The sequence below is a fragment of the Triplophysa dalaica genome, chromosome 11 (assembly GCF_015846415.1).
Source record: "Triplophysa dalaica isolate WHDGS20190420 chromosome 11, ASM1584641v1, whole genome shotgun sequence".
Lineage (NCBI taxonomy): Eukaryota > Metazoa > Chordata > Actinopteri > Cypriniformes > Nemacheilidae > Triplophysa > Triplophysa dalaica.
Genome location: NC_079552.1, coordinates 19,423,453 through 19,567,631, shown reverse-complemented (window position 1 = coordinate 19,567,631; position 144,179 = coordinate 19,423,453). Strand labels below are relative to the sequence as shown.

At 40.2% G+C, this 144,179-nt stretch overlaps 3 protein-coding genes across 7 annotated transcripts in view; all 3 read right to left on the bottom strand.

Moving 5' to 3' along the window:
* The window catches only part of fam83b (family with sequence similarity 83 member B), a 14,817-nt gene extending 10,683 nt beyond the window's left edge, over positions 1 to 4,134 (bottom strand). The window contains exons 1-2 of the mRNA XM_056760020.1: positions 4,004 to 4,134; positions 746 to 1,228 (exon numbers count right to left, since the gene is read on the bottom strand). Coding sequence (XP_056615998.1) covers positions 746 to 1,204 — 459 coding nt within the window. The 5' untranslated portion in view covers positions 1,205 to 1,228; positions 4,004 to 4,134. The remainder of the gene's footprint in view (positions 1 to 745; positions 1,229 to 4,003) is intronic.
* A 47,243-nt stretch (positions 4,135 to 51,377) lies between these two features.
* On the bottom strand, positions 51,378 to 114,786 carry mlip (muscular LMNA-interacting protein). Of its 5 annotated transcripts, none has more exons than XM_056760025.1 (10): positions 114,655 to 114,786; positions 75,325 to 75,450; positions 73,371 to 73,508; positions 70,722 to 72,413; positions 70,081 to 70,152; positions 69,529 to 69,609; positions 66,639 to 66,722; positions 66,487 to 66,534; positions 51,805 to 51,839; positions 51,378 to 51,730 (listed from the first exon to the last, which is right to left on the bottom strand). In XM_056760025.1, the coding sequence occupies exons 1-10, from the start codon at positions 114,688 to 114,690 to the stop codon at positions 51,718 to 51,720; spliced, it is 2,325 nt and encodes a 774-aa protein (XP_056616003.1). In that variant the 5' UTR covers positions 114,691 to 114,786; the 3' UTR covers positions 51,378 to 51,717. The 5 variants fall into 5 exon arrangements, with proteins under 5 accessions (XP_056616003.1, XP_056615999.1, XP_056616001.1 ...); XM_056760021.1 differs by lacking the exons at positions 51,378 to 51,730; positions 51,805 to 51,839 and adding exons at positions 62,156 to 62,605; positions 65,573 to 65,641; XM_056760023.1 differs by lacking the exons at positions 51,378 to 51,730; positions 51,805 to 51,839; positions 114,655 to 114,786 and adding exons at positions 62,156 to 62,605; positions 65,573 to 65,641; positions 112,070 to 112,487.
* A 12,095-nt stretch (positions 114,787 to 126,881) lies between these two features.
* On the bottom strand, positions 126,882 to 143,975 carry LOC130432012 (uncharacterized). Its single transcript, XM_056761227.1, has 8 exons — positions 143,961 to 143,975; positions 143,518 to 143,691; positions 142,648 to 142,872; positions 142,189 to 142,272; positions 141,950 to 142,027; positions 129,159 to 129,428; positions 128,843 to 128,926; positions 126,882 to 128,086 (listed from the first exon to the last, which is right to left on the bottom strand). Exons 1-8 carry the CDS (start codon positions 143,973 to 143,975, stop codon positions 127,934 to 127,936), a joined length of 1,083 nt encoding a protein of 360 aa, XP_056617205.1. The 3' UTR covers positions 126,882 to 127,933.
* Positions 143,976 to 144,179: the final 204 nt, after the last annotated feature.

The following is a 144,179-nucleotide window of genomic DNA, read 5'->3' as shown; positions in this document are numbered from 1 at the left end:
TGTGCACAATTTTGAATATAATTTGCGACGTTGAGATTTCACCTCTGAATATGAGGCGTACACACGATTTCGGTGCATAAGTTCTACAACACGTACCCACTTTAAGAAATGATCGTAAAATCAAATTTAGGATGGTTTCTTCCAGTTGATTTTCACATAAAACACAAAACACAAATGCAGGTCCATTTCTGCATCTCCTAATATCGGTCACAGCTTCCAAAAAAAGTCCCCTAGACAGTACAAAGGTCGGTATTTTCATTTTTTGCTTTAGACTCAAATCACAACATACCTATTTACAAGTTATATGTTTGCTGAATCTGGCTTTCACAGAAGGCTATTGAATTATATAACTGTTTTCTTTTTTAGGTCAATACTTTCACCACCAGCTCTAATATTAACTATTTTTCTATAAAGGTCTAATTCCAATATGAAAGAGTAGCAGACAGTGCAACACCATCACTTGGTGATGTATACAAAAATCCATTTAGAAGAAAATGTTTTAGTATTGCTGTTTAATTCAAATATGTTTACTTTCATAAATAATGAAAACTAGTCCTGTCTGAAAAGAGCCACAAACACTTTAAACGCATGGCTGTTCATGTACAAGGTCTACTTCATGCTAATGTGAAAGTTGCCAGTTAGCTATAGGATAAAGAAAACAGAAAAGCACATGATCTGCAGATTGACTGGTTTCAAACAGACACTTATTTACACTGTTCACAGCATGCTGTTTTGTCAACATTACCTGCCTGGCATCCTGTATATGTTTCCGGATCATTTCCTTGATGGTGGGGCTGTTTTGTCTTGGTGGGTGAAAGAGCAGGTCTATTTTGGTCTTAAGCCTGGTGTGCAAAACCTCCGGCCAGCCTAAATCTAGGTTTGGTGGCTCAGTGTCAGAGTGAGTCGGCCAGTATGTCCCCGTAGAAGACGTCTCATCCGGCAGGCAGTCCGCTTCCTCTGTGTGATTGCTGGAGGGTAGCTGTACCACATTCCCAGTAATGTGCTGGATTTCCTTCTCTGAAATAAACCCCCAAATGCCTTCTTGCTTGATGAAGTTTTGATAAGAAGCTTCTCCACCATCGATAAGACAGTCTATGGCTAACCGATATGCCTCTTTGTAATGAGGCTGTACATAATCTTCTGCTTTAAATTCCTCTTTTGAAGAAGAGAGCAGGGACAAATTAGATTCCATTAAGCTGTCCATCTCCCTCAAAAGTCTCTACAGCTTCTGTGACAAACGGAAAAAAAACAACAAGATACCATTTAACAAGAACAAGTATGCACCTTGATACTATAAGCAATTCATATAGGTAAATTTACATAAGCATTCACGCTGAAGGCTTTTTCTTAGCACACTTCTTTACAGCATTTCAACATTGCTTTTGCAAATCTATTTGCATGCTTATAATACATTTTGTGTTTTCTAGTTTTGGTTTAATTTTACACTTAGGCATTCACCTGATATTTTATCGTAATTTCACATCTGATTGTGTGTTTGTAGGATTCGACCCCAGGACCTTTGCCTTGATAACTCAACATTCTACCAAGTGATCTACAGAAGCACTTCAATTTAATGTCAATGAATTTGATCAATTAGTGCTAAAAACTGTTAAACTAGGTCCAACAGCAGACCTGAGTGTTGAACCCACTGTGAAATTTGACGTTTGTATCACTAATGTGTTCACTTCATCCCTGACTAGATCACATGAGTAAATTCACGTTCACACTTAACTTTTCAGTCCATAGACTTCCGTTCATATGCACGTGAATGCGTCAGACCGGAAACACAAGCCCGTCCACAGATATTTCGCTGCGTAGCAAAGTTCAAGTATGGTGAACTCTGACCTGACGTGAATGCATGATACCAACATAAGATCAAAACGTCACAGCGTGACCTCTCGGTACAGAAATGTATAAATTGGAGGAATTGCTTCCACCCATTATCATAGCACTGTCCAAGCGAATTTCACATGCTCAAAGTATAGTCTGACCGCAGCATTATACACGGAAAGCAGAGATTAGAACTAAGTTCGACAAGTTTACAAGGAGCAAGGAGAGTGATTTGCTGAAAGTCATTTCATTAATTTGGTAGGTGGAGCTGATTGTGTCATTTCTGCCTAAAATAATGAGTGTGCAAATAAAAATCAAAGTCTGTAATATCTCTCACACTGTGCCTGGTTGTGCACAAAATCTTGCTATTGGTGCTGCTTGCTGTTACTTCAAAATTAAGTCATAATTTTGGCAGCCTTTAATCCTGCTAAAACTATGACTGTGTTCATTTTCTTGTGAACACACACCAAGATTATTGTATGAATATTTGTTTGGATTAATTTAATAACATGGCATGTGTAGGTGCCCGTGATATGGGGCTGTGTCTGTACAATACTGGTTGTTTAGAATGTACCGTAGGCCTTATGTGAGAGCTCTTCTCCATTTTATATACAGATCAATATCTTACAAGTAGCTTGTAGCTTCACTACACTGTAACACCGTGTCTACACTGGACTCGACACAACACGGACCGGTTCACATCCAGTGTGGACACAATTTAAAATTATCATGGCTTCTAATGGGTTCAATTGTCTTTTGTCGCATCATGCCGCGTCCGGTGTAGACACATTGTTTCAATTAAGTCTTATGACGTACTATAAAACAATCTGGGCTCATCATGAGTATCCTGCTATGTCATTAGATTCATTTCAGGACATAGACTGTTGGAAAACATTGATATTTCTGTGTCTTTTTGCTCTGTAACAGAGCAGGGTCAAGCCCTTAATACAATCTTTTAGTCTCTAAATATAATTTGGTTTTCTTAGGGCAGCACAAATACAGGAAGCAACAGTGTAGGTATGTCTAATGAAGATCAACCTAGACAGCAAATGATTCGATGGTTAGAAAGTGGGAGGTTTGCTTAACTGTTAGACTTTTCAGAACAGTTTTTTTAAATGTGTCACTTTTGCGTTTTAGGAGAGCTCTCAATAATGTCTCAAACTGTGTCCCAAATGCCTCCAAAGTCTGTATTTTTTTTTTTTTTATAAATTCATGTGTTCAATGTATTTAAAAAAAACGGAGAAAAAAAAGCTATGGCAGAGAAATCAATATCTATTACGCTGAACAAGGCAGGGAGAGCATAATAAAAAGGTTATTTTAACTAAAGGTTGTTCTTTCACAAACCCATATTTATTCTATATTCAAATCGATCCTATCAGGCATAAGTCTTTCTCCTCACTTGATTCATTCAACTTGACGTGACTTGATCAACAGCTGCTGAGCTCTCCCCAGGCCAGAAGCATTCAACACTCACAATGCCTCTCCTTCTCTGACACACTGATTCATATGGTGGCTGCATAACAAGACACTTTTAAGTAGCATAAAATGTGTGTGAGCAATTATGAGAAATACATGGAAATCGTTTGCAGTAGGCTATAACTGGACTTTATTATTATGTATTATGGACTATTATTAACAGCTTTAGTGTTGAGGAGTGAATTTTGGTTGTTTATCTTTTGCAACAGCTTGTTTTAAAGATTTGGATCACTTTTTCATAAAGGTCCTGAAATTAATGCAAATTACTTTAAATGCACTCTTTATATCCTATCTTCGAAGATTATTTCAGTAAGTTTAGCAAACAGGCATTTTAGTTTTTTTGTGGGACAGTTCTTAGAAACCTGATTTTGGAAGTACAGAACTCTTCTTCCTTAATCTATTGAACTTTAAAAAAAGAATCTAAGCTGCTTTAAGACATCACCACATACTGAAGATAAAACCAAATGATCCATAAACAGAACAAATATATATACAGTGAGAATCCCATTTCGGTCATGTTACAAATTCAACATTGTACTGAAATATATCCATTTTTATCAATTTAACGGAAATAATAGTCTGACATATTTCTTCTAAGAATTGTTCTGTTCAAATATCTGCAGTTTACTTTAACTACTGTTCTTAAATAAGTTCTTAAACATTTAAGTCTAAAAAAGAGCCAATTTGTAAAACTTACTTAAGAGGAACTTGTCATGCTGTGTTTCTTAATGATTCCGTGTTTTTTGCCTGGTACAGAGGTATGTCAAGAGCCAAAGTTTGTTGTCCACCGAAAAAACTTGAATGTCTTTAAACACGAGGAGTGCTGAGAACCTGATGGAGGGTGGGACTCAAGTTTTCACATGCAAATAACAAGAGCATCTGACTGGCCAGAGGCAATAAACCTGTCTGACATACAGTATGCAATAGGCACACCTCTTCCACTCTTTAGTAATAATGCTTTGACAGAGTTCACAGTACACTAAGATAAAGTTGACAGTTTCAAATTCTATCTTCTCGTCTCTGACAAAGGCTATAATTTTATTTTATTGTGAAACGCACAGCATTTTAATGTCTTTCCCTAAAATGATGTTTTCTTTTTTATTCATTTTTTGCTAATTTAAGTTCTTCACAGTATGTAGGAAGGCTAAAAAGCATTGTAGTGTTGATGAAGATTTTCTTTATTCTTATTTCTTTGATTATTGAACGTGTAATCTGAGGTGGGATGCTTACAAACAGTATTAAAAGAAGGTATGTACTGAAGAGGTACCGCATGAACTGCTTAAACCTAGAAGTTGGCCAGAGACACCAGCTATCTTTGTTTGACACGCCAGGCCGGTATCTAAATAACTGGGAAAAAACCCAGTATATATATTAATATCCATTCTACTCTACAAAGCAGATTATTTCAGCCATACAGGTTCGTTTTTCTATGTCGCAAACACACCAGAGGCAGTTTTAAGTACTGAGGACAGAAACGTATCATTTGAGACGGGAAAGAATTTGCGTGCATTGTTTAGACATGGCCAGAGGATTGCTGGAATAGGTGCAGTATTTCAAGGCACTTTAGGTACATTTGCACAATCACAACAGGTTTCTGTCCCTTAAGGTAGATGGTGAGTAATGCTATCTGAAAGTAAGCATCTCAATGCAAGCAGCCCACACTGTATAACATACGTCACCTGATCTGATGCGTTTCATGTTGGCTTGTTCCAGCATGTATGCCCCTCATTAGTGTGGATGACAGGTGCTCAGCTGCCTACAGTAAATGTAGCGTTTGTACAGTTTGTTAAGTGTTTACACTGGTTCCCATGAAAGCTTGTGTCAGGATTACATCCTGGATTACAACCAAGTATTTGTTTTAAATTTTAAAGAAAACCTTTATTAAATCGATCGGAAAATGTAGTTACAATGCCAAAATCCTCACGGTTTTCCTGATTTTTTTTAAATCTTTTGATCTTGTGGAGTTTTTTTGTGAGGCAGTCGGTGAAAACCGGGCTAAAGTCACACAATCTAATTCTCAGAAAACAAGCATCAAAGTTTGATTGCAACCATTAGTTTCAGTATCAATTTATTCATTGACTCATGGACGTCGAACCAATGACGTCGAACTGGGACAGGGCAATGATTTAGCTCAGAGATCCATCAGTCAAACCCATTCCACTTGAGGAATGCTTGATAAAATAATTTTTTTTTTTTTTTTTTGTTACAGCCTCATTTCAAAATCGCTGTTGTCTTAAACTCACCATGAAATCAAACAGGATTTTTTTCTTAAACAGTGTTGCAGTGATTTTTATAAATGATTTATCTGTGGATACCATTTCTTTATTATTCATTTGCACTTAAATCTTTAATCAAAAACATTCAATTCCTCTCCCCCTCTCAACAAAAACAACTCTTCACCACATAATGTAAGCAACAAAAAAGAGGTAGTACTCTGCTGACTGTCCAATTGCCAGGCATTTTGAGGCCCTCCCCTCCAGGCCCAACTTACAACCAGCCAATCAAAAAGGGTGGGGCAAAATAAAGCCCAGCACTACATGTTTTCTAATTTCACAAGCCGTTTCACTCGGTTTTACGTCACGATATGGAAAAGAAGTCAATCGCAACTTCTGTTTCATGGTGATTTTAAATCCACCAGGCTCATTCAGAGAACATATATATTAAACTCCATTTTGTATCGAAATCCCATGGTAAACAAAGTATTGTTGTATATTATATTATAATAATAATAGAGTGTAAATTATCAAATTAATCAAAATCATTAAAATATATGAAGAAAAAAGGTAATATAATTTAAATCATCATGGGAAAAGAAAGAAACATATTTTCTCATATAATACACAACAAAGTCGACATGTTGAAGAAACAAAACACAAAATTAAATAGAAAAGAAAAATAACTAAGAGGGCAAAAACGTGTGTCCCCAAGAGAACATCTCAACACTCTTTATAACAAAACCATAGGTATTCCCACACCCATATCTCAGGTGCAGCTAATTATTTAATCCAGCCACTCAATTCTTATCCTGTCTGTGCACTGGCAAGAAAAGAAAAACCCAAGGAAGGTTTGGGGGGCGGAGGTTGTAACATTACATACATCATAATAAAAAATTAAAAAATCCCAGGGGAAAGATTCAAGAGAATGTACGGTATTAAGATACAAGGTGTTCTATTACACGTTTTTTTTCAAAACAATGAACATTGATGTCAGAGGATTGTCAGAAACTATAAATTATTCAATCAAAGTATATTTAATTTAGATATATTATTATTATGGTTATCAGGACTGGAAGCCTAAAATTACAATATATCAGAACATGCAGAAAGAATAAATTTGTTAAAATATGTTAATGTGCATGTGTGTTGAAAAACGCAAGTTGTGTTTATTCATGGATTTAACTAAATCAGCAGTCTCCCAGTGAGTAAGCCAGTGGCAACGGTGGCAAGGAATCAAAACTCCACTATAGCTGTATTAGAGTGGAGAAAAAAAATCCTTGGGAGAGGCCAGACTCAACCGGGAGAGCCAGTTCTCGTCTGGCATATAGTAGCACTGCTGCAACTACAAAGAGAATAATTACTGTAAACTGTGAGTTTCATCGGAATCGCCCGGCTGGTTAGTGAAAGGGGAAAGAACTAGGGAGTATAGAAAAAAGAGATTTAGGTCTGTCCAATATTATTATACTTCTGGTTTTGGCTGTAGTTGTCATCAGGTGAATTGTCCATTATCACAAGTGTCTGGCTGGACTGTAAAGAGCATTTTTTACATTCTTGTCTGTGGTGCAAAACATCTAGGAACACTATCAGTTTCACTCTGTTGAGACATTTATCTTCTTTGTCCACTAAAAAAAACCTCTATTAAACAGCTGCAGTAAAATACAGACAAAGTCATACAATGACAGGTGACATCACATATCTTTTAACACTGCCATTTTAATATTTTTTATCAAGTAACACTTAGAATTCACTTTAATAATGTGTCATATAGGCTTTCATTCTAAAATGTATGAGAATGTATTAATACTGCAATATTCCTGTTAAACTTCTAGTTCCTTTCGAACACTAAGTTTCTTTCTGTGTTTTGGATTACACTTAAAATCAAATCAGAAATAGTTTGGATGTTGTGAGAGAATTCTTCTGCAGATCTGGGAGCACAAGAACTAGACACAAAGGCATCCAGTTTGAACTCATTTATTTTAGAATCTACAAGTGTTTATATAGGTACCAAAAGACCTCCAGGATGGTTTCAAATGTCCAGGGGTTCACAGAATGACCAAATAAGGTATAGGAGATAAGACAAGGAATGTTTAGTTTAGAAGAATCCCCCCCCCCATATGGACAGAGGGAAACCCTTCCTCCAACTATCTAGCCAGGAATGTATTCAGTGAGCTTAACAACTTCACAATTCATTAGTTTCCATGTGTATATTCATTTGTGCGGAAATTAAATCTAACAGTTGCCCTCTTTAAGTCATTTATGACTTACCAATTCATTTTCCGCATCCATGATAAACAATCAAAGTAAAAATGCTAAATAATAAAGAAAATTCCTAATCTAAGAACCATGTCCGGTCGGAGCAGAATTGTTCATCTCTGTCCTTACATTACATCAGGATTCATGGTCATCTTATCTCCTGGTCTTGGCTGAGCAACATGGTAACCTTTCATAATCACACTTATGGATGATTTTAATGCACGGCGAATCATAGCCATAATACAGGGCCATAAGCAAAGCAAAACCAGAATGCATGAAATAATTATGACAATTAAAATCAACCAATGTTCGATTTTACTGAAAAGGCTGGAAAAACTCAAACTCCAGCCCCATTCATCTCCATTCCTCTCTCGGCTGGTCATCTCAGCAACTGCTTATAAACAGGTTCGTTGAATGTGGAAGAAAGGAGTCTGGAAAACGATACGATTCTTTATCGTACAATGCTTCCGGATTTCACACTTCCGGTCTTCAAAATAAAAGTCACACTTGATCTCTCTGGATCGTAAGATTCTTTCTGCCAGCTGTCCTTGGACGCAACGTCTCTCTCCTCTGGCGCACTCGTCTTCCCAGCCGCTCTCTCTCACCTCCTCCCGATCTGCCTTGGGGTTTTAAAGCGTCTCCTCGCCAATTACTAGAACGACAAGCAGGTGTTTTCACTAAAGGGTTGATCTGCCTACTCACCGTCTTTCTCCCGACGCTCTCCCTCCGCACAGACCGCGCTGAACCACGCCCCCCTCGCCACATACCCCCACCGCCCGACTCAGGCCGGGGCCCCATCCGGCCCGCAGCTTCCCCCCCCCCCCTCCTGGAGAGGAAGTCGGCCACAGCCATCTGCGTCCCCGGCCTGTGGATCACCTTAAATTTGAAGGGTTGTAATGTGAGATACCAACGAGTGATCCGCGCGTTGACCATAGGCTGATGACCATAGAGGAGCTCAAAGGGGGAAAACCCTGTGGAGGCTTGGGGGACCTCGCGGACCGCAAATAACAGAGGTTCCAGCCACCTATCCCAATTTTTCGTCTTCGTGAACGAATTTCCGGATCATGGTTTTCAATGTGCGCTTAAAACGTTCGACCAGCCCATCGGTTTGTGGGTGGTAGACGCTGGTCCGAATCGTTTTAATCCCCAATAATCCGTACAGTTCGCGGAGTGTCCGTGACATAAACGCCGTGCCTTGATCGGTGAGAACCTCTTTCGGGATTCCCACCCGGGAGATGACTAGAAACAGTGCGTCCGCAACACTGGTTGCTGAGATATTGCGTAACGCCACTGCCTCAGGGTAACGCGTTGCGTAATCCACGATGACTAACGCAAATCGATGCCCTCTAACGGCCCGATCAGGTCCATACCAATTCTTTTGAAGGGGACCTGCATAAGCGGAAGTGGGCATAACGGTGCCCGTGGAGTGGCCGGTGGGTTTACCAACTGGCATTCAGGACAAGACGCGCACCACCTGCGCACGTTCTCATGAATGCCCGGCCAAAAAAATCGGGTCGTTAGTCGATTTAAAGTGGCAGCCTGTCCTAGGTGCCCTGCCATTGGATTACAGTGAGCCGCCTGGAAAAGCATTTCCCGACGGCTCTTTGGTACGACCAATTGGGTTGTATCCTGTTTTGACTGAGTGTCTTGGGTCACTCAATACAACCGGTCTTTCAAAATAGCAAAATATGGGTAGGACAGCGGTTGTGCAGGGTGGAGAAGTTGTCCGTCGATGGAACGGACCTGATCAAATGCGTTTTTGAGTGAGTCGTCCTGCGACTGCTCCAGAGGAAAATCATCACCCTGGGAGAGATTTATTTTCTCCACAGCGCTAATTCCCTCTGAGTCAGTCGTCAGTGGTCCCGGCTCAACCTCTCCCACCTGCGCGACCGCCCCTCCCCATCGCACTTGATTGCGCCCAGAAACATCCGCGCATAATTGTCCCAGTAATACTGAAAATAATGGCCAATTCGTTCCCAGAATCAGCGGATGTCGGAGGTGCTCGTTAACAGCCACCTCCACTCTATGCTTTTGCCCCTTAAATTTGATGGTCAACGGCACCAAAGGGTAATTCACCACATCCCCGTGTACACACCTTACCTTAACCATGCGGCCCGTATCCCTTGCCACGAATTGAATCAGGCTTTGATGAATCGAGGTTTGGTTACACCCTGAATCCACCAAAGCCTGTTATGTACCCCCCTTATACTCACCGGTATTTGGTACAGCCCGTCTTGACCGAGGGCAGCCAGTGGGTTGTCGGGAACCCGGATCATCATACCGACCTCCATCATGGGACATCGGTCGATAAAATGTCCGGGGTCCCCACAACGCCAACAGGCCGGCCCAGAAGTTCCCACCGCCCTAGCGGCAGGAGGCAGACCCCCGAATTGGCGAGGAGAGGCTTGGGAGGTTGGCGGTTGAGAAGAGAAATTGGGGCCCTGGTTCTGTAGGTTCCCTGCTCCCTCGAAAGTCCTGGCGGTTCCTGGGGATCCCATCTCCGGAAACATCCGGGTACGTGGGGCTGGCCGTGGAGAAAAAATCCCCCGGGTCCGAGGAAAGGGCACAGGTCTGGAAGAAGGGGACGGGGTTACAGGGAAAGAGAGAGATGATGATACCAGGGGTCCGCCGACCCCGGGGCACGCCACCAACTGGTCCTCCGCCAGCTGGATGGCCTGAGCCAGCGTCGACGGTCGGTGGCACTGGACCCACTGGGCGGTCTTCCTGGGGAGCCGTCCCACGAACTGCTCCAGTGTCACCTTATCGACGATGTCGTCGGTAGTGCTGGCGTCGGCCATCAGCCATCTGCGGCAGGCGTCCCGGAGCTGGTGAGCGAAGGCGAAGGGCTGACCGCGATCCCCGAGTTCCAGAGAACGGAACAGCTGCTGCTCCGGACTGAGCCCCACTCGCTCCAGGATAGCCTTCTTGAGGTCCGCGTACTGTAGCAAGTTAGCTACTGGCAGCTGCTGGGCGGCCAGCTGGGCTTCGCCTGACAACAGGGGAATCAGACGGGCCGGCCACGCATCTTGCTGCCACCCCGATGACTCCGCGGACCTCTCGAAGAGCTCCAGGAAGGCTTCCGGCTCGTCTTGGGCTCCCATCTTGTGCAGCGGGATGGTGGGGGATGCGGTCGACGTTCCGCTCGGGCCTCTCTCCTGGCTCGCCCAGCTCCGGAACGACTCGCGGTCCTCCTGTTGGGTCTGGACGAGGGCTTGGAACCTCCTCTCCTGATCTTCTCTCAGACCCAACAGGGCCTGGTGGTGTTGCTGATGGAGACCAGCGAGGGAGGCGATAACCTCCGCAAATGGCGATCCCTGCGGAGTCTGCATGGTTGGCGGCGGCTGTCTCCTTTCTTCCCGGGTTTCGGCACCCATGTAAACAGGTTCGTTGAATGTGGAAGAAAGGAGTCTGGGTCGGCGTGGCTGGGAAAACGATACGATTCTTTATTGTACAATGCTTCCGGATTTCACACTTCCGGTCTTCAAAATAAAAGTCACACTTGATCTCTCTGGATCGTAAGATTCTTTCTGCCAGCTGTCCTTGGACGCAACGTCTCTCTCCTCTGGCGCACTCGTCTTCCCAGCCGCTCTCTCTCACCTCCTCCCGATCTGCCTTGGGGTTTTAAAGCGTCTCCTCGCCAATTACTAGAACGACAAGCAGGTGTTTTCACTAAAGCGTTGATCTGCCTACTCACCGTCTTTCTCCAGACGCTCTCCCTCCGCACAGACCGCGCTGAACCACGCCCCCCTCGCCACACTGCTCTTGTGATGTTCTTAATTCCTTGGTCGATCAAATGTCCATCAGCATCATTATCTGGAACATAAGTACAACAACTATCGCCAACAATAACGCATACACCACCTTGAGAGGCAGTTAGCTGATCTAGTACCAGCCTATTTTGCAATGTCATTAATCTTAAACCTCTCATTTCTTATTTTATTTGATCAAATATTGTAGTGGTGTCATTCATAAATTTAATCAATTCATATCTGGTAATTTCAACCTCAATTTGTAAGCCAGATACCCCAAGACCTGGAAAAATCGATTCCCAAAATGTTTCCCATCCAGTCCATCGTCTATGCTCTTTAGGCACCGGGTTTGATCTAGCAATGGCTGCTGTTTTACCTCTATCAGCCAACTCTCTTTTCATTCTGCTCAATTTATGTTGACTTCCAACTATTATTATTGTGTTTGCTGGTTCTACCAAAGCACACCTTCCTGTCCAATTCTTTGGCAATGCGGGTGGTAGGGTATATTATAGTGCCAATCTATGGCTATCGTTTTAGCCAATAGTTTGGTAACTTTCGATGTGAATGGGGTCCCATTGTCACTTTCTATTGTCATTGGTATACCATAACGAGAAATAACTTCTTTCGATAGTATTTTTACAACCGTTTTAGCATCTTCCTTTGCACACGCAAATACTTCAGGCCATTTTGAAAACCTATCGACAATAGTTAATATGTATTTTAGATTTCCTACCGCTGGCATATGAGAAAAATCTATTTGAAGGCACTGAAAAGGTGCTTCTGGAAACGGTAATGCGTCGTGTGGCGTTTTTCTGTGAGGGTTTGTTTTGGCGCATATCAAACACGAGAATACTATTAGTTTGACCATTTTTGCTGTATCCTGTATACAATACAGGCGATTAATCATCTGTGTAACTTTAGACGCGCTGTTGTGCGAAATACCATGGTAATGTCTTATCAATATTACCAAAGAAAGCTTTGGTAATGCGATTCTACCATTTTTATCTCTTATCAAACCGTCAGCATCTGGTGTGCATCCATTTTCTGCCCAATGTTTCACGTCTCCCTGTGTAGGTTGACTTTGCAAAATTTTCAAATCTATGTCAGGAACGCATGATACATGTGCAAACATCATTGTTTCTACGTCCCTACTCTGTGCTATCTGATATGGAGAAAACTCTGCATGTTCTGAGGCCCATTTGGACATTTCATCAGCATTTCTGTTGCCAACAGCGTCTGTTTCATCTCCTGAAACATGTCCCTTGACTTTCACTACAGCTAGTTCAGATGGCAACATTACAGCTTGTAATAAATCTCCTACCACCTCTGCATGTGATATTGGTTTGCCCTCAGATGTCTGAAAATTTCGTCTAGCCCAAGTCTGGGCGAAGTCTTGAACGACCCCATACGCATATTTGCTATCCGTATAAATGGTAGCTCTTTTGCCTTTTGTTAACTCGCAGGCTCTTGATAATGCAATTATTTCTGCAGCCTGTGCTGAGTTATGGTTCAGGCGGTATTGCCTCCACCCTCTCACCCTCCTTTGTCACAATGGCATATCCACACAGATACACTCCATCACATGGTCTTGACCATGAGCCATCTATATATAAATGCTCCCCCCCATCCAGGGGCGTATCTTTCAGCCGCAGTGGAGCGCTCATTCTCATTCATGCAATCATGAGGTACAGTTTCAGTTATCAATGTGGTTAAGCCTAACAGTGACTGAATTACTGGGCTAGAAACCAAATTGGGCTTAATGGTTAAATTTTCTGTGCCTAACAGCGTTGCTTCATAGCCAGACCTCCTCTGGGCCGTCATGTGCTGTGTCTTTAAATTATGCAAAATAACACCCACCTGGTGAGTGGTGTATAAAATCAAAGGATGTGATAAAAAAAAAATTCAGCCATTCTTACCATCTCCGCCGCTGCAGCCACAGCACGAAGACATGCAGGCATTCCATGGACTATTGGGTCTAATTGTCTGGACAAATAAGAGACAGGACGTGGTTTGCCACCATGCTCTTGGGTCAAAACGCCCATTGCGACACCCATAGCCTCCCCCGCATACAAGTGAAACAGCTTTGAGTAATCTGGTAGCCCCAAGGCAGGAGCACGCGTGATAGCAATCTTCAAGGCATCAAAATGTTCTTCTGCTTCGGAAGTCCACTTCAATGAGTCCCTCGGACTCATGCCATGTTGAATGAGACATCGTACATTTTTGTCATGATACGCACAGTCAGGTATCCATGCACGACAATAGTTCACCAATCCCAAAAAACTTTGTAGCTGTGTCACGTTTTCAGGAGTTCGTATAGTCTTTATCAGCTGCACCCTCTCAGCTGAAATGGCCTTCAAACCCGGCGAAATGATATGGCCCAGGTAGTGGACTTTGGGTTGCACCCATTGCAGTTTGTCATTCGTGGCCTTAAATCCTGCGCTGTTAAGCACATTGCAAACTACAATTGAGGCCTGCAAACAGTCAGCCTAAGTTTCAGCGGAGATTAAAATGTCATCAGTGTACTGTAGGACACATACCGTAGATGGCAGATCAGTTATTGTGTCCAAAACACGTTTCACCGCCGCGGAGAAGACGGCAGGGCTATCATCAAAACCCTGAGCAAGGCGTGTCCAGGTAAGCTGAGCACCTTTAAATGTAAATGCAAATAACGGCTGTGTATCTGCATGGACGGGGATAGAGAAGAAGGCTGCACACAAATCCACCACCGTGAAGTGAGTGTGATTGTGCGGTATAGAATTCAGAATAGTTGGCACATCAGGCACAATCGGGGCCAGAGGAATTATTAATGAATTAATAGCCCTCAAGTCTTGTGTCAAACGCCAACTCGTTCCATCATCTTTCCTGATGGGATTAATTTGTGTATTGTAAGGTGGGGACAATAACCCCTTGTTTAAAAAAATTATCAATTATCGGTTGAATACCCTCAACCTTTTCAGGTGACAATGGGTATTGCTTCATGTACACAGGCTTCTGTGTGATTAATTTCGCCTTGTAAGGAGGTATACCAACAAAACCTGATTCATCTTTGTACTGTGACCACAACGACGGGTTTACCTCAGCAATGTTGTATTTTACTTGTTGTGGTTCATCTTTACTCATGAAGTGTGGCATTAATTTTACAGTTGCATCTTGGACATCTGAAAGCAAAGAAAAATTAACAGAGCTGTCTGAAAATACAATCTCAATTTTAAGTTTGTGCATGAGATCTCTGCCCAAAAGATTCAATGGTGAATTTGGAGTAACAACAAATTTGTGAAAGAAAGGCAGATGATTAAGTGCCTTTACCTCAATGGCAGGTGTCATGTGACAAATAACTTCAGTCCCTGAAACCCCAACAGAGCGCATAGTATGATTCGTGATCGGCCCTTCATAAAATTTAGCAGAAATAGATGAGCACGTAGCACCAGTGTCGATTAAAAATGAGTAATCTACCCCATTTACTTTTAAATTTACAATGGGTTGTTCATCTGTGAGATTGCTTAAAGAAAAACAAATCAGTGACTGTGCATTTGGACTGAAATTGCTCTGTGGGCACCCCTAAAGATGTTTTGGATTATTTTGTTCACCCTTTTTATTCACCCAAGACACCGGATATTGATCAGCAGAACCACTGCCATATAGTGTTGCTTGAGTCTGGTTTATCTGTGGTGCTCGAGGGAGACGTTCGTTGTCATGTTTCTGTTTCAATCTACACTCCCTTTCCCAATGGCCTGGTTTACCACAATAATGACAAACTCCGGACCTTATAAGACCTCCCCGAGGCGGGCCCCGATTGTATTGAGGTCCGCCCCTTTGGTTCCCTCTGGTACGCACCGACACTACAGCCATTTGCTGTTGAGAACTGCCAGCATAACTTCCTGTTTCGGCTTGAACAAAAAAGAAGAGAAACCACCAGATGCATCTAACTCACGAATGCGTTTACAAAAATCTTCAACAGTTTGTTGCATTAAATTTGCTGTCGTTACACGAACCAAACGTGCCAAATCAGGATTCATATTATTTAAGCATGTATTTATAAACAGTGAAGACATTTCACCGCCTACTGGAATATGAGCGTCTTCTTCCCATACACGTTTAAAACGAGAAACAAAAGCAGACGCGGATTCACCCTTATTTTGTTTGGTATTTGTGGCATGGGTCAGATCTCTACAAACATGAGCACGGACATCTAGAAAACATTTGACCTGCTCGAAAAATGTAGTGACATTATCGGGATCGGCCCACCAAAGTTCATGAGGGTCTCGCTGTATACCGGAGCCCTCCAAGTCATCATTATCAAGACTCAAAGCAGGGATTTCCACAATTAAAGACGATTCAGTAACATCTTCAGATAAAACTCGTAATAAAATTGATCTATAATCCGCTCCAGCCAATTGTGCATAGCGGGTATGTGAGCGCAAAACATCTACAAATTTGTTAGAATTATTCGGGTTCGGGAGAGTTTTACAAATAGTATCAATGTCTGTCATTGCTGCTGGTTTAAGAATAATTCTCGGGCCCTCCTGCACCCACGCCATTGATGGCTGTGCTGCAGGTCGCAAAGTTTCTTTGTTTGATTCTGTAAGGGGAGGGGGAGGGGGTTGTGGAGTGGAGGGAAAAGCAAGCGAAGAGGGATACAAATTTGAACTGTTCTGAGCATGATTTTGGACAGAAATCACGGCTGTATCATAAGGTGGCGGTGTCTTTACTGTTGACGGCGTAACGATCAATATTTTGTTCGATTTATTATCACGCTCGGGACCTTGGTTCCATATTTTTTATATTTTTTGCCAAATTTCATACGATTCACGCATATATTTATAATCCCATTGGGGATCACCCCATCCACCATTAACCATGGATTTCATTAGCTCCATATCATGTTTCTTAAAAGAACCGATTCTGGGATATTTATCAATTTGCGGTCCGGCGCTTTCAGACCATCCAGCCAAATCATCAACAAAAGGTTGAGTCCAAAAACCCTTGTTATTTCTAAACATAAAATCTACCGGCGTTTCAGCTGGTAGTGGTTTAGATATTTCTTGTCCCATACTCAACGAATGAACAAAGCAAATGTTAGTAAGAAGAAAGTAAAAAAAAAACGAAAACTTCCCCCACAAAATCCAACTCAAAATACGCGCGTCGTGTGCCTCTCAACTACTGAGGACATAACCTGGCCCCCGGTTAACGTCACGGAGCGTCACACGCAAATACAGAAACCCAGCACAAAAGTGTGGTAACTGCCGTCAACAGTATATCACAGGAAGGTTATTTAAAAAAAACTCTTACCTGTGTTATACTGCTGGAACCCGTAGAACGTCTTTCAGTCTAGCGCGGTCTTCAAAACACAGAGTTATCAAGTTTTCCCGGACTGCCGATGATTAAACCGGACCAAGCCCCCAATTGTTAAACTTCTAGTTCCTTTCGAACACTAAGTTTCTTTCTGTGTTTTGGATTACACTTAAAATCAAATCAGAAATAGTTTGGATGTTGTGAGAGAATTCTTCTGCAGATCTGGGAGCACAAGAACTAGACACAAAGGCATCCAGCTTTTGAACTCATTTATTTTAGAATCTACAAGTGTTTATATAGGTACCAAAAGACCTCAGGATGGTTTCAAATGTCCAGGGGTTCACAGAATGACCACATAAGGTATAGGAGATGAGACAAGGAATGTTTAGCTTAGAAGAATCCCCCCCCCATATGGACAGAGGGAAACCCTTCCTCCAACTATCTAGCCAGGAATGTATTCAGTGACCTTAACAACTTCACAATTCATTAGTTTCCATGTGTATATTCATTTGTGCGGAAATTAAATCTAACAATTCCCTAATGCATGTGTCAGTGCTTTACGGAAGGTCAAGTAAATGGGGAACAGTGCAAAACCCTTTAAAATGAATTAATTATGTGACCAAAACTCAATTTCAAACTGCAATACAATCTTCTCTTCTCTGTTCTATGACAGGACTGTTTGATAGCCTGTTGGAGGGAGACAGAGGCTCCTATGTATGCCAGAGATTTTTGCTGCTATCTGACCACAGAACTACTTCAACATGGCCCTCAGTCAAACCAGAGTTAGGATTGTGATGACCATCAGATTTTTAAACACTTCAACTGACAACTAAGTTCTCATACTGGCATTTGTGTATTCAGCCTTCTTTATTTAGAATAAGCTTCTCTAGTGTATTTTGTTGACATTTCTTCTGCAATCTATGGAGGCAGACACTTCAGTTTCTGGGGAAGGTTGTGAAATGTCCTCTAATATCAGAGACACCAGTAACATAAAATAAAATCTGCACATTCACACGTGTACCATATTGAATTGAAGCCTACAGTACATTACCCTCTTTAACACTGTCAGAGCACAGATAGTTTCTCTTCATCATGTTCTTCAAGCCTTATTAATAAAGGTCAACTTAATGATAACGAATATATAGACAGCAGAAACAGTATTACTCCGTGGCTGAAATACATTTTTGTGATACAAATATTTAAGCATAATTATTTCCTAAACATAGGGAACTCCCTTTATCCATGTTGAACGCGATTCGTTTTGCTATGCCGACGTCACTCGTTCATGTGCACAAACTAATCTTAGCTTCAGGATCAAAGTTTGAGTTTGTCAAATAGACTCCACAAGCTGCTTCATGGTACCAACAAAGCTTGATCACGTTGGTTTGGTTGTGTCAACCCAAAACTAATCCTGTAACTTTGAGTTTGTTCAACAACATTCATGATACCGGCCCCTGGGGCCCGTTTCAGAAAGCAGGGTAAGTGCAAACTCAGAGTAAGTCAACCCAAGAAAACGGAATACTCAGGGTTTTTGGTCTCAGAACGCGAGGTAAGTCAAGCCCATTTCAGAAATCGAGGTATCTTATGCTCCGAGTGAGTAACCAGAGTAACATACTACGTGAACCTAACGTGGTCGGGAGCAGGTTTTATTCTGCAAATCTAGGGTTTGTTACAATCTCCACCCCTTTTCGAAGGGCAAGCGGTGTTGAAATTGCATACGCCATTTTTTTTATTGATTCGTGTTCCTAATCGCGCTCAATTTAGTCACACAGACCTTAAAATGGCATGTCCCTTTATTCAGGAACCCATAGATGAGGAAGCTGCATTAATTCGCAGAGAGTTACATTTATGTCGGGAGAGAATTGTGAGGCCCCGTTTGGACGTTTTATCCTAACTTTTAAGGCGAGTTTAAGTAGTATATTTAACATTTCCCAATCAGGCATCCTACTAGCAAGAGCATTTTACTTCTGAATGAATGATGTTATTGTATTTCATATTCAGCTGCTGCCAAGATCTTTTTATTGCAGAAGGATTGCACCTACATATGAGAGAGAGAGAGAGAGAGAGAGAGATAGAATTCCCATTTTCACAGTTTCAACAAAATTAATATAAAAGTGATTGATATATAAACTTGCGCATTAACATGTGAAGCAATTTTCTCCAACGCCAAATCTCTTTCTTTTGCTGCTGCGGCTGTGTTGCTCTTTTTTCTAAATATGTGCTCATATTCACCGTACGCTTGTAACAGTACCTTCAATTCGATTGGCGAGAAATCAACACAGTGCTTTTTGTCACGTGCCGTTGCCATGGGGAATCGTGCTATCTTCACTCAATTGATGATGGCTTTTCATCGCCGTGCTAGACGCGTTTAACCTAGGGTGAACTTACTCAGTGTGGATTGAACTAACTCAAATCAGCTGGTCTGAAACTGAAAACCCAGAGTAGCGATTCTCTGAGTACATCAACTCAGAGTTCAGATTTTAACTCGGTGTTGGTTGAACTATCTTATAAAGAAAGTGACATATTATGATGGATGTGTTCAGTTCCGACAAGCTAACTATACGTCTATGCGTCATTGACTGCTTACGGTGAGTTAACAGTGTTATCAGTAAATTAGGGGAAAGACATATTAAAGAGATGAGAATCCCGAACATGGCTTGGGAGGCTATTCCAAAGTTTAGGAGCCAAGTATGAAAATGATCGATCGCCTTTAGAAGATTTTGATACTCTGGAAACTAATAAAAGACCAGAGTTTTGGAACCACTTGGAGTTTCTTCAAAAGGATTGCAGGAGATCCCCTCAAGAATTGAATTACAATAATCTATTATATAAAAATGCCTGTACGGTCTGATATGTGATTTGAAAATGAAGAAGATGGAGATTGGCAATAGGGGTATTCGAACCAGTGTAAAACACTGCCAAAACACGTTTTACTCACTACAATACTAAAGATGGTGGTAAACTGGTGTTGTTTTTATTTAAGGTTTTTCTGGGGGAGGACCTACACAGATTTTTTTTGTGCTTCTGACACCTTTGCATTGACATGACCTTACTCAGTCAATATTGAAGATAACAAGGTTATTTTCCACACAATGTTTTTACGTCATGTAGAATGATGTTATTGAGATGGTTAACACTGGGTATACATATATAAACTGCTGAAAAAGTAAGACATTTCAATACTTACTGTGTAAAGATATTTTCACAGAGTAAAAATTTCAACAACAGCCAGATACAATATGATATGGATAAAGTTTCCTCAATGGTTATTGTGCGTGGTTACCAGAGTGACCGCAATGTCAGTGAAGTGCAGTTTAAAATAAGATCCAGGTATATTTAGGTGAATTGATAAAATATGAATTTGTCTAATTGTATTTTTTATTTAACTAATCTTAGTAGATATTGCAATAATATAATTTTGCCACAACAATTGTATAGTGAAAATGATATTGTGACAGATCTAACTAATACTTCTATTACACAATGTATGCCTTTGCAAGTAGACACTGTGCAAGGTACATGTAAGCATATACATGACAAAAGAGTTATAAATAGCAATGAGACAAAAATGAGTGCAAATGACCTGTAGGATTTCTTGTCTTTTGCTGTTCATTAGGCATTAGTCTGATCATAAGCCTTGAGTATGAAGGTTATGTGCATCATATACTGTTTGACGTAGAAAACGTGGTTGAAACTTAATATGAGATACATTATAAAGTTAAACACCCTTAAACAATGTGAAGTATGACAATCGCTATTAAACTAAATGTGACCCTGGATCATAAAACCAGTATTAAGAAGCACAGGAACATTTTTAGTAAAAGACAAAAATACATTGTATGGGGCAAAATTATTGATTTTCCTTTAATGCGAAAAATTATAAGGACATTAAGTTAAGATCATGTTTTATGAAGATATTTTGTAAATTTCCTACCCTAAATATATCAAACATTTCTTTTTGCGAGTGGAAGGCCTGCTAAAGTGCCACAGATTAGCAACTTTAAATGCAGGGGCTTCCCACCTATTCAAAAAGCTCTGGGACACCCTACCTATCCACTGGAAGGTTACAATTTCACGATAGCGCTCACGTCTGACACGGCTAGGTCAGTCCCTGTCACTTTGCAAGAGATTGTGACATGGCACAGCGCTGTGGCGTTTTCCATAGGAACCCCATCTGTTTGTTTGACACAACGCTGAAAGACCGACAGAAAGGGAACATCTTGGTTACAGATGTAACATCAGTTCCATGATGGAGGACACGTTGTGGCTTAGAGGGAATCGTATTCATGCGAACATCATGTAAGTGTTAGAACTGAAAACACCCTTGTTACTGAAATTACATCTGTTTTTCACACCAGGCCCAGCGAACGCCAGGTTCTGGAATGCACCTATCTTTGATGACATTGAATGATAGATCTGGATAGAAACATACACTTGTTTCTTGTTTATTTCATTTTATTATTCTATTTCATTTATCCCATTTATTACAATATTTATCATATGTATTCATTCCTTTATTTTATTATTCACTTCTATTCATATTATTTGTTCTTTACTTTTCTGTTGTTTAACCTCGTTGGGAGTTGTATTGTGTCTTATGCTGATATGAGTATCCGTTGGTCTCCATCTCAAGGTCCATAATAATGTCATGAGACAATGTTTTGATACTGTAATCTTGAATGGTTAAAAACACATATTGAATCTGATTCTAGTCAGACGAAGTTTGGCAGAGCTTGACTGAGCATCAACACACAACTGAGATTATTCAATAAATCATTTGTCTGTCTATTTAACATCACTTCGTCTCGTGCCTGCTGTTCTTCCCTTCAGCTCTTTATCTCCCAGGTGGTTGGGTTAAAGGATTGACTCACAACGGAGTTGATATCTCCAGGTGTAATTTGTTCCTGACGGAGAGAGATCTAGTGAAACTGGACTCAAAATTTAGATCTATAAGATCTACAAGCCATATCTCATAGTTGGATCTATCATATGGCGTTGTCGCCAGGATGGAATGACAGCTGAACAACCGGACTTGTGACGGACGAGAGGTACGAAAGGAAACCCTGCAGGTCTTCTCCTCATCGTGCTGCTGCAACTGGGGCGCGCCTACAGCAGTGTGAGTTGGTTGTTTGTCATCTCCATATAAAGAGTCTAAAGAATCAAAAGTAAAAAGGGAACCGTGGTTTAACACTGTGTGTGTTAGGGGATTGATTCTAATTGTCCATTATGGGTATGGCAATGTCAGGAAACAAAACTATAGTCGAAAAGATGTCTGAAACTAAGGGTGATGTAGAGATTAAACTACACGAAATAGCTGGGGAATTGTCAGATAAATTATCTGAATGTTTTGACACTAAACAAACAGAGGCAGTAATAGTTGAAAATTTAAGATCATAGCTCAGAAAGGTGGCATTTGGGAGCCTAATGACATCAGGACAGTATGGAAAAAAATTGAGAGAATGAGGAAAAGAGAATCAAGGCAGGTTCCTTGGACTCTTGTTACCATGTCTAAATGGGAAATGAAAGTAGACAAAGAGACCCATAACAGGGAGAAAGATGTTATGGAAAGCAAACTGAGGGGATTACAAGATAGGTGTGATGATTTAAAATCCCAGGTGGAAAACTGTAACGAAGAGAAGGAAGTTATGACTGTAGAAATAACAACTCTACAGGACAGGTGTAAGGAGTTCGAAGACCAGTTTGAACAGGGTAAAAAGGAGAAAGAGAAGCAAAAACCTCCTTCTATAAGAGAACGGAAAATCCTTAAATCCTGTGATACTGATTATGACACAGAAACTGATTCTGATGAATTTCAGGGAGCAAAGGCAAGACTCAGACCCTTGAGGGCTGATGTTAAAAAAGGCCAAAAGAAAACTCAAGCTTATATTCAGAAAACAAAGGACGAAGAAGTGTTTAAATGGTCGAAGGGATGTGAGAAAAGATCTGTCAGCCGCAGATATAAGGAATGTGAAGAAAGCTCTTGGTGATGTTTTGTTAATGAGGGCGTGGTCCATTACAACTATGTGCCTGTAAATGCCAAAGACGTGTTTAAATGGTCAAAGGAGGTTGGGGATGTGAGAAAAGATCTGTCAGCCGCAGATATAAGGAATGTGAAGAAAGCTCTTGGTGATGTTTTGTATGATGAGGGCATGGCAAACCCTAGATCAGAGATAGAAGGATGGAAAAGGCTTAAGATGTGGTGCAGAAAAGCACAACAGCAAAAGGTTGACTGGAATGAGATTAGCAGATGGAAACGAAAAGCTAATGAAAATGTTGAGGATCTTGCTGAGGCTGATGTGCATTTGATGTCGGATTCACTTTTAATGTACTGCATGACTTTGACAGGGGCTATACAAAAGGCTCAAAACAGGTTCAGGAAGCTTGGAAAATGCCCCAAGAGGGGGGGCATAGTGTTGTGCCAGGACAAATGGTCTATGTCAAGAAGGGCTTACAACAAAATTCAGGCTTAGAACCAAGATGGGATGGTCCTTTTGTAGTCTTACTGGTTACACCTTCTGCAGTGAAATTATTAGGCATGACTAAATTGACATACATTAGTCACTGTAAATTAGCTTTAGCTCATACTCCCAAAAATCGAAATGAGTCCGGCGAATCGCTGTAGGATGGAGTCGTGAGAAGAACCTTGTCTTATATTGACTTGGGGGCCACCCTCACGATGAACATAGGGGGAGGGAGATGGGTTATTATCTTACACCAAACTACAGCTTAGTCGTTCGGTCTCTGCTTGATTTTTGCAAGGGAGTCAAAATAGTTCAAATAAGGTCAACGCTTCAACACCGTTTGATGACATAAATCTGTTTCCTCGAATGTGGAACTCCTCTGTCTCCTTTCTCTCTCCTTTTTGTTTTTACAGATTGTCAGCAGCCTTCAAGCAGTTTGCAGAGAGATTCAGGCCTTATCATACAGAGGACACTCTGTGGCATCAACAACCTGCAGATCGGATAAGAGGGGCGAACTCTGGTTATGTGTCTGCATTTCAAGAACAAAGCCAATTTGAACTTCAAAGACCACTGTTAGACACTCTGAGACTGCTGTCATATGACAATGCTGTATTGACTGTAGGTTTTACTTCAACTCAAGTTGACCAATGGGTACAACATCCTGAAATTAGACCAAGTTGGACTTTAACTGTGTACATTCAATATTTGTTTTGGCCTTCAATTAATCTACATACAGGGATTTTGACATTTAAATCAGATAACTGTCATACACAATTTAAAGCCGAATCTAGATCAAAGCCAGGTCAATGGATGATTTTTAATTATCACACTGAAGGATATGAACCAAATTAAAATGGCAGGGATTTTGTTCTTTGTGTTGGTTTTCCTACCAAGCATTAGTCCAAATTCTGTCTATTATTCAGAGCTAGAAGTTCAGAATGAAGTCAATTCAGCAATGACTTTGGCTAACGTCTATGCCAGAACTATAAATGCATCTGAATGCTGGTCAATATTTTCCATAAGCTGCTACTTCATGGCAATTGCAAGCATATCCATTACTATTACCTGATCTGATCTCTATTGCTAAACAAGATGACATAGGCGAAATACGTGAGATTTTGTCTAATTTAGTACAAAAAACACCTATTCCTAAATCCATCTGTTGTGCTCCAACTGGAGACCCGAAAACCTCTGATAAATCAAAAACTTTATCGGCTCATTTGTTGCAAATGTATGATTATTTAATTTTGAAACATCAAGATGATGTTAAGAATATATGGCCAAGAGTGTTATATTTGGAAGAAGTAGAAATACAGCCACTACAGGGGGGCCTCAATGGGTACACTTACACTATAGTTTTTGAAAATTCTAATTCTCACAGATGTTTCTTTAGGATAGTCGATTTTCCTTGGAATACTCACCTAGAGGTTACAAGCACTATGTGCTACTACAGAGGTTGTTCTTACCCACATTACAACTCTTGGCATTTGCCTAAATATGATAATACTGGCTCCAATACCCAATTCGCTCTCAATGTAAAATCTGAGGGCATTTCTGGTGTTTTGAAAGGAATGCAGGAAGTCAGTCTGACCCAAACCTGACTTTTCAGGTCTCTAAATGTAATATGACATTTATCACAAATTCAGCACTCAATGCTCCTAATGGCACACACTTTGTTTGTGGTAACAAAGCCTATCCATTCCTTCCTAAGGGATGGAGAGGAAGGTGTTATTTGTCTTATGTATTACCAGCAGTTCGAGTAGTGTCAGAAGATTACGTTAGACATCATTTAATCCTGACACGTACTAGGCGTTCCCTTTCCAAGGTTGAAAAGTGGTTAGGGCGATTTTTACCACTGATTTGAGTGATTTGAGTGACTGATCTACAAACTGAAGTACAGGCATTACAGGAAGCTTTTGAGAAAACAGCAAACAGTACTCTTCAGTCTATCACCAACATCTCTGTTGAAATGTATGCAATGAGAAAAGTTGTTCTACAAAATCGAATGGCTTTAGATATAATGTTAGCCTCTCAGGGAGGAACCTGTAAAATAATTGGTACTGAGTGTTGTTCTTACATTCCAGACAATTCTGAGGAAGTTGTCCTCAATCTAGCTCAAGTTCTACATGAACAGGTTGCTAAAATCAACAAAGATCATGGTATATTCTAATCTGAGTCGGATACATGGTTCGGATCAATATTAGGACCAATCTGGAATCATTTGAAAGCATTTGTAACAATTGTAGTGTCAGGGGTGTTTATCATCTTGCTCTTGTACATTACTTTGAAGTTTTTTTTTTTTTTGTCAAAAGTACAATGCTGGTCAGACGACAGCACATTGAGACTAGTCACACCCCCTTTTCTAATGCTAGTACGCGGTATGAAAGAGAAAATGACCTGTCCATTTAAAGGGCATGGTGAAGGGAAAAGTATGGCCTGATCAGTCAAAGTTTTTGTTTTTGTTGTTGTTGGTTTGTCATGATAATGAGAAGTTGCTTGCTTTGAATCATTAAGATTTATAATCATACATAATCTAATTATTTCATATATGATTAAGAGGGGGGAATGATAGATCTGGATAGAAACATACACTTGTTTCTTGTTTATTTCATTTTATTATTCTATTTCATTTATCCCATTTATTACAATATTTATCATATGTATTCATTCCTTTATTTTATTATTCACTTCTATTCATATTATTTGTTCTTTACTTTTCTGTTGTTTAACCTCGTTGGGAGTTGTATTGTGTCTTATGCTGATATGAGTATCCGTTGGTCTCCATCTCAAGGTCCATAATAATGTCATGAGACAATGTTTTGATACTGTAATCTTGAATTACAGTATCAGCTTTGGTTCTGGACCAGCTTTCAGTAAAGCTGGTCAGCTGGACAGTATCAGCTTTTGGTTCTAGAACCAGCTTTGGTTCTGGACACCTGTTGCACACCTGATTGCATCGCTGCCGGCGGCTAGTTTGTATCCTCTGACACTTGCTTCACATCACATTTGTTCCTGGTCTAAATATTAGTGTATTTTACTATAGTTACCTATCATTGTCGTTGCCGAATTATTTATAACTTTATTTTCTAAATCTATATTAATTGAAGCGTAACGCCGCTAGCATATTAGCGTGTTAGCTTGCCTTCTGTTTACAGTGTGGAATATCATCTCCCCCTATTTGTCTTGTGTGCTAACTGTTTCTCTTTTTAAGCGTATATACTAAGACTCATCAAGCAACCTTGGTAAATTAGGATTGCACTTCATACCCGGTGAGTCATGGCTTCTATTCCTATTGTTGTTACTTGCACCTCATGTCATATGTTTAGTTTAGCCTTCTCTGTCAGCGGCGAGGGTTTTACATGTGATAAATGCAGGGAAGTAGTTAGGCTGACGGAGAAGATCTTAGAATTAGAGTCTCGCATCCAATCTATATTTGAGGATAGTAAGAGTGTTAGGACTGTAGAAAACACTTCGGATGCGAGCAATGTTAGCGCACACAGCTCGGTTTCGGTTGAAAATCCCCTGCAGCTGGGAAACTTTGTGACGGTGAGACGGCATAGTCGCAGGACAAAACATCACTCAACCGTTCCGATTAAAGTCTCGAACAGGTTTGCCCCGCTCAGTGACACACCGACTGAGAAACCTGCTGAAAGTGCCCTAGTGATCGGTGATTCTATTGTCCGGAACGTTAACATAGAGACACCAGCCACCATAGTCAAATGTTTACCGGGAGCCAGAGCGCCTGACATCAAGTCAAATTTAAATGTGCTGGCTAAGGCTAATCGTAAATACAGTAAGATTGTTATTCATGTCGGCACAAATGATGTTAGACTCCGTCAATCGGAGATCACTAAAGATAATATTAAAGAGGTGTGTGAGCTCGCAAAAACGATGTCAGACACTGTAATATTCTCTGGCCCCCTTACTGCTTACCGTGGTGATGAGATTTATAGCAGATTATCATCACTAAATGGCTGGTTGTCTGAGTGGTGCCTGCAGAATAATATAGATTTTATAAATAACTGGAAGAGTTTTGAGGGCAGACCTGACCTGTTGAAACGAGATGGTCTCCATCCCTCCTGGGATGGGGTTTCCCTCCTCTCTAGAAATTTGGCACACGGTCTTAATAATGCTAAAGTCTGACTACCTAGGGCCCAGGTCAGGAAGGAGACAGAATGGCTTAACCAACTGTCTGCTTGCCGTCTCGCGTCACCGAATACACAAAATATACAACATGTAAAAATCCCTTCTTACAAACAACATAAAATAGAGACTGTGTCTGTCCCCCGGAATAGCAAGCATAAGATATTGCGTAAACCTCTTGAAAGTAATTTAATAAACGTTAAACAAATCAAACATGAACAAAATACAGATAATCAGCTGTTACGACTCGGATTGCTTAATATTAGATCTCTCTCAAATGAAGCACTTTTTGTTAACGATTTGATAACCGATCATAAAATAGACATGCTTTGTTTGGCAGAAACATGGCTAAAGCCAGATGATTATATTACTCTAAATGAATCCGTTCCCCAAGATTATTACTATAAACACGAGCCTCGTCTAAAAGGTAGAGGGGGAGGTTTCGCTGCACTTTACAAGAATTCTTTTATTACCTCTAAGAAGTCTAATTTTAAATACAATTCTTTTGAAGTCATGGTACTTCACGTATCGACACCTAATACTAAGGACAAAACATTTTTAAAATTTATTCTAGCTATTGTATATAGGCCTCCAGGGCACCACACAGATTTTATTAGAGATTTTGGTGGGTTCTTATCAGAACTAGTACTGGCCGCAGATAGAGTCCTTGTCGTCGGTGACTTTAATATCCATGTAGACAATGATACAGATGCCTTGGGACTGGCTTTCAAAGACACTCTTAACTCCATGGGCGTTAGTCAACATGTGTCAGGACCCACTCACCTTCGTAATCATACTTTAGATTTAATACTTTCTTATGGTATAAATGTGGACGATGTTAAAATCGTTCAGCAGAGTGAAGACATTTCGGATCATTATCTGATATTATGTTTGCTTCAATGGCCTACGGCTGCAAATCAAACTCCTTGTTACAAATATGGTAGAACGATTACTTCAACTACCAAAGATGCGTTTCTCGATAATCTGCCTGAATTGTCTAAAATATCTAGCATGAGTAATAACGTTGACGATTTTGACGCTACTATTGAAAATTTTAACTCTACTTTCTCGGAAATATTAGACACAGTTGCTCCTCTGCGTTTAAAGAAAATTAAAAATAGCAGCCCAACACCGTGGTATAATGAACACACTCAGACTCTAAAAAAAGCATCCCGTAAAATGGAGCGCAACTTTAAGAAAACAAATTTAGAGGTATTTCGTATAGCATGGAAGGATAGTACTCGAAATTACAGGAATGCAATAAAAACGTCTAGATCCGCCTACTTTTCAACACTAATAGAGGAAAACCATCACAACCCTAGGTTCTTATTTAACACCGTGGCTAAATTAACAAAAAATAAGTCGTCATCGACGTCAGATTCTGATTATCAGCATAACAGTGATGAATTTATGAACTACTTCACGAGTAAAATCCAAGATATAAGAGAAAAAATTATAACAATGCAACCTGTAGTGAAATCCGCTGAACAAACTAACTACAGCACCCCTAAGGAGAAAATGCAATTATTTTCTACAGTAGATCACGATGAACTGTCTAAAATCATTAGATCATCTAAATCATCAACATGCATGCTAGACCCTATACCTACAAAACTACTGAAAGAAATGCTCCCAGAAATTATAGATCGTCTTCTTAGTATTATTAACTCATCTCTGACATTAGGACATGTGCCTAAAGCATTTAAGGTGGCTGTTATAAGGCCTCTTTTAAAAAAAAAAAAACTCGACCCTAATGAACTAGGGAATTACAGGCCTATATCGAATTTACCTTTTATATCTAAAGTTCTGGAAAAAGTAGTTTCAACTCAATTATGCTCCTTCCTCCAAAGGAATGACATTAATGATAAATTCCAGTCTGGATTTCGAGCATGTCACAGTACAGAGACTGCTTTGATCAGAGTTACAAATGATCTGCTTTTAGCGTCTGACCGTGGCTGTATTTCGTTATTGGTGCTGCTAGACCTCAGTGCTGCATTTGACACCATTGACCACAGCATACTTCTACATAGACTTGAAAATTACGTCGGCATTAACGGAATAGCATTGAAATGGTTTAAGTCTTATTTATCCGACCGTTTTCAATTTGTAGCAATAAACAATGAGGTGTCCCGCAAATCACAAGTCCAGTACGGTGTACCACAGGGCTCAGTCTTGGGACCCCTGCTCTTCGCATTATACATGCTACCTCTAGGAGATATAATAAAGCGACACGGAATTAGCTTTCACTGTTATGCTGATGATACTCAACTTTATATTTCCTTGATGCCTCATGAAACCCAGCAGTTTCATCGAATAAAGGATTGCATAGTTGACTTAAAAATGTGGATGAGTAACAATTTTTTACTACTAAACTCGGACAAACTTACTGGACCGAAAACTGCTATGCGTAACAACCAAGAATACTGCTTAACGATTGACGGATGCCCCATAAAATCCTCGTCATCAGCTAAGAATCTTGGCGTTGTATTCGACAGTACTCTCTCATTTGAAAGCCATGTCGCCAACACCTGTAAAATTGCATTTTTCCATCTTAAGAATATATCTAAATTACGTCATATGCTGTCACTGTCAGATGCAGAGAAATTAATTCATGCATTCATGACATCAAGACTAGATTACTGTAATGCACTTCTAGGTGGTTGCCCTGCGGGCCTATTACAAAAACTGCAACTGGTTCAAAACGCGGCAGCTCGAGTTCTTACACGTACAAAAAAGTATGAGCATATAACCCCGGTTCTGTCAACCTTGCACTGGTTACCTATAAAGCATCGCATTAACTTTAAGATCTTGCTTATTACCTATAAAGCCCTACATGGTCTAGCGCCGCAGTATTTGAATGAACTTCTATTGTATTACAGACCTCCACGTACATTACGCGCTAAGGGGTCCTGTCAGTTGGTAATACCTAGAATTTCAAAATCAAGTGCAGGTGGTAGATCCTTTTCTTATCTAGCGCCTAAACTTTGGAATATTCTTCCCTGCACGGTCCGGGAGGCAGACACACTCTGTCAGTTTAAATCTAGACTAAAGACTCATCTTTTTAATCTTGCATACACTACACCTCCATAATATTAATCCTCAGAGGATTTAGGCTGCATTATTTAGATCAACCGGAACCAGGAACACATCCAACAACAAATGATGTACTTGTTGCATATAAGAGTGCAGAACAGTACTCTACTCCCAGCCAGTCTTTTCTCTTTGCTCCAAGGTTACCGCAGGATGCAGTTCATGCCCAGACCTGATGGCAGAGCTGAGAATGGGAAGCGGTGACCTGACAAGTGCTAAGAGGATAGAGCTGGATAGAGGACGCGACAACTTTGTTTTTCCTACAACATTTCAAATGCTATTAGATTGTTAATGATAATCTTTAATCCTTAATTTTTATATTTTTATTAAGCCTTGTTGTGCAAGCACTGTTGAGCTTGTGCAGAGGCAGCAGCTTTTGCCAGAGGGGAACTGGAATCCCCTGGTTGGGCCTGGGTTCCCCTGAGGTTTTTTTTCTCGATGGGAGTTTTGGGTTCCTCACCACCGTTTGCATATTGTTTTGCACTATCTGCCTGGCCGGGGGGGCTGCTTTAGAATTCATACTTGTATTAAATGTGTCTCATGTACAGCTGCTTTGTAACAATGAAAATTGTAAAAAGCGCTATATAAATAAAGTTGAGTTGAGTTGAGTTGAGTTGAATGGTTAAAAACACATATTGAATCTGTTTCTAGTCAGACGAAGTTTGGCAGAGCTTGACTGAGCATCAACACACAACTGAGATTATTCAATAAATCATTTGTCTGTCTATTTAACATCACTTCGTCTCCTGCCTGCTGTTCTTCCCTTCAGCTCTTTATCTCCCTGGTGGTTGGGTTAAAGGATTGACTCACAACGGAGTTGATATCTCCAGGTGTAATTTGTTCCTGACGGAGAGAGATCTAGTGAAACTGGACTCAAAATTTAGATCTATAAGATCTACAAGCCATATCTCCTAGTTGGATCTATCACATTGTTAGGTTGAACACCACCTCCACGGAAAAATATCAACGACTACTTCTCTAGACCCACCCATTGGTTTGCGAATGACAGAACCAGTGGCGCGGAACCAGACCAGAGCGAGCAAACAATAAACAAACATGCCGTTAAAGATAGCAAAATATTTAGCCATCTCTGGTTGCAGAGGATACAGTCGTTGCAAAACGTTCCTTCGGATTCCGATATTAGGAATGCCGGGTTAAAGTTTATTTTTAAAGACGTTCCAGCTCGTTTGGAAATAACCAGTACGAGTATTACATCAACAAGTTGTTAAAGAGCTAAATGGTTTAAATTAGCAGTAAAGCTTGCAGGGGAAGTGTATACCTTGCAACAAATAACACAAGAGTTACTTGAGCAAGTAGTAAAGGAGCAGATTGGGTTGAATTAGCAGTAAAGCTGGCAGGGGAAGCCTACACCCTGCAACTAATGGCACCGGAGTTATATAAGCAAGTTGCTAACGAGCTGAAAGGCTTAAACAAGCAGTTTAGCTGGAAGGGAGGCGTACACCCTGCATCAAATAGCAACGGAGTTACATGAACAAGTTGCTAACGACCCGAAAGGGTTTAAATAGCAGTAGCAGTTAAGATGGCAGGGGAAGTGTACACCCAGCAACAAATAGTACAGGAGTAACATGAACAAGTGTTAATGAGCGGAAAGGGTTAACTAGCAGTGAGCTGGCAGGGGAACCAAACACCCTGCAACAAATAGCACCGGCCCACCTGTTGTATCACAGGGCTCATATCAGAAGCCGGACCTGGCCTATACCAGCCTGACTTTCACAAGGCTAGCCAGGAGTTGGTGGAACGTCTCAGCTCTCAAATCCCTCTACTTAGCCTCTAAGCGGCAAAAATGATGGTCGCTATATAGTGTCAACAGAAAGTGGCTGTTGTGGACTTTAGATTGTCTGGAGGACAAAGAGGTATGTGAAGCGGTTGCTACGTTTGTTGGAGAAATGCTTTATGAATTGAACGACGCCGTTATGGCTGGATATACAGTGTTTGTACCTTATGTTGGAATTGATTGCATTAATGGATTGCGATTGTTGGATAAAGTACATGTTTGATACGAACCGTGCTGTTGTACATTTTCACAAAGTTGTTTGTTGGATTCACACACATTGCATACGCATGAGATGGCGTTATGTAAATAATGGATGCTAATGAGTTTGAGCACACTGCTGGAGGCAGCAAAAGGGAAGCTAAGCTTACGACAAAGCTATGGTTTAAACTCAAAGTTTAACCATTGCAATAGGATCGCAAAGCGAAAGTGAGGAGTGAAGAGTTTGAAATGTTAATGAAAGATCTCATGAAGTGTACTGAAAATGCCTCACAAGTGTCTTCAAGTTAATGTCTTTGAAAATTTCTAAGGATGATGATTCTGTTTTACACAAACAAGTGCTTACTTTTCTTCCAGCTGATGAGATACACAAGTAAAACGAATGGTTTGATTCAATTTCTTAGTTGAATTGTGGTTGAATGAAATAAAGGACAGGAGACGACATGTTGAAGTAATGGAAATAAGTTCTACGCAAGGTTATTCAAATCCTGAACAATCACTCTCTGTTGTTCATGACATAAATACAATGGATAATCCTGTAGAATCATTAATTAACTATAATACTCAGATAATTATGACTACTATTACTAAAGAACCAGTTTCATCATCTTATAATACGGATACTACACAACTCAACTCAACTTTATTTATATAGCGCTTTTTACAATTTTCATTGTTACAAAGCAGCTGTACATGAGACACATTGACTACTAGTAAAACTAAAGTCATACACCTGTAAAAACAAGAACGGTGAAAATACAAAAGATAAACATACAAATGCGCCACACACACAATATGCATAAATACTGACACACATCGACACACACCCACAGTGAAAGCATACATTTGAGATAAAGCAGAGAACCACAGGTCAAATATTAATTATATAAATATGAATAAATATAAATATTAATTATGTAAAACTTCTGAATTCTAAAGCAGCCCCCCCGGCCATGCAAATAGTGCAAAACCGTATGCAAACGGTGGCGAGGAACCCAAAACTCCAATCGAGAAAAAAAAAAAACTCAGGAGAACCCAGGCCAAACCAGGGATTCCAGTGCCCCTCTGGCAAAAGCTGCTGCCTCTGCACAAGCTCAACAGTGCTTGCACAACAGGGCTATATAAAAAATAAATAAACTTACTAGTAAGGTAAATTATAGATTTAAAATTATCATTAACAAGTCGCCGCGTCGTGGAGGACTGTTATACAATAGGAGTTCACTCAAATACTGTGGCGCTAGACCATGTAGGGCTTTATAGGTTATAAGCAAGATCTTAAAGTTAATGCGATGCTTTATAGGTAATCAGTGGAAGGTTGACAGAACCCGGGCTACAAATGAATATGGCAACTGTGATAGGGATTACGAGGATGTACAAAATCAAGTATTACCTATGGACAGTGCTTCTAACGTGAGCGAAAGAACTTTGTCTAGGATAACCACAAGGACTCAAGGATCTTGATCCAGTAGCGCTTCTATTTCTTCATCTATTGTATTGGCTTGACTGAAAATTTAAGCCAAAAAGTCAATTCTGTTGGAACATCAGAAAATGTTACTTCAGAAACATTTACAAATGGAGGAGGGGAATTTAAGGAGGCGAATGGAACAAAATGTCCATAGTACAGATAAAAGTATATGAGGATGCTAGATTAGAACAAAATGGTCTTATGGATTCTACAGATAATGTAAGAGTGAGGAATAGTGCTAATGTACTCTTAACCCCAATGTGAAGCCTTTCATATTTTCAAGTTCACATTCAATATCACCACAACCAACTACATCGGATAAACAAGTTCAAGCAGTACATACGGATTTAATGCCTATTAATAGTACATCAACACAACAACAACCAATCTCAATATCTAAAGCGAGATCAACAAATTCTATATTACCCAGTAACAGTCATGATAATGGACATGTACATGTACCTGGAGTACAAAGTGCACAAAGATTTATGTGTTTACAGGATGATCTCCATGGAGATACAACATAACTTGTTATCTCTTCCAACAAAGGAGGTGACAATATTCTATGGAAACCCAGTACATTATCAGAATTTTTTTTAAAAACCTTTGAAGAAGTTATCGAGAAAAGAGCAAGCGGACACTCAGATTGTTTATATTTTCTACAACAATACACAAGAGGACAATCTGAGGAGTTTGTCAAGAGTTGCCAACACAGAAGTTTTTCACAAGGATACATAAGAGCAAAAGCTTTACTTAAGGAGAACTTTGGCACTCTGCATCTGCTTACATGAATAAAGCGCTTGCACGGATAACCATAAAATCAGACAATGCAAATGCTTTAAAGGATTATGAAATGTTTCTACAGAGTTGTTCCAACATCATCACCAAGTTGCTCAAATTACGTTCTAAGGAAGTGTGCAGAGGATCACAGGGAACAATACGACGATACGATCATGGATGTCGTTTTCAATCACTTCTACGTGAAGTGGATTAGTTACAGTCGTACTGTGAGTTCTATCCCTGAGAAACAACGAGACAAGAAATTAAAGGACTCTGATTTGGAACATAATATTTTACCATTGGAAAGAGCATTAGGTGTGCAATGGTGTGCTCAATCTGATGTTTTTTAAATTAAAGGTTATCATCAAAGACCGACCTCTAACTAGGAGAGGTATTCTTTTTTATCATTAGTTCGATTTACAACCCTCTTGGTTTTTTATCTCCCATGATTCTACGTGCCAAAATGAATGTTGGATTGGATAATATCATTCCAGAAGTGTATGTGCGGAGATGGATGAGTATATTGAAGGATCTTCATGGATTGGTGAAATTCGAGGTTACTAAGTGTTTGAAGTCAGACAACTTTGAAGAAGTTGCTAGTTCTCAGTCGCATCACTTTTCGGACACCTGTGAGACGGCTTATGGAACTGTACCTGCTGATTCATAACGATGAAGGACTCATACATTCTTCTCTTCTAATGAGTAATGCAAGAGTAACACCTTTAAGATCTACTACTATCCCTCGTCTAGAGCCGATATCTGCCATACTCTCTAGTCGCATGGACAAGTTGTTGAGTGGAGAGATGAGAATGGAACTGGAGGAATCTGTGTTTTGGAAAGATACTACTTAATAGAGTTGAGCCGGATACTCGGCTGAAACAAGTATCCGGTACGGATAAAGCACTTTTGCCGAGTACGAGTATCAAACGAGTAATACGAGTCAATATCTGTGCTCGGATTGAATAAAAATCCTCATTGGGTAGCTGACTGTGTCTGCGTTCTGTGATAGTCTAGTCACAGCGCCCCTCCCCTACACACATACAGATGTATTGTGTTGCTGACTGTGTCCGCAGCTCTCTGTCTCTCCCTCAGTCACTCAGGTTCGCGCGTGTTTTCCGTTAACGTTTAGGTCTCTTTAGCTTCAGGTTTGTTTTTTACTTCGGTTTGTAGTACTTACTTATTAACCAGTAGAGTTTTAATAAACGTGGGGTTTGTTCAGACGTGGTGCATGGGAGAATGCGACTCGCGTTGCATCTCTGCCTGTCTGATTGTTTTTTTCTTTTTTAAACCGTCAGCTGGCTCTAACCAGTTTTTTTTACTTCATGCAAACTCTTGTTCATTACATTTTACTTCATAATTGCAACCGCATGTGTTGAATTCATTGTTGCAAAACTTGTTCTGTATATAGTTCGTTTTTTATCGTGATCAAAACCATTGATCTGAAGCTCAATGCTGATGCTGTCATGTAAATATTTTTCTAATCAGCAATAAATATAACAATTTCTGATCAACCCATATCAATTGCATGCTTAAAATAACATACCGGTTAAAGCCCCGGCCATCTCAAGACAACCCGAACCAATTTCCGGGTTAAATCCCGCCCACTTCCGGGTTAGGCCCCACCCAGTCTGAATACATATACAGATACAGATAATTCATATGGTTAACAGATACAGATACAGACAATGCTGTACTCGCTCATCCCTACTACTTAAGTACATTAAGAATAAGACTTTTAGATTCAAGTGCTTCGTGGCAAATAGAGATGACAAGATTAGGAGAGTTTCTGAAGCCACACAGTGGAGATATGTGAATTCTTTCAACAATCCAGCTGATTTAGCATCGAGAAGATCAAGGGTGGATTCATTCTTGAAGAACCAGTTATGGATTTCTGGTGCTCTATTCTTGGAGCAACCACAAGAGTTGTGGCCTGAGGATCCTACGGATGCAGGAGGATTGTTGTCTTCATGTGACCCAGAAGTGAAGAAGAGTGGTGAATGTTGTAAAAGCTCATCAAGAGTAAGATTTCACAACATTCTTAAATCATTATTCTTCATGGACTCGATTAAAAAAGGGAATATCTTGGATTCTGTGACTAAAATATATTCTTATTGATCTCATTAAGGAAAGGAAAAGATAATTATGCAATCTAACATGGAAAAGTTGCAACTAGAGGCAGTTGTTAACAAGGAGATGTACAATGTTAGATGTAATATGTCTTCTAAGTTGTTGTCTTCTGAGGAATTGGAAAATGTCAAAATGGAAAGTATTCGTCCTTGTCAAGGAAAGAGATACTCTGACGAATTTTTTTTTGCAATTATGAACTCATAACCTCTGTTCTTCAGGTACTATCAGAGTAGGTGGACGTCTGGACAAAGCTGTGATTCATGAAGACGTCAAGCATCCAGTTATACTGGTTAAAGAACTACATGTTGCAGATTTAATTCTGCAACAGATTCATCATGATATTGGACATTGTTGACAGAATTACATGCTGGCTAATCTACAACAGAGATATTGGATCCCTGGAACTATTAATGTTATAAGGAGAATTATATCCACATGTGCAGTTTGTAAGAGACTGCATGGAATTATAGCCCATCAGCAGATTACAGACTTGCCTCGAAAAACAAAGATCACACCTGACAAACCACCATTAATAGGGGGCAGTCGTGGCCTAATGGTTAGAGGGTTGGACTTGTGACCAGAAGGTTGCCGGTTCGATCCTCAGGTCAGGCGGGTAACGATTGAGGTGTCCTTGAACAAGGCACCTAACCCCTACTTGCTCCCCGGGCGCTGCAGCGATAGCTGCCCACTACTCTGGGTGTATGTGTGTTCACCACTTGCTGTGCGTGTGTTCACTACTCTCTGGATGGGTTAAAAGCAGAGGTATATCTCGGATAACTGACAAATTAGTCACTTTCACTTCACTTAACTCATGTGGGAGTGGACTGCTTTGGTCCTTTTGAAATATTGCGAGGAAGGAGTGTTATCAAGAATTATGGAATGATCTTCACGTGTCTGACTGTTAGAGCTGTTCATCTGGAGATAGCTGCTTTACTGGATACTGACACTTTTATTCATGCATTGAGAAAATTTGCGGCACATCGAGAACAAGTTGTTGAAATCCAATCCGATAACGGAACAAACTTTGTTAGATCTTAACGAGGAAGCTATGAAAAATTGGAATCATAGCCAGATCAATTCCTCTCTGCTTCAAATGTTTTACATAGCTTATTTATATGGGCTTCAATGGTCAGATTACAGTCCATTTTACAGCCCAGGTTGGTAACTGTTGTTGTGAATGAAAGGTCTTGACCAAAGAAGGCAATGCATGTTTTTTTTTTCGATGTCCGGTCCTGGTTTGGAGTGCCAACTAGAATGACTTCCGTCTTGAAGCCATTTAGTTGCAAAAAGTTTTGTTTCATCCATGCCTTTATTTCCTCCAAGCAGGTAGCTGGACAGCAGACAAAGTTGAATTTGTCCCTATATAGAGCTTTGTGTCATCAACATAACAATGAAATTAAATTCCATGCTGGCCAATGATATGACCAAGAGGAAGCATGTAAAGAATAAACAGCATAGAACCAAGCACTGAGCCTTGAGGGACACCACAGGTGACAACATATGTTAGGGGTTTAGCCTCTACCATTGCAACATGTTCAGTTCTACCAGTAAGGTAGGATAAAAAAAAGTTGTAAGACGAGTCAGAGAGACCTATGGGGGAGTGCAACCAATGAAGAAGGATGTTATGGTCCACTGTAAAATGCTGCAGTCATGTCCAGGAGGATAAGAAGGGACGGTGTGTGTGGTGAGGACGGCAGGACGAGAGCCGTGAGGCGGGGCGTGAGTGATAGTTGGAATCAGCTGTGCGCACACCGGTCCCGCATATCTCACAGAGAAAATCGGGAGCATAAGAGGACGAGCGACGGGACTGCTGACGAGAGAGGACCAGGCCCGGCCATATGTTTTAATTTTAAATGTATGTTCTTGTGGCCGGCAGTCGACCGTGTTTGTTAATTTCGATTAAAGTTTGTTAAATGTTCGCTGGTTCCCGCCGTGTAATAATCAGGGACTGGTGTGAAGGCGCCAGAATGGCAATGTCTTTTATTTTGGAAACACCACTTCCTGTCTGTCAATAACATCACTAGTATATGTATATTTAGCCAGCATTTTGGGTGTTGTATCAAAATGGAGTAGTGGGTGAGTAGACGGGACGCTCACTTTCTGTTGACTGTGACATAGTCCCGATAGCATAGTCAATACGTACCATGACACTACATTAAAGTTATAATACAGTTTATGTGTAGTTATTCTATTTTTATTTACTATTTAATTGGTTTTATCATCATCTTGTACCAGACCTCAATCTGCACTAAACCTGTTTTCAATTTTGGAACGCGTCAGCTCTCAAATCCCTCTACTAAAATTTTGGTCGCTATATGAACTCATAATTTGCAACCTCTACATTGCTATTTTATTGCTAAATTGCTACCTTTCACATGTGATATTTTTATTCTATTTTAAACACCTTTTGTAAAGATTTTGTTTAGTGTTTGCACATGTGCCAAAACTTATAAATATGGCATATTGTTGCTGTCAGCATTTCCAATCTCAGTCTAAAGCACAGTGAAGATCACGCAAATCAGTCCCAAGACGTAGGACTGCATGTCACTGCTCCTCCCAGTCCAGGAAAGGGCGTTAATGTCAAACAACGATGACGTCACAAAAAGTGACGATACTCGTAATTTTTTCGTGCGAAAATGTCCAGCTTGTGTTACTGACTCGATATTTATAATTATACCTTAGCATTGCAGGTCATGGATTTTTTTTCGTTGGATTTCGTGATCAGCAAGAACATTTCGCAAGAACTGCAAGAACACATCGTACATTACGCTCTCAGGGGTGTGATTGGTTCAGGTGTTTCAGACTGATTGGAGTGCTGTGTGGAGAAGTTCGCGTTGCATCGCTGCCGGCGGCTAGTTTGTATCCTCTGACACTTGCTTCACCTCACATTTGTTCCTGGTCTTAATATTAGTGTATTTTACTATAGTTACCTATCATTGTCGTTGCCGAATTATTTAGAACTTTATTTTCTAAATTTATATTAATTGAAGCGTAAAGCCGCTAGAATATCAGCATAGCATACCGCTAGCTTGCCTTCTGTTTACAGTGTGGAATATCATCTCCCCCTATTTGTCTTGTGTGCTAACTGTTTCTCTTTTTAAGTGTATATACTAAGACTCATCAAGCAACCTTGGTAAATTAGGATTGCACTTCACCCGGTGAGTTATGGCTTCTATTCCTATTGTTGTTACTTGCACATCATGTCATATGTTTAGCTTAGCCTTCTCTGTCAGCGGCGAGGGTTTTACATGTGATAAATGCAGGGAAGTAGTTAGGCTGACGGAGAAGATCTTAGAATTAGAGTCTCGCATCCAATCTATATTTGAGGATAGTAAGAGTGTTAGGACTGTAGAAAACACTTCGGATGCGAGCAATGTTAGCGCACACAGCTCGGTTCCGGTTGAAAATCCCCTGCAGCTGGGAAACTTTGTGACGGTGAGACGGCTGAGAAACCTGCTGAAAGTGCCCTAGTGATCGGTGATTCTATTGTCCGGAACGTTAACATAGAGACACCAGCCACCATAGTCAAATGTTAACCGGGAGCCAGAGCGCCTGACATCAAGTCAAATTTAAATGTGCTGGCTAAGACTAATCGTAAATTCAGTAAGATTGTTATTCACGTCGGCACAAATGATGTTAGACTCCGTCAATCGGAGATCACTAAAAATAATATTAAAGAGGTGTGTGCGCTCGCAAAAAAAAGGTCAGACACTGTAATATTCTCTGGCCCCCTTACTGCTTACCGTGGTGATGAGATTTATAGCAGATTATCATCACTAAATGGCTGGTTCTCTGAGTGGTGCCTGCAGAATAATATAGATTTTATAAATAACTGGAAGAGTTTTGAGGGCAGACCTGACCTGTAGATGGTCTCCATCCCTCCTGGGATGGGGTTTCCCTCCTCTCTAGAAATTTGGCAGACAGTCTTAATAATGCTAAAGTCTGACTACCTAGAGCCCAGGTCAGGAAGGAGACAGAATGGCTTAACCAACTGTCTGCTTGCCGTCTCGCGTTACAGAATACACAAAATATACAACATGTAATAATCCCTTTTTACAAACAACATAAAATAGAGACTGTGTCTGTCCACCGGATTAGCAAACATAAGATATTCCGTAAACCTCTCGAAAGTAATTGAATAAACGTTAAACAAATCAAACATGAACAAAATACAGATAATCAACTGTTACGACTCGGATTGCATAATATTAGATCTCTCTCAAATAAAGCACTTTTTGTTAACGATTTGATAACCGATCATAAAATATACATGCTTTGTTTGACAGAAACATGGCTAAAGCCAGATGATTATTGTGACGTTTGTTGTATGTTTTGTTTGTTTTTTTCCTCCCGTTGTTAATCTCATTATTAGTTCATTAGTTTCCACTTGTGTTTCATCATTGTTAATTAGTCCCACACCTGATTCTGTTTTTCCCTGAGTGTCTTCCTTTTGTATTTAAGCCCTGTGTCTCGCTCTGTTCTTTGTCGGTTATTATTTATGTCAATGGATTATCAAGCTGGTTTTGTCTTCCCTGTTCTCTTGCTCCCGTGTTTGTTTTGGACTCATCTTCATTAAACCTTATTGGATTATACCTTTTGCATCTCCATTCATCCTCCTCCGTGTCAGCCCTGACAATTATATTACTCTAAATGAATCCGTTCCCCAAGATTATTACTATAAACACGAGCCTCGTCTAAAAGGTAGAGGTGGAGGTGTCGCTGCACTTTACAATAATTCTTTTATCACCTCTCAGAAGTCTAATTTTAAATACAATTCTTTTGAAGTCATGGTACTTCACGTATCGACACCTAGTACTAAGGACAAAACCTTTTTTAAAATTCATTCTAGCTATTGTATATAGGCCTCCAGGGCACGACACAGATTTTATTAAAGATTTTGGTGGGTTCTTATCAGAACTATTACTGGCCGCAGATAGAGTCCTTGTCGTCGGTGACTTTAATATCCATGTAGACAATGATACGGATGCCTTGGGACTGCTTTCAAAGACACTCTTAACTCCATGTGCGTTAGTCAACATGTGTCAGGACCCACTCACCTTCGTAATCATACTTTAGATTTAATACTTTCTTATTGTATAAATGTGGACGATTAAAATCGTTCAGCAGAGTGAAGATATTTCGGATCATTATCTGATATTATGTTTGCTTCAATGGCCTACGGCTGCAAATCAAACTCCTTGTTACAAATATGGTAGAACGATTACTTCAACTGTTTGATTTGTTTAACGTTTATTCAATTACTTTCGAGAGGTTTACGCAATATCTTATGTTTGCTAATCCGGTGGACAGACACAGTCTCTATTTTATGTTGTTTGTAAAAAGGGATTATTACATGTTGTATATGCACTTTACAATAATTCTTTTATCACCTCTCAGAAGTCTAATTTTAAATACAATTCTTTTGAAGTCATGGTACTTCACGTATCGACACCTAGTACTAAGGACAAAACCTTTTTTAAAATTCATTCTAGCTATTGTATATAGGCCTCCAGGGCACGACACAGATTTTATTAAAGATTTTGGTGGGTTCTTATCAGAACTATTACTGGCCGCAGATAGAGTCCTTGTCGTCGGTGACTTTAATATCCATGTAGACAATGATACGGATGCCTTGGGACTGCTTTCAAAGACACTCTTAACTCCATGTGCGTTAGTCAACATGTGTCAGGACCCACTCACCTTCGTAATCATACTTTAGATTTAATACTTTCTTATTGTATAAATGTGGACGATTAAAATCGTTCAGCAGAGTGAAGATATTTCGGATCATTATCTGATATTATGTTTGCTTCAATGGCCTACGGCTGCAAATCAAACTCCTTGTTACAAATATGGTAGAACGATTACTTCAACTGTTTGATTTGTTTAACGTTTATTCAATTACTTTCGAGAGGTTTACGCAATATCTTATGTTTGCTAATCCGGTGGACAGACACAGTCTCTATTTTATGTTGTTTGTAAAAAGGGATTATTACATGTTGTATATGCACTTTACAATAATTCTTTTATCACCTCTCAGAAGTCTAATTTTAAATACAATTCTTCTGAAGTCATGGTACTTCACGTATCGACACCTAGTACTAAGGACAAAACCTTTTTTAAAATTCATTCTAGCTATTGTATATAGGCCTCCAGGGCACGACACAGATTTTATTAAAGATTTTGGTGGGTTCTTATCAGAACTATTACTGGACGCAGATAGAGTCCTTGTCGTCGGTGACTTTAATATCCATGTAGACAATGATACAGATGCCTTGGGACTGCTTTCAAAGACACTCTTAACTCCATGTGCGTTAGTCAACATGTGTCAGGACCCACTCACCTTCGTAATCATACTTTAGATTTAATACTTTCTTATGGTATAAATGTGGACGATTAAAATCGTTCAGCAGAGTGAAGATATTTCGGATCATTATCTGATATTATGTTTGCTTCAATGGCCTACGGCTGCAAATCAAACTCCTTGTTACAAATATGGTAGAACGATTACTTCAACTACCAAAGATGCGTTTCTCAATAATCTGCCTGAATTGTCTAAAATATCTAGCATGAGTAAAAACGTTGACGATTTTTACACTACTATTGAAAATTTTAACTCTACTTTCTCGGAAATATTAGACACAGTTGCTCCTCTGCGTTTAAAGAAAATTAAAAATAGCAGCCCAACACCGTGGTATAATGAACATACTCAGACTCTAAAAAAAGCGTCCCGGAAAATGGAGCGCAACTTTAAGAAAACGAATTTAGAGGTATTTCGTATAGCATGGAAGGATTGTACTCGAAATTACAGGAATGCCATAAAAACGTCTATATCCGCCTACTTTTCAACACTAATAGAGGAAAACCATCACAACACTAGGTTTTTATTTAACACCGTGGCTAAATTAATAAAAAATAAGTCGTCATCGACGTCAGATTCTGATTATCAGCATAACAGTGATGAATTTATGAACTACTTCACGAGTAAAATCCAAGATATAAGAGAAAAAATTATAACAATGCAACCTGTAGTGAAATCCGCTGAACAAACTAACTACAGCACCCCTAAGGAGAAAATGCAATTATTTTCTACAGTAGATCACGATGAACTGTCTAAAATCATTAGATCATCTAAATCAACAACATGCATGCTAGACCCTATACCTACAAAAACTACTGAAAGAAATGCTCCCAGAAATTATAGATCCTCTTCTTAGTATTATTAACTCATCTCTGACATTAGGACATGTGCCTAAAGCATTTAAGGTGGCTGTTATAAGGCCTCTTTTAAAAAAAAAAAAACTCGTCCCTAATGAACTAGGGAATTACAGGCCTATATCGAATTTACCTTTTATATCTAAAGTTCTGGAAAAAGTAGTTTCAACTCAATTATGCTCCTTCCTCCAAAGGAATGACATTAATGAAGAATTCCAGTCTGGATTTCGAGCTTGTCACAGTACAGAGACTGCTTTGATCAGAGTTACAAATTATCTGCTTTTAGCGTCTGACCGTGGCTATATTTTGTTATTGGTGCTGCTAGACCTTCGTGCTGCATTTGACACCATTGACCATGGCATACTTCTACATAGACTCGAAAATTACGTCGGCATTAACGGAATAGCATTGAAATGGTTTAAGTCTTATTTATCCGACCGTTTTCAATTTGTAGCAATAAACAATGAGGTATCCCGCAAATCACAAGTCCAGTACGGTGTACCTCAGGGCTCAGTCTCGGGCCTCTGCTCTTCGCATTGTACATGCTACCTCTAGGAGATATAATAAAGTGACACGGAATTAGCTTTCACTGTTATGCTGATGATACTCAACTTTATATTTCCTCGAAGCCTCATGAAACCCATCAGTTCCATCGAATAAAGGAATGCATAGTTGACTTAAAAATGTGGATGAGTAACAATTTTTTACTACTAAACTCGGACAAAACAGAAGTGTTACTTACTGGACCGAAAACTGCTATGCGTAACAACCAAGAATACTGCTTAACGATTGACGGATGCCCCATAAAATCCTCGTCATCAGCTAAGAATCTTGGCGTTGTATTCGACAGTACTCTGTCATTTGAAAGCCATGTCGCCAACACCTGTAAAATTGCATTTTTCCATTTTAAGAATATATCCAAATTACGTCATATGCTGTCACTGTCAGATGCAGAGAAATTAATTCATGCATTCATGACATCAAGACTAGATTACTGTAATGCACTTCTAGGTGGTTGCCCTGCGGGCCTATTACAAAAACTGCAACTGGTTCAAAACGTGGCAGCTCGAGTTCTTACACGTACAAAAAAGTATGAGCATATAGCCCCGGTTCTGTCAACCTTGCACTGGTTACCTATAAAGCATCGCATTAACTTTAAGATCTTGCTTATTACCTATAAAGCCCTACATGGTCTAGCGCAGCAGTATTTGAATGAACTTCTATTGTATTATAGACCTCCACGTACATTACGCTCTCAGGCTCAAGTCAAGTGCAGGTGGGAGATCCTTTTCTCTCGTCCGGGAAGCAGACACACTCTGTCAGTTTAAATCTAGACTAAAGACTCATCTTTTTAATCTTGCATACACTACACCTCCATAATATTAATCCTCAAAGGATTTAGGCTGCATTATTTAGATCAACCGGAACCAGGAACACATCCAACAACAAATGATGTACTTGTTGCATCAAAGAGTGCAGAACAGTACTCTACTCTCAGCCAGTCTTGTCTCTTTGTTCCAAGGTTACCGCAGGATGCAGTTCATGCCCAGACCTGATGGCAGAGCTGAGAATGGGAAGCGGTGACCTGACAAGTGCTAAGAGGATAGAGCTGGATAAAGGACGCGACAACTTTGTTTTTCCTACAACATTTCAAATGCTATTAGATTGTTAATGATAATCTTAAATCCTTAATTTTTATATTTTTATTAAGCCTTGTTGTGCAAGCACTGTTGAGCTTGTGCAGAGGCAGCAGCTTTTGCCAGAGGGGAACTGGAATCCCCTGGTTGGGCCTGGGTTCACCTGAGTTTTTTTTCTCGATGGGAGTTTTGGGTTCCTCACCACCGTTTGCATATTGTTTTGCACTATCTGCCTGGCCGGGGTCGAAAAAGATTATCCTTAAATAAAGAGACATTTAATATAATTGCTTATACCCGCAAAATAGGGACGTATTAAACTGTGGTTTTGGAACTTTTTTAAAACAATCAAACGCTTCAATAGTTTGCTCGTATAATAGGCTAACAGACAAATCAGTGCATGTTTTGTTTTTTATTTTAATAGTGTGTTCTTATAACTTTAGGGCATATGGAGTGGCTTTATACTGGCAGAAAGATCCTCATATGAACCTCTGTGATCATAACAAGTTTGTTCTAATGATTTTTGTTATAATGATTTATGAAACTTTAACTTTACTATGTCTTTACTCTTGTTTTAATCTTTAATGTGTTCCCTCCTGTCATATTATAATTTATTTATCAAATAGAATTTTACTGTTTCACAGTACATGTAGTTAAGTAGGCTACTGATTGAGCGAACTCTCCCTTTGTGCATCCTGGCGGAAATTTCAAGAACTAGTTTCAAATGTAAATGTTTTTTAACTGCCGCCCTTCCCCAACGGCGGCACTCAACGCGGCGGTAGAGAGCATTCTGGTTGACTACCTACTGTTCTTTGATAAATGCATATAAGACTCGGCATTGAGGAACTAAAAGTGTCCGGTAAAATAGAGTATGCGTAATGAGTCACACCTGTAATCAGTGCAAGTCCGGGATATGATTTGATAGTATGTATATACGAAGGGTCTTTAGGTTGATCACATTTATAATATATAAGGTGTATTAGTATTTCCAAAAATAGGCGAGGACAGAACGCACACATACATTATCGAATTATCCCTGCATAACTCTTGATTCACTATAAATTTGTGTTATGGGCATTATCAGGCAAAATATGTGCATGAAAATAATTGAGGGGAAAAGATGGTTTATGCCCGTTAGCAGTTAATAAACCCGTAGAAATAAAGGTTCTTGCCAACAGCAAGTCATCCACCATCATAAGAGAAAGGCATAACAAACCAAAGTTACTGTGTTGTACGTTTTAAACATTTTCCGAGTTTCTATGTGAACCAGAACACAGAGTATAACCTTAACACAGTAAAAGTCGTATTTTTGTGAAATCTCCCCTTTAACTATTTTCAGTTTCACTTTTCGAACATGAGAAAAGAACACAGCACATGTGTCAAACCCCATCACTCTTAATAGTCACTCAGGCATGTGATGTATTGAGAGTGTATTCAAATATTCCAAATCAGTACTACCGCTGAGTGGCAGGTTCTGTGGTTTGTTCATGTAATTTGCACTGTAATTTGGTGGTTCTGTACACCAAATCTGTGATGTGGCACAGGAGACAAGCACTGTCCACTTAGCTATAGTTAACAAGTTCATTATCAATTTTTACCTTTTTATTTTATCAAGCTAAAAATGGAAGCAGTAAGGAAAAGCTGTTTTCCGTTTACATAAATTAGTCTCTTTACACAATCAATGGGATGCTCAAAATACAAGAGTCATGCTCATAGCATTCTACAGGCAGCAGTATATCGCCAGCTTTCTTCTCTGTGAATAATGTGCATGGTTCCTCTAAGGAGTAGGAGGTAAATAAAATGGGATATGTTAGGTCTGTCAGCACGGCCTTATACTCCTTGGAGACATGGGGAATTGACCATGACATCAAGTTCGACTGAAGCATGCACTTCCTGATCCTGTTGAGAATTGGCAGAACCCAACGAGGCATACTGCAGCTTCGGAAATCAAATATAGTGACATTTCAAATTCCTTGCAAAATACATATGAAACTCTTTCTGTTTTGATGTCCCTCTCCTTGATCTATGTTCTAAACCCCAACAGGCTTCAGGACTTCCTCAATTTTAATATATAACATATGTTTGTAGGGAAAAAAAACTATTGTGGACTAAGAAAGACAAACAGATTCAATTAAATTAAATTCAAGTTTATTTATATAGCGCTTTTCAGAATGTGTATTGTTTCAAAACAGCTTTACAGGGGCAAACAGGAAAAACAGAAAAGTTAAACACAGCAGAGTGCATGGTATTTATACAACGAGTAAGATCGTTCTAATAAATAATATCTAATTTCTAATTAAATAAATAAATGAATGCAGTCTCCCGGTGAGCACGCCAACACTGCCCTGCTGTGGCGAGGAACCCAAGCTCCAATGATTGATTAATGGAGAAAAAAACCTCGGGAGAAACCAGGCTCACCCGGGAGGGCCAGATCCCCTCTGACGTGTCATAGCTGCACTCAAACTGGTGACATGTGATTTTAGTTTAGCATTTAATACCAAATATTGTAACTTTAGCATTAATAAGACAAATAGTCCGTCTTTGCTCTTGGTTGGGGATGTAGTGATCTGAGATGGGCATCCCGAGGCAGAGGCGGAAAGAGAATAAAGAGAATAATTAGCGTAGCTGCTGTTCATTAACTATGCATTAAGTGAAAGCTTGGCTGAAAAGATGTGTCTTTAAATGTAAATCTAGATTTAAATTGGGAGAGTGTGTCTGACCCTCGAATAGTATCAGGAAGGTCCAGAGTTTAGGTGCTACTTATGAGAAAGCTTGTCCCCCTTTGGTGGATTTTGTTATTCTAGGTGTTGTCAAAAGTCCTAAGTTTTGAGATCTTAGAGAGCGTAATGGGTTGTAACATGATAAAAGCTCGGTTAAGTAAGTAGGTGCTAAACCGTTCAGGGCTTTGTAAGTAATTAAAATAATTTTAAAATCAATACGATACTTAATGGGTAGCAAGTGAAGCGATGATAAAACTGGGGTTATGTGATCGTATTTTCTTGACCTAGTAAGAACTCTTGACAGCTGCATTCTGAACTAACTGTAGTTTGTTTATTGATGATACAGGACAACCACTAAGTAGAGCATTACAATAGTCAAGCCGTGAGGTCACAAATGCATGAATAAGCTTTTCTGCGTCTGCAACACACAAACTATTTCGTAATTTGGCAACATTTCTAAGGTGGAAGAAGGCTGTTTTTGTGATATTTGAGATGTGATTTTTAAATGACAGGTTGCCGTTTAATATAACGCCTAGGTCTTTAACTGTATTTGTTGGAGTAACAGTGCAGCTTTCAATTTGCAGGCTGTAATCGGAGATATTCTGTTTACTTGATTTTGGTGCTTTAAGTAATATTTCTGTTTTGCTAGAGTTTAAAAGGAGGAAATTACTAGTCATCCAATGTTTTATGTCCTCGATGCACTCTGCCAGTTTGGATAGCTTAAAGGAATCATCTGGTCTTGATGAGATATATAGCTGAGTATCATCTGCATAACAGTGGAAGCTAATTCCATGTTTTCTAATAATGTTGCCGAGGGGCAGCATGTATATGGAGAAAAGCAAGGGTCCTAAAACCGATCCCTGAGGTAATCCATAATTTACTTGCGTAAGATTTGACGATTTCCCATTTAAATGGACGTATTGATATCTGTCTGTTAAGTAAGATCTGAACCATTGCAGTGCCTGTCCCTGAATACAGATATAATTGTGTAAACGATCTAGTAGTATTTTATGGTCTACAGTACTAAGCAGGACTAAGAGTGAGATGTTACCTTTATCTGATGCAATAAGGAGGTCATTTGTAATTCTAACGAGCGCAGTTTCAGTGCTGTGATGCGGTCTAAAGCCCGACTGAAACTTTTTGTTCATGTCATTATTTTGTAGGAAGGTACACAGTTGAGTTGACACTACTTTTTCTAGTATTTTAGACAAGTACGGGAGATTTGAAATCGGTCTATAGCTTCCAAGTTCATTGGGGTCTAAGTTTGTTTTTTTGATAAGAGGCTTAATTACAGCCATCTTAAAGGGCCCTGGGACATGTCCTAGATTAATTGACGAGTTGATTATGTTACAAATGGGCTCAATTACAGCAGGTAGTAACTCTTTTAATAAAGTAGTCAGAATGGGGTCTAATAAGCATGTCGTCGGTTTGGATGTTGCAATAATTTTTATTAAATCTTCTTGATTTATAGGAGAAAAACACTCTAGCTTTTCTTTTTGGGTGACGGTTGAAACTAATTCTTCCGACACACTTGGAGGTTTGGTTTTAGCTATGTTGTCTCGTATTATTTCGATTTTCTCAGTAAAAAACTTCATGAATTCATTGCTACCAAGGTGCGGTGGAATACCCAGGTCAGGTGGAGTCTGTATGTTTGTTAGTTTAGCAATTGTACTAAATAAAAACTTTGGATTGATTTTGTTATTTTCTATGAGGTTACGGAAGTGCTCTGCTTTTGCAGCTTTTAGTGCCTTTTTGTAACAGCTTGCACTCTCTTTCCATGCAATTTTAAAGACCTCTAATTGGGTTTGTTTCTATTTTCGCTCCAGTTTACGCGTTTCTCTTTTTAGGTCGCGAGTGGTGTTATTATACCATGGTGCTATGATCTTTTCATTAATCTTTTCTGACTTCATAGGTGCGACCGCTTCTAATGTATTAGAGAAAATAGTGCCCATGTTGCTGGTCATGTCATCGAGCGATTCTATATTAGTTGGAAAGGTTATTAGAGTCAGATCTGGCAAGTTCTTTACGAAACTATCTTTAGTTGTTGAGGTGATTGTTCTACCCTGTCGATAACGAGATGTACAACTGATTTCAGCAGTGCGCAGTGTACATGTTATAGTGAAGTCTGCGAACTCTATCAGAAAATTAGTGTAAGGCCCAGGGGGTCTATACACCGTAACCAATGTAAGAGAGACCAATGGTTTTTTACTTTTATTTGGAACAGTTATGTTCAAAGCAAGCACTTCAAATGATTTAAATGTATGTATTGTTGTCCGAGTAACGGTAAGAAAGTCTCTAAAGATTGTTGCGACACCACCACCTCGACCAGCCGGACGTGGCTCATGAATATAACCGTAGCTTGGTGGAGTAGACTCATTTAGACCGAAGTAATCATTTGGCTTAAGCCAGGTTTCAGTAAGGCAAAGTATATCAAAACTGTTTTCTGTGATCATTTCATTTACAATAACTGCCTTTGGATTTAGTGATCTAATGTTAAGTAGCCCAAACTTTAGGCGTTGGTTTTGCTCATTAAATATATTGTCTTATGGTTTAATCATGATAAGATTTTTTCTCTGACTTTTAAATAAATTATTATTTGGTTGTATTATTCGGGGGACAAACACAGTCTCTATGCATTTAGAAGCAGTAACATTCTTAACAGGTGGGTGAGAGCAACACAGACTATGGTTAAAATCTGTACTTACTAGTCAAATGGTGCGTAGCGTCTTTGAGATGTTGTCAGACAGAATTTCCGCTCCAATGCTGCTTGGGTGCAGCCCGTCGGGGTGGAAGAGCCTTGGTCGCTCCAGATATAGTGGCTTGCTGGTTGTCAATTTTTAGACTAACTGAATAGTTTTGAATTATTAAATATTAATTAACCATATATAGGTAAGATACATTTGAGATAACACATATCATTTTATGACATTTATTTAGGAGAAAAAGTGATGGTACATAATTTTCAGGTGTGGCCAACTTGCCAAAATGAACACAGTAGCACAGTAAATTATTTAAGGCCAAACATTTAAAGGCATGTATGTCAGGGATGGGTGCTGGGGGGGTATGTTGTGGAGGAACTGCAGAGGGCATGGGATGGCTTAAAGTTGCAAAAAATAAAAAAAACTTTTATAAGAAGTATTGTGATAACAATTTAATATCTTTCATTAATTTTAGATGAACTGATCCCTTTAAATTTTGAGCACAGACCAGACAAGACTTGCGCCCTCCAGAGGTCCCATTTGTCCACAGCATACGTCATAGAGGTTGTCTAATTTTGATAAAAACATTGTAAAATTAACATTTATTTCACTTAAGACGTAATCATTGTAATTTCTTTCTTACCTTGAAATGTAAGGGTTGACTTTCTGAAATAAAACCTGAAATAATGACATGTGTGAGAACCGTATATGACAGATGTATACATTACACCAGGGGTGTCCAATGTCGGTCCTGGAGGGCCACAGTCCTGCAGAGTTTAGCTCCAACTTGGCTCAACACACCTGTTTGGAAGTTTCTAGTCTTCTTTGTGAGACCTTGATTAGCTGTTCAGGTGTGTTTGATTAGGGTTGAAGCTAAACTTTGCAGGACACAGGCCCTCCAGGACTGACTTTGGACACCCCTGCATTACACTAATCACTTGAATTACATATTTTCCATTTTAAACCGCATTTTAATTTCAGTGGACACTATCACTAAACTAGTGGTGGGCATAGATTATTTTTTTTAATCTAGATTAAAATGGCTCATTTGAATTCTGCCGAAGGCATTCAGAATATGTGTGCTACCCAAATAATGACTAAAAGAAAGTCTTTGAGAACGGGTTTCTCAAGCCAGGTGGCGCATTAGACCAGGGGCTCATCTCCTGTTTCCAAAAGGCATCACAAACTGCTTGAGAAAGCTGTTCTACTATGATAATTGGTGATGAAAATTAAATTATGTTCAATAAGATGAACTTGTGTTTACTTCCGCATTAGCTAAGGGATGATTTGCGTTTAGGTGGTACTTGAGACTGGAAGAGCTCCTACAGTACATTTACATTTAGTCATTTAGCAGACGCTTTTATCCAAAGCGACTTACAAAGAGTGAGGGAGCAACAAGCGATATGTCATACAGGAGCCATAATACATTAGATCTCAATACAAATTTACAGGTTTCAACTAAAGCTAGACCACTACCTGTTGAGAGAAAGTGTTTTTTTAAACCAATTCCGCATTGCACAAGGTGCAAACAACCTTAGTCTTGTCGATGTTTCTATTGGGAAGCTTCTTAAAAATTAATATTCCCTGAAGCAAACCCGGCGGCTTCATAGCTGCATCCATGTTAGCACGTCACGTTTGATGCGGTAATTTCACAGTAACGTTATGTTGTGTTCAGACCAAACGCGAATGGCGCGTCAAGCGCGAGTGATTTAGATCTTTTAAATCAATTGAAAATCACAAAAATATAAGTTTACTCTCAATCTGAGCGTTTTTAAATAAAAATGTAAATAAATAAAGCGCTAAACTAATGTGTTAGGTGGGTGAGGTAAAACTAAATGACCGTTAATGTTTAAATGTCGGAAGTGCGCGGCAGAGCAGATAATGCATGTGCTCGAGGCAAGCGCACATACATACAGCAACAGACAAACACACTAAAGAAATACGGATGCATATATATATGATTGTATTTTCATTAAGCTTAGTTTATTTTCAACTATTAAAGGGCACATCTATTCATTTTATCTGTTAATGTGATTTTATAATTACTGTATTGCACATGTCACTGACGTTTACAAGTTTTGACTATTTTTACCTATTTATTAAAAAAAATTACCAAAAAATAACCATCTCGTCGATCACATCACGGACACAGAGCAACAACATCCGGACTCTGTTATCATTATTCTTGGCGACTTTAATCATGCAAAACTTACACTCGAGCTGCCAAAATACAGACAACACATCACATGCCATACCAGAGACAGAAATATTTTGGACCATTACTACACCACAATAAAGAATGCATATCGCTGTGTTCTTAGAGCAGCTTTTGGACTGTCTGATCACTGCCTGGTTCACCTTATCCCAGCCTACAGGCAGAAACTAAAATCTGCCAAACCTGTGGTAAGGACTGTTAAAAGATGGACCAACGGAACAGAGTGGGCCCTACAAGCCTGTTTCGAGTGCACCGATTGGAGTGTTTTCGTAGCTGCTACCACCGATCTGGACGAGCTCACAGAGACTGTAACATCATACATCAGTTTCTGTGAGGATTTGTGCATTCCTACCAGGACTTCCTTAAAATACAACAATGATAAACAATGGTTCTCAACAAAACGCTGACAGATTCGCCAAGCCGAGGAGGATGCCTACAGAAAAGGGGACAAAGTCTTGTACAGGCAGGCTAGAAACACATTGACAAAGGAGATCAGAGTGGCTAAGAGAACATTATTCTTAAAAGTTGGAAAAACAGTTTTCAGCCAATGACCCTGCGTATGTGTGGAAAGGCCTTAAAGACATCACTAACTACAAGCCACCATCCCCCAATTTTGCAGGCAATCAACACCTGGTCAATGATCTGAATGACTTTTACTGCAGATTTGAAAATGCTAATTTAACACCTCACACCAACTCTGACATTCTCTTTACACAACACCTATCACCTTCAGTCACCCCACCCTCCTGCACCTTCTGCACTTCAGATCAGTGAAGAGTATGTGTGCAGAGTCTTTAGAAAACAGAAGACAAGAAAAGCACCAGTCCCAGATGGTATTGTGGGAGTATGTTTTTATATCATGACATTTATTACAGTGTTTTGATTATCATTTTATTAAATGGTTTTATTATTATGCTTTTATAACAAAGAGTTGTTAGTTTAAATAAGATTTTATACTGTCATAGATGTGAAACAGCTATATGCCTATTGATGTGCTTCGCAACCGGAATATGTGTGAAAGAGGAGGCCAGCCTGAGGTGCAGGCAGGGGAGTTAAGATGAGAGCAACTGACAAAATAACTTCTCCTCCAATCCACAGCAGAAGCAGAGAGTCCCTTATGCTGGAATGCGTACTCAGTTCAACAAACACAAACACATGTACTATGATAGATGATAAGAGTGCCAGAGATGGGGGATCTAATATGCTGCTCCGCAGAAACTACAGACATACTGGGTGGGGGATGTTGTGTATGTTCTTTTGCAGAAACTATGCAGGAAAAAAAGTCAGTGATTGGAGGAGAGGAAATAAAGAAGACTTCTGGGATTGGTGGAGGCAGGGGGGATCCCGGCCCCCGGCAGAAGAGAGATCGGCGTGAAATAACAATAAATGCTGTGACCATGTGCTGTGGGGGTTGTTGTTCCTGGGAAAGACTGAGGAGTGTTGTCCAGCAACCCAGCGCTGTGTTTTTGTTAATCTGATTAATAAACCTCAGTTTGATTAGAAATCGCCTGTCTCCAATTTTTGGACATGCAGGACATTTTTTTAAAGACCAACAAATGGTGACCCCGACGACGTGTTTGGAGGAAAAAGGCGATTTTCGGATAAATTTCTGACCATTTTGAGTCAAAGACGGGATGAGACGGATTCATTTTCAACACAACAGGCGCCTGAAAAAATAAAAAGGTAAGCAGAAACCTGTTTATTCAAAAACTAAATTTATGTGTTGAATTTGATGATCATCTCGTGTAAGTAAAATAACGATTTCTGAGGTTTTTTGATTTGATTAATTGTGGGTTGAGGTAACCCCCGGTTGTGGTAACCGTGAAATATTGTGTTGGAGGCCCTCAGTTGAGGTAACTGTAAATTCAATTGGGTTGAGGTAACCCTCGGTTGAGGTAACCGTAAAATAGTGGGTTAATGTCCATCAGTTGAGGTAACTGTAAATTGAATTGGGTTGAGGTAACCCTCGGTTGAGGTAACCGTAAAATAGTGGGTTAATGTCCATCAGTTGAGGTAACTGTAAAATCCATTGGGTTGAGGTAACCCTCGGTTGAGGTAACCGTAAAATAGTGGGTTAGAGGCCCTCGGTCTGAATGACCGTAAATTCTGTTTATCTGTTTCGTGTGTGTTTATTAATAAAATATCTTGAACGTACGTGTGATAATTAGCTCAAAATTGTGAGTGTAGTAATATAGAAATAATATAATGGCGGAGTTTCAGAAGGAATGTGATGAATATGGATGTCTACCCGTTGAGGTACAATGGGGAAGAGTAGTAGATATGTTGATAGCTCAAGCAGAGCCTAAAAATCATAAGAAAGACAGGAAAATATGGGAGAGTAAATGGAGTCAGATATGTATAGAAAATTACAATTACAGTTATCAAAGTCTGACGGCCAAATGAAAACCAAACAAATGACCCAACAAAGTGCCCCGGTGGCCCCTAGTAAAATTTAGTACTGTGCAATAATAATAAAGTGCATTTTTAAATATATCCTGCAGATAATACACTATCTATTTTTATACAACTTTTTCTGTAAATTATATTTCATCTTGCTATATGTAACGCATACCTTTTACTACAATAGCCTATTATTTTTTACTTGTACATATTTACATACACACATAACTTTACTCTCTATAGCTCTACTCTTATGTTTATTGTATTGTATTTCTTATTTTTTTATACCCATACGCCCTTATTTAAATCATCTGTGTAACTATTTTCTATTGTTTGATGCTCTCTGTGTGTTGTTGCTGATTCTGTGTACTGGATGCTCCTGTCACCAAAACAAATTCCTTGTATGTGCAAACATACTTGGCAATAAAGCTGATTCTGCTTCTGATAACCAAAAAAACAGATTACGTTATTTTCTGTTTTTTTTCTTGTTGCAAAATAATAACCATAAAAGAACCATCAAGTAATGTTGTTTTCTGGTTATTTTCTGGTTTCAAAATAATAATCAAAAACGAACCATCAGGAAACGTTATTTTCTGGCTATTTTCTGGTTGCAAAATAATAACAAAAAAATATCCATCAGGTAACGTTATTTTCTGGTTATTTTCTGTTTGCAAAATATTAACCAAAAACAACCATCAGGTAACGTTACTTTCTGGTTATTTTCCGGTTATTTAAAAAAAACAGCATGCAACGTTCTGGGAACATTATTTTCTGATTACAAAAATAAAACCTGAAAATAACGTTTTTCGGTTCCCAAAAAATAACCGAAAGGGAACCAAAAACTTACGTTAGGGGAACGTTCTGTGTTTGCTTGGATGTTTGAATATGCATAAGTATAAATACATATATAAATTAAATTATTAGTCCAAATCATCAGGAAACAAAACATGAGGGAATATGGACTCTTCTAAAGCCAAAGGAAGCTAAAATAGAACTATAGTGGGTGGGAGTGATTTATGTAGGTACTTGCTTAAAAAACAAATTATTCTCAATATCCTATAGATAGAGGGCTATCTGAGAATTTGACTGAAGAAAGGAAGGCAACCTAAACCGAAACAGCCTAAACATCTGAAACGAACCTATGTAGGCAGCTCACTAGATTTGAAACAGTGCCGCACTGACAGAAAAAAGTACAAAACTGTACCTTTTATCTTTCCTGGGGTCCGTTTTAATAAGGAAATTCAACCAACACTGAGTTAAAATCTGAACTCTGAGTTGATTTACTCCGAGAATCGCTACTCTGAGTTTTCAGTTTCAGACCAGCTGATTTGAGTTAGTTCAGTCCACTCTGAGTTAGTTCACCCTAGGTTATGCGCGTGCAGCATGGTGACGAAAAGCCATCATCAATTGAGTGAAGATAGCACGATTCAGCATGGCAACGGCACATGATAAAAAGTGCTCTGTTCATTTCTCGCCAATCGAATTGAAGGTACTGTTACAAGCGTACGGTGAATACAAGCACATATGTGACCCTGGATCACAAAACCAGTCTTAAGTAGCACAGCAACATTTTTAGTAAATGCCAAAAATACATTGTATGGGTAAAAGTTATCTATTTTTCTATTAACAACTTCAAAGGCAATTTTCTCAATATTCAGATTTGTTGTCACTTACAGATTCCTGAGTTTTAAACGGTTGTATCTCCGCCAGATATTGTCATATGCTTACAACTCATACGTTAATAGAAAGCATGTTTATTAAACTTTCGGATGATGTAAAAATCTCCATTTCGAAAAATTGACCCATAACACTGGTTTTGTCGTCCAGGGTCACATATTTGGAAAAAGAGCAACACAGCCGCAGCAGCAAAAGAAAGAGAGTTGGCGTGGGAGAAAATTGCTTCACGTATTAATGCGCAAGTTTATATATCAATCATTTACATTTAGTCATTTAGCAGACGCTTTTATCCAAAGCGACTTACAGGTGGGGTAGGCAATAGAAGCAATTGGGACAGCATAAGTACAACAAAAGCATAAGTGCAATCAAAAAAACGAGGGCTGGTCTCGTATAACCCAACACAGTATACAGACCCATTCATTCATTCATTCATTCATTTTTTTTTTAAAGAGTAGAGAAGAAAATAAAGTTAGAACAGACCAGTCAGATGTTGACGGAAGAGCTGTGTTCTCAGACGTTTCTTAAAGATGGCTGCAGAATCTGCAGATCTTGTAGCAGCAGGCAGATCATTCCACAAAGGTGGAACAGATCTGGAGAAGGTGCGCGAGAGAGATTTTTTACCTTTTGGGATGGCACCACAAGACGCTGTTCGTTTGCAGAGCGTAGGGATCTGGCGGGTACATATGTCTGCAGTAGCGAGTGAAGATAAGGTGGTGCTGAACCAGAGGTGGTCATGTAAGCCAGGAGCAGAGTCTTGAATTTGATGCGAGCAACTATAGGGAGCCAATGTAGCTTAATGAATAGAGGAGTGACGTGTGCTCTCTTTGGTTCTTTAAAGCTAACTCATGCCACAGCATTCTGGATCATCTGTAGAGGTTTGGTTGTGCAAGCTGGAAGTCCACCCAGTAGCGCATTGCAGTAGTCCAGTCTGGACAGGACCAGAGCCTTTACTAGGACTTGCGTACCATGCTCTGATAGGAAGGGTCCAATTTTCCTAATATTGTAGAGGATGAATCTACTGGACCGGGCGGTGGTGGCAATTTGATCTGTGAAGTTGAGCTGATCATCGATCACCACTCCCAGGTTTCTTGCCTTTCTGGCAGATGTGATGGTTGATGAGCCCAGTTGAATGGAGAGGCTGTGATGAGTCTTAGTATCGGCCGGGATTGCAAGCAGTTCTGTTTTTGAAAGGTTCAGCTGCAGGTGATGGTCATTAATTCAGTGCGAGATGTCAGCTAGGCAAGCTGAGATGCGTGCAGAAACAGTCGGATCGTCTGGGCGAAAAGACAGGTAGAGTTGTGTATCATCCGAATAGCAGTGATAGGAAAAGCCATGTTTCTGAATGACAGAGCCTAGGGATGACATGTTTACCGAGAATAGCAACGGACCAAGCAGTGAGCCCTAAGGCACACATGTGTCGAGATGTTGGGACTCAGACACCTCACCACTCCAAGATACTCTAAAGGACCTACCCGAGAGTTAAGACCTGAACCATTGTAGCACCATTCCGGAGACCCCCAGGGTCTTGAGGGTGGACAGGAGGATGTGATGGTTAACGGTGTCAAACGGTGTCTCTTAAAACCCGACTGTTTGCTGTCTAGGAGGTTGTTCTGGGCGAGAAAGGATGAGAGCTGGTTACATACAACACGTTCTAGAGTTTTCGCAACGAAGGGGAGGAGGGATACCGGTCTGTAGTTTTCTAACAATGCAGGATTAAGAGTAGGTTTTTTTAGTAGTGAGGTAATACAGGCCTCTTTGAATAGGTTAGGAAATGTACCAGTGGTGATAGATGAGTTGATAATGTGGGTCAGAGAGGGAACAACCGATGGGGAAATGGCCTGGAGGAGATGAGTGGGGATGGGATCTAGGGGGCAGGTAGTCGGGTGGTTCGAAGAAATGGCCTTGGAAACATCCTCTTCAGATACGAGAGAGAACGACGGGAGCAAGAATGTGTCTGGGGATTGGGCGTGGTCAAGAGGCGGTGGCGCAGATAATTGATTGCTGATGGCGGTCGTTTTATTTACAAAGAACGATGCAAAATCCTCAGCTGTTAAGTCCGATGGAGGTGAGGGGGTAGGCGGGCAAAGAAGAGCAGAAAAGGTTTTAAAGAGAGTACGAGGGTCAGGAGAGTTATTGATTTTAGCGTGGTAGTACTGGGTTTTCGCAGAGGAGACATCCGCAGAGAAAGAAGAGAGAATAGACTGATAGAGAGAGAGAGAGAGAGAGGTAGGTTCTTTGGATTTCCACCACTTTCTCTCAGCAGACCTGAGAAAGGAGCGATGTTCACGGAGAACATCAGATAACCAGGAGGCAGAATGAGATGCACGAGATGGCCTGGATCTGAGAGGGCATAAGATGTCTAAGCAGGAGGTTAGTGTGGAGCAAAGGGTGTGGGTGGCGGTGTTATAAATCAAGGAGAGAGAACTGTTTAGGGGGTGGGAGAGTGGCAGAGACTGCAGAGGATAAGCGGGAGGGAGAGAGTGATAGTAGGTTGCGTCGGAATGTGAACAGTGGGGAAGCATGTGTAGTGTCTGGAGAAGTTAAGTGGAGATCAAGAGTGATGAGGAAATGATCCGACGTGTGCAGCGGGGTGACCAGGGAGTGATGGGTTAAACAATGCCGTGTGTAGATAAGATCAAGTTGGTTACCAGATTTATGAGTCGCTGAAGTTGGGACTCGCTTGAGATCAAACGACGCAGTAAGGTTGTTGAAGTCAGCAGCCTGTGTTTTTTCCAGGTGGATGTTGAAGTCTCCAAGTACCACCAGAGGGGTACCGCCCTCGGGGAAAGATGACAGAAGCGCATCCAACTCCTCCAAGAAAAGTCCAAGGTGCCCTGGGGGACGATAGATAACTACAACATGTGTTTTAACAGGGTGGATGACAGTAACAGCATGAGATTCAAAGGTGGTGTTGTTGCAAGAGGGTGTCAGCTGTTTGAATTTCCAGTCATTAGGAATGAGTTGTCCGGTTCCTCCACCCCTCCCTGATATGCGTGGGCTGTGAGAGAAAGTGTAATTATTGGAGAGGGCAGCCGGTGTGGCAGTGTCCTCTGGTTTGATCCAGGTTTCGGTAAGTGCTAAAAGAGAAAGACCAGAATGTTTGGCAAAAGCTGTGATGAAATCTGCCTTGTTTACAGCAGATTGGCAGTTCCATAAACCAATACAAAAGGTAATGGAGGTAGTTTTGGATGCTGAAAGAGTGCGTAGATTTGTAGCATTAGCCATGCGTGGCCTTCTGCGTGTTACAGGTGATTTACGAGTTGTAATGACAGTGGGGATTTGAAAACACAAAGTGAAAAATGAAGGAATTTACAAGACAAATATAGAAAAGAGAATAAAGAGAATAATAAGGTGCAATAGTATAAATGCAAAACAGTAATACTCAAGTGCCTTGTCTGTGTCCTTGCTCGGTGGAGTCGCACAGGTGGAGTCGATGGTCTTTACTCTCTTCGGTCTTCACGCGACCGCTGCACGCGGTGGTTAGTCTTATTTATATACCCGTTTAGTCTAGCAATTGAATTCAGCAGGACACGCCTTCCACTTTCTCCCAATATCATGCGAAAACAAACGCAACTATTAACACGTGACTCAGCGTGACTCAGCGGACACACACAATGGGAACGAAACTGCGTTAGACTCAATTAGACGCACACGCACTATTAATCGATTTCACTTACGACTTTCAGATGATTCTCAAACTGCAACAAACTGCTTCTCCCACGAACTGGGCTTAAACAACTGTTTAAATACTTAGCTGGCGTTTGACACGCCTTCCACTTTCTCCCAATATCACGCGAAAACAAACGCAACTATTAACACGTGACTCAGCGTGACTCAGCGGACGCACACAATGGAAACGAAACTGCGTTAGACTCAATTAGACGCACACACACTATTAATCGATTACACTTATGACTTTCAGATGATTCCAAACTGCAACAAACTGCTTCAATCACTTTTATATTTATTTTGTTGAAACTGAAAATGGGAATAATATTTAACTCTCTCTCTCTCACTCTCTCTTTCTCTCGCTCGCTCTCATGTAGGTGCAATCCTTTTGCAATAAAAAGATCTTGGCAGCAGCTGAATATGAAATACAATAACATCATTCATTCAAGAAAGTTTACAGAAATAAAATGCTCTTGCTAGTAGCATGCCTGATTGGGAAAATGTTAAATATACTACTTAAACTGGCCTTAAAAGTTAAGATAAAACGTCCAAACGGGGCCTAACAATTCTCTCCCGACATAAATGTAACTCTCTGTGAAGTAATGCAGCCTCCTCATCTATGGGTTCCTGAATAAACGGACATGCCATTTTAAGGTCTGTGTGAACACCGTTCGCGCTTCAAAAAGGGGTATAGATTGTAACAAACCCTAGGTTTGCAGAATAAAACCTGCTCCCGACCAGGTTAGGTTCACGGACTATGTTACTCTGGTTACTCACTCGGAGTATAAGATACCTCGATTTCTGAAATGGGCTTGACTTACCCCGCGGTTGCGGGTTTGACATACCTTGCGTTCTGAAACCAGAAACCCTGAGTATTCCATTTTCTGGGGTTAACTTACTCTTGAGTTTGCACTTACCCTGCTTTCTGAAACGGGCCCCTGGGGCAGTACCATTAAGTCTTCCTTTTTGCACCTCTACAAATGATAAAATGTTGTATCTTTTGGGGTACATAATTTTAACATAAAGACTCAACTCAACTCAACTCAACTTTATTTATATAGCGCTTTTTACAATTTTCATTCTTACAAAGCAGCTGTACATGAGACACATTGAATACAAGTATGAATTCGAAAGCAGCCCCCCCGGCCAGGCAGATGCAAACGGTGGTGAGGAACCCAAAACTCCCATCGAGAAAAAAAACCTCAGGGGAACCCGGGCCCAACCAGGGGATTCCAGTTCCCCTCTGGCAAAAGATGCTGCCTCTGCACAAGCTCAACAGTGCTTGCACAACAAGGCTTAATAAAATATAAAAATTAAGGATTTAAGATTATCATTAACAATCTAATAGCATTTTAAATGTTGTAGGAAAAACAAAGTTGTCGCGTCCTTTATCCAGCTCTATCCTCTTAGCTCTTTTCAGGTCACCGCTTCCCATTCTCAGCTCTGCCATCAGGTCTGGGCATGAACTGCATCCTGCAGTAACCTTGGAACAAAGAGACAAGACTGGCTGAGAGTAGAGTACTGTTCTGCACTCTTTGATGCAACAAGTACATCATTTGTTGTTGGATGTGTTCCTGGTTCCGGTTGATCTAAATAATGCAGCCTAAATCCTCTGAGGATTAATATTATGGAGGTATAGTGTATGCAAGATTAAAAAGATGAGTCTTTAGTCTAGATTTAAACTGACAGAGTGTGTCTGCCTCCCGGACCGTGCAGGGAAGAATATTCCAAAGTTTAGGCGCTAGATAAGAAAAGGATCTACCACCTGCACTCGATTTTGAAATTCTAGCTATTACCAACTGACAGGACGCCTGAGAGCGTAATGTACGTGGAGGTCTGTAATACAATAGAAGTTCATTCAAATACTGCGGCGCTAGACCATGTAGGGCTTTATAGGTAATAAGCATGATCTTAAAGTTAATGCTATGCTTTATAGGTAACCAGTGCAAGGTTAACAGAACCAGGGTTATATGCTCATACTTTTTTGTACGTGTAAGAACTCGAGCTGCCGCGTTTTGAACCAGTTGCAGTTTTTGTAATAGGCCCGCAGGGCAACCACCTAGAAGTGCATTACAGTAATCTAGTCTTGATGTCATGAATGCATGAATTAATTTCTATGCATCTGACAGTGACAGCATATGACGTAATTTAGATATATTCTTAAAATGGAAAAATGCAATTTTACAGGTGTTGGCGACATGGCTTTCAAATGACAGAGCACTATCGAATACAACACCAAGATTCTTAGCTGATGACGAGGATTTTATGGAGCATCCGTCAATCGTTAAGCAGTATTCTTGGTTGTTACGCATTGCAGTTTTCGGTCCAGTAAGTAGCCTGCTCAGTAAGACCTGCTCTGTACCTTTAAAGGTACAGATAATGCTATGGAAACAAAACTTTTAAAATACCCTTAGGTACACAATCCGTAGATGTTAAAGCCGGGTAGGCAATCCTGTCCAGAAAAGTTTTTTGTCATGCTGGTTGGAAGTCTCTTAACATCCTGATAGCAATCAATAAGTAAAGCGAAACATTGGTATTTTTATTATTATATATCTTCTGTGAAAGGTGTCATGGTTTTGCCACTTCTGTTCAGGCTTTTCCAGCCTTGGGGTAGAACCATGATAGTATCACGTGTTTAGTGTGAGATAGACATGGCTGTGTTTATATATTGGCATGCCATGTACTTTTTCGTGTGTCTCGTCTATGGCCTCACCCCTCTCGTTTACTTGTTAGCTTCCCTTCAGTGTTTCATTACCCACACCTGCCTATTGTTAATTATCCCTTGTTCGTCTCCCTATTTAATGCCCTTGTATTCTCTGTCCTGTGCTCGTTTGTTTTGTTCTCAGTCTGGTTCATATGACTGATGTTTGTTGTTTCTACGCTTTGTCCCAGCGCTAGAGAGTGATCTTTATTGAACACATTGTGTCTTGTTTCTTGTCCTTGAGTTACATAAATTCTAGTCTAGTGTCAGTTAGTCCCCATTCTTGTTTACTTGTCTATTTATCCCTTTTTATTATTGTTTAACCCCAAGTGGGGTTTTGTTTTGTGTTCTTTATTAATAAAGTACCTTTGTTTACCCCTTCATTGCCTGAAGTTGGGTTCAGTCATTTACGTACCGTGACAAAAGGCGTAGGGTCAAAAAATGTTGGACCAATTACTGCCCTCGATCCGAGGGCAATGATACGTCTTGTGCGAATTTTTAATCAGCGTATTTCGAATCATAATGCAGGACAGAGACCCGGTACCTGGAGATGTTGGTTATTGTAGTAATGTAATTTACTTTGTACTGTAATGTTTTCTCACCAGTGGCGATCCGTGACTCCTCTTTAGGGGAAGCAGTTATGCGAAGCTCGGCTAAACATGTAACATATTTAGCCTGTCATGTCAAAATGCGTCGCGAGAGGGAGGGATCATTTGATTGCACTGCTAGCAGGCAAACGTAAGCATTTTTCAAATTATCTGCTCAGTCTTTAAGCACCAAAAATGGTGCTGGGTACCTGTAGAAGTACAATAAGGAACCATTAAGGGTACCACACTCGTGATGGCTATTTTTTTAAAGTTTTGTACTTTTTTCTAACAGAGTACACAATAGCAAACATGGATAAATTATCATACAAAAGGAATTTTCTACCCATGCTTTTTCAGGTACAGAAGTTTTAAAGTGATGGTTGGCCTAGGAAAAGAAAGGGTTGCTTTAGGCAAGACAAAAAAGTAATCTACCGTACTGTAAATAAATCTAAACCATAAGAAATACTGTATATTATATCTACTGTAGCAATTGATTGCACAGTCTAATGTTTAATCTGATGGTATGTAGGTATAAATGTGATTGCTTAAGAATGAAGTAAGGAAAATCTATTGCCTACAAATATATTAATTTTGAAAATATTAATCAGACCTTTCATAATAGAGGTATTATTATTGTCATGTTGTCCAGTTTGTGTTCGGTTAATATTTTTCAGAATGCTCGTTTTAAGAGTCTGAAATATTTTAAATCCTCTTATTGCTTGCTAAATTCAATGGAACAGCTGTAAAGTGGTTTCTTCCAGTGTTTGTGTGAATAGAAAATCTCTACAATTCTCCAAGTGTGAAAGAAACAATAATTTCAGAATGTAAACAATGTCTGAAATGCTATTATCTTCTGTGAATTCTACAGAAAAGGCCAGAAATGTAATGAGAGGCTGCCATGTCTGAAAGGCATTGCTATAAATAAACTGTGTCGGTTACTGAGCAAATAGCATCATAGGCCAGATCTATTAATTTTAGAAAAGACAGCAAACACACCTTTTTGGCATAAAATAAAGTTTGCTAGATTTAAAAAAAAAAAAAATTCAAACTCAAACTAGTAGAGATTTCCAAGTTTGTGAATGTATTCTCATAGTCATCTACTCAGGTACAGAATGCTGTGTATATAACATTGGCAAAGACAAAATATCTGTGAAACACTCACATATTTTGTTTCTTGTCCAAATAGTTTTGGAGATGGAGATGATGAATTCCGTGGCTTTGGAAATTCAGACTAAAAGGGGAAGTGAGTCAAGAATGAGAACGCTGCCCTCTAAAAAGTGCCAGATTTCAAAGAAACCCATGAAGGAATGAATTGAAGGAAATCAAAGCAGCTCTTAGATGTTGCAACTGCAGACCGAATTTGAACAGCGGGGGGGTAAATCCCTTGTGGTACCTGGCTAAGGTTCATCAATGTTAGTTAGAATGGATGAATCATATCATTTCACTTCGGTGCTGCTAACATATGTTTTTTTTTATTTTATCAAGAAATTGTAGATCTTGTTTTATTGTGTTGTACAAAAACACTATCTTTGTGCCAGTTGGAAGAAATATAACATTACAGAAATATTCTATTAGAAAATATTCTATCACTGTTTGTTAGACTCTGGAATGTCTCAGCCAGTCGTATGTGTGGAGTGCCCTAGGTGGTACCAAACAAGACAAACAAGCGTGAGAGCAGGATTTCAAAAAGTTTTTTGATGCTTTTACAGTAGCTGCTTTTGGGCATCAAATACCAGCTCAAATATTAGTTGATCACTTTGCATGAATTAAAATATTCTCCTTCTATATATGAAATGTATGAACCTCCTATAAATGCGTATGTAATAAGGTCAGCCGCAAAGAAAACTGTGCCCACGCCTTTTTATCGCAAATGTTTAAGCGTTTTTGTATCTTCTTTACGCTAAGGTTTTTGATTTGGGGGTGAATAGACCAAGATAGCAATGATTGGATAATAAAATCAAACATGGAATTTTATTTTCTAGACAAACAGTATAATTGTTGTCTTGATTGTAAATGATGCTTTTATAGATAATGATAATTAAGCTGTGATAAACCCCAGTTTCAGTTATTACATACCCCTGGTGCCTCTGCTGCTGAAGTCTTCGCTGTGGCTTTGTTCACATGCTGTGATCAATAGTGAAAAATGTGATTAAAACATCAACATTGGTGCAGAAATTGAGAATGATGTAGATCTGCTCTGAGCTGAGGTTGTAATCATGGCAGCTCACTCTTTGGATCGGGTCTTCCAGAACTTCATCGATGGTGGCGTACAGTTCTTCTGACTGTTGACGCAGCTGAGCAGGAGAGCACATCTGCACAGAGAGACATTGAGCGAACAACACCATATGTTACTTTTGTATGACATCATTTAAATTTTGAAGTAATATGTTAAAAGCATTTAGAAAATAAACAGTTCTAAATTAATTTTTCAAGTAATTTTAAATTGAAATTATATTTTGACTGGATTTAATTTGGTTAATAAAAGGTTGCTCATGCTTAGCTCAGGAGATTTGATGGAGTTCTTAGTTTCATTAAAATATCAACTTAGTCTCAGATGTTTCTGCTAAAGCTGCTTGGAATACAAATTAAATAGTAATCAACAAAGAAGGGGGAATAAAGACAGGAAAAATAAGACAGTTGTTAAAATACGAAAATACTGAGGCCCTCAGAGAGTACCTAAAGTATGTCAAACATAATATTTAAAAACAAACTTTTATTTAATTCTCGAAAAGGGCTACTGTTATGTGTTCCCTTTCTGTCGGTCTCTCGATGTTGCATAGAGACAGGATTGGATTCAATTTATTGTCATTACACATATAACAAGTACAGTGTAACGAAATGGATTTAAGAAGAAGAATACAGCAAACATGTTACACATAATACACCATAGACAAGACTTGCAACAGGGTAAAATAATCCAGCTCCGACAGGCAGCCATTTGGCCCAGTGCCATTACAGCGCCGCTCACAGACCCGCTTGTCAGGCTGGCGGTTCAAAGCATACGGAGGAGTAGGAGGGATAAGTCTGTGTGTGTGTGTGTGATAGTTCTGAGTCTTTGTGTGGGGGAGGAACGCAAGAGCGTCTCACTGCAGTGCTCTCACTGGGTTAATTTTCCAGTTGCATTCTTTGTCCAAGGCCGTTTCTGGAGCAGGGGAACCGAAAAGATAAGATTGTGATTTGTTTAGTCGGGAAACCGTACTCCAATATGTCACGGCAACCCTCATAGTCCAAGTGGTTCAATGGTGATTCTGATCTCCGATATTATCAATTTTCCTTCCCAGAGCTGTTAGGATTTTCCGTGATAACGACCAGAGTTCGGTTAATAGTCTTAGTCTCAATGCTGACCGCTCTTCCCACAGCTTCAATCGATACAGGCAGCCTTATGATGCTTTGGACAGCTGTTCCCGTTTTGTGAATTTTTCGAAAACGAATGGAGTTTGAACTTGAGAACCTATCACCTCATGTCGTAAATTTTAAAAGGCCAATGAACTTGGCGAATGGCATCTGCATGCATAACGGGTATACAGGAAGATGGCGTGCCTATGCATTCAGCATTTTATTCTTCGGAACCCATGAGGCATTCTTTATGAGCTGAACATTTTCTTCACGGTTACTGGACTTAATGCGCAGATCAGCAGATTCGCCCCCCCCTTCAGCGTGAGACTTTCCCCTGGGCGTTTCGGCAGCAGACCAAGGTGTCTAAAAGAGCTATTTCCTTTTGTCACAGCATTGTCACTCGACATGTCACACCACTGTGTCCTGGGGTGTGACTGGCTCATCCTCGAATCTGACTGGCATGATACCTGCGTCACATGCTTGAGGCAATATTCATGGATTCAACATGTCCACACTGCAAGCACATGTAGATACCTTTGTCACGGCTTGCTGTGTTCTTTTTGAGCACAGTCAGAACTTTGTCTGCTTCCATGTGCATCGGATTGCAGTGCACTGCACCACTTTTTCCTAAACACTCCTGGCTGGATTCTTGGTATCTGGATATGGAGTGCGGTGCCAAGCAGTTTCACAGTGCCATTCTTTCCGGAAGTGCATGAGGAGCTCGCCAAGATGTGGAATGTGCCCTTTTCGGTGCGTGCACGCCCGACAAGCTTTCTCGTCCTGAACTCCCTTGACTTGAGGCCGGCTGAGGGACATGCTCACAGATCGCCATCCCTTATAACGTATTTCTCACTATGCGGTTCCCCTGTTGGTGAATGTAATAAGGTTCAATAAAAGGAAGGAAGGAGGCGGGAACCAGCGAACATTCAAATAAAGTTTTAATAAAATAAACAAACAAAAACAAGCAAGTAAAAGACCGGCAGCCACCTCATGGTCGACTGCCAACCACAAGAACATAAATACAAACTAAACACATGTCCGTGCCCGGTCCTCTCTCGTCAGCAGTCCCGTCGCTCGTCCTCTTATGCTCCCGATTTCCTCTGTGAGATTTCCTCTGCGGTCGGATGTGATCTCTGTAGTGCACTTCCCCAGTTTAGGAAAGAACGCTTCCCAGTGACCCTTACGATGACTGGCGCCTATCTCATCATTAGAGAAGGAGGGCCACTACCCTGTGACGACTATTGGTAAGAGCCTCTCATCTCCATCATGCTCAATCTTATGCGTTGATACACACACTGGAAGGTTACAATATCACGGAAGCGCTCCCCTGTGACACACCTAGGCCAGTCAGTGTCGCTCCGTTAGAGGTCGTGACGCGGCTCAGCGCCATGGCATTTCATATAGGTAGGGACCCCATTTTGTCTCTACACAACATCGAGACACTGACAGAAAGGGAACATCTCCGTTACGACTGTAACCTCTGTTCCCTGATACCACCATGCTTTGCTGTACGCGGCAGCAACCGTGGCTATTTGATTTGTGCTCATTTCGTTCATATACATTACACACAGTCACTTTACACATATTATTACGTAGTGATTTCAGAGGTTTATAATTTAGTGCTGTTACAGCTGTGTCTGCAATTTTTTGTTTTTAATTTGTTATTCGCTTTGAAACCATTATCCGTGCCTTTCCGACTAAAGTATTTTGCTTCAGTCACACCCCTAGTATAAAATATAAAACATTGCAAGTTGTTTTTAACAGACAATTTTGTCATTATACCTCTGAATGCGGGTCCTCCCATGCAAAACAGCTGTCTGGTCTTTGCAAAGCCTCATTCTTGCTGACCCCATCATCCATAGCCTTCAAACAGAAGAAAATTACAGATGTAGATCAAGCTTAAATCTTTCAATTGTATATTCTACAAAGGCATGACCTTAACCTGGGAGTACTCAAGGGCAGTAGAACAGAGCAGCCAAATCTTGTGGGTAGTCTGTAGGAGTCTAATCAGTTCATCCTTTTCCTTCTTTGAATTAAAATTGTCTAATATATTTAAACCTGTTCTAATCTCTTATGAGGCATGCCAGTGACGTATTATCGTTGCCTGGCTGCAGTTCCTTTAAAAAAATCGACCAATTTTGAACAAGCCCATTCTTTTAATGAAAAAAACAATTATTCAAATTCACCCTTCTCCATTAGCATCATATGACCCTCTTTAGAGTCTATATAATTACACTGAAAGATTATGTTATCGCTATATTGTCGCTGATATCAAGTGAATAAGATAAATGTATTAATTGTACACTAAACAGAATAAGATGGATGGCAGCTTACCTGCTGTTCGAGAAGTATTGTATTTGTGGGAATAGCAGCGATTGCCTTGTAAATCGATTTTATCCTGTATGTCTGTATTAAAAAGCAATGGTTGAGATGTTATGACATCTAAAGCACAACAAGAGAACTCCTCCTCCATGCACAAGAGGTGTTCAGTATGAGCAATTCAAGGTACTGTTATATACATTATTTTTATTGTAAACAAGAAAATGGTTTGTACTGTTGAATATAATTAAAATGAGTGGTGCTTGATATCAGTTAAGTATTTTCTCTTTACATTTGGAACTGGACCAACACAAACCAACAGAAAATATTATTTATAACAAAGTGTGGATTTAGTTATAATCACAGCTAATGTTTAGACTTTGAATTCTGAAGGAGCCACATTCAAAGATGTTGATATTGTGTTAAACATGCACATGTCCGAGCCACAATACAAGTCAACACAAAATATGTGAAATTACAAACCTATTATACCCGTTATACCTATATACCTGTTATTATATAATTAAGATGCATATAATTTTCTACATATAAAGTGCGAGCAGATTTAAAATGGATGTAATTTATATAATAATGCTATTGTTTTCACAGGGGTAGAACAAGCAAGTAGCGTGCAGGTATGATGAAATCTTCTGTACCTTTTTATTTTTACCGTCTGTGCAGTCATGGATGCTGCCCCATAAAGAAGGAGAGGGTGATGAACAGAGAGAGTATGACGGTGAGAGGGAGAGCTGACTGCTTGGAGCTGCTGGGGATGGGGTGCAACACTCTGTGGTAGAGAACCACAGGTGCGATTGGACAGAGGGACAACCAGGAGAGACTGGAGGTGTATAGGACAAACAGGTGAGACCTAAGGGTCTTGAAGAGGGAGAAGATGGTGATGACAGGTGTACTCTTTCAGTGTTATGTTTGCTGCCATTTTGAAAAGGGGTATCTTGTTTGTTTGTTATATGGCTTAAAAACAGGGATGAAGTGTTGTCATGTGATTCACGTGATAACGGAGAAGTTAAGGAGGAAGATATATATGAACTCTGTGGAGGTTTAGGTAAATAGGCTAAATGATCGGATGGACTTCTTATATCCACTCTAGCAGAGAAATCAGATGACTGTTGCCCCTGTTTTAGGGCTGATGAATCTTTTTCAGAACATTTTTGTGATTTTAGTTTATCATTGAGAATTAATGATGCCCAAGACCGGGGATCCACAGAATCATACAAAACTAATGTGTCTTTTTTAGAGTTGCAACAGGACAATGTGTTTGATATAGGGTACATGGACCTTATGTCGGAGAAGGAGGTACGAGAAGGAGGGCTAGCAGTTGTAGACAAACTACTGTCCTTATGACCTGTTTTAGACAAATAAGCAGGGGCGGCCAGGACTGTAGGTAAGTTTGGTAAAGTCAAAGGGCTGTGTTTTGTAGGTAAGGCAATGCTTCTATTACTGGTATCATGTCTACCGGAGTCAAATATTTCTGGTGTCATCAGTTGTGCTTTGTCACATGCATTGCTTAAAAATGATATTGCCAGAGCATTTTGTTCTCGTTTCAGAGGCTGTTGTTCTGAATCCTGGCAAGACTCCCTACAGGGCCTGTCTATAGAGGAACAAGACTTTGCTTTAGACTTGCTCATGAGTGAAACCATAGATGCAGCTGAACATGCTAAACAGGAAGTCATGCTAACTGAAGTAATGGGCCAACATGGAGTGTAAGGTCTCTGTAAAGCAGAGGACAGGACAGGTAGACGACCTTTCCGGAGGATGGCAGTTAGCAGGGATAGCTGAGTTGGTGGGGGTCTGTGTCTAGCACGGGGCGAGAGGGGACAAGGTGATGTCCCCCGACTGTCACAACCGGGTGTTTCGCAAGTCGGCGACATCTGCAGCAGACTGTAACCTGGAGCCAGGGAATGTCTCTTAATTCTCACCACTGAGGGAGTGAAGGCTCCTGATCTTATGGAAGAACACGGGGAGACAGTTTGACTAAGGTCGGGATAACCATTGGGTGACAACATGTGAAGAGCTGACCAGCTCCTCTCCTTGTCCCAGCTCTCAGAGAAAATAGACTCTTTAGAAGAAGCAGGGGAGGTCATGAAATCAATAGAGCTGGCAGGGCTTAAGACCTCCTCTCTCTGGGGTGGGCTTTTTAAAAACAGACACGAGCTGACCTCAGCACCCACTGAAATGTTGTGAAAGGCTAGATGAGAAAGGTTGGGTTGTTTGTTATAAATGGTTTCAACGGTGACAGGGCTAGGATTGGGACTTGTGCAACCAGATTCAACATGAGGTCCAGCTAGAGTTGAGAGTGAGTTAAAGGCTAAAGTGTCAGCAGACTGTTTCTGAAAAAGAAAGAAAAAGTGAAGAACAATGAACAGACCTCATTGGAGCGACATTTCTACTTCGTAATCGTAGGTTGGTCGTAGATTACACAATGCTCATTGAAATGTAACATGTTAACTTAATAAGCAAGATTTTGTCTCAACTATTCATTACACTTTTACGGTGTAGTTCCTTATAGTTCAGGGCAGAATTTAACAAAGCAAATTCATTCAGTTTAAAAGGGATGGTGTGTTGCACGAACACTGCGGAATACAGCAAGGCTCACGCAAGTGACATTGCATAGTACACTTGGTGCATTCAAGTATTGTCAAATAGATCGTATTTATGAGCTGAACACACTTGAATGTTACCACAAAGCCATTGCACACCATATACCATTTGGGGAGTTCAGGATTTTACGCCCAAAGGTTACGAGTTGAAACATGACAGAAGCAATTGTAGCTGTAGTTGGTGGTAGATTTTGACAACTGAGAGTTTCAGAGAAGTGGGCCTAAAGTAGGTGTGTTTTCAGAAATCCAAATCACTTTATTTTCCCTTAATACCAAAAGGAGTCAGGTTCCACACCCTAAAATGGATTGTTAAGTGTGTAATTTTGCTGTCACTAATGAAAAATATTCAAAACCTATTTGTCGACATAATTGCACCATATCACAATGAGCATTCATATGTATTTAAAGCTCTGCCAGAGTATTTTTCTGTCTAAAGGCCTTAGTGTTTATGTTTTTGTCGGGAACCACAGCCTCTTGATTAGCAGGGAAGACTCATTACCATGAAGACTTCCATTAGAGCAATTTAAACGTGCTTTACAAACAGACCTTAATCCCTCATTGCTTTTTTTCATCACACATATCAAACGTAACAGTTATATTCCTGTAGAAGATTAAGCAGTAAATAAGAAAAAAATAATAGAAACGGATTTTGTTTTTGCCCTGACAGAAAACACATAAAATATTCACCTCATTTTGAGTGGTCATCTTGAATGTTTCTCCAATCTTTTCCTCCTCATGGTCTTGGATAAAAATCACCTCAGCCTTGTAGACACCCCTATTAGTCATGCTCTCTTCAGAATCCCCTGGCTCTCGTGAAGTCTGACACTGGAACAGAAAATGTTACTATGCGACATCAAATCTGAAAGGCCAGCTGTTACAAAGTGGGCCTTAACTAGAGGTAGCTATTTCCAGCTCCTAAGCACTGTATGGAAATGAGAGAGCAAGTGAATGCTTTAATATGCGAGTGTACATCCCGTTCTATCATGCATCTCTATTTACCAGAAGACCATGTCCCTCATGAATCACTCAAATGCAAGTACACCTGACCCAACCAGATTGTGTAAGCCCTTCAGTAAATGCCTTTCGCCTGTAAGCTGTAGACACATTTTCTCGGGCAAAATTTCAAACACTGAAATCCCCACGCTGCAAATCACATTTGTCCCACATTTGACAGTTAAACCAGTAGTTTACACAAAAATAAAACACCATCTTGGGAGGAAAATACTCCACTGCTACTATTGTTTTGATATGTACCGTTTTTGTTTGGTTCGATACATAGAAAAATCCAAAGTGAAAGAACCATGGGCTTTTCCTGAACGACTCTTCTTAATGCCATTGCAGTTTTTAACACAGCAAGACAAACCTACCATAGTTATATTTCCATATCAAACTAGAAAATAAAAACTGCATTGAACGCACTAGTAACGATTCTAGATGCCGCAACATTCAATGTGGCGTGACGTCAATTAACAAGCTCTTTAGACATAATACAATAATAGTTCATAGTGACTACTTTTGTCAAGCAATAAAATAATTATAAAGTAGTTCATATAACATGGGCCCAATATTTCTACTGCTTAGCGTGAGAAACAGACACATGCATCATGTCTGGCATCAGTAATATCATTTTTTTTTCCAGAGCATAAGGGGACATTGTGCAATAATAAGGATTTGTATTTATGTCTCCAAATCAGGGTTCCTCAAATCCTGCCCTGAAGGGGAAAACACTGCAGAGATTAGCTTCAACCCTGATCAAATGCACCTGAGCAAGCTAATTAAGGTCTTCATGATCACAAGGGGTGTGTCTAAATCAGCTCCTTTGTTCAGTGGTCAGGGCAATGATCACTTTGTTCCCTAAACATTCTCACAATGCAATGCAAAAATTATGTTCCCTTACCAGAAATCACGTGACATTTTTGGAAGCCTTTTAACCAAAATTGCATGAGCCAACTTAATAAAACGCAAAAAACTTTTAAAAAGACAAACGTTTATTGTATTTTATGTATAAACACACATTGCTATAAAGGCACACAATCTAAAGTTAAATAGAATAATTGACCACATTTGTGGACACATATGTACAGAATTATTAAAATGTTTGTCATTTGTGCGTCATTCAGTATAACCAAAAAAGTCAGAGAGATGTTGTTTTTGACTGTAGTTGATAATTACTTGCTGTGAGGTATCACTAAACACTTAAGCTGTCACGTTATAGAAAAATAAGTGAACTGTGTCCCAATGTGAAGCGAGCCAGGGTCCTTATACCAGTGCCCGGACCCGTGTACACGATGTACTGATTCACAACCTATTGAGCTATTGATACACATGGAAATCACATGTGAATAAAGGGACTCCTCCAGGACAGGATTAGATGAAACAAGCAAGCAATCATGGCCTCCTGAAGGCTTGGTCATATGAACTACTTTCATGACACATACATGTACTTTTTTGAGATAACAAAATTGTTTCCTTTGTGTTCTACAGAAAAACTTAATGCTTCTGGTTTAGACTAACTTTTTTGGAGACAGAATTTGAGATAATGTTTGTTTTGAGGTGTCTTTTAACTTTACCATTTAGTGCTGGCATTTTGTTTTATTCTGACTTTTTTGTGTAGCATATGGAATAAACAACAGGGGCACACCTTGTTTGCTCCACTTGACTGAAGACTCGTCTTCCAGTTTGGTGTAACCTTGTTCTCAAAAGGCATTCTTTTCAAATGTGGCAGAAAGCTGAAAGACTTGACCTTGGTTGCAAAAACAGTGGTGACCTATGAAACAAAATATATTTAGTGATATATATAAGTGATTATAGAACACAGAAACTTTGTGTAGAGCACATGGAATTGAAAACAATGATCAAATGAAAAAGAGTGCTGTTTTCAAATGAGTGGTAGCATTTTTATCCGTGTGTAGTCTGATTGGAGCACTGAATGTTACAGAATAACTGTATCAGCCGGCTTCACTATGAAGCACAAATCAAGGTCTGTAATAATAAAATCGTGCCACAGCATTTTATATTACGCCATTTTGCAATCATGCAGCAGAATTTAATTTCAGTTTAGCTTTTTTAATCAACAGAGAGCTTATAATAATATAACCATTTATTTAACTTATATTCATTTTAATTTATATTCATATTTTATTTTATATTAAATGTAATCCAAACTTATCAACAGTCTACCGGAAGTAAAGTTTGGGCCACTGTAATACATCTCCAATAAAGGGAAGGAAGGAGTCGGGAAGCGGAAGACATTTTAAACATTTAATAACAGAAATAATAACCGCCGGCGAACAAACCATACTTAACATAAGTTCGGGCCCGGTCCTCGCTCTTCGACGGTCCGGTCGCTCGTTCCTTTTATATGCTCCCAATCTCCTACGTGATTTGAGCCCGGTGTGCGCACAGCTGGCGCTAATTCACAATTACTCACCGGACTCGAACCACGGTCGCGCCTACTACTACAGCCACATAATGTTTGTATTTGTTGTTGCTGCTGAAACCATCTATATGTCAAACTTTTTTAATTGGTAATGGCCTTGCTCACAACATTTATTTACTCACCTAAATAAATCCTAATCCACAAACCAGACATCCCCAAAATCAGACACCGTTGTCTAAAAAATGTGATTTGAGCTAATTCTTCTAGTCAAAAAGACATTGACTGTGGTACAGCAAAGAAATAATGATGATTAAAAGAGGCATGTTTTATGTAGTGTATTTCGGGGAAAACTATGAGTTTGATCACAGTAAAATATGGATAATTAATGATGATTAATTATACCTATCTTATACACCTTTTCTCTGTTTCGGATTCAGCAGACCTAATAATAGCGACAAAACTAGATTAACTCGTCCAGCGAGTGATCAGCAGATCGTATATCAAATCTAAGAAATATTACTTTCCTGGCCTTGGAAACATAACAATCTTACTGTAGTACAGTACCGCTCCAGATATTATAACGAAATCAAGCAATTTAAGTGACGTTAACATGTGATAAAATTACACAGCAACAGTTTAATTGTGGATAACAAATGCGGGTTTATTTACTACACTAAAGGGGAAACAAACGACTGACTAACAAAATAACAAATGCTAACAAACAAAACATGAAACATAAATGCAGTAAAGAAAGGTAAGAAATAGACAAAGAGTGGCAGTTTTACAAACAGCTATTCACATCTGCATGAACCATCGAGGATAATCTCCTTTTGTAAAAAGGGGTTAAAGCTTAAACGCAGCTATTTAGGATATAGTTGATACTTGCATTGGTTCCCTGAGTGTGCTGGGGCAAGTTCTGTGCGCGTTGAAAAGGTTCTATGAGTCCTGATGGTTTCAAAGCAAGCGGGTGAGTCCGTCTATTTCTTTCTTGGAGCCGGATTGGCTGACGAGGGTAGGACGAAGTTAGCCGATGTAAACTGCCGGATGAACTGTGTCCAAGGGAGAGACAGGTCTCGGTGACGTGCCGGGCAGGAGCGCGAGGACACGAGATGAGCCGAGCCTCGATAGCTCAGTTTACGGCTGCTTTAAGCTTGACGGGTTCACGCCCTTCAAAGTGAGTTATCCAATCTGATGAGCTGATTTTGGAGCGAAACAAAGTTTCTTTGTTTTGCTTAGTAGCTCATTTGCATTCAGGATCACTTAGAGGTTTGGTGCTGTAGAGCTCTTAGAATGACATAAAATCGATAGGATCGAAAACACGTTATTGTGCTATACATCATCTTTCCAGTAATGAAGAGAGAAACATTTAGATATAAAACATGCCAGGGTTATAAGTACATTGACCTGAAGTTTGTACAAGAATGAAAATATAAGCAGAATACAACTAAACACACATGCTTTTGAGGTTATAGGTGAGGCCGAATAACATGGGGACAAACATACAATGTGGAGATATAGAGGAATATCCATTTAGAACGTTCCTTTGTGGATAAGGAGAAAAGACTTCCAGATTTCCAGAGGAGGTTAAAACCTAGGCCACATTCCTTTTAGAGCAAATGGAGGATGCTTAAGAGAGAGCAGTTGGATCAGACTTGCTGGCACCGGTTAGGCTTGATACTGAGAGGTGTTAACGACCCCAAATGGTCACCTTTGATCTGCCCAAGATCCTACATTTACCTTTAGTTTGATGTTAGCGCTGTCCTTGACATCAAACAAATGGGAAAATATTGTGTTGCAGATTGCTTTCATGCTGTTCATTGGAGTGCACTAGTTACAATGGCACAGGAAGGGGTGGCCCTATTAAGTAGACATATTTTAATCTAACAATCAAATATGCTTCTTTTACAAACTGTTGGGTCTGTCTTTCTACTTTTGTCAGCAGATGTCCCAACTCATATTTAACTAACTGTTGTTTGACATGTAAATTAAAAATATTGGAAATATTAGGGGCACAACCGAGAAGTCCTTCATGTTAACTTTTTTACATGTAAGCTTCTTTTACACTATAAGTATATTTATTATGTGTTCACATACTTGGGAGTTAACGTGTGATCTATATAATATGATAATGAAAGAAAGTCATATCGCATCATATGTACACCCATGTGTAGATTGCAGTGCATGCGTTTATATGTAGGCTATACCAAACAAATTAATATGCCGTTTGTAATTTTATATTTTCTTCATTGTATATGAATAAATAAAAAAAAGAGAAAAGCATCATAGAAATAAACATTCTGGAAATGATAAACTGCTTCATGTGTGTTTGTGTGTTAGCTAGCTGTCTAGCTTCTTCAGAGTGACGCAGTTGCGGGGAAAGTATTGTCTATGCTAGTTTAGTCGCGGAGTGATAAAAACATTAGTGATACTGATGGAATATCGTTGGGCTCCGATTCCGATTCAGAATCAGATTCGAGAACCAGTAAAAACTGTTGTGTAATGTATTTTTTTCAAGCTCAAAATGTATTTTTTACTTGTACGCACATGTATTTAAATGTCTGAAGCCTAAAATGTGGTTACACGCACTGCATAGATTTGATATTTGGCAGGATTGAATAAGTCTGTCTCTGTTTCAGTGCCAGCCAAAGACCTAAATGTTCTAATCACACATTGCAGGGACCAGTCTAGAATGATCACACCAATGTGATTGTATCATCGTACGTGTCAAAGGGTTAAAGGTATTTTATGGACCATATAGACAAAAAAAGGTTCTATTATGGCATATTTTAAAGATTGTAGGTCATGAGCGTTTGAGATATGGTAAATCACTTTTATAAAAAGATCTGTTCTGGTCCTTGGTTCTGATTGGTTGAGCCACGTTCTAAGCCATTATAAAATACAGCAATAAGCCCCAAGAAGCAGTGGGTTACATTGCATTTTATAACAGCCAAGTGCGTTGTGGCATGAAGCAAAGCTCCTCATATAGGAAGCCTCAGTCTCTTGTTGGAATTCTTTTTTTTTTTTATTTAATGTTTGTTTCTTTTAGTTTTTGAATATGAATGTTTCTAGTTTCTTTTTTGAATTGACTTTTGCACATATCATTTTAACTAGTAAAAACTTTTTTGTATGGGAACTTGTGCCTCTTACCTTTTATGTGGAACGTATCTACAGCACTATAGCCCTTTAATGGAAAGTTTAAAAACAGATGTAAGATGGTTTAAATAAACTGACTCAAGGCCTTCTTCAGGCGTTTGATGCTCACTTTTCTCAAGCACTGCTTCATTCTTTAAGAATGCTACCACACAGAGGCTTTTAATTGGTTCATCTATATTTGTGCCAGTTCTCTCTATAATTTTAAAATTACATGACAAATTATTTTCAGTTTCTTAGTTACCGTTCTGTCCGTTCACTTGTGAAAAACATTTTACAATATGTTTAAAGTGTACCAAACCACCAATTAATTATCACCTAAGATGCAAGGAACACAAGTACAGGAAATTGATTTAAAATAAATACCTCCTAATTGAGTGTTTAGTTATGACTTGATATAAGAAGTCAAACGGATCGATGTCTGTCAGCTCCTCTTATCTTTTAAAGTCAATAAGCTGACATATCGACATAATGAATACTCAGTAATTAAACGTAGGAGGAGATCATCAGCCCTCCAGCCATGAATTAGTCAGAGTTTATAGACTAAAAAACAGGAGTCAGATCCAATGTAGCAGGTCAGAAATATTTCCATTTGAAGCCCTTGATCAAACAAAGATTGTAAAACATACAGTATGTTATTGTTTCTGTTTTCTCCATGCAAGAACAGACAATCTCCTATGTCATAGTATTTTTTTACTGTTATTTATTGATTACTGATTATTGATTTGCTTACTGTATGCCTGGTCAGTGATGATGAGAGTATAAATAGCCTTTTCCATAAAATGTTGCATAAAGTATAGTGGTAAAATGTTGTAAAATGTACATCTTTGGCTGGGAAAAAATAACACATGCGCAAAGCTTTTTAACGCAGCCTTGAGAATTCAATTTCCTTAAAATACTGTAGTTTGTCCTTAGACAAATAAGTTTATTGCAATCAATAATTTTATACTTTTCTCAAACCTGTAAGTTCATTAAAAAATCCCCTCTAGACATGTGTAAACAATGTAAATGATCAGCCTCAAATAAATATTATATTTTAACTTTGAATAAAATGTGAATGCTCCCTCTTTCACGGCAGCTGTCTAAAAATAGATGGTAAAGGCCACCCATGACCTTCTTGTCAAAGAGATTTGTGGCTCAAACAGAGATATTGCGTTTGGGTGCACAAAAAGTACAAGACTGGTTCTTGTCATGAACGTGGGTGGTGAGGGACAGAGGACCCAAATGCAGACAGGGTATTAACCCCAGCCATGAATGGACCCAGCAGACAGAGGGATCGTTGTGGGAGGGGTCAACGCCGCCGGACTCCCTTCCAGGGTCTAAGCCGACGGACTCCAGTCCTTGTTAACAAGACTTTAAAAAATAATAAATACAAAACAAACACCCACAAGGGGGTAACAGAACAAAACATAACAGGAACATGGACTGACTAGACTAAACTAACTAACTAACTAACTAACTAACTAACTAACTAACTAACAAGACTTGACATTTAAACTACAATAAACTAAACTACACAAGACACAGCAACTCACCACAATGACACAAAACAATGAACCAGCACAAGACAAGAGACACGAGGTCAATATAAAGGGAACCAAATCAAGAGGGGACAGGTGCAAAGGATAAACTAATTAATACAAACTTGGAAACAGGAGGGCAGGAACAATGACAAGACCGGAGAGAGAGTATGGCAACAATTAGGTGCCAAAATAGTCTCTCTCCAACATAAAACAAGGGATCCTGTCTGATTCCGCCTCAAGACCAAGAAATACCTGACATGGTGAGGCGGAACCATGACAGTTCTAGAATGCAATTTGCCTTGTTTGATCAAAATTTCTGGTTCAGAATCCCTTAATCCCCTGTCACTTAAGATGTTTTAGAGGTTGAACAATTCATGGTTTTTGCCAATTTATCAGGCCCATAACAAAAACTATAGTTAATCTGTACCATCAATAGTTTTTTCCAGGTTGCATCACCGTAGCCAGGGTTTGAAAATTAGTGAGGTCCGGGATGGAGTGTCAATAATTCTACCTAATATTTCCAATAAATGCTATAAATGATTCAACTTCAAAAAATATAATAATAAATTAACTTATTATAAATTTATATTTATGAACAATTGAAATACTGTGGCTAGTGGTTTTCCAAAGCAAGTGTTGTAACAGATTCTACGGGACATGAAACAGCGTCGACCTAGACCGAGAAAGGGCATGCTGACGAGTAGGCTATCACTAAAGCCACTAGAGTGAGGTCTACTTCGTTACTCCGTCACTTAGCTTTTTCATTGTCAACAACTTTGTTTTGGGGAAAAAATATTTTATTTGAATCTCTCCCTTCCTCGGGATGGGCATCCCGAGGCAGGGGCAGAAAGAGGATAATTAGAGTAGCTGCTTTTCATTAACTATGCATTAAGTGAAATCTTGGCTAAAACGATGTGCCTTTAATCTACATTTAAATTGGGAGAGTGTGTCTGCTCCTTGAATAGTATAAGGAAGGCTATTCCAGAGTTTAGGTGCTACGTATGAGAAAGCTCTACCCCCTTTGGTGTACTTAGTTATTCTATGTTATGAACGACTCACGAGTCAAGTGCAGGTTGCTGAATCTTTATTAAAATCCCCGGCAGGGAACAAACAACAGAAGAACTTGACAAGAGATAGCGATCAGAGGGAAAAAAACGGGAACTTGGCAGAGTCACAAAAAGGCTTGAGCGCTCGGCCAAAAAACAAGGGACTCCTCTCAGAAGTGAGAAATAGCAAGGGAGATCAGTTAAGGTAATTCATGCAAAGGAAGAGATAAATCCACCCAACGAGGGCCAACAAAAATCCTCCTGCTGATGGAAGGTTAAGGAACGTAAATCCACCCACGAGGGCCAAGGGAAATCCACCCGCTGAAGGCAGGCAAAATGAACGTTCACCCGCCGACGAGAGCCAGGATCCTCCCACCGTAAAGGTTCCTTGAGATGAGAGAAAGTCATTCTCTGTGGTTCTGACGAAGTCCCTGGAGCACAGATCGATTCCCTAGGAGGTTGAGGTGAGTTCCCTTGAGAATGGAAAGGAGTCCCTGGATTCCAGGAGTGTAGACAGTGAGCAAGACAGAGGTAGGTACTTGGTGCGGTCACCCAGTTCAGGAGCCTAGACAAGACAAATGGTTACTGACTTGTAGATCAGCCAGGACAGAACAGGACAAGGCTTGGCTTGGCTTGGCTTGGCTTGGCTTGGCTTGCGGGACGGGACGATCTTCGGTGAAGACCAAAGCGGACTGACACAGAACACAAGAAACGCTGGGAATATAAAGGAGAACCCATGGGGAGATAACGAGGAACAGCTGGAGAAAAGAGCGGGAAAGTCAGAAACCCAGGTGAATCAAAGAACATAGTAACGAGGAAATTAACGAGGTAACAAGAGGGCGGGTTAAACGAGTAATTCAGACACATGGCAAGAATAACAAAGGACAGAGAAAGAAAAAACACCACAAGTACTAGGCCCGAGACCCAACAATTCTAGGTGTAATCAAAAGTCCATAGTTTGAGATCTTAGAGAGCGTGATGGGTTGTAATGTGATAGAAGCTCTGTTTTGTAAGTAGGGGCTAAACCGTTTAAGGCTTTAGAAGTAATTAAAATAACTTTAAAATCAATACAATACTTAACGGGTAGCCAGTGAAGCGATGATAAAATTGGGGTTATGTGATCGTATTTTCTTGACCTGGTTAGAACTCTGGCAGCTGCATACTGAACTAACTGTAGTTTGTTTATTGATGATACAGGACACCCACTAAGTAGAGCGTTACAATAGTCAAATCTTGAGGTGACAAATGCATGAATAAGCTTTTCTGTGTCAGCCACAAATCAAATATTTCGTAATTTGGCAACATTTCTAAGGTGGAAGAAGGCTGTTTTTGTGACATTTGAGATGTGATTTTTAAATGACAAGTTGCTGTCTAATATAATGCCTAGGTCTTTAATTGTATTAATTGACACGCAGTATAAAGGGTCCTGGGACACGGCCTGGATTAATTGACAAATTGATAATGTTATCAATGGAATTGATTGCAACAGGCAGTAACTCTTTTAAAAATTTAGTTGGAATGGCGTCTAATAAGCATGTTGTAGGTTTGGATGTTTTATTTCTGGGGTTATCACTCTAACCACTCTTTGTGTCCAGGCTCCGGTTCTTATTGTGCTTGCACAGTGCCTACTTTTTGCACGTCTGCAGTTCCTGTCAACCCTTGCTCCTGTGATCTTCGTGGTGAAGACTTACCTTATGGGTGTGACAGCGGACGGATCCTGTGGAGGTTCTTCCAGCACCTTATCTTGCCGTGAATCATCAAGTATGTCCTGTCTTGCTGAGTGTCCTGTCTATCTGAGTGTCCTGTCTTGCTGAGTCTCCTGTCTTGCTGAGAATCCTGTATAGCTGAGAATTATCAACTAGCCTGCCTAGTGGATTTACGTCAAGTATCCAGGCTTGCTGAGAATTACCAAGCATCCTGTCTTGTGGAGAGTCGTCCGATATTACGTATTGTGGATTTACGCTAAGCTTCCACCCGACGGACTCTCACCGAGGCTCTGACCTCGAGGACCAGTGTGATTCTACTTTCACATTGTCGATGCGGTTGGACTCATCTATAGACTCTCTCTGACTCTGATCGAGGAAACTTACCTACACTGGGTTTCCTATATCAGAGTTTCACTCCGTTGTTTTGATGTGAGGAAGTCCTGAATCTCTTGCCCTCTTGGTCATTGTCCCTAAACCTGGTCTTTACGGCCGAGCGCTCGAGCACTTGCCCCTTATTCCTGTGTTTCCTTGTTTTGCTACTCCCTCTCTGAGGATTTTGTGTTCGGTAATATGGTTCTATGTACCATTACAATAAAGAATCTGTTTAAGCCTGCGTTTGACTCTGAGAATCCCTGACAGAACAAGGAGTCTTACTGGGCCAACAGACCACCCGACTGAACACCACTGTGCAGGAGATCAGAACGCTACATTCCCAATTTGCAGAACTCGTCGAGATGCTCCAGTCCAACCCGGGTCGGGAACAGGAACCCCATGCTGATAATCCACCAACGTAATCGAGCGATCCCGATTCATGCCGAGCTTTCCTCTCACAATGCTCACTTGTATTCTCTCTCCAACCCTGCCGTTATTCATCCGAGGCCACCAAGGTGGCATATGTCCTGTCTGTCCTCTCTGGATCGGCCAGGGATTGGGGAGTATCCTTCTGGGAAGCAAGGTTCCCTTGCTGCAATGTGTTTGAGGACTTCCGCAAGGACATGACCAATCTTTTTGATCGGACTACCCTCAGGGACGAAGCAGCGACCCAACTATCTCGGCTTTTTCAGAAGGGGAGATCAGTTACTGAGTATGCTATCCTCTTAAAGACCCTTGCGGCATCCTCTGATTGGAACCAGAGCGCCATACGTGCCCGTTTCCTCGGCGGTCTCAACCCCAATATTGCGGATGAGCTGGCGACCCGAGGATCTCGACACCCTAATTCACCTCACGGTACAGATAGAGAGCCGGCTGAGTCGTCGCCTTCAACGTCATGCCTCAAGCTCATTTCGACAGACTCAGCCCTTGACGGTTACTCACTCTCCTCCTCCCACAACCCATGCAACTGGGACGCCTTTGTCTCACCCCACAGGAGAAACGGCTACACCTGGATCAAGGGTTGTGTCTCTACTGCGGCAAGGCAGGCCACTTTGCGGTGCACTGTCCTTTAAAAGCCAAGGCCCTTTTAAGGAGTCCTGGTGGACACTATCTCTGCTAAAGACTCTCCGCCCTGTCGTGTGCAAATCTCCTTCAAGCTCCAGTTCCAGGGGGTCACTCATAGCGGGCTTGCTCTACTCACCTCGGGAGCAGAGTGCAACTTCATTGATGCCGCTACTGCCCGCGATTGGAACATACCAATCATCCCTCTCACTGACCATGTCGAAGCCTGCTCACTCTCTGGCAGTCTCCTCCACACCATCACTCAAGTGCCTCATCTCTTCTCGTTTGGCTCTCAGCAGAGGCGGTTGCATTTCACTCCCCGTCCTTGCCCTTATTTTCCCTGCTTTGTCTCTTGTCTCGTCTCTTCTCATCTATTGAGAGACTCTCTCTGCACTGCTCTCCAAACTTGTAAAAATATGGATCTGATCAACTGGTCTCTCACCACGAAGATCAAAGGAGCAAGGGTTGACTGGAACTGCGGACGTGCAAAAAGTAGGCACCGTGCAAGCACAATAACAAGCCTGGACACAAAGAGTGGTAAGAGTGATAACCCCAGAACTAAAAGCCAGAGGGATTCTGACTGAACAACATTAACGAACCGACACAGGACCGAGAAATCAGAGTTTGATGAGAAACCAAGGGAGGAGAGAAAGAACCCAAAGTGACACCAGGTGAGGAGAGTGAAACACTAACAATAGCAGAACAAGGGGGCGGGGTCACAGAGATTCTCCACCAGATCTATCAAGATCACATACATGAAATGAGTTATTTAAAACGTCAATTTCAGTCAAGGAATTAGTTTAGTTCTCGTCGAGAAGCTTGGGTTCGGGGGAACCTGTCTGCCCTGACGGAACATTCGAAGCTGGCTACACGATGGACGCGTGGGAGAGATGGCGGGTCGTGTGTCTGGCGGCTCTTTCCGCGGAGGACATCGAAGATATCTACCTATTTGGAACCATGATAACAGGTTTTGTGCTGATTGGATTAGGCTTTGCCCTGGGTTATCGAACAGCTACGGGAACAGCTGTCCAAAGCCTCTCAAGGCTGCCCCTATCGATTGAAGCTGTGGGAAGAGCATTTAGACTGAGACTATTAACCGAAATATGGTTTGTATCAGGGAGATCCTCACAGCTTTGGAAAGAAAAATTGATGGTATCGGAGATCAGTAGCTTCTCGACTAAACAATCACAATTTTATCTTTTTCGGCTCCCCGGAACCAACACTGGCCTTGGCCAAGGCCACAGCTGGAAAATCAACCCTGTGAAGAGCACTGCAGTGAGACGCTCTTGCGTTCCTCCCCCACTCTACAGACTCATGATGATTACAAACTATCACACATACACACAGAAATACACACATTGCCCTCACTCGATCCCACGCCTCTGTCGCTTTGAACCGGCAGCTTGATAAGGTGCCGTAATGGCACTAGACTGGATGGCTGCTTGCCGGAGCTGGATTAACTTCCCCTGTTTCAAGTCTTACCTATGGTGTATTATGTTTATTCTTTTCTCACCACTTTTCCTCGTGTTATGCTGTATTTTTCTTCTTAATCCATTTCGTTACACTGTACTTGTATATGTGTAATGACAATAAATTGAATCCAAATCCAAGTCACCCCTTGTGTAAGTCTTTTCCTTTCTGGCAACCACCATGAGAGCATTGTGCTGTATGTCCTCCATTCTCCCACCAACCCTATAGTTTTAGGGCTCCCCTGGCTCGCGTGGACTGGAAGAATAGTTCAGTGTTAGCTTAGAGTTCGCCATGTTATGTGTCTTGTCTTGGTCCCGCTTCTTCTCCTGTTTCTCTGTCTTTTGCTCCCCAGGTGCCAACCGCAGACCGCGTTCCGGTGGAATACCACGATCTTAGCATGGTATTCAGTAAGTCCCGGGCCACTTCTCTTCCACCACATCGCCCCTACGACTGCGTCATAGACCTCCTCCCTGGCACTTCTCCACCCAAGGGCCGTCTTTACTCCCTGTCTGGTCCCGAGAGAGAGGCCATGGACCAATATATCCATGGAGCCCCCCAAGCTGGTCTCATTCCACACTCATTTTCCCCCGCTGGCGCGGGGTTCTTCTTCGTTGATAAGAAGGACGGCTCCCTACGCCCCTGCATTGACTATCGAGGTTTGAATGACATTACTGTTAAGAAACGTTACCCCCTTCCATTAATGTCTTCCGCCTTCAAATCTCAGTCTCAGCCCTGCAGAACGTAATTATGACATTGGCAATCGGGAGCTGTTAGCGGTAAGACTAGCCTTGGGGGAGTGGCGTCACTGGCTGAACAGCCATTCTTGGTCTGGACGGACCACAAGAATCTGGAGCATGTCCGTTCAGCCAAGAGGGTAAGCTCCCGCTGGGCACTCTTCCTCGGTCGATTTAACTTTCTCGGCTCCATCGGGTCTGGTTTTAGGTTTTGAACTCTCACCGAGAGAGTGATAACCATTTGGTTTCTCTGTAAGATATTTACGACTCACAGGCTTCAAAGCATTGGTGATAAGTTTCTGTCTAATCTCTAACTTAACATCTTAGGCTAACCAGAGAAACTTCTCTGACAGATTGGAACTTATGTGATTTACACTGTCCTTTTCTGTAAATCTATCTAAATGTCTAAGTTGTGTTGTTGGCGCTCGTGCCATTTTAAATAGTCTGTAACTGTTAGATATACAAGTTTTGATTTAGGGTTCATTTGATGTATTCATACGTTAGGATGATTCACAGTTCAATGCCTTACATGTTTCATATTTTACTACTCCGCTTTGAATTCCCTATATGATGAGCTATGTTATAAAAACATAGGATGCATCATACTATGTCCATAACAAAGTTTAGATATTAAATGCAAACTGACCATCCTGTCAAAGCTATGCAAATGAGGCGCCATTAGAAACAAAGGAACTTTCTCTGGCAAACTTATCACTTTCATGGCATTGGCCCGCAGACCATCTGGGGGCAGGGCAGGTATGCATTTACAAAACCATCACCCATCCACATCGGATATATACCTTTTGGAATTAGGAATTGGAAAGGAAAGAGAGAGGATGCGGAGGACACTCCCGCTACGGGCTCCCCTCTGGGGAGTCCGATTAGGCCATGGAACTTTGGACTCAGAACCCAAACTCAGCGTTTCAACGGGACTGCATTCTGAAACCATTCAAGATTTCCATCCACGTTATCATGAGATCATTTACATTTAGGCATTTGGCAGACGCTTTTATCCAAAGTTTAAATACATTGCTTTATCCTATACATTTTACATAGGTATTTGCAATCCCCTGGGATCGAACCCACAACCTTGCGTTGTTAACACAATGCTCTTACCACTGAGCTACAGGAAAGCTGTATCATGAGATCATGAGATAACGTTAGTGTATAAATCATCAATGCATTGTAAAATATGTATGTGTAATGACGATTATTATACGTATTTTCCTTTGAGCTAAACTAATTCCTTGACTGAAATTGTTTTAAATAACTCATTTCATGTATGTGATCTTGATAGATCTGGTGGAGAATCTCTGTGACCCCGCCCCCTTGTTCTGCTATTGATCGTTAGTGTTTCACTCTCCTCACCTGGTGTCACTTTGGGTTCTTTCTCTCCTCCCTTGGTTTCTCATCAAACTCTGATTTCCTCCCCTACTTTACCCCGGGTTATTCTCGGTCCTGTGTCGGTTCGTTAATGTTGTTCAGTCAGAATCCCTCTGGCTTTTAGTTCTGGGGTTATCACTCTTACCACTCTTTGTGTCCAGGCGCCGGCTGTTATTGTGCTTGCACGGTGCCTACTTTTTGCACGTCGGCAGTTCCAGTCAACCCTTGCTCCTTTGATCTTCGTGGTGCCGAGTAGTATCCTGTCGTGCCGAGTAGTATCCTGTCGTGCCGAGTAGTATCCTGTCGTGCCGAGTAGTATCCTGTCGTGCCGAGTAGTATCCTGTCGTGCCGAGTAGTATCCTGTCGTGCCGAGTAGTATCCTGTCGTGCCGAGTAGTATCCTGTCGTGCCGAGTAGTATCCTGTCGTGCCGAGTAGTATCCTGTCGTGCCGAGTAGTATCCTGTCGTGCCGAGTAGTATCCTGTCGTGCCGAGTAGTATCCTGTCGTGCTGAATATTGTCATGCGGTTGGACTCATCTATGGACTCTCTCTGACTCTGTTCGAGGTCACTTACCTACCCTGGGTTTCCTATATCAGAGTTACACTGAGTTGTGTTGATGTGAGGAAGTCCTGAATCTCTTGCCCTTTTGGTCATTTTCCCTCACCTGGTCTTTACAGCCGAGCGCTCAAGCCCTTATTCCTGTGTTTCCTTGTTTTGCTAGTCCCTCTCTGAGGGTTTTCTGTATGGTAATTTGGTTCTATGTTCCATCACTATAAAGACTCTGTTAAAACCTGCGTTTGACTCTGAGAATCCTTGACATCAGATGTGCTCAGCTTTTGCTGCTTTTAGTGCCTTTTTATAACAGTTTGCACTCTCATTCCATGCAATTTTAAAGACCTCTAATTGGGGTTGTTTCCATTTTCGCTCCAGTTAGTTAACACGTTTCTCTATTAGGGTGCAAGTGGTGCTATTTTACCATGGTGCTATTATTTTCTCCATTAACCTTTTTTTACTTCATAGGTGCGACCGCTTCTAATGTATTAGAGAAAATAGTGCCCATGTTGCTGGACATGTCATCGAGCGATTCTATATTTATTGCTAAAATTATTAGCGTAGTCAGATCTGGCAAGTTCTTTATGAAACTATCTTTTGTAGTCGAGGTGATTGTTCTACCCTGATTTCTGCAGTGTACATGCTATAAGATGGTGATCGGTGACATTGTGGCTTTGAGGTATTGGTTAGATTCAGATAGAATCAAGTGTACTGTATGATTAAATTAATGAGTGGGTCTATTGATGTTTTGTGTTACTCAAAGAGTTAAGTAGCTCTGTAGTAGCAATGGCATGCTGTGAGATCATGTGTCGAAAACATGTTCAAAATAAAAACGAAAATATTCCAATATGCAACTCCTCACTTTATTAACTTCCTTAAGTGTGTCATTCCACGAATAAACACTGCGTGAGGAGACTGTATACCCACACATGTATGGGAAACCATTCAGGAAATAATTCATATACAGTTGAAAGAAAAAGTATGTGAACCCTTTGGGCTTACTTGGATTTCTTCATAAATTGGTCATAAAATGTGTTCTGATCTTCATCTAAGTCACAACATTAGAGAAACACAGTCTGCTTAAACTAATACCGCACAAACATTATACACTTTCATGTTTTTATTGAACACAACATGTAAACATTCATAGTGCAGGGTGGAAAAAGTATGTGAACCTTTGGGTGATGTCAATGTACAGGTGATGTCAATGTACAACTTTGCTCTCTCTTGTATTTGTTTTTCTCTACAATCTCTGATCAGTCATGATAGACATCTGCATCACTGCCGGCGGCTAGTTTGTATCCTCTGACACTTGCTTCACCTCACATTTGTTCCTGGTCTTAATATTAGTGTATCTTTACTATAGTTACCTATCATTGTCGTTGCCGACTTATTTATAACTTTATTTTCTAAATCTATATTAATTGAAGCGTAAAGCCGCTAGCATATTAGCGTGTTAGCTTGCCTTCTGTTTACATTGTGGAATATCATCTCCCCCTATTTGTCTTGTGTGCTAACTGTTTCTCTTTTTAAGTGTATATACTAAGACTCATCAAGCAACCTTGGTAAGTTAGGATTGCACTTCATACCCGGTGAGTTATGGCTTCTATTCCTATTGTTGTTACTTGCACATCATGTCATATGTTTAGCTTAGCCTTCTCTGTCAGCGGCGAGGGTTTTACATTTGATAAATGCAGGGAAGTAGTTAGGCTGATGGAGAAGATCTTAGAATTAGAGTCTCGCATCCAATCTATATTTGAGGATAGTAAGAGTGTTAGGACTGTAGAAAACACTTCGGATACGAGCAATGTTAGCGCACACAGCTCGGTTCCGGTTGAAAATCCCCTGCAGCTGGGAAACTTTGTGACGGTGAGACGGCATAGTCGCAGGACAAAACATCACTCAACCGTTCCGATTAAAGTCTCTAACAGGTTTGCCCCGCTCAGTGACGCACCGACTGAGAAACCTGCTGAAAGTGCCCTAGTGATCGGTGATTCTATTGTCCGGAACGTTAACATAGAGACACCAGCCACCATAGTCAAATGTTTACCGGGAGCCAGAGCGCCTGACATCAAGTCAAATTTAAATGTGCTGGCTAAGGCTAATCGTAAATACAGTAAGATTGTTATTCATGTCGGCACAAATGATGTTAGACTCCGTCAATCGGAGATCACTAAAGATAATATTAAAGAGGTGTGTGAGCTCGCAAAAACGATGTCAGACACTGTAATATTCTCTGGCCCCCTTACTGCTTACCATGGTGATGAGATTTATAGCAGATTATCATCACTAAATGGCTGGTTGTCTGAGTGGTGCCTGCAGAATAATATAGATTTTATAAATAACTGGAAGAGTTTTGAGGGCAGACCTGACCTGTTGAAACGAGATGGTCTCCATCCCTCCTGGTATGGGGTTTCCCTCCTCTCTAGAAATTTGGCACACAGTCTTAATAATGCTAAAGTCTGACTACCTAGGGCCCAGGTCAGGAAGGAGACAGAATGGCTTAACCAACCGTCTGCTTGCCGTCTCGCGTCACCGAATACACAAAATATACAACATGTAAAAATCCCTTCTTACAAACAACATAAAATAGAGACTGTGTCTGTCCCCCGGAATAGCAAACATAAGATATTGCGTAAACCTCTTGAAAGTAATTTAATAAACGTTAAACAAATCAAACATGAACAAAATACAGATAATCAACTGTAAGACTCGGATTGCTTAATATTAGATCTCTCTCAAATAAAGCACTTTTTGTAAACGATTTGATAACCGATCATAAAATAGACATGCTTTGTTTGACAGAAACATGGCTAAAGCCAGATGATTATATTACTCTAAATGAATCCGTTCCCCAAGATTATTATTATAAACACGAGCCTCGTCTAAAAGGTAGAGGGGGAGGTGTCGCTGCACTTTACAATAATTCATGTATCACCTCTCAGAAGTCTAATTTTAAATATAATTCTTTTGAAGTCATGGTACTTCACGTATCGACACCTAATACTAAGGACAAAACAGTTTTAAAATTTATTCTAGCTATTGTATATAGGCCCCCAGGGCACCACACAGATTTTATTAAAGATTTTGGTGGGTTCTTATCAGAACTAGTACTGGACGCAGATAGAGTCCTTATCGTTGGTGACTTTAATATCCATGTAGACAATGATACAGATGCCTTGGGACTGGCTTTCAAAGACACTCTTAACTCCATGGGCGTTAGTCAACATGTGTCAGGACCCACTCACCTTCGTAATCATACTTTAGATTTAATACTTTCTTATGGTATAAATGTGGACGATGTTAAAATCGTTCAGCAGAGTGAAGACATTTCGGATCATTATCTGATATTATGTTTGCTTCAATGGCCTACGGCTGCAAATCAAACTCCTTGTTACAAATATGGTAGAACGATTACTTCAACTACCAAAGATGCGTTTCTCGATAATCTGCCTGAATTGTCTAAAATATCTAGCATGAGTAAAAACGTTGACGATTTTGACACTACTATTGAAAATTTTAACTCTACTTTCTCGGAAATAATAGACACAGTTGCTCCTCTGCGTTTAAAGAAAATTAAAAATAGCAGCCCAACACCGTGGTATAATGAACACACTCAGACTCTAAAAAAAGCGTCCCGGAAAATGGAGCGCAACTTTAAGAAAACTAATTTAGAGGTATTTCGTATAGCATGGAAGGATAGTACTCGAAACTACAGGAATGCCATAAAAACGTCTAGATCCGCCTACTTTTCAACACTAATAGAGGAAAACCATCACAACCCTAGGTTTTTATTTAACACCGTGGCTAAATTAACCAAAAATAAGTCGTCATCGACGTCAGATTCTTATTATCAGCATAACAGTGATGAATTTATGAACTACTTCACGAGTAAAATCCAAGATATAAGAGAAAAAATTATAACAATGCAACCTGTAGGGAAATTCGCTGAACAAACTAACTACAGCACCCCTAAGAAGAAATTGCAATTATTTTCTACAGTAGATCACGATGAACTGTCTAAAATCATTAGATCATCCAAATCAACAACATGCATGCTAGACCCTATACCTACAAAACTACTGAAAGAAATGCTCCCAGAAATTATAGATCCTCTTCTCAGTATTATTAACTCATCTCTGACATTAGGACATGTGCCTAAAGCATTTAAGGTGGCTGTTATAAGGCCTCTTTTAAAAAAAAAAAAACTCGACCCTAAAGAACTAGGGAATTACAGGCCTATATCGAATTTACGTTTTATATCTAAAGTTCTGGAAAAAGTAGTTTCAACTCAATTATGCTCCTTCCTCCAAAGGAATGACATTAATGATGAATTCCAGTCTGGATTTCGAGCATGTCACAGTACAGAGACTGCTTTGATAAGAGTTACAAATGATCTGCTTTTAGCATCTGACCGTGGCTGTATTTCGTTATTGGTGCTGCTAGACCTCAGTGCTGCATTTGACACCATTGACCACAGCATACTTCTACATAGACTCGAAAATTACGTCGGCATTAACGGAATAGCATTGAAATGGTTTAAGTCTTATTTATCCAACCGTTTTCAATTTGTAGCAATAAACAATGAGGCGTCCCGCAAATCACAAGTCCAGTACGGTGTACCACAGGGCTCAGTCTTGGGGCCTCTGCTCTTCGCATTATACATTATACATACCTCTAGGAGATATAATAAAGCGACACGGAATTAGCTTTCACTGTTATGACAGTACTCTCTCATTTGAAAGCCATGTCGCAAACACCTGTAAAATTGCATTTTTCCATCTTAAGAATATATCTAAATTACGTCATATGCTGTCACTGTCAGATGCAGAGAAATTAATTCATGCATTCATGACATCAAGACTAGATTACTGTAATGCACTTCTAGGTGGTTGCCCTGCGGGCCTATTACAAAAACTGCAACTGGTTCAAAACGCGGCAGCTCGAGTTCTTACACGTACAAAAAAGTATGAGCATATAACCCCGGTTCTGTCAACCTTGCACTGGTTACCTATAAAGCATCGCATTAACTTTAAGATCTTGCTTATTACCTATAAAGCCCTACATGGTCTAGCGCCGCAGTATTTGAATGAACTTCTATTGTATTACAGTCCACCACGTACATTACGCTCTAAGGGGTCCTTTCAGTTGGTAATACCTAGAATTTCAAAATCAAGTGCAGGTGGTAGATCCTTTTCTTATCTAGCGCCTAAACTTTGGAATATTCTTCCCTGCACGGTCCGGGAGGCAGACACACTCTGTCAGTTTAAATCTAGACTAAAGACTCATCTTTTTAATCTTGCATACACTACACCTCCATAATATTAATCCTCAGAGGATTTAGGCTGCATTATTTAGATCAACCGGAACCAGGAACACATCCAACAACAAATGATGTACTTGTTGCATCAAAGAGTGCAGAACAGTACTCTACTCTCAGCCAGTCTTGTCTCTTTGTTCCAAGGTTACCGCAGGATGCAGTTCATGCCCAGACCTGATGGCAGAGCTGAGAATGGGAAGCGGTGACCTGACAAGTGCTAAGAGGATAGAGCTGGATAAAGGACGCGACAACTTTGTTTTTTTCTACAACATTTCAAATGCTATTAGATTGTTAATGATAATCTTTAATTTTTATATTTTTATTAAGCCTTGTTGTGCAAGCACTGATGAGCTTGTGCAGAGGCAGCAGCTTTTGCCAGAGGGGAACTGGAATCCCCTGGTTGGGCCTGGGTTCCCCTGAGGTTTTTTTTCTCGATGGGAGTTTTGGGTTCCTCACCACCGTTTGCATATTGTTTTGCACTATCTGCCTGGCCGGGGGGGCTGCTTTAGAATTCATACTTGTATTAAATGTGTCTCATGTACAGCTGCTTTGTAACAATGAAAATTGTAAAAAGCGCTATATAAATAAAATTTAGTTGAGTTGAGTTGAGTTTAATAACTGGTTGACCCTCCTTTGGCAGCAATAACCTCAACCAAACGTTTCCTATTGTTGCAAATCAGACCTGCACAACGGTCAGGAGAAATTTTGGACCAGTCCTCTTTACAAAAGTGTTTCAGTTCAGCAATATTCTTGGGATGTGTGGTGTGAATCGCTCTCTTGAGGTCATGCCACAGCATCTCAATCGGGTTGAGGTCAGGACTCTGACTGGGCCACTCCAGAAGGCGTATTTTCTTCTGTTGAAGCCATTCTGTTGCTGATTTACTTCTATGCTTTGGGTCGTTGTCCTGTTGCATCGTCCATCCTCTGTTAAGCTTCAGTTGGCGGACACATGGTCTTAAGTTTTCCTGCAAAATGTCTTGATAAACTTTGGAATTCATTTTTCCATCGATGACAGTAATCCGTCCAGGGCCTGAGGCAGCAAAGCAGCCCCAAACCATGATGCCCCCTCCACCATATTTCTCAGTTGGGATGAGGTTTTGATGTTGGTGTGCTGTGCCTTTTGTTCTCCACACATAGCGTTCTTTAGTGTGTTCTTTCCAAACAACTCAATTTTGGTTTCATCTGTCCACAGAATGTTTTGCCAGTAGTGCTGTGGAACATCCAGGTGCTCTTTTGCAAACTTCAAACGTGCTGCAATGTTTTTTTTGGACAGCAGTGGCTTCCTCCGTGGTGTCCTCCCATGAAGTCCATTCTTGTTTAATGTTTTCCTTATTGTAGATTTGTCAACAAAAATGTTAGCATGTGCCAGAGATTTCTGTAAGTGTTTAGCTGACACTCTAGGATTCTTCTTCACCTCATTGAGCAGGACGACCACGCCTAGGGAGTGTAGCAACAGTGCTGAACTTTCTCCATTTGTAGACAATCTGTCTTACCGTGGACACATGGACATCAAGGATTTTAGATATACTTTTGTAGCCCTTTCCAGCTTTATGTAAGTCAACAATTCTTGATCGTAGGTCTTCTGAGTGCTCTTTTGTGCGAGGCATGGTTCACATCAGACAACGCTTCTTCAGAACATCAAACTCAAAACTGGTGTGTGTTTTTTATTGGACAGGCCAGCTTTAATCAACACATCCAATCTCATCACATTGATTGGACCCCAGGTTGGCTGACTCCTGGCTCCAATTAGCTCTTGGAGAAGTCATTACTTGTACTCATACTTTTTCCACCCTGCACTATGAATGTTTACATGTTGTGTTCAATAAAAACATGAAAACATATAATGTTTGTGCGGTATTAGTTTAAGCAGACTGTGTTTCTCTATTGTTGTGACATAGATGAAGATCAGAACACATTTTATGACCAATTTATGAAGAAATCCAAGTAAGCCCAAAGGGTTCACGTACTTTTTCTTACAACTGTATGTGTGAATATTTATTAGTTTAGGTTGAAAGTAAGGTCAACCGTTTTGGTGTATATGCATTGGTATAACCACACATATATCGGTTCAGATACATTGGTTAACATTGGTCTCCTCAAGTATACATGGGTTTGTTCTACTGCATATTGTTTTTTTCAATCATATATTTGTTTGGATACATTGGCTTGTTCAGTTACAGTATATAGATACATTGGCTTGTTCAGCTACAGTGTATAGATACATTGCTTTGTTCAACCATATATTGGTTTATATTCATTGGTGTCATGATCCTGTCCTTCCTGTCAGCTTAGATGCATGTTATAGTGGCTCCACCATCTTGGGAGGATCATACTCTTCTGCTATTATCGTTTTGATATGTATATTACATTTGCATTTATACATTTGGTCCAATGCAACTTACATTGCATTACACTCTATATTTGTTTTCCAAGTATGTTCAATACCTGGGTTCGAACTCATGACCTTGGCACTGCTAGTTCCTTGCTCTAACCACTGAGCTATACAGGAATGTACCGTTTTTGTTATGTGTGATATATGGAGAAATCAAATCAAAATCAAATTCAAAACTCTGCTCTTGGCCTACAAGACCGCCACTGGGTCGGCATATCTTCACCCACTAATACAGACATATGTACCCGCCAGATCCCTACGCTGTGCAAACTAATGACGTCTTGTAGTGCCATCCCAAAAAGGAAAAAAAAACATTCTCAAACACCTTCTCTTGATCTGTTTCACATTTTTGGAATGATCTGCCCACTGCTATATGATCAGCAGATTCTGTAGCCATCTTTAAAAATCGACAGAAATCAAATCTCTTCCAACAGCATCTGACCAATTAGTTCTTACTTCTATCTACTCTTTCCATCCTTAAAAAATATATAAAAAAGAACCTTAGCTTTGTATACTGTGGTAGGCTATATGAGACCAGTTTTACTGCGCTTAATGCTGGGACACAAAATAATAAAACCACATTTGTTGCTAGATCCTGAGGAATGATATTCTGCCCTCCCCTCAGGGGTTGTTGATCCCCAGGAACTGAACTCCCTCTTCTTATCACACCTCTCCTCCCCTTCATCTCTTCAGCCCTGATCACTGGGAAAATGCTTACGCTTTATACTCTGTATATCATTTATTGTCATAGTATGAAGTTTTGATGATTCATGTTTGGTATTGTTTTAAAGGTCATGCTGCGATGGGTAAAAATGTCTAGTTCTTTCAAACCTAACAGAGAGTATATTAAAACTTTTTAACTCTAATCTATAACCTGCACTCCTCAAAGAGGTGTGACTTTCTCAGGGAATCCTGTTAACCTGAGATCTCATATGATCCTCTCTTCAGTCACGAGAATTTAAAACAAACCAAGTTTCTCACTGACCATTGGCTTTGTTACATCTGGGTATATAACTAGTTTATACTAGAATTATAAATGGGGCATTACTAAAGCTCACATGTTACAGATTTCCACCAATCATCTGGCTTTGCATGTTGCATGATCGTGACTAAAATAACTATTGTTATGTTTCTGAGCAAGCAAATCGCGGCTAAATTTAATGATATTAGTTTACCCGGCAACCTCTGACTAGATCAGAACTGACTCTTTTGTGTCCTTGAGATCAACGAACCCGGCCGGCCTGAGACTCTGTGCGACTGCAGGTCCTAATCGAAAGACTAACTATAAAATATAAATATTAAAGTATGGAGATGTATAGATAAGTTAACTTTGATCAACAGATACAGTTGTGTTCAAAATTATTCAACCCCCAATGCTGTAAATGGTTTCAGGGAATTTAGTGTACATTTGTAATTGTATTCAGAATGAAATCCTACAAGGACTTCTTAAAGACAATGCAACTAAAATGACATCAATTAGTTTTGTAATACAGTAGTAAATGTTTCTTTTGTGAATTCTTCATTGACATAATTATTCAACTCCTTAAAGACTACCACTCTGAAGAACAGAGGTTCAATGAAGTGTTTTCAATCAGGTATTGAAAACACCTGTGGATATCAGGGAGCAGCAATAAAGCCTAATAAGCACCAATTAGGCAGCTTTAAAATGACTGTGATACTCGGCTCCATTTACTGGTGTGGTTACAAACATGGTGAGGTCAAGAGATTAGTCAAGGAAGACAAGAGAACAGGTGATTACTCTTCACAGGAAGGGCAATGGCTATAAGAAGATTGCAAAGATGTTAAACATACCAAGAGACACCATAGGAAGCATCATTCGCAAATTCAAGGCAAAGGGCACTGTTGAAACGCTACCTGGTCGTGGCAGAAAGAAGATGCTGACTTCGACTGCTGTGCGCTACCTGAAGCGTAGAGGGGAGAAAAGTCCCCGTGTGACTGCTGAGGAACTGAGAAAAGATTTGTCAGATGTGGGTACTGAAGTTTCTGCTCAGACAATACGGCGTACCCTGCGTAATGAAGGCCTCCATGCCAGAACTCCCAGAAGCACCCCCTTACTGTCCCCAAACAATAAGAAGAGTCGACTGCAGTATGCCAAAAGTCATGTGGACAAACCACAGAAGTTTTGGGATAGTGTTCTGTGGACTGATGAAACAAATTAGAACTGTTTGGGCCCATGGATCAACGCTATGTTTGGAGGAGGAAGAACAAGGCCTATGAAGAAAAGAACACCTTGCCTACTGTGAAGCATGGCGGGGGTCAATCATGCTTTGGGGCTGTTTTGCTTCTGCAGGTACTGGGAAGCTTCAGCGTGTGCAAGGTAACAACAATTCTCTTCAGTACCAGGAGATATTGGATGACAATGTGATGCAGTCTGTCACAAACCTGAGGCTTTGAAGACGTTGGACCTTTCAACAGGACAATGATCCCAAGCATACCTCCAAGTCCACTAGAGCATGGTTGCAGATTAAAGGCTGGAACATTTTGAAGTGGCCATCGCAGTCACCAGACTTAAATCCGATTGAGAACCTCTGGTGGGACTTAAAGAAAGCAGTTGCAGTGCGCAAGCCTAAGAATGTGACTGAACTGGAGGCTTTTGCCCATGATGAATGGGCGAAGATACCCGTAGATCGCTGCAAGACACTTGTGTCAAGCTATGCTTCACGTTTAAAAGCTGTTATAACTGTAAAAGGATGTTGTACTAAGTACTAATATTAAATGTCACTTGGGGGTTGAATAAAACTGATAATGATGTGAGCTCAGAAAAGACATTTTTGGTTATTTCATTATAAATGTTATGTTATATTTGTCTGACCTACACGTGCCTCTTTGATTTAATTGTAAGCAGGATGACTGAATGATCATAATCAATGTCAAACCGACCAAAACAATCAATTTCAGTGGGGGTTGAATAATTTTGAACACAACTGTACATTTGAAATGTCGTACAAGTTAGTTTATATTATATCAAAATTGGAGTCATATGAATAACTGAATATGAAAATATGAAATAACTTCATGTAGAAATCGCTGAGGAAAAGCATGCAGAACACGAGATCCCTTCAACCACACCATTGGATTCTGTCGTTGGGCCAGTGGGTGGTCTTTTACACTTCGATTGTTTGGCTCATTTGTAAGTCGCTTTATTCATTTATGATGCAGCTTTTAAAGAATAGTAAAACCAAAGTTTACCAAAGTAAAAACTTCTAATGTTGTTAAATATTACAATTGATCTCTCAGATGTCAACAATTTGATATAAGAAAAAAAAACACTTGTAGTTTTTGTTTAAACCATCTTTGAGTTTAAACTTATCAATATAGTTAATATTTCTGTATTTTATTTAAAGGGACATGGTTCAGGCAACGTTATTGCATGATAGAGTCTTATATAGTTTTTTACGTTTGCAATGTACAAGAACAGCTTCAAGTTTAAATGATTTTGTCTTTAATCAGTTGAAAATATGGCTATTAAATATACTATTTGAGAAGTATTGATGATTAAGTTAGAAGTTTGTTTATCTTAGACAGATTTTTGTCCCAAATGAAACGGGCACAAAGTCAGGCACAATAGAAGGACATTTGAGGTTTCTTCAGGAACAAACCATGTAAGGGCCAGTGAGGACTAAACCAGCGGCAAGCTATCTGCAGCAACAGGTGAGAGTCAAGTGCAATTTTTACACTTTTAAAATACATTTTTACACAAGATACCACTTCATAATCATACATTAACCATTTAAAAATGACAGTTGAAGAGAAGTTGAGAACAATTATTGTCTGTTTAATTTCATGTATTTATAAAAAGAGAGATATGTTTTCCATGCACTTTTGCTGTGCCATTTTTATGTCATCCCACTATAGTTGAGGCACATGACTTTTCCCATGAACAAGCTAATTAGCATCTTTAGAAATAGATGCGTTCAATTTAATGTGGCGCTGCGCAAATCTATCAGCGTATGAGATTAAGTGCATATTGCTCGGTACACATTTGATTCGCTCTCGCGGTATTTAATGCGATATGCCAAACAATCTGGTCAGCCTAACATTAATTTGAACGTGTCTGTACATAAAGTCACTGATTAGACTCTTCAGGTGTTTTATCAGAGTTGGGGCTAAACTCGGTAGGAAAGTGGACCTCGCGGGCCAGAATTTACATTCACATTACATTTACATTTACATTTACATTTAGGCATTTGGCAGATGCTTTGGATAAAAGCGACTTACATTGCTTTTATCCTATACATTTTACATAGGTGTTTGCAATCCTCTGGGATCGAACCCACAACCAAAAGCAATGCTCTTACCAGTGAGCTACAGGAAACTTTGAGAACCACTGCCTTAATGTGTAATTTGGAAATTTCCTTTAGAGCAACAGAAGACAAGAACGCAAAATAGACCAACATCTCAAAATTGAACAGAACATTAAGTTTCCTGCCTTAAACAATAACCTGATAAGTTTGATGTCAGACTCCTCATCTAATAACTATCCATTTTATATGTTGTGTACTGATATATCTTAACAGCCCTCCCTCAAATGTGGAACAAAGTTCTTGTCACCAGTTCTTATCACAGTAACAAATTAGCACTTAATGCCTTCTTCAGGTCATTGGTGGTGTCCCAATAACACCAACATATCTAAAACTGTTTATTGGCTTGTGCTAAACAAACAAATTATTATTGAAAATATGTCATTTCCATTGGGCAGTCATTTATTCTAAATATATACTTGAAACTTTAGCATATAAAATATACCGTGCTGCCATCTGACTGTCTGGTAGATCACACACTCGTTTGTATTGCGCATGTGTTAAACTCGGACATTCGCGCTTATATGTTATGAGTATACGCAAAAAGCTGTGCGGACGCGTTTGTGCGCGAGGCGGACACGGATGCGGAAAGTCAAGTATAACCGGGCCTTAAAAAAGACCATGGTCTCTATGTGAACTGATTATTTTGTAGACATTGGTGAAATTGAAACAAGATGAAACAATTTGGTGAGTGTAAGGGATTAAAAAAATAGTTGTTTTAATATATTTAATATTTTGTCTCATGTATAAATATATCAACAGAATATGATCGTAATCTATACCTATTTTACAAGATGGCTAATTCCTGGGAATTCCTGTTTCATAAATCTCATTCGTATGTTTTCGAATAATTTGACTTTGCCCCTGTGGCGTTAGGAGCAGGGTTAGAGTAGCCATTTATGATTGCTTTGCCACCTCTTGAAACCTTTGCGGCTGTGATTATAGGGTTTGGGGTTAGGTAAGGTGTTGGTTAGCCACCACCTAAAATAGGTGATTTTAACATCACGTGACATGGCATCTGACCCACAGAAGCCATTGACAAATGTCACTATGCTTAGTGGTACATCTGGTGGCACATCCGGTTTTCATTGGCATGTGTCAGTGGATAGTGACATGTGTCACTTAAAATGGATGACGCGTATCAGGGGATAGTTCTATTGTCACTGTAAACTACCGGGGAACACTTAAACTGTAACAAAACATGTCGGCGTATGTAGTGACACCTCCGGTAGAAACTGACACTTGACCTGAGCAGCTATACAGACATAATTGAAATCCTAAAGGAATTGTTTAAATTTCCGACTAAAGTACACTATTAAAAACTTAATTTTTAATAGTAACAAATTAGCACTTTATGCACTCGGTTGCCGGAGGCTAGTTTGTATCCTCTGACACTTGTTTCACCTAACATTTGTTCTTGGTCTTAATATTAGTGTATTTTACTATCGTTACCTATCACTGTCGTTGCTGAATTATTTATAACTTTATATTCTAAACCTATATTAATTGAAACGTAACGCCGCTAGCATAGTATTAGCGTGTTAGCTTGCCTTCTGTTTACAGTGTGGAATATCATCTCCCCCTATTTGTCTTGTGTGCTAACTGTTTCTCTTTTTAAGCGTATATACTAAGACTCATCAAGCAACCTTGGTAAGTTAGGATTGCACTTCATACCCGGTGAGTCATGGCTTCTATTCCTATTGTTGTTACTTGCACCTCATGTCATATGTTTAGTTTAGCCTTCTCTGTCAGCGGCGAGGGTTTTACATGTGATAAATGCAGGGAAGTAGTTAGGCTGACGGAGAAGATCTTAGAATTAGAGTCTCGCATCCAATCTATATTTGAGGATAGTAAGAGTGTTAGGACTGTAGAAAACACTTCGGATGCGAGCAATGTTAGCGCACACAGCTCGGTTCCGGTTGAAAATCCCCTTCAGCTGGGAAACTTTGTGACGGTGAGACGGCATAGTCGCAGGACAAAACATCACTCAACCGTTCCGATTAAAGTCTCGAACAGGTTTGCCCCGCTCAGTGACGCACCGACTGAGAAACCTGCTGAAAGTGCCCTAGTGATCGGTGATTCTATTGTCCGGAACGTTAACATAGAGACACCAGCCACCATAGTCAAATGTTTACCGGGAGCCAGAGCGCCTGACATCAAGTCAAATTTAAATGTGCTGGCTAAGGCTAATCGTAAATACAGTAAGATTGTTATTCATGTCGGCACAAATGATGTTAGACTCCGTCAATCGGAGATCACTAAAGATAATATTAAAGAGGTGTGTGAGCTCGCAAAAACGATGTCAGACACTGTAATATTCTCTGGCCCCCTTACTGCTTACCGTGGTGATGAGATTTATAGCAGATTATCATCACTAAATGGCTGGTTGTCTGAGTGGTGCCTGCAGAATAATATAGATTTTATAAATCACTGGAAGAGTTTTGAGGGCAGACCTGACCTGTTGAAACGAGATGGTCTCCCATTCCCTCCTCTCTAGAAATTTGGCACACAGTCTTAATAATGCTAAAGGCTGACTACCTGGGGCCCAGGTCAGGAAGGAGACAGAATGGCTTAACCAACTGTCTGCTTGCTATCTCACGTTACAGAATACACAAAATATACAACATGTAATAATCCCTTCTCACAAACAACATAAAATAGAGACTGTGTCTGTCCCCCGGATTAGCAACATAAGATAATGCGTAAACCTCTTGAAAGTAATTTAATAAACGTTAAACAAATCAAACATGAACAAAATACAGATAATGAACCGTTAAGACTTGGATTGCTTAATATTAGATCTCTCTCAAATAAAGCACTTTTTGTTAACGATATGATAACTGGTCATAAAATAGACATGCTCTGTTTTACAGAAACATGGCTAAAGCCAGATGATTATATTACTCTAAATGAATCCGTTCCCCAAGATTATTACTATAAACAAGAGCCTCGTCTAAAAGGTAGAGGGGGAGGTGTCGCTGCACTTCACAATAATTCTTTTATCACCTCTCAGAAGTCTAATTTTAAATACAATTATTTTGAAGTCATGGTACTTCACGTATCAACACCTAATACTAAGGACAAAACATTCTTTTAATTTATTCTAGCTATTGTATATAGGCCTCCAGGGCACCACACAGATTTTATTAAAGAATTTGGTGGGTTCTCATCAGAACTAGTACTAGCGGCAGATAGAGTCCTTGTCGTTGGTGACTTAAACATCCATGTAGATAATGATACAGATGCCTTTGGAATGGCTTTCAAAGACACTCTTAACTCCATGGGCGTTAGTCAACATGTGTCAGGACCCACTCACCTTCGTAATCATACTTTAGATTTAATACTTTCTTATGGTATAAATGTGGACGATGTTAAAATCGTTCAGCAGAATGAAGATATTTCGGATCATTATCTGATATTATGTTTGCTTCAATGGCTTACGGCTGCAGATCAAACTCCTTGTTACAAATATGGTAGAACGATAACTTAAACTACCAAAGATGTATTTCTCGACAATCTGCCTGTATTGTCGCATTGTCAAAACTAATTTAGAGGTATTTCGTATAGCATGGAAGGATAGTACTAGAAAATACAGGCTAGAACCGCCTACTTTTCATCACTAATAGAAGAAAACCATCACAACCCTAGGTTTTTATTTATCACTGTGGCTAAATGAACAAAAAATAAGTCGTCAGCGACTTCAGATTCTGATTATCAACATAACAGTGATGAATTTATGAACTACATCACTAGTAAAATCCAAGACATTAGAGACAAAATGATAACAATGCAACCAGAAGTGAAACCCGCTGAACAAACTAACTACAGCACCTCTAAGGAGAAATTGCAATAATTTTCTAGAGTAAATCACGATGAACTCTCTAAAATCATTAGATCATCCAAATCAACAACATGCGTGCTAGACCCTATACCTACAAAAATACTGAAAGAAATGCTCGCGGAAATTATCCTCTTCTTAGTATTATTAACTCATCTCTGACATTAGGACATGTGCCTAAAGCATTTAAGGTGGCTGTTATAAGGCCCCTTGACAAAAAACCCAAACTCGACCCAAGAGAACTAGGGAATTACAGGCCTATATCAAATTTACCTTTTATATCTAAAGTTCTTGAAAAGGTAGTTTCAACTCAGTTATGCTCCTTCCTCCAAAGGAATGACATTAATGAAGAATTCCATTCTGGATTTCGAGCATGTCACAGTACAGAGACTGCTTTGATCAGAGTTACAAATGATCTGCTTTTAGCGTCTGACCGTGGCTGCATTTCGTTATTGGTGCTGCTAGACCTTAGTGCTGCATTGATGCATATGGTGCATAGTGCACCATTGACCACAGCATACTCCTACGCAGACTCGAAAAGTATGTTGGCATTAATGGAATAGCTTTGAAATGGTTTAAGTCTTATTTATCTGACTGTTTTCAATTTGTAGCAATAAACAATGGTGTGTCCCGCAAATCGCAAGTCCAGTATGGTGTACCACAGGGCTCAGTCTTAGGGCCTCTGCTCTTCGCATTATATATGCTACCTCTAGGAGGTTCAATAAAGCGACACGGAATTAACTTTCACTGTTATGCTGATGATACTCAACTTTATATTTCCTCGAAGCCTCATGAAACCCAGCAGTTCCATCGAATAATGGAATGCATAGTTGATTTAAAAAACTGGATGAGTAACAATTTTTTACTACTGAACTCGGACAAAACAGAAGTGTTACTTACTGGACCAAAAACCGCCATACGTAACAACCAAGAATACTGCTTGACTATTGACGGATGCTCCATAAAATCCTTGTCGTCAGCTAAGAATCTTGGCGTTGTATTCGATAGTAATCTGTCATTTGAGAGCCATGTCGCCAACACCTGTAAAATTTCATTTTTTCATTTTAAGAATATATCTAAACTACGTCATATGCTGTCACTGTCAGATGCAGAGAAATTAAATTCATGCATTCATGACATAAAGACTAGATTACTGTAATGCACTTTTAGGTGGTTGCCCTGCAGGCCTATTACAAAAACTGCAACTGGTTCAAAACGCGTCAGCTCGAGTTCTTACACGTACAAAAAAGTATGAGCATATAACCCCAGTTCTGTCAACCTTGCACTGGTTACCTATAAAGCATTGCATTAACTTTAAGATCTTGCTTATTACCTATAAAGCCCTACATGGTCTAGCACCGCAGTATTTAAATGAACTTCTATTGTATTACAATCCTCCACGTGCATTACGCTCTCAGGCGTCCTGTCAGTTAGTAATATCTAGAATGTCCGGGAGGCAGACACACTCTGAAGTTTAAATGTAGACTAAAGACGCATCTTTTTTAATATTGCATACACTACACTTCCACAATATTAATCCTCAGAGGATTTAGGCTGCACTATTTAGATCAACCGGAACCAGAAACACATCCAACAACAAAATGATGTACTTGTTGCATCAAAGAGTGCAGAACAGTACTCTACTCTCAGCCAGTCTTGTCTTTTTGTTCCAAGGTTACCGCAGGATGCAGTTCATGCCCAGACCTGATGGCAGAGCTGAGAATGGGAAGCGATGACCTAACAAGAGCTGAGATGATAGAGCTGGATAAAGGACGTGGCAACTTGACATGATTTTTCTACAACACTTCAAATGCTATTAGATTGTTAATGATAATCTTAAATCTATAATTTAACTTATTCGCAAGTTTATTTATTTTTTATTTAGCCTTGTTGTGCAAGCACTGTTGAGCTTGTGCAGAGGCAGCAGTTTTTGCCAGAGGGGAACTGGAATCCCCTGGTTGGGCCTGGGTCCTCCTAAGGTTTTTTTTCTCGATTGGAGTTTTGGGTTCCTCGCCACCGTTTGCATATTGTTTTGCACCATTTGCCTGGCCGGGGGGCTGCTTTAGAATTTAGTAGTTAGACTTTATTAATATTGCATATAATAATTTATAGTCCGTTTAATATTTGACCTGTTGTTCTCTCTCCTATGTGTGCTTTCACTGTGGGTGTGTGCGAGTGTGTTTACATGTGTGCGTCTATGTCAATGTGTGTAAGTATGTATGCATATTGTGTGTGTGGAGCATTTGTATGTCTGTCTTTTGTTGTTTTCACCTTTTTCTTGTTTTTACAGGTATATTCCTTTAGTTGTTTTTCTTGTATTCAATGTGTCTCATTACAGCTGCTTTGTAACAATGAAAATTGTAAAAAGCGCTATTTAAATAAAGTTGAGTTGAGTTAAGTAGAACTTGGCAGTTTAAATCAATTCAATGTTAATGACATGAAACCGACTTAAAATACAATGTAATATGAATTTAAATTAGTGGTGGGCATAGATTATTTTTTTTAATCTAGATTAATCTAGATTAATTCCAAGATTAATCTAGATTAATCTAGATTAAAATGGCTCATTTGAATTCTGCCGAAGGCATTCAGAATATGTGTGCTACCCAAATAATGACTAAAAGTAAGTCTTTGAGAACGGGTTTCTCAAGCCAGGTGGCGCATTAGACCAGGGGCTCACCTCCTGTTTCCAAAATGCATCACAAACTGCTTGAGAAAGCTGTTCTACTATGATAATTGGTGATGAAAATTAAATTATGTTCAATGAGATGAACTTGTGTTTACTTCCGCATAGGCTAAGGGATGATTTGCGTTTAGGTGGTACTTGAGACTGGAAGAGCTCCTACAGTACATATACATTTAGTCATTTAGCAGACGCTTTTATCCAAAGCGACTTACAAAGAGTGAGGGAGCAACAAGCAATATGTCATACAGGAGCCATAATACATTAGATCTCAATACAAAGTTACTGGTTTCAACTAAAGCTAGACCACTACTTGTTGAGAGAAAGTATTTTTTTTAAACCAATTCCGCATTGCACAAGGTGCAAACAACCTTAGTCTTGTCGATGTTTCTATTTGGAAGCTTCTTAAAAATTAATATTCCCTGAAGCAAACCCGGCGGCTTCATAGCTGCATCCATGTTAGCACGTCACGTTTGATGCGGTAATTTCACAGTAACGTTATGTTGTGTTCAGACCAAACGCGAATGGCGTGTCAAGCGCGAGTGATTTATATGTTAATGCAAAGAGCCAATAGACCTACTTGCTGCGCGAATGAAGCCCTGGTTATGAGATGATGAGGCGGCTTCTACTTCCGCGAATGACGCGAGTTGAAAAATCTCGTTCTCGCCCCGTACAGTGCAGTTAAGCTGGTATACATCCGCGCTAAAATATCAACGTGAAAGTCATCATAGCTTGCGTAGTATAGACCCAGCTCCCAACCCAACTTTGAGAATAGATTAACGGCGACATTTTTTTTATCGCGCGGCCCACCACTCATTTAAATACATACAAATTATAAAAAGAATAATATTTTAGTAAATATAAACACATCCAAGTAGGCCATGATATTCAAATATGGCGAAGACTAATAGTTGTAAAAATTAACACGGGGGTGTAATAAATCCTATGTTTGAAATCAGAATATAATTTATTAAATGTTGTTCTGCTGTTAACTGCACATGTCATAACATAGACACAGTGAGCGGCATGGTGGCTTCTGGAGGTGCCAAATACAGCAACATTTCTGCAACAGGTCAGTGGCACATCATGACACAGTCTAATGACAATCTGGTTTACACTGACCCATGTCAGTGTAAGGTAATGATGATTATTATACGTATTTTCCTTTAAGCTAAACTAAGTCCTTAACTGATATTAACGTTTTAAATAACTCATTTCATGGATGTGTTCTTGATAGATCTGGTGGAGAATCATATTTTGTGAGTAAAACTCATCCTTATTTAAACAAAAAACGCTACTGGCAGAACTCCTTGTCCAGACCCTTTTTATCTCAAGGTTGGTTTTTATCTCAAGGATACTGCTAAGCTCTCCTTCCTGGTCTTCCTGCAAAGGCTATCAAACCACTCCAGCTGGTTCAGAATGCAGCAGCATGCCTGGTCTTCAAAGAGACCAAAATAGCTAATGACACTCCTTTATCACCTCTCTCAACTGGCTACCAGTTGAATCTCGTATCAGATTCTAGTCACTAATGCTTGCCTGCAGGATTATCACTGGATCTGCACCGGCATACTTTCACACCCTCCTACACCTCATCAACGACCCTGTGTTAAGCAAACGAGCAGCGTCTTGTATTGCCTTCTAATAAGGGCAGAAAATGACTTTCCCGCATTCTCCTTCACAACTCCTTCCTGGTTGAACATTCTTCCTAACTCAGTCCGGTCAACCACATCTCTCACAACGTTCAAAAAACTACTTAAAACCCATTTCTTCTGTGAAATCTTGACAGACAAAAAAACTAACTCTCTCTTTCTCTAAACATGCCTTTTTTTTATTAGCACCATAGGTGGAGGACTAGAGTCACATGACTTGACTTGGGTCTGACTTGAGTCACAATTTTCAGGACTTGTGACTTGCTTGAAGTAAGACAATGACTTGACTTTGACTAGAGAGCATGTAACTTTAGACTTGACTTCACTTGACTTATAGTGGAAGACTCTACAATGAGTTGAACGTTTAAAGTAAAATATAGTAATACAATTAGTTTTAAAAATAATTATTGTGACTCAGCAGCACTATAATCCGCGCCTGTGCCTTTAACGGTGCACAACTTAAACTGCGCCAAACATTTTGCTTGCCAGAAGCAGAGTATGCATCGCAAAAATATCTGACACAACAACCAAATTTCGTCGAAACGTCAAAATTCATCCGGCATTTCAAGAACCACAAAGAAAGGTAAGAAAGTAATTTCTTTATAGTCAATGTCATAAAACGATTACTAATGTAATTAATTAATCGTTTCTGTTTGTCATAATTTGGCCTTGGTTGTTTCTTTATTACTTTATTACAATATTAGTCACTGATAGGCCTACGTCTCATCTCATGTAGCCTATTGGGGAATTTGGGAATTTTAATGTTGGGGGTCATGTTAAAATTAAGGGCTTCTCATTTGCATGTGGTCTAATGTCTATATTAAACGTGTGCATTTTCAAGTGATTGTTTGGACTGGGTGTAGAAGCTGAATAGCAGCTCGCTTGTACTTCATGACAGGCTGATGACAGGCTTCACCTTAGAAATGTTGGCAAATTACGAAATGTTTTATGTGTTCCTGACAGCTTTTTCATGCATTTGTGACCTCAAGACTTGACTGTTGGAATGATCTACTTAGTGGTTGTCCTGTATCATCAGAGTTACTGCCTGTTGCAATCAAGCCCATTGATAACATTATCAATTTGTCAATTAATCCAGGCCGTGTCCCAGGACCCTTTATACAGGGTGTCAATTAATACAATTAAAGACCTATGCATTATATTAGACAGCAACTCATCATTTAAAAATCACATCTCAAATGTCACAAAAACAGCCATCTTCCACCTTAGAAATATTTGATGTGTGGCTGACACCGAAAAGTTTACTCATGCATTTGTCACATCAAGAATTGACTATTGTAATGCTCTACTTAGTGAGTGTCCTGTATCATCAATAAACAAACTACAGTTAGTTCACAATGCAGCTGCCAGAGTTCTAACCAGATCAAGAAAATACGATCACATAACCCCAGTTTTATCATCACCTCACCGGCTACCCATTAAATTTTGTATTGATTTTAAAATTCTTTTAATTACTTACAAAGCCTTAAATGGTTAATCCCCTACCTATTTAACATAGTGTGGTACCTGAGACTGATCAGACACGCAATAACTAATTAAATTTCTTAAATATTGCAGCAACACCCCTCACCCCACCGGCGAGCTAGTCGCTCGGGGGTCTACCCCCAATCTGCAATTTACACCAAGGGCAGGACAAGATCTCTGGTGACCATAGCAACTCACACCAAACCATCAAGATAAGAGTATTTTACGACCGAATGGAATGTAGGGAGCTGAACTCTCTTTACTCACTTTGGGGACAGACATACAATCCTAAATGCATTTATATGGAAATGTACATATTAGTGGTGGGCATAGATTAATTTTTTTTGGAAGTAATCTAGATTAATTTAGATTAAAATGGCTCATTTGAATTCTGTCGAAGGCATGCAGAATATGTGTGCTACCCAAATAATGACTAAAAGTAAATCTTTAAGAACGGGTGTCTCAAGCCAGGTGGCGCATTAGACCAGGGGCTCATCTCCTGTTTCCAAAATGCATCACAAACTGCTTGAGAAAGCTGTTCTACTATGATAATTGGTAAAGAAAATAAATTATGTTCAGTAAGATGTACTTGTGTTTACTTCAGCATTAGCTAAGGGACGCTTTTATCCAAAGCAATTTACAAAGAGTTAGGGAGCAACAAGCGATATGTCATACAGGAGCCATAATACATTAGGTGCCAATACAAATTTACTGGTTTCAACTAAAGCTAGACCACTACCTGTTGAGAGAAAGTTTTTTTTTTTAAACCAATTCCGTTTGCACAAGGTGCAAACAACCTTAGTCTTGTCGTTGTTTTCATTGGGAAGCTTCTTAAAAATATTTTTTTTCCTGAAGCAACCCTGCGGCTTCAAAGCTGCATCCATGTTAGCATGTCACGTTTGATGTGGTAATTCCACAGTAACGTTATGTTGTGTTCAGACCAAGCGCGAGTGATTTACATGTTAAGTCAATGCAAAGACGCGATAGACCTACTTGCGGCGCGAATCGCGCGAATGAAGCCCTGGTCATGAGATGATGAGGCGGCGCGAATTGCGCGAATCACGCGAGTTGAAAAATCTCGTTCTCGCCCGGTACAGTGCAATTCAGCTAGGTATACATCTGCGCTCAAATATCAAGGTGAAAGTCATCATAGCTTGCGTAGTATAGACCCAGCTCCCAACCCAACTTTGAGAATAGATTAACGGCAACATTTTTTTTATCGCGCAAGTTCTGCATGGAAGACTCAATCTCACGTCACTTACTACGTATAGACCAATAGCCAATCATCACCTAACACTCGGAGTATATAAGATCGCCACTTACCCTTTGTTTGCGTTTGCAGTTGAAGCAGCCAATATTTATGCACTCCGACAGTCGTGATCAAGGACGTTACAGAGGATAATCATGGTGGTGGTGGTGTCTCGTTTTCTCATTCATTAATATACAGTCACGTTCCTACCGGTCCCTGCAGTCTTTCACATGCAGGTATCGAGGCTTCATCTTTGTCAGGGGTTTGGTCTAGTGTTGTGGCCTATCGAAGCTTCCATCTCCATGTGTGGCCTATGAGGGCCTTCATCACCACATCACGGCCAATTTAGGCTTTCTACACTCTACGGCCTATCAAGGCCTTCATCACTGCTAGGGCCATCCAAGGCATGGTCTAAGTGGTGGCTCGTCATAGGTATAATCTTCATGGGATAATTTGAGCAGTTCGCAATGGGTACAGTACTCGTTTACAGGGTTCGACAGCAGCTATCACGTGATGGGCAGATGGCATTCCTCAACAATCCAATTCTACATAAGACCTGACTCCAATATATATATATATATATATATATATATATATATATGTATATATACATAAACATACTCATACTGGTTGTAGTGTATTGCTTCTTATCCATTACCATTCGATCAAGTTCTCAAATAGGGCCTATCCATGGCTATGTCTCCATCTCATGGCCTATTGTGGCCTCAGTCTCAATGTTGTGGCCTATCGAGGCCCAGCATAAATGTTGTGGCCTATCCAAGCCTTCGTCTTCTAAATGTTGTGGCCTACCGAGGCCCAGTGTAAATTTTGTGGCCTATTAAGGCCTCAGTCTCAATGTTGTGGTCTGTCGAGGCCTCAGTCTCAATGTTGTGGCCTGTCGAGGCCTCCGTCTCAATGTTGTGGCCTGTCGAGGCCTCCGTCTCAATGTTGTGGCCTATCGAGGCCCCTGTCTCAATGTGGTGGCCTGTCGAGACTTGTTACAACGTATGGCCTATCGAGGCTTTCATCACTACATCATGGACTATGAAGGCTTTGTGAATGTTATGGTCTATCGAGTCCCCCGTCTCCAGGTGGTAGCCTATCGAAGCTTGTCTCAATGTTATGGCCTATCAAAGCCTTTGTCTCGATGTTATGGCCTATCGAGGCCTCTGTCTCAATGTGCGGCCTGTCGAGGCATCTGTCTCAATGTTGCGGCCTGTCGAGGCGTCTGTCTCAATGTTGTGGCTTGTCGAGGCCTCTGTCTCAATGTTGTGGCCTGTCGAGGCGTCTGTCTCAATGTTGTGGCTTGTCGAGGCCTCTGTCTCAATATTGTGGCCTGTCGAGGACTTGTATTAATGTTTCGGCCTCCTAATGTTTGGCCTACGCCAAAGAACTATATCATTTGACCATATTCGCACCTTGTTGCTGATCGGTTGTCTAATAAATGTGTATTGTCAAGTATTCTCATCTCTTGAGTCTTTCTGGTAGAAATGTAAGCTGTGTAAGAAAAGAAATGTAAGAAAGTTCTGCCGGGAAGACTCAATCTCACGTCACTTACTATGCATGGGGTCAACATCTCTCCCTCACATAAAACATAAGACTTAGTCATGAATCTGCCACAAGCCCAAGAATAGACATGACATGAAGGCAGACTCATGACATGGAGAACATCGGGATGCAGATTGGGACAGCCGAAACCATAAAAGTCAGTTTGCACTATTAAAAACAATATTTTTAGCTCATGCTATTCTAGCTAATTTTTCCTCTCAGTAGAAAGAGGAGGCGTTTCTCTTAAGTCTGACATTGATATCTTGCCAGCTCTCTACTTCGTGGCATTTACTGGTTTGCTTTGGGGACTTCCCTTTCTGATACTTCCATGATTTAGGATCTTTGCAGACACAGACACCATTGGCAAACACAAAATACTACTGCCACCAGTCTGAAGCCACATGTTTTAAATTCCAGCAAGTACTGTATATTTGCATAAATACCAGCATGCTGAGACAGGTTTGAAACTCCACAAACTCTGTGGGTGTGTCAATGTGTTTTAAGAGTAATTATACGTCTGTGTGCGTAAGCCTCCTCCCTCTGCATTGAGCATACACATGCAGCCATAGCCTGTAACTCAAAAGGTCAGACTGCTGTCAAGGGCCTGTGGGTTTTGCCTTGTGATAAAAGACTGCATCAAAGCTAGGATACACTAGCAGGAATATATTTACAAAGCTCAAAAAGCCGGTTCTGTACTTTGCCAGCAAATTCTGCTTAACAACTTTGTCCTATATTTTTTTTAGAGTAGGTAATCTCTTTAGTCTTGTTATTAATCAGAAATTTGCCATATATATTATTAATATATTACAAATATTTTAGCACTCATGAAAACTGTGGCTGAGTCATAACGCATTTCCTTGAACTTTCTAGCTGCCAAATTTCCAAAATTAGTTTTATCTTCCATCTCCATTAACAATGACCCATTTGCTGTACAGTGCAAGTACAATGTTTAAGTGAACATAACCACAAACTTTAAGAAGTAAAAAAAACATTGAGGGCAAAGAGACACTGTCAATCTAAAAAGACAAATCAGGAATGTTTCACAACTGTTAATCCACTTGATTTGTGTTTTAGAACATACTGTAAGGTTTTGAATAATGTAGCAACTTACCTTTCCAAAGATCCCATGTGGCTTTTCAAAGGCCATAATTGTGCTTAAAGTTTGTATAGAGGATCCTATAATGGCATTCTCTTGCCCTGTGGTTTGACCGTCTTCACACGAGTGAGAGTGTTGAGAGCTCTGATAACTTTGAAGCACTGTCGACTTCCATGTATAGAACTCCACAAATAGACTACAGACACCCGAGAGCCCATCTGAGCACTCACAACAACAATAACAGCTTCATAAATCCAATCACCATTGATCTTCTTGAATTATCACTGGTTTTTACATGTTGCTTGATGTAATGTTAATGTTAGCATAATTGTTCTCGTGTCACTCCAAAAGAAGAGAGAACTGATATAAATCATAACTATATGTTGTGGATTATGTTAAAGTAAGGAAACCACTTTCAACACTGATTGTTTATGTACTCACACAGTAAATGTTTTTTTGCCACAGATTGCAGCTTTAATCATGGGACTCTCTTCCCGGGCTACGAATGTATAACGCAATAGGATTCCACTGATGAAAAGGTAGGATTTATTAGTAGAAATTACACAATTGTTTCTACAATATCCACAAAACCGTAACTGACTTTCATAAAACAAACTAAATAATTCAATGACTCAAATATATGATTGGCAATCCAGGACCATGTAATTCGTGTGATCATGATGATGATGATGATTCTTCTTCAATGACACAGATGCAGCCATTGCCACAGTCTTTAAAGACTGACTTCTCATATTACTACAGAATTAATAAAATAAAACTAAATTCTACTTTATTGAATATAATACTGGCCATTGTAGTTGATTTATGATTGCCGACTCAAAAATACAATTGGGACATTACTCTTCCATTTCAGACACTAACAAAATCAAATGCTCTTTTTACAGTAAATCTCTTCTCTGGCGATTTATAATGAAATAAGACTGGTGTTGAGAGAATCTGCTCCATGTAATGAACCTGAAACTCTGAGTTGCACCTGTAAAGGACCCATCCCCTCTCTGGACTACTTGATTCATTTAAAATGCTCGAAAGCTGTGCAGAGATGAAATTCTTGGATGGTCGTGCGTCTGCAAATTAATAGCAGAAATAAAAGATAACACCCCCTGGATAATCAAAAACACATCTTACTCTTCAATTGCCTTACTTATTCAGCACACAACTTTGAAATAATAAATTATGAAGTGTTTCCTGACAAATCTATTTTCTGGTGAAAGTACCACCCACCACCTAATATAATTTTTAACCATGACAGTAAAAACAGACTGAAAGAATGCACAGCAATCTTGGGGTCATGGTTTGTTCTGTATTCTGGCACAGCTGGTACTGTCCGTCACTCTGCATGCCTCGATAATCCGTCTAACTCTAAAATAATAACTCGGAGAAAGGGAGTGGAGGGTGACTTCATAACCTCCAAGTCATTTGACTCCGCCAACACGTCAAATGCACTAAGAGCCACGTATCACCAGTGCAGCTGGAAATGATGGAATGTTTTCACTGTTCTGGCTTTTGAAGGATAGGCAAGTTTTTATCATCGCAAAAAGCATGTAATTTTATCTTCCTGTCCAGCAGTTTGATAGACTCAATTATGCAGTTGCTATAAAGATTTTCTCTTGATCCTTCAGGCAGCACTGCAATAAAATGTTATGTATATCTGACAAACATATACAGTATACACAAAAAAATTGCTAATGGTCTTGTTTACATTAAAGGGACACCACAAACAAAAATAAATCAAAATAAATGCATTTCATTGAGTTTTTCCTTATTTCCATTAAATATAAGATTAAAAACACATTCAAAATTACTTATATAAAATGTATAGCTTTTATGCAAAGTCCAATTTGGATAAAAATGTCAAAATGCCATTGTAAATACATACATGTAAATGTAATGATTAGCTGTGCCTTTATCCACATAGTTTACGTGTGCTAATGAGTGTTTTTAAATTAGCTTGGCATGCTGCAGGGAAAAGGACCATGCTAGATTATCTATTGAATTTCACTTTTTATTCATACACTTAAAACACACCTTTTTGTAATAGGATGGTTATTGAAGGCCATGGTTCTGGCTCTGCCTAGTCTAACGTTTTTGCTCTCCCTACTGGTCATTCTATATTCTACAGCTTAACTTTATATTATTCAGTTCCCTATCAAAAGCTACACTCGATGCTGCGTTTCAAACGCTATGGGAGAACAGTTTTTGTTCGACCGGTTGTGAAGCACATGTGTCAAACACGGCAAAAATTATTTTGGCTTTAAATAACCTCGGCAGGTGGTGTGGCTAATTACACCCTCACCTACAGGTTATAAATACGTGTGAATGTGGACGCGTCATCAGGTTTTTGTCTTTAAGAACCGCTTTATGATGAGTGTGTGCGTCCATTACTTAAGAAATATTGAAGTAGTTCAGAGTTTGAATACGAGAGTAACCATATCATATAGTTACATTGTCTAAGCACTGAGACATAGCCTTATCTTATATTTAAAAAGGTTACCGATATAAGTCATGTCTGATTCAGAGAGGAGATGTGTTCCTCCTTGTGAGAGGTTCCTCTTCGATCTGGAGTCACACAGCTATAATGTACAAACATTAAAACCTTCTCGTACATATTAAAACCAACATCCTATTTACTATAATAAACAGGCAGGTTACCTTTCCGATATTCCCTTCCGGGAATTTCACAGGTAGTTGCGAGTCGATGTGTCACCTTCTATCCCTGCCGGCCAGATACATACACCTCTCCCAACTCTTTCCTACCGGGCACCTTTAATCCTCTAGTCACACCCTATGTCTTCGGCACCTCCCTCGCTTGTACCCGCTACATTCCACCCCCTCGAAAAGCATCGCAACCCGACGATGAAAAAAACCTTTTTAATCTTCTACCTCGTTTGTCTCCCCAGTTGATCGTGGCAACAGATAGGGATTAGAATGTTTACCGGCTGTACTCCTAGCAGATCTACGGGGACCCTGCCCTATTTGTGTGGCATCTTCCATCCCCTCTAACACCCTCTCTTCTCCAAGACTTCTTACAGGCGGGTCTGGAGATCTAATCTCATCCCATGAATCAATTCAACTCAAGTTTATTTATATAGCGCTTTTCACAATTTGCATTGTTCCAAAGCAGCTTTACAGGGGCAAACAGGAAAAACAGAAAAGGTAAAAAACAGCACAGTGCATGGTGTTTATAGAACAAGCAAGATCATTCTAATAAATAATATCTAATTAACAGAGGTGGGGGACTCGAGTCACATGACTTGACTCGAGTCTGACTCGAGTCACAATTTTCAGGACTTGCGACTTGCTTGATTGAAGTAAGAAAATGACTTGACTTGACTTTGACTTGAGAGCAGGTGACTTGAGACTTGACTTGACTCTAAATGGAAGACTCGACAATGACTTGAACTTTGTAAAGTAATGAAATTACCTAAAATAATTATTGTGACTCGGCAGCACTACAGCGCCTGTGCCTTTAACGCTGCTCAACTCAAACCGCGCCAAACAAGGTGAAACAGCCAATTACTGTAGAGCAGTTACGATAGAGAGGAAACTGCGCATGCGCCTGGCGGCTTGAAACAGTTGTGGCCGTTACAATGGCGGACAACAGTCGAGCTCCACAGTCACGTTTGGCTATAAGGACTTTGAACTGGACCGTGAAAATAAAAAATTATTTGCCAGATGCAGAGCATGCAACGCGAGGATTTCTGACGCGACAACCACAACGTCCAATTTCATCCGACATTATAAGAATCACAAGGAAAGGTTACAAAGTAATTTCTTTATAGTCAGTGTAATAAAACGATTACTAATATAATGAATTAATCGTTTCTGTTTGTCATAATTTTGCTTTGGTTGTTTTTTATCATTAGAAAAGTGATAATCGATCATCACTGGTAGGCCTACATCTCATCTCATAAGGTGATGAATTGGGGAATCTGGCTATAATGGCGTAGCCCGAATTGTTATGTTCTTAAAACATTAAAATCATCTTAAAATAAAGAAGGGCTTCTCTGTATTACATGTAGGCGAATGTCTATATTAAATGTGCGCATGTTCAAGTGTTTGTGTTGACTGCGTGTGGAAACTGAATAGCAGCTCTCTTATATACTGCATGACTGGCTAACATGGACGCGCCGGTCAGATCACTTGAACTTAAAAAAACTCTTTAAAAACTTTTCGGTCATACTGACGAGAATAATTTCATAGTTCGAATCTGTTAAATGTCTAAAATTTTTTTATACTCACAATAACAGCAAAACGTTTTGTGCTGTAAAATAATGAAACCAGTTCAAATAGAAAACAAATATTCTCAGATTATATATTACGTATGAAACGTGCATACTGCGTGTCCACCGCAGAGATGACGATTAAGCATCATAACTTCATCACTGGGCTATATTAACATACATTTTATTTATATTCTACCGAAATGAAAAAGATTCGTTCATTTTGATAAACAAGATTCAATACCGAAGTCAATAAAATGATCCGGGATTCCCATCAATAGATGCAAATTCCCTATAGGCCTACTGTTCACATTAATGGACAGCACAAGTATTACAGCATCATATACTTAAAACATACAATAGTCAAGTTTTCAACAATTCTTAGTTTATAAGCTTCATAGCCTGTATAAATGCATTCTCTCAGATACAAGTATTTCCATTTCTGTGTAGACGTTGCAATTAAATTGAATTAGATTTTATTATACATTTCAGACTGGATTTCTTTTGTGTAAGCAACACTTTTATTTTCAGATATTAATGTTGCACAGATATGCATATAATTCATATATAGCAATGTGAATAAGATACATAATGTATGTATATAAGTTCATCTTTTCTGTGCAAAAATAAACATGTATCTAAAAAATTAACCTCTGTTTATTTTAGTACTGCGACTTGACTTGACTTGAAACTTATCAGGACTTGACTTGACTTGCTTAGGGTGAACCCTTGACTTGACTTGACTTGCTTGATTTGTCTAAACTGTGACTCGAGACTTGACTCGAGACTTGATAGTTAAGACTTGAGACTTGCTTGGACTTGGCCATATGTGACTTGTTCCCATCTCTGCTAATTAATAAATAAATGCAGTCTCCTGGTGAGCAAGCCAACACTACCCTGCAGTGGCGAGGAACCCAAACTCCAATGATTGATTAATGGAGAAAAAAACTTCTGGAGAAACCAGGCTCAGCCGGGAGGGCCAGATCCCCTCTGAAGCATCATAGCTGCACTCAGTGACCCCGACCAAAAGCCACCGAGCAAATATCCATGAGGAAGAGGGAGAGCCCACCATCTGCAACCCAGAAAGTCCCACTCACCGAAAACCGTGCAGGTTCAACCCGGTCCCACTCCACGATCGACACCAAAAACAGAGGAACAACCAGGGAAAATAGTAATGGCATGTTGTAACTTTATTCCTCTGTTGTCCGACATCGACCACAAAACAAGGCCAAACCGGACTCACACAGCCCCAGCAGATGAATCCCCACAACCAACGAGCCCTCCCACTCCCCATAAACACCCACCCGACAACCTCCAATCAGGGCCACTGAATGCAGCTATAACTTCAAACTGCTGACATGTGATGAAAATTTAGCATTAAATACAAAGTATTGTAACTTCAGCATTAATGTGACAAGTAGTCTGTCTTTGCTCTTGGTTGGGGATGTAGTGATCTGAGCTAGGATGGTCCAATGGTCGTTTTTCTCTTGGGTGGTGGTGGAATTGCCTTAGATGGGGCTGGGATAGTCAGTCAGTCTGCAGCTGTAGCTGGCGTAATCTCTAGGTGGGGATGGGCATATGTTGATCATGTGGACCTGGAGGAATTTCTTCCTACCTCGGGATGGGCATCGCGAGGCGAAGGCAGAAGGAGGAATATTAAGCAAAGCTGCTGTTCATTAATACCGCAAGGGATTACTATCCGTGTACACAACACGTAAGCTAACACCGGAGCTGAAATCAAAGCTTGTTTCAGCTGATCAAATGAAGTATCACACGCCGCACTCCGACATGAGACAATAGGCTTCTTTGGGGTCTTACCCCTCTCTTGCCACACTTAACTGGGCCACTACCTGATGTAACGGTGCTGCCATCTTCGCAAACCCAGCGATAAATCTGCAGTAGTAACTGGCAAAACCAAGGAAGGAACGCAGCTCTGCCAGGTCACTAGGAGTTTTCCATTCCCTTACCGCTGCAACCTTATCGGGGTCTCATTGTTTAAAAAGCGAATTGATCGTTATTTGCAAAAACTAAACATCCTTTATTAAATTATTCAATTCTATTCAATTTCAAAGGTAGTGCTTTTCACAAATTTCATTGTGAGTGTGTTTCACCCACGAGAACAGCAGGGGCATGCCACGCTGGAGAAGTTAGCTCCTTAAGAGAAAAAACTTGAACAGTTCTGGAACTGCCGAGATGCCAAGGGGAAGTCGCTGCAGGAAGGGCAGTCCGCTGCACCACTTCGTAAGATTCCAGCAGTAATTCAGCATAGAGTTTTGAAGTCTTGAGTTACCCCGCTTTCTCAGGTTTGAACTATCTCACATTCTGAAACGGAAAACCCAGAGTTTTCTCCTTTCAGGCTTAATATACTCAGATTTTTCACTAAACCTCCTTTCTGAAATGGGCCCCTGATGTCAGTAGCCATGCCGGTGAGCAAAGCGAGTGCAGCCAGTGTGCAAACAGAGGCGAGGAACCCAAAACTGCAGTGGAAAAAAAAACTTGGGAGAACCCAAGCCCAGCCAGGGGAACCAGTTTTCCTCTGGCATTACTGCTACATCTCTACAAGCTCATCAGTCAATGCACTACAAAGCGAAATAAACAAAGAAACATTTTTTTTCTGATTTGCTTAAACATACCCCATTTTCAAAACAAAAATGTCAACTGTCAAAACATTTTAAATGAATGAATTACACAGTTCGCAAAACTTTAAACAGTGTTCATAAAGTTATCTGTTAAGTGTCTCCATTTTTTTGTGTATAAACTTTTGTTCTGTAAAATAATGAAAACAGTTCAAATAGAAAACAAATATTCTCAGATTATATATTACGTATACCGCAGAGAGGACGATTAAGCATCATAACGTCATCACTGGGATATATTTACATATATTTTATTTATATTCTACCGAAATAAAAAAGTCAAAAGTTCATCTTGATTTACAAGATTCAAGATCGAAGTCAATTAAATGATCCGAGATTCCCATCACTAGTATAAATGCGCCACTGTGCCCTATAATGGACAGCACAAGTATTACATCATCATATAAAACAAATGACAGTCAGATTTTCAGTCACAATACTTAGTTTATAAGCTTCATAGCCTCTATAAATGCTTAAGTCTTACGTTCTGTCAGATACAAGTATTTCCATTTCTGTGTAAACATATGAAAATGTGTGACTGCTAGAACCAAACTTTGAGCACATACATAGACAAGGAATCATCACTTCAAATTATTTAATTTTAACAATTGATTTTTCTTAATAGTCGGGATCACCTCTACGCACAGCTTGGGCTCTGTCAACCGATCACCACCTGGTGGTGAGTTGGATCCGATGGCGGGGGAGGAAGCTGGACAGACTCGGCAGACCAAAACGTACTGTGAGGGTCTGTTGGGAACGTTTGGCCGAATCGCCTGTCAGAGAGATCTTCAACTTCCACCTCCGGCAGAGCTTCGACCAGATCCCGAGGGAGTCTGGAGATATTGAGTCCGAGTGGACCATGTTCTCCACCTCCATTGTCAACGCAGCCACTCGGAGCTGTGGCCATAAGATCTCCGGTGCCTGTCGAGGCGGCAATCCCCGAACCCGGTGGTGGACACCGGAAGTAAGGGATGCCGTCAAGCTGAAGAAGGAGTCCTATCGGGCCTGGCTGGCTTGTGGGACTCCCGAGGCAGCTGACAGGTACCGACAGGCCAAGCGGACTGCAGCCCGGGTGGTTGGGGAGGCAAAAACTCGGGCCTGGGAGGAGTTCGGTGAGGCCATGGAGAAAGACTATCGGTTGGCCTCGAAGATATTCTGGCAAACCGTCCGGCGCCTCAGGAGGGGGAAGCAGTGCCCTACCAACGCTGTTTACAGTGGAAGGGGGCAGCTGTTGACCTCGACCGGGGATATCATCTGGCGGTGGAAGGAATACTTCGAGGATCTCCTCAATCCCGCCGTCACGTCTTCCATTGAGGAAGCAGAGGCCCAGGGCTCGGAGGCGGACTCGCCCATCACCCGGGCTGAAGTCACCGAGGTAGTCAAGAAACTCCTAGATGGCAGGGCACCGGGGGTGGATGAAATCCGTCCTGAGTACCTCAAGTCTCTGGATGTTGTGGGGCTGTCTTGGCTGACACGCCTCTGCAGCATTGCGTGGCAGTCGGGGACAGTGCCCTTGGACTGGCAGACCAGGGTGGTGGTCCCTCTTTTTAAGAAGGGGGACCGGAGGGTGTGCTCCAACTATCGGGGATCACACTTCTCAGCCTCCCCGGGAAAGTCTATTCCAGGGTACTGGAGAGGAGAATCCGGCCGATGGTAGAACCTCGGATTCAGGAGGAACAGTGTGGTTTCCGTCCCGGTCGTGGAACACTGGACCAGCTCTATACCCTCTCCAGGGTGCTGGAGGTTTCATGGGAGTTTGCCCAACCAATCCACATGTGTTTTGTGGATTTGGAGAAGGCATTTGACTGTGTTCCCCGCGGCATCTTGTGGAGGGTGCTCCGGGAGTATGGGATTCGGTACCCTTTGCTAAGGGCTATCCAGTCCCTGTACGACCGGAGCAGGTGCTTGGTTCACATTGCCGGCAGTAAGTCAGACTTGTTCCCGGTGCATGTTGAACTCCGGCAGGGCTGCCCTTTGTCGCCGGTTCTGTTCATAATTTTTATGGACAGAATTTCTAGGCGCAGCCAGGGGCCGGAAGGCGTCGGGTTTGGGGACCACACGATTTCATCTCTACTCTTTGCGGATGATGTCATCGTGCTGGCCCCATCAGACCAGGACCTCCAGCATGCACTGGGACGGTTTGCAGCCGAGTGTGAAGCGGCTGGGATGAGAATCAGCACCTCCAAATCTGAGGCCATGGTTCTCAGTCGGAAAAGGGTGGCTTGCTCACTTCAGGTAGGTGGAGAGTTCCTGCCTCAAGTGGAGGAGTTCAAGTATCTGGGGGTCTTGTTCACGAGTGAGGGAAGGATGGAACGGGAGATTGACAGACGGATCCGTGCAGCTTCTGCAGTAATGCAGTCGCTGTACCGGTCTGTCGTGGGGAAGAAGGAGCTGAGCCACAAGGCGAAGCTTTCAATTTACCGGTCAATCTACGTTCCTACTCTCACCTGAGCTGTGGGTCATGACCGAAAGGACAAGATCCCGGATACAGGCAGCCGAAATGAGCTTTCTCCGCAGGGTGGCCGGGCGATCCCTTAGAGATAGGGTGAGAAGCTCGGTCACTCGGGAGGAGCTCAGAGTAGATCCGCTGCTCCTCCAGATCGAGAGGGGCCAGCTGAGGTGGCTCGGGCATCTTTTCGGGATGCCCCCTGGACGCCTTCCCGGGAAGGTGTTCCGGGCATGTCCCACCGGGAGAAGACCCCGGGGAAGACCTAGGACACGCTGGAGGGACTATGTCTCCCGGCGTGCCTGGGAACGCCTCGGTGTCCCCCCGGAAGAGCTGGAGGAAGTGTCTAGGGAGAGGGAAGTCTGGGCATCCCTGCTTAGACTGCTGCCCCCGCGACCCGGCCCCGGATAAGCGGAAGAAAATGGATGGATGGATGGATGGATGGATGATTTTTCTTCATATATGTATATAAGTTAATATTTTCTGCGCAAAAATAAACATAAACTGAAATAAACAAAAATAATCTGTTTATTGTAATAATGAGACCTGACTTGATTTGAAACTTATCAGGACTCAACTTGACTTGATACGTCTAAACTGTGACTTGACATTTGACTCGCGATTTGATGGTTAAGACTTTAAACTTGCTTGGACTTGACCATATGTAAATTGTCCCCACTTCTGCTGTTTAAAGATTTAGTATGGGTCCCTGCTACATACATCTCTCACCTAATGTACAGTATACAGCAGGGCTCAATTAGTTGTTCATGGGGGCCAGTTCCTGAAAAGCATCGCAAATGAGGGGGCAGAGATATGGCTTGCGACATAGGGGCTGTCACAACAACAATAAGAAATTCCTACAAAATTCATTTTTTCTCTTTTAATTTTTCTGGATTCTGTGTTTTCTGTCCTTTACCATACACTGGTAATATATTTGCCAACATGAAAAAATAGCCCGACCTGGATCCTGCCCGTTGGCAGTAGGAATACTACACGACTTACCTGTGCCAGCCCTGCTAGGAAGAGATTGGCCCGGATTCGAACAGCTACTAGTCCACGCAATACAGCCGGCAGGAGAGAGGAGCCACCAACGCCATAACCGAGTAGCAAGGCCCGGACGAACCGTCCCGTACTGATGGCTTCAGAGAGCGAGCGAAAGGGTGAGTGCGGTCCTCAGTCCACTTACTTTTTCACTGATGTGTTCCATCAGCTGACCCCAGAAGGCTCTTTCAGAAGGGAACAGTGGGAGGTATGACCGCTTCAGGAACTTTTTGGCTTGAGTCAGGGTCGTGGACAAGAATGTGCGTCTGCCTGCACCTCACCCGATCCCGCAGTTCATAGTACAGAAGGGTCTGCTCTACTGTGTCTGCCCTCTGCACTCTCACAGACAGTTGCTACATATTGGCCAAGCACGCAAGCAGTGCCGATCGCCCTCCCAGGGGCCCCCCCACAGTGGGAGATCCCTCTAGCCGTGATGTTCAACGGGTGGTGACATGATGCACATGGGGCCCCTCCAAATACTGGCTACAGAGTAGAGTTCCGAGGAAAGCGTGGCACACCGGCAGCAGGCAGATGGTGATTACGCCTCTCTGCCGACGCGCCCTAACCCCTAGTCTTAAGTGGCACGATCACCCCCCACCACTATCCCACCCTCCCAGTATGTCGGAGCAGTATGCTACATATCCTACCCTCTTTCCCACCCCACGTGGTAAAGAACAGGCATTCAATCCATCACTAAGCAAGCACCCCCTGCGGTCAGGCTGGGCTAGAGCAGCCCTGCCCCTTAGGCCGGGATCCCATATGAGTTAGCGGATAACTCTAACCGGACCTAGTGCTACCGGACAACTGCAACTTCCCCCCCCATGGGCTGTTCCGTCTGACGTACCCTCATGAACGGTTCCCATCTCTGGTAACCCATGACCTCCCCAGGTGGACCTCCATTCGCAGTTAGCTGCCAAAGTCCGCACTTTTTTCATGAGATCTCCCCTAAATGGCGGGACCATGTTGGTATCCCACTAAACTCCTCCCGACGATAGGAAGTGGTCTCTGTAGCACATCCCTAATTAAGGAAGCAGCGGTTACCCAGTGAACCATGACCGGACGGCCACTCAGGGTTCTTTGTCTTGGAAGGAAGGAGACAGGGTCGGAATGGCTGGTAAGAGGATTTTATTTGTTGAAATATAAAACATAAAGCAAAAGTAAACAATAATTAAGTATGGCCTCCTGGCTGATAAGGTTTCTCTCGCTTCCGGTATTCCTCTCGTGCTCGTCGCTTCCTCAGCCAAACTCTCTCTCTCGATCCTCCCCTCTTGCTGGCTTTTATCATCTTCTTGCCAATCACTGTAATCATAAATCGGTGTTTACAATCGGCCTTTGACCTACTTATTTCCCGCCGATTTCCTGTCCCTCTTTCTCCAGACGTCGCTAGACCACACCCCCTTGCCACATACCCCCACCGCCCGACTCAGGCCGGGGCCCCATCCGGCCTGCAGCCTCACCCCCATCTGTCAGTTCGACACAACGTTGAGAGATTGACAGAAAGGGAACTAATGTGCCAGGGATTATGGGAAGTGTAGTTCATGGTGTCAAAGTCAAATGATAGGGAACGAGAATGGCCGGTAGAAGGTGCTGATGCAGGGGGGACGTGGCAGACAGCAGTGGAGTTGTTACAGTGCTAGGGTGTGTGCGTTACTAATTCTATATACTAGATAAGTGTTGTGCAATAAAAAATGTTTGCATGTATGTGTGGTGGGCCTCAAAAATGTTAATTTTTGGTCACTTTGCTTAGGGTAGGTAACACACACACCTGGGCGTATGCAAGTTTACAGCCCCGTTATTCACGTAGCTACGTTTATAAATGAGACCCTTGGACGTTTTCTTAAAAAATAATTTATATCATGGCAATATCAGTGTATACAGCATCACGTTACAGCAAAAGTTACCAATGCCATAGCAGAAATATAATGCTCTCTCATGGTTAATCCAAGAGTCAAAGGCTTCTTATAATGATATAGGGTACTAGTGGGACAGCAGGAAATAGATTATGTGATTCTAACGTAGCCACCTTGAGGCGAGTAAATATTTATTAAATATAAAATGAACATTCAAATGAAAACACTTTAAATACACTTGGGCAATGTAAAAACTGATGAGCTATAATTTAAGTATGCAAGGTAAGAAAATATGTAGTTACATTGTATTGTAATTGAATCTTGGAGTTTGAACAATATTTAATACCTTAATTATTTAATCGAAACATGCATTTAGCCAGTCTGTTATGAGCTTGTGCTGAGTATGTAGATCATTGTGTTTCATTCGACATAATAATAATAATAATAATATAATAATAAACTTTATTTTATATAGCGCCTTTAAAAGCAGCATCTCAAAGCGCTTTACATACATATACAGATATAAAGTAAAAAAGAAACCCACAAGTACAAGCAATAAAAACATATCAAACAAAACATGTCAAAGTAATAAAACACAGATTAATCACATAAATCACCTAAACGCTAACCTAAAGAAGTAAGTTTTAAGGGACGATTTAAAAACACTAAGGGATTCAGCATTTCTAATCTTAGAAGATAGGGAATTCCACAGTGATTGTTACAGCCAGAAAAAAGAAATGTCTTTTTAACATACAAAAAGGTTTTTGAGGTTCCCAATCACCCAATAAAACCAATAGTATTTTTTTATGTTTCATCGATTTTTTTGAATAGATGGATAGACAGTGACAGCAATTAGCAAAATATTTATATAATCAATTCCAACCGAAAACATTACCAAGCATGTTTATGTGTGTGTGTTAATATCGGCATATGCTGGACTAAACCATACCATGTGCCCTTTCTATTGTGCTGTAGTAATAGCTACAATAATTACACTTTACAATGTCACAAATAACTTGTGTAACTTCAAGGACAAGTACACAGAGTGAGTGACCTGTGGTCAGCGTGCTTCTGGAGTTTTCATACAGGATAAAATGCACTGTTCAAGAAATTAGAGTAGACGTGACCCTCAAACCCCATGAAGTCATATAAATCTCTGTCATCTGACTCCTGTGTCAGCGGCTCCACATCTTCATCTGAGGTAGAGGGGTGAGTCAAAATTATCCGAGGTATCTGTCAAGAGGTCACAATGGAGTGGGCAGAGAGGAAATGAATAGGGAAGTCAGACCCAATAAGACAAAATCTTTGTTTACTAGTCAAACACTCTCTATTGTGGCTCCACTAAAATACTCATCTTCTTAAGCAGTGTTTTTTTATTCTTTTTCCAAGTAAAACATCTAATAGAGCAAAATAAATCGATTTGATCTTGTTTCTTGGTAAACATTAATAAAATATAAATTCAGCTTAAAAGCCGAATTGCATTCATTTTTAGAGAATAGTCAATATAAAGTTTATTTTGTGTGTTGAATGAATTTATATTAAATCTCAAAAAATGTAGAAGTACAATTCTGTTTTCATTAGACCTAGTTTTAATGATGTTTCTGGTTTTCTTTGGAACAATATATCTAACAAAGAGTCATTTTGGTGTTCAACAGTTTCAACTAGCTGACAAAGATATTCTGAATCGGCTTTGTGTAAAATTCAGTTGTTGGATGTTTCCTCAACATTTATACTGGAGAACAAGATAAATAAAGAGGACATCATACATGTCACAGAGCTGTGAAAAAATCTGTTTACTTTGTGCTTTTTGTAGCGAAACATACTGAAAAAGAACAACTGGAAACTAATTTGAAAAATGTTTTGGAAAGAGGTCTGGATTGCATTAAAATGAATGACAGTATCTGGATAAAAGGCATTTCTGAGACTTCATTGTTCAAAGAAACACACACATCAAAAGACATGGAATTGCAAACTATCCTCAGCACATACCATCATGGTGTTTTTCACAACCTGTAGGGCATTGGTTTTGAAGGTCTCTGTGTCTTTCGTTGGCTTTAACTCATCCTGATCATCCTAATGGCAAAATAACATGAACATTGTCAAAAAAAAACTGGAAAATAATCATTTCAAATTTATTATCTAAGATATTATAAATCTAAGTCACTATTGCATTGAATACCAAAATGAATTAAAAAAGGGATTACACTATCTGACCCCAGGTATATTACATTCACAAAAGGAAAAACTTAAATATTTTTTTAAGCTCCTTCTGGTTTCATTTCGGCAGTCTAGTCCTAAAGCCTACCGATTTATTTCCTTTGCAGATTTCTAATAACCTGGAGCCCAGTGTTGGATAAGAGGATTTTGGGGCATAGGACCTGTCCCTGTGTGCGGTAAAATCCATCTCTTGGCTGGACTGTTGCTCTGTTTCCATGGCGTCAGGCTTCCTGTGTGCTTGCGGCTTAATGGGCACACATCTCTCCCGAAGAACTCTAATTTTTACACAGCTTCCAGCATTCTTCAGGGCACTGACAGCTTTGGGGTGGCTAGCCTCCTGCATGTCTTGACCGTTGACCTTAGAGCACAATAAAACAGCTTTAATTATTCAGGAATAAAGGGTGAATCAGGTGATGGAAAGACCAGAAAAAGCAATGGGTGAAAAAATGCTAGCTTTGAAGGGTCACGAAACGCCCCTTACTCAGCTACAGTGTACCTCACTGGCGTTTTTAAAAATGCAATTTAATTGGAAGGGGCAGGGGAGAAAGTCATTACACAAATCATACTTTACAAGCAACAGCAGTGTTAAAGAAACCACTGAAATATTATTTATTTTTAATAAAATAAGTGCTATATTTAACATATGACAGAGACCACATTTGAAGAGATTTGAAGTCCTCAGGTAACCGGTGGTGGCTTTGAACATGACACATTAAGCTAGACTGACCTACATGAGCTCCGGGATACCATTAAACTCCAGAGCTGGCCATCCATCCTTGTTTCTGTGTGCTACAACCTCACTTTCTGTGGAGAAGCCCTTTCCTTATATTTTTCTCATTTAAACTTAGACCGGACAGAACATTTTGTAAATAACAGACATTCTTAATATGCAGAAATCTGCAGAGCTATTCTTTTGTGTGGATCCTTGTCCGCACTATCCATTTTTGTTTAAAAATGCATTCTTTCTTTTTTGGTCTTCCATCCACAGGGACTGCATTTTTGTCAACGGAAACAAAGCCTTTTGGAAATGTCTCCAAAGTGAACACATTTGAAAGTGCTGTTCCAAATGTATTCACTTTGCAGCATGGACAGGTTTACAAAAAATTGCCATATATCGTAGATGTTTCATGTGTTTTCCAGTAAAATACCCTTAATGTACATACTTCAGTTTGCATTTCTCAAAGGAAATTCATTTTTTACTCCAAGTTGTTGTTGTGTGGCGGCATGCAAGGCAATTTTCATTCACTTTTCAAATGTATCTATATTTTCATATCTTCACTTCAATAAAACATACCATAGGACAGGGATCTCCAATCACCTGCAAAAGATCGCTATATCAGTAAAAATGGCTAAATGGATGTGTCTTTTGGTTCCCTAAACAATTGTGTATCATGTGACATTTCACTTACTCACAAACTGTTTATTTTTTAAAACAATAGCTCTCCTCATTCCGAACAACTTTGCCTCTTGAACCAGTGATGTTGATCGAAGGGTTCGTGATAGATGATGATGTTTAAAATCTACTTTTGCGAACTAGTCCTTGATCTTTCAATTAATTTCAAAATTTCCACCACAGAATCATTTAAATTCCTTTTTTTTATACATGTCTATAATAAATATATAATTTGCTAATCAAATTGCTAATCAGCCAGTCACATGGCAGCAACTCAGTCCATTTTGGCATCTAGACGAGGTGAACACCACTTGTTTAAGCTCAAATGAGCGTCAAAATTGAGAATTTTTTTATATATTCGATAGGATGTAATAAATTCCACATACTACCTGAGGATTGTTGCCAACCATGTCAATCTCTTAAAGTGGCAATTCCCCCCGATCGCATTGACAACAGTTTAAGGAGCGGAACTCGCTGACATGGTATGGGTGGGACATCTTCACACACAGTCTAAGGAGTGGACGATAGACTTGAAATATGTGAAATATAAAGTTTTTTTTGAAACTAGAAATATGAACATCCATTGTTAAACACCCAAAAACACAACCAAACCTTCGAAAACAGGGAAAACAACAGGGCCTTTAATTACTAGAGAATACCCATCTTTTGATGCCTACTACCAGCGGGATAATGGACCATGTCAGAAAGCTCAAATGATCTAAAACTGGTTTCTTGAACATGACAAGGAGCTTACTGTACTCCAATGGCCTTCAGAGTCACCAGACAACAATGCACTTTGCTTTGCTGAAGGAACAATAAATATTTCCTGGATAAAGGGGAAAGGGACACAAATTATTTTTGCAGATGTGTTCACTGTCCACTGTAGGGCTTGCAATCTGGTGCACTGCAGTGTGTAATATATGTGCATATGTTTGTCTGTTTTACATTTTACTGACCAACCCCGACATTGTTCTGTGTGGGGAGGACTTTTATACACTGTGGATGTGTTAAGGTGTGAGCCCTCAGCCTAGATGTAACGGCAAATGTGCTTTGCACGCTAATGGGCTCCTGACATCAGCCTTAGAATGTTGTACTTATTAATATTATTATGTAAATATAAAATTTTGATTAATTATTTACTACTCATATAAGAATTAATGGTCTGCATAACATGTTACCATATGTTGCTTTCTTTAATCTTATCTTATCTGGTGTGCATAGTGTCTTTGTGTCATTGTGTGCATGTTATGTCCCGTATAGTGCTGTGTGCATATCTATGTGTCTTTGTTTCATGAATGTGTGTGTGTGCCTGTGTTCTGTGCGCAATTGTTTGCTTTTACTGAGTGTGTGCCTGTTTTTCGTGTTCTGTGTGAGTGTGAGCATGTGTGTGTGTCTGTGTGTATTTATGCATATTATGTCCCTCTTTATCATAAGAGCATGCGTACACTGTATACTTTTGAGTGTTGTTTGTGAATGAGAGTGTGCATGTGTGTGTCTCTGTGTTTAATGTATGGCTGGTTGTAAGATGTTGTATTGCTATACATTAACATTCATATTTATTAGGTACACCAGTTTAATTCCTATATTATTTTATTCAATATTAATTCTTCAGAACACAAAATAGGCTATTTTGAAGAATGTGCATTGTATTAACAAAAAATACATAAATCTCTGCAAAAGAATTTCATAGACACACAGGAGTTGTTTTTTTACTCATGGCCTAGTTTATTATCAATTGAAAGTTGCAAAGCCATGCCCATAGCAATCAAAAAGATTATTTTAGCAATCATATAAAAAAGTTAACTCAGCAACCATTATGGTAGACCTTAATCTTTGCAATAGAACATCATAGAGAGACTAGGGTGGTTTCATTTGACTTGTGGTTTAGTGTGTTATTAATTGGCAGGTGCCATTCCACGCCCATAGCAACCAAACAGGTTAGATTAGGAACCGTTTAGCATGATTTTTATCTCTGCAACAGAACATCATGGAGACATGAGAATTTATTAATTTCATTCGTCCCTTAGGTATTATCAGTTTGCACCTGTTTTTGCATATGCGTGTAAGCATGCATAGTCTGTATTAAACGTTACTGACCATTTCTGTCATTTTACTTGGTGTGGGAGAGTGTCATCCATTGTGAATGTGTTATGGTGTGATTCCTGAGCCTTTTCGACGACGGAAAATGTACCTTAGACGCCTTAGACTGCTCGAACCCAATGATTGCTGTTTGCAGCTATATTTATTCAATGTTATCAGTAGGCGGGTTTCCATCACATTTGTTCACATTTTTTTAGTTTCGCATCAGAAACTAATGATGGAAACGCAAAAATTTTAAGTAAAAACCCTTAATTTGCAAAAACGTTTTTGTGCTTGCTTGATGTGGTTTTTCTTTTTTGTGATACAGGGTTAATTCGAATAATGGGAGATAGAAACTACAAAAAGTCTCCTAAATGCACCATGAGACAAGGTAACCTAACAAACCAGAGTGCTGATCTTGTTGCACAGCATCAGTCATTCGCATTATACATGCTACCTCTAGGAGATATAATAAAGTGACACGGAGTTAGCTTTCACTGTTATGCTGATGATACTCAACTTTATATTTCCTCGAAAACTCATGAAAAACAGTAGTTCCATCAACTAATCAAATCCATAGTCGATATAAAAAACTGGATGAGTAACAACTTTTTATTACTGAACTCGGACAAAACAGAAGTGTTACATATTGGACTAAAAACTGCCGTACGTAACAACCAGGTATGATGACATAGCAGCCACTCACGGCGAACATTCTGTCTCAACAATGTGTTCCAAACCGCATAGTACTAAAATGTGTGTGTCATTCAATATCTACCCCTGGCCACCTGGTGGGAGTATGTTTTTCCTGAATAAGACGGTAACTACATCGAGTGCCCTGAAGCGTTGGACACTTCGGGATTTCAGCCATAAGGTGATTTCAGGTCACCGCGACTTTCGGAAGATTTGCGTAGATTTCAACCCGGTCGACGGGCTTCATTTAAACTTTGGACACTACTGAAAGGTATGGACATAAATACATAGCTTTTAACTTGGTACTGACGAAATTCCATTGAAATCCATAGTGGCGAAAGTATTTAACTAAATTGCGAAAATTGGGTAGTCACATTTGTGGCGGGTAGATTAGCGAAGGTACTGCAGGCGCCGTTCAAAAAAAAAAAAACATTGTCTATATTTAACTCCTTCTGACTGTGTTTTTCTTGACATTATTACTGATGCTATGTAGCTTTATATGTATATCATGTTTTTTCTGACATACGTGTCAAAATGGTAACATAGTTTACATCACTTCGAGTTAGATTACCGAGGACTAGCCTGTAACTCTGTCTGAATTAATAGGCTAAGAACATTTGATATGACAGTAGGCCTGGGCAATTGCAATGTGGATATGACAAAGTAAACAAGCATTGGCATTGGATGAATGTGATCAAAAAGTTATGCTTGTTGTCTGTTAATTTTGTTTACTCTTTTATCCAAAGTATCCTGCAACACATAAGCCATGTTGATTAGAACATTTTATTTCCAATTTTCTTTAATCATGTAGATTACGTAGACCTATCTAGATCTTGTAGACCAAGATGATTCTCCATGTTTATTAGGCTTCTGGTGCTGCTTATGTTAGAGAAATCCAGTGTTAATCAATGTATGTACAGTTGAGGGGCCTAATAATTGATGTAATGTCTTTACAGCTAATTATGAAGAGGAGAAAGGGGCACAACACACAGCCAGGTCTAGCCAGACAGCACCTCCTGAAGAGAATGAATATCTGTTGTGTACTTGTATGAATATGAATATGAATTAACAATTAATATTGATGTTTATTGTTGTTTTCTCTTGTTTTCTGAAAATAAATGTTTATGAATATGACAGAACGCTTATTAATTATAATTGTTTTTAGTGTGGCACCATTGGTCTGATGCCCATTCCACCTAAAACAGTACATCATCATGATTTCATTTGAAAGAACGAACGAACAAAATTCTACCTTCTGTTCAAATTTCATGCAAATATCTGATAAAATAAGGAAGTTACAAGCAAAAATGTGTGAAAAATAAGCATTTTCGGTAACACGACTTCTATTGTAGTTAATGTTAACTATTTTACTATATTCCTCGGTATTATAAATATCATAACTTTCCAATCCTCAACTGATTTTCACAATTCTGGTGTCGTCGTTAAGGGAATTTTCAGCTCTATCTAGTCATGTAATCCATTTTGAGCTTAGGGTTGTTTGGAAATTTTGTCATCATACCCATTATATGACCCGTCTTACTGTTGCCTTGCTCCTGGAACAAGAACTCAAGTTAATGGCATGCTCTAAATATCCAAATGTATCGTTTAGAATAACATTGTAAGCGACGACATTAACTCTAACTTTACAGTTGACTACATGTCACGATGGCTGACTATATGGGCTAATTTTATGAATTGTTCACGTTTAAAATGGCAAACGCTTATACCACACAGCGACTAAGACTTTATAAGGTAGTATAAAAACTATAGTATTTTATTGACATTATTTTAGAGAACTTACCAACAATCCTGACTCTCAAGTTCGAGTTAGTTCCTGATTTCGTTGCTCCAGTTAGGGTGACCACCTGCTAATAAGCCCAAGGGGGGACAAGGGGTATGTTTCTGAGGGACAATGTGGGACACTGGCTGGCACGGCGGTGCCCCCACTCCCCAGACAGACTCACAGAGAGTGGTTTACCCATTTCTAGCACATACCACCTTACATGGTATATTAATAATGCCCTTTTCCCCTAAACATGTGTAATTGCTGATGTATGCTCATGAATAGGCCAGCCAATGTATATTTTTTTAAAATAAAGATTCACAATATTTTGAACATTCAATGAATTGACAAATGCACTTCCACTTACGATTTACTTTAGCTATTTAATTTCCCCAGTCTTTCTTTTACCCACACCTTCTCTTTTTAATTAATGGCTCAGACCAGTGGCGTTGCTAGGCCCTTTTTAGGGGAGCTAAAGCCCCCCTAAAGTTCTAGCTCAGTCCCCTCTAAAATATTGTGTGTAATGTAATCTGCACAAGAATTCGAGATCGCTTTATTGCCCCCTTTAAAACTCTTATTATGAAAACGGCGTTAGGCTGCGTTATTTAGCGCATTCTTCAGTTCACACACGTCAGCACATTGGAGTTAACGTCATTAGCAGAGTAACTTTACAAGGTGTGTTCATTAACATGACATCTGCATTTTTGCCATTCTTTGTTATAAATGCATCTTAATATGATGTGGAAGCGATACAAGACCCTTTCCCATTCACTGTTTAAAAGTTTTATGTGCGTTCACCCCTCGTTAACTATTTGTAAACGTTACCTCGAGAAAAATGAAAGCACTAAACACCAATGACAGCATACTTCCACGATTAAGATGATATTGTAGCGCACAGAAAGTGTCATTAAAGATGATGTGCTATAGTTATAGAGAGTTGACGGTAGTTTTGACAGCTCTGGAAAGAGGACGGGCAGATAAGAGTTACTGTAGATCAGCCCGGTGCGGCAGTGTTATTCATTGTTCTGAGTTCTGAGGAAATAAAAGTGTACAGAAGCTCTATGTCGTTTTTCAGACGCTTCAGTATTTTTATCATTAATTGAAAACATATTGTGGAGGTAATAGATGAACACGCAGTCATGCAGAGAGTGACAGCGCTAGTGCAAAACAGAATGAATGGCAGGGAAACATATTAAGTTATTTTTACTAAATAATGATTCAGCAGTTGATTGTGACATTTTATTTTATGGATTTGTGACTGTTGTTGTCACTTTGAAATATAAATGTTGCACATTGACCGATTAATGTGATATTCATTTGAATAACAATAACTTGTATTTATGCTTTTCTGCATATTCTTTCTTAATTATTTATTTTAGTAACGTATACAATATGTGGTGATTAGAGTGTGGCTTTCTCTCTATATATATATCCTTATTGGAGGCTGAGCCCCCCTAATATTGAAAACCTAGAATCGCACCTGGCTGAGACTCAGTCTCTTTCTCCATTTTTCAAATTGGAGCGCGCATCTAAAAGTTCCTTCTTAGTGTGTGCATGTGCGCGCGCTGTCATGACAACAACAACGGAACAACCTAGTCAGCAGTTCAACTGATGGGTGGGTGTGGCAACAGTAGCGTGCTGAACTGTCAAGTAATGCTCGTTTGGCTGCCTGGGGCTCGAGGATATAGAGCGACCAACTTTTTTTTGAGCAAGCATTGATTATGCGTGACACGGTCTCAATTTGCGGGACGCATGAATTGGGCTTCAAACGCTGTGCGCGGACGCGCTACGCGGGACGGGTGGTCACCCTAGCTCCAGTCCATAAGATTTCAAACATAAATGCCCCCCTCGCAATCCCATAATGCCGTATCACAATTTATTACTGTAAAAATGCACGAGCTACAGTGACAATACCTTTAACCTGAATATCGATTGACAGGGGAAATGAAAATATACTATAAATAACTCTAATAGTTTGTGTCACCCATAATGGATTGCAAACTACAGAAAAAACTTGTAAAATGTTAAAACAGTTAATTTCTGTAGAATATTGTTGTAGAAACTACAGCAATTTGTTACAGTGTACGATCGATTTCGAGACTTCAACTCTACGCCGAATTACTGCTGGATTCTCACGACATGATGCAGCGGACTGTGCCTTCCTGAGGTGACTTCCCCTGGGCGTCTCGGCAGTTCCAGAAGTGTTAGAATTTTTTCTCTAAAAGAGCAAATTTCGCCAGCGTGGCATGTTCCGCTGTTCTCATGGTTGCAATTCACTCATCGAGGAGTGGGGACGGACACGATGGCTGCCTCATGTGTTGGGTTTTCGCAGAAGGGGAGAGCTGTATCCAAACAGAGTAGCGCACTAGATTGTGGACGCCGTCACGACAGTGTACCAGTCTCAGAATCACCCGTGCTGCTTTCAGTGAGAGCTCACTCCACCCGGGGTATAGCCTCCTCGTGGGCGCTGGCGCATCTGCAGAGCTGCGGGTCGGGCTACGCCCAACACTTTCGCAATGTTTTACAACCTCCACGTGGAACCGGTGTCAGCCCGCGTATTGCATGGCAAGGGGAGAGCTCATGGGGAAAAATATGCGGACTGAGGTAGTTAGCCGTAATGTGGAGGTCCACCTAGGGAGGTCATGGGTTACTGAGGTGGGAACCGATCAAAAGGTCCGAGTAGGGGCGTTACAACGTCCGGTAGCACTCGTAGGACTCGACGGGATCGGATGCCAGCAGATCGCCCTCCGATGCTGCAATAGACATCTCATCATCGTCACGCACCATTTCCGGATATGTGACTGAGGATCCAGACTGCTGGGAGCCTCCTTCTGGGGAACGATCAGATGAGCGAGACGGGGTGTGAGCGGTCCCCAAGCGTTCTCGGAAGAAGACACCCACCCATGACCGCAACGTCTGAATCACCATCTGCCCGCAGTGCGGGCAAGATGTGTCCACAAATGCTGCCTCAGCGTGCTGGATGCCCAAACACTTGAGGCAGACATCTTGTCCGTCCCCCTCCTCGATGAGGGTACGGCACCCACGAGAACAGCGGGACATGCCACGCTGGAGAAATTTAACTATATTAGAAAAAAAATTGAACACCTCTGGAACCACCGATACACCAAATCACAGAGATCCAGATTCACACTGACTTAAGATCACAGACAACCTCTGCAATTAATACAAATGACTAGAGGTCCCCAGATAATACTAATCTTGTGCGAATTGTGCTCAGGGCACATCAAGTGATCTTTAACAAAGCAATAGGGACGCATAGTACAAATGTTTTTACTCACATAAGATTGCTGCGTCATTCCTATCGGATCCAACATTGAAGGCAAAGCACTGCTTTTTCATTTTAAACCCTCCACAAATTCAGTGTCAACCTCTGCCTTGTTCACGAAGGAATCCTCAGAAAAATGAGGCTCATTTGAAAAAAAAAGCTCAATTGTGTTTACCAAATGAGCTGGAACGTCTTTAAAATTAACTTTAACCCAGCATTCCTAATATTGGAATCCATAGCAAGGTTATGCAGCGATTTTATTCTTCCACAACCAGGGATGGCACAATATTTACTTATCTTAAACATCATATTTGTTTATTGCTTGCTCAATCTGTTCAACCTTTCATAGATAGATGCATTCCAGAACCTGCCGTTCGCTGGGCCTGGTGGCAATAACAGATGTAATCTCAGTAACAAGGGCGTTTTCAGTTCTGACACTTACATGATGTTCGCGTGAATACGATTCCCTCTTATATAACAAAAGAAACCAGAAACACTTCCAACAACAACTGATGTATTGTTGCATCAAAGAGTGCAGTACTCTACTCTCAGCCAGTCTTGTTTCATTGTTCCAAGGTTACCACAGCGAGCACGATGCATCTAATGCACAGACCTTATGGTAGAGCGCAGAATGGGAAGCGGCTTCCTGACAAGAGCTGAGATGATAGAGCTTGTAAAGATGGATGCGGTGACTTGACACGTCTTCACTACAAAATTTAAAATGCTATTAGATAATTAATGATAAACTTGAATCTATAATTAAACTGATCACTAAGTTTATTTATTTTTATTTAGCCTTGTTGTGCAAGCACTGTCGAGCTTTTGCGGAGGTAGCAGATCAAGAAATGGAAAGTGTGGCTTCTGGTTATTTTTTGTATAATGGCATTCTGGTTCGCAAATGGACACGAACATGCTTTGGGCAAATCCATGTTTCAGATTGTGGTTCTAGATGTGTTGCGAAATTTGGTATTGAATTCTGCTCATGGTGATGTTGCACTGCATTTTGAATTCAAGAAGACGTATCACAGCGTAATGTGCTATTTCTTTTGGCCTAGACGTGCCACATTTAAGACGTACCACATTTGTCAGTTGGTGGGTAATCAAAATGAGGTTCTGGCTCCTGTGCCTTTGTATCCCATTCCTGCGGTGAAAAATCCTTTTGAATATCTCATTATTGACTGTGTTGGCCCTTTGAGTCTGTCCAAAATGGGTTCCAGATACACATTAACTATCATGTGTCAATCGACGCGCTTTCCCCGCTGCTTATCCTTTGCGAACAATCACCACTAAGCATGTGGTGAAAGAATTTATTTTAGTCTTTGGAATTCCAAAGACCATTCACACGGAAAGAGGGACGAACTTTACTTCTCGTATGTTTGCTCAAATTTTACAACAATTGCGAGTAAATTATCACAAAAGCAGTGCGTATCATGAGGAGAGCCAGGGAGTTCACGAACGTTAAAACAAAATGTTAAAAACAACTCTTCAGTGCTTACTGCAATGAACTGAATAAAGACTGGGAAGAGGGGCTTCCTTGGTTTGTTGCTAGCAGCTTGTGAAGTTATTCAGGAAAGTCTTGGGTTCAGTCCAAATGATCTAGTGTTTGGTCATTATCTCTTTTGTTAGAAAACATGAATGATTCTAAACCGCCAGTGAATCTTCTGGATTATGTAAAGGATTCCGATGTAGGTTGCATTTGGCTGGTAAACTGGTTCATGAAAATTTGGAGAAAGCACAATTTAAGAATGAAGACATGGTTCGATCTCCAATCTGAAAAACGTGAATTCAGTTCAGTAGATAAAGTCTTGGTTTTGCTTCCTGTTATCGGATCATTTTTTTGGACAGATTTACAGGACATTGACAAATTTGATAATGGAGTTTTCGTCGCTTTTCTCTGAAATTCCTACGTGTACAGATTTAATACATTGTGATATCGATGTTGGAGACTCGTTGCCTATTCGACAGAGATTTTATCGTGCACCTCCTGAAAAGCAGAAAATTTGGGAATCTGAGGTTGAGTACTTGTTAAGTGCTGGATTCGCTGAACCATCATATTCAAATTGGGCATCACCATGTATTCTGGTAGGAAAGTCAGATTAGACACACAGATTTTGTACTGATTATAGAAAATTTTATTGTGTGACAGCCTGATTCTTTTCCACTTCCACAATTGGAAGATTGTGTAGATTCAGAGGGCTCAGCTTTGTTCGTAACCAAGATCGAACTGTTAAAAGGCTACTATCAAGTTCCTTTAACGCCTCGACCACGAGAAGTCTCCGCTTTTATTAAACCTTCTGGGTTATACTCATGTAAAGTAATGAGTTTTGGTCTTCGGAATGCACCGGCTACATTCCATCACCTGATGAATCGTGTGGTCTTGGGGCTGGAAGGGTGTGCTGTGTATCTAGATGATGTCTTGGCGTATAGCCAGACGTGGGAGGACCAACTTTGTCATTTGCGTCCTCATTTTATCCGACTTGTGGAGGCTTAATTTACTATTAATTTAGCAAAATGTGATTTTGTGAAAGCTACTGTCATGTATCTGGGAAAAGTGGTGGGACAGGGTGGAATGCTTCCGGTATTGTGAAAAGTGCGAGCTATTGATGAATTTTCTATTTCTAATTCTAGGATGGAGCTCATGCCATTTTTGGGAACTATTGGATATTATCGCAGTTTATGTGTAAGTTTTTCGACTGTAGTTGCTCCACTTACTGAATTGTTGAAGGCAAAAAGTAAGTTTGTTTGCTCTCCAGACTGTCTGACTAGTGCTCCTTTGTTGGTTGCACCTCGGTGGGATCACGCATTCCAGATACAGGTAGATGCAAACCAAGTAGGCGCATGAGCTATATTATTGCAAAAGGATGATAATTTAATTGATAGAACTGTTAGTTTCTTTTCGAAGACATTTAATTCCTATCAATTAAATTATTCTACAGTTGAAAAGGAAACACTGGCTTTGGTGTGGGCTTTACAACACTTTGATGTGTAATTGGGTGGTGGTTCAGTTCCCGTATTTATTTTTCAGATCATAATCCGCTCAAATTCTTACAGACTTTTCGAAACCACATTCAACGATTTATTCATTGGTTGTTGTTGTTAAAACAATACAATTTGAACATTCGCCATTTCCAAGGTTAATGTTATGGCAGATGCTCTGTCCCGTTCTCCTGTTATTGGATAGAATAAATTGTAAATGTTATTTGCTTCACCTGTTGTTAAATTTAAGTGTTTTCAAGTCACTGAAAAAGAGGTTAGGAGTGTTAAATAATACAAAATAGACAAAAAGGGGTAAGTGACACATTAGTGAGCCATTGATCATTTAGAAAATTGGGAAAAATAACGGAATTAAATAAGATGCGCAGAGTTCCCTTGTAGGTACCTCTGTTTTAAGGGGGGGGGGGTGTTAATTTCCATGGGTTTATGCTCTTAAAAGCAAAATATGTTTTCATCACTACCTGAATTATAGCAGCAGATGTTATTAGCAGACACCAATTATTATTTTGTGTTTGATGATGCTATGTAGAGGTGCAATCATTTCTGAAGGCAAATATCCTCAGTTGTGAGTATGCATTAACAGTTATTGGTGTGAGAGGATGTTTCTAAACCTTAGAACTCCAAACTGTATTTGTTCTTTGCTGATTTTACCTCCAACACTCTGTCCCCAACATGCACCCCTGCTTTCTCTGCTGGTCCTTCTTTAGACACTCTGGAAATGAAAATACCCTAAAACACAGAAAACAAATCAATTTATGGCTGGCATGAAATAAAATTTGTTATGAGAAAAGGAAAAATCTACCTCTTTGCATTATGTGTACTTTTTTAATAGCCCCACAGAAGAATGTATGGTTTTAATAGTGTGTTTATAAGATTCGGGGTAGACCTACCTCATCATTGTCTTTGTAAGGCAAGGAGCCTTTTCCTCCAGCGATGCAGATTCCTAAACCTCCTCTCTGTCCATTCACTGTAATCTGGAGCAGAAGAGAATACAATCTCCTTTAGCTATTATATTTATCATTGAGGTGGAGTTGCTCATCTTGACATACTGTAGGCCTACTAATATAATCTATTAGACATGCATCTGATAATGGACCATTTATTTTACAATCAAGATAAAAAAAATAAACATATTCTTGATCTCATCCACACATGCATGTTTCCTAAATGAAATTTTTTTTGGCTCAATAAATTTAACATTTAAAAAAGTGTAGGCCTACCTGTAGCTAAATTGGTACATTTTTACATTTAATCCCCCCTTTCAACAACCTGTTTCCATTTTGGAGTTGGTGTTGAATGTCCCTTTAACACAATCAAAATATATGTATATATTTTCACTCTCCTCTTACTCTTAATGGCACTAGTGAAGTCAATGATTTGTGTAAACAGGGTCTCTCTGTGAGTCCCTCACATCTGACGTGGCACTCAGATTCATGGGCTGTGTTTCGGTGAAAATGGGTCATCAGCCGCTGGGCTCTGTATCTCTGTAGCTTCCTGACGTGGCCGTTCTCTCTCCACTGATGCTTGGGTCTGTGGCCTGCTCCCTCAAAAACGGAAAAACTACCCATACTGTACTGATTGAGAAAAAGAAATCAAAGTGATTGTTGATGAAACTTGCATCTTAAAGACACACTATAATAATGCCATGGTATTATCATGTATTTTTAACAGGTAGCAACTAAAACAAAACCCTTTCACTTCATTTTTTTTATTTCATAGTGTTGATAAGTTTACTACTATACTAAAACATTGGAAAAGTCAAATGTACTGCTGGGGTGTTATGGGGATGAGTAAATATATTATAAAAAATGTGACACTAGACAACAAAACCAGTCTTTAATCTGAATCGCTGTAATAACGTGGAAAGTAGATAAACCCAAAAGCAGAAATTCTAAGCTTTACATAGATGCCAAATTTGAGTGGGTTATTCACAAATAGAGGACATCAGCGTGCGAAGTTTGTAGGCATGTTTCTGGCCATTTCTGTTAGCAATTTGGCTGCATCCATTCAAATAAATAAAGTTTTTATATATTTATGGTAGGAATATTTTTGGCATAAAAGAAAAATCGATAATTTTGACCCATAAAATGTTTTGTTGGCTATTGCAACAAATATTCCTGTGCTACTTAAGACTTAGGCCTTTGGTCACAAATGATCAATGAAGAGTCATAGTTTTTTTTTCACTTTAGTCCATTGCATGTTTAAGAGGCTGGTCTTACATTATCAGTCTGCAGGTTCATCTCCTCTGCATCTTTCTCTCTACTGGTGCTGCACCCATGTCCTCCGTTGCTGACAGAAAACAAGTTTAGTCCTAAAAGCGGTTCCTTTCCTGTCACCCATCTGAGGCCAGAGATGGGCCAGCCTAGACTGCCGGACTTTGCACTTCTGCACACCTGTAGATGAGAAGACAGTCAGTCACACACTAACATAATGCTCTTAGTTCCTTGTTTATTCTTCATTACAAATTTTCAAGATTTAGTGACACTGAGTCTTTTATTTTTACCACAAATGGGGTATATGCACACGGGACAATGCCGTTCTTCTGCTTACATCTCAGCCAGTTAGGTCACTTCTGCTCTCATAGTACTAAGGGGATTTTTCCCTGCGTTATAACGATGTGTTTTGTAAGAAACCGAGAGCACTACTGGTGAGCATTGTTAACAGTCTCTGTGATCATGCCCCCTAGTAAGTTCAAAAGTACACTTTGCTTTTTTTATATGTGTTGATGTACCTTGAAATGGATAGACTGAAGTGTTTCTCCTTTTTGGTTGTCGACGTATGGCAAAGTGTTTGAATAATTAGACCTAATCTAATTCTAATCCTATGTGTATTCTGAAGTGAAAAGCTATTGCGCCAGATGTATCAGCCTGGCTGAGTTTAA

What these genes read in the sequence shown, in the direction of transcription:
- mlip (XM_056760021.1), bottom strand. Translation starts at nt 114,690, where the DNA reads ATGGCCTTTGAAAAGCCACATGGGATCTTTGGAAAG. An exon ending in AGATGACCACTCAAAATGAG is followed by an intron (nt 72,414 to 73,370) that starts GTGAATATTTTA and finishes TTTCTTTTTCAG; the next exon opens with AAACAGTCTGCTGACACTTT. An exon ending in GGGAGGACCCGCATTCAGAG is followed by an intron (nt 66,723 to 69,528) that starts GTATAATGACAA and finishes CTCTCTGTGCAG; the next exon opens with ATGTGCTCTCCTGCTCAGCT.
- LOC130432012 (XM_056761227.1), bottom strand. An exon ending in TGAACCTGCAGACTGATAAT is followed by an intron (nt 142,873 to 143,517) that starts GTAAGACCAGCC and finishes TTTCTCAATCAG; the next exon opens with TACAGTATGGGTAGTTTTTC. An exon ending in TCTGCAAAGGAAATAAATCG is followed by an intron (nt 128,927 to 129,158) that starts GTAGGCTTTAGG and finishes TTTTGCCATTAG; the next exon opens with GATGATCAGGATGAGTTAAA.